Source organism: Muscardinus avellanarius (assembly GCF_963383645.1).
Source record: "Muscardinus avellanarius genome assembly, chromosome: 5".
Lineage (NCBI taxonomy): Eukaryota > Metazoa > Chordata > Mammalia > Rodentia > Gliridae > Muscardinus > Muscardinus avellanarius.
The window spans coordinates 49,228,064-49,349,959 of NC_137790.1; the positions used below are offsets into that span (position 1 = coordinate 49,228,064).

A 121,896-nucleotide genomic window follows, 5' to 3' on the forward strand; every position below is an offset into this window, starting at 1 on the left:
ATAAAATAGGGCTAGGTATAGCTTGAGGGTAGAATGCGCTATGTTCAGACCTCCCAAAAATGTGTCAGTATGAAGTTAAGAAATGAGACTCACCCTTCTCTTCACAGCCTATTCTGTTCTTTATGTCATTACACATTTTTATGCCTTTTCTCTATGTCTCATGTTATAGAATTTTGGAGTCTTTAAAAACAATTGTTCTATATTAATTTTCCATTTAAAATTATCCTGGTGGCTGAATTCTTTTGTTTTGATTGATGAATCAAAATGAGTCAATATGAATGATCTTTCAATCCAAACATGTATAATTTACCTGTATATACTAAAGCCTCTGGCCAAGTCATAGTTTGTATTTTCCTTAAGTCTGTAATATGGTAAATAAAATAAATTCTTAATAAGAATGCTAATTTTTCTACTATGTCAGTTCTTGCAATTAAAAATGTATAGATATAATAGCCTTATTCAAATTAGGTACATAGCTCAAGATTTGGTGATCTTTTTAACTATTTTTTTCTCTTTTTTGTTTTCTTTCTTTTTTTTTTTTGTGGTACTGAGGTTCCTGGAAGCCCTTCTACCTCTGGGCTACACTTCCAGACCTATTTTTTTATATATATATTTTTGAAACAGGGCCTCTTAAACCAGCGCGGCTGGCTTTGAACCTGAGCGATCCTCCTGTCTCCACCTCCCAAGCGCAGGGATAACAATTGTGCGCCACCACGGCCGGCCTTGTTTTCAATATTACATGAATAATCTGATCTTAATACTGCAGTTCATCACCAAATACTGGAACAGAAGCTCCACAAAGGTAGCTTCTTTTAGAGACTCCACACAAAACCAAAGTCATTATAGACATCCATCTGACTTTATTAGAACTAACCAGATTGCCTTAAATCAGTCCTGACATCTCCCAAAAAAGGCAACATAAATTTAAACGACATATTGCATCCTCAAAATAATAATAGAACCATCACTTACATTTTGATCAAAGACCTACACCCAACTTTTAATATAATTTATCACAGTGTTCTATAATACTCATGATATATTTTACTTGATATAAAACTTTTCATATGACATGAAAATGAACAAAAGAGGGCATAAAGTACCTAATCTTCATTTCACTTATTTGTCGACTAGATTGCAAAGTAAATTTAGAGAAGGGTCCACAAAGTAAGAAGGCCCCTGGGGAGAGGGTCTTCTAAAGACAGAAATCATAAAAAAGACTTGCTTTGCCTACCTGAAGAAGGAGAACAGCAAGGGTTCAAGAGCAGGACTCCCACGGCATGAAAATAAAGTCTCCAGAGGAAGGGGACATTACGAGGAAAATGGGCAGGTAGGCACTCCTGCTGCAGATGCCCCATGCGATTGCAATGACCTTGGCTGACCTCTGTAACTGCTCATTTCTCAAAATCCAAAGGCAATTTGAGCCACCTAGCAGCAGACAGTTGCTTCCAAGTCAAAGAAATAAATCTTGAGCCCTTCCTACTTTCTATGGCCTTTTGATACTATACAAGTCACCAAAATTCTTTTAGCCCCCATTTCCTAATCTATAAAATGTTGATAATACTACTGATTGTGCAAAGGAGCATAAGACAATGGAAGGAAAAGCCACTTAGCACACCATTAAGCAAATGTTTGTTTTTCCTATCTGTTCACATGCAAGCATTCGTGTACACACACATGCATGTGTGTATACTCATATTGTAGACTAAAAGATTCTAAAACTTTCACATTTCCTGAATGTAAAGGTTTGCACTTCATCTGATGAGGTCGGTTGTAGGAAGCTGTGACTGGGTGCAGGGCGTGGTTGTGCACACACAGCACCAGTGAATACACCTAGAGTGCAGGCATTTATAGGATACCTTGCTGTGCTCCTGATGCCATAAATTTGCTTACCAGCATATCTGATTTGAACCAGGAAAAACCTGACACCATTACTATTCCAGCTACACCCAAAAATCAGCATTTCAATGAGACTTTGGTGAGAAATAATCATCTTTTTTTTTTTTTTTGGTGGTGGTGGTGGTACTGGGGTTCCTGGAACCCCATCTACCTCTGGGCTACACTCCCAAACCTATATACAGATAGATATATATCTATATACATATATATCTATATAGATATATATGTATATCTCTAGATATATTTTTTGAAACAGCGTCTCTTAAGCCAGCGCGGCTGGCTTCGAACCTACACGATTCTCCTGTATCTGCCTCCCAAGCGCAGGGATTACAAGCGTGCGCCACCACGCCTGGCTAGAAATAATCATCTTTTAATAACAACTATCTTAATATGGTTGTTGTAAAAATAAGTGAAGCAATGTGAGAGCATAACAAATGTTTGTAATTCTGGTGGTTTTGCAAATAATTATACAGTCATTGTCACAATTATTCCTTGTACTCTACGTCTTCTAAAGGACATGATGATTGATTTTGTCCATAAGTTGCCTGTCAAAGCAACACAGAGGAATTTGGTTTATTTAACATTCTATTAGGCATGGTGGCACTTACTTGTAATCCCAGTACTTGGGAGGCTGAGACAGGAGGATTGCAGGTTCATAGCCAGCTTCAGCTGCTTATTGAGGCCCTCTCCAATTTATTGAGACTCTGTTTCAAAATAAAGAATAAAAAGTAGGGCTACTGAAGGTGTAACTTGGAGGTAGAGTGCCCCTGGGTTCTACCACCAGGACTGAAAACAAAATAGATTCCACTAACCAGCTATTACAGCCACCAACAGTTCACCTGTATGATCAACAATATTCATACAAAGTCCCAAAGTGCTTCCCAAGCCCTAGGGGAAAAAATAATCCAAATAGATGCATAATAGCTTTATGTTTAACTAATGTGTTACAATACAATAAAAATATAAAACCTATTTAATGCTATATAAAAAAATTTCATATTCATTCTCAAAGTATTCCAAATTATTGTGTATTTGTTTCTCACTGTTGCTGTAACAAATTAACACAAATTTAGTGCCACAAAACAACACAAATTTAGGATTTTATAGTTCTGGAGTTCAGAAGTCCAAAAGTTTTACAGGGCTAACATCCAGGCAATAGTAGGCTGCAAGCTCCTGGAGAAAACCCATTCCTTCCAGTTTCCAGCTCCTAAAGGCTTATCACCCATCTTTAAGGTGTATTATTCTAACCTCTGTTTCTGTCATTATATCTTCTTTTCAACCTCCTATCCTCCCACCACCTTCTCAGAAGGATCCTCATGATGAGATTAGTCCCACTCAAACAATCCAAGACAATCTCTCCATCTCAAAATCCTTCACTAAATCACATCTACAAAGTCCCATTTGCTGTGCAAAATAACATTCATAGATTCTGAGACATGAGATCTGAACATTTCTCAAAGGGGTCCAGTATTCAACATAGGTTGTTCTATTATCATTTTGTCCTCTTTGAAAAAAATTAATGCATTAGGAACATAATAGTTCTTGTTCAAATATGCCCAGTGAGTTCATGTGATTGAACTCTGCTGTTGTGATGTCCTATTCTTCCTGCATAAGTCTGTATAAGTTTCTCCTCCTCTATACTCCTGACATTTGGGCCCAAATATTTCTTTCCCATAGGAAGCTGTCCTAAGCATTGCAAGAGATTTAAAAACATCTCTAGCCTTCCTCTAAATACCAGTAGTGCTGCCCTCCCCCCAGTTGCAGCAACCTTGTATACACAACCAAATGTTCCTTGGATGAAAAAAATCACCCTCAGTAGAGAGCCACAGTTCTAAGCAGAAAGCAACTCTTTATAGACAATAACCCCAAGAAGGCAGAAGATTCAGCAATATTAACTAACAGCTAATGTTAAAGATAGAAGTGTGAATCATTGATCTCAACATTATAAGCTAAATGAATTAATTTTGTTTGTCCAAAAGACAAGAAAGTCAGAGTTGAGTCTGAGTCATTGCCATTAACTCAGCGCTATGGCATGTTCAAGTATGAAAGGACACATGAGCTCTTTATTCCCTGAGTATGAGGCTGACTGATGCTGGGGTGTGCAACATCTCCAAAGGTGTGAGACCTTCCATGGTAAGAAACATGACTTACTGTCTTTGTTTCCACAGACCATAGTCTCCTCACTCTAATACCTTTCCATTGCAGTATGATGCTTCTCAGACAAAAGGTGAGCATGTTTCTAAAAAGACAAGGCCAGGCCCTAGAATTCACTTCTTGGCTAATTCCCTAATCAGTGTAACCCTCTTTCATAATGTTTTTGCCACTGTTTACTGGAAATCTGTCTTTAAGTCGACTTATATTTTTAAACAGAAATACTACTTTACAAATAATATACATGAAATCATGTTTTCGAATGCTATTGTAATTATTCTGAAATGCATTAAATTAAATGCATAACTATAAAGTGCTTAAATGGTCTCCATGTGCCATTTAAAAATATCTCACCATTAGATGCACATATGATACTTTGAAAAACACTGCCCCAGGGAAAAACAACATCAGCAAAAACTTGACTTTTTTACTTTTAATTCTAAAAATGCCTCTGCCATCTGTTTAGCTTTCTTGCAGATGAGGAAATAGTACAGAAACCTGAACTGCTCATAGAGAGATGCTGGGAGCTCTCACAACCAGAGAGAGAGCCTCAGGATACTGCTCGCATGCCTCCTTAAAAATCACCCCTTCTCTTTCTCTTTCAAATGTGTAATAGTTGAAATGTCTGCCCTTGGAAACAACTACCAGTTTGTACTTATATGTTTACCATAAGACACTAGCCAGCTAATGATAAGTGAAGCATACCAAAATATTAGAGAAAATAATTGAGAGCAGCATTTCCAAAAGCGTATTCCATAGACATTATTTCTACACGATGCTAATAGGTATTACATGGAAAAGGGGGAGGGGAAGGGAAAAACTTATGATCAATACATTTTGGAAAATGCTGTTAAAAGATTCTTTATGTTAAGATTCCTCAAATATTTTAATTTTCTACTGTTTTAGGAAACAAAAGGAAATTTGTATTTGTCCTAATTTTATTTATGATTTAAAATATGTACTGCACTTGAAAAAGAACACGAAAATTTTCTTTAGCGATTCATTGCTCATAAACCCACATTGTTAGAAATCACATTGGTTCAAGACAGCAGTGGTCTTTTGTTGTTTCTGTACTGGAGATTGAACCTAGGAACGTTCGACCTCCAAGCTGCATTCCCAGCTCTTTTGTTTTTTTATTTTGAAACCGTCTCAATAAGTTGCCAAAGTTCTTGCTAAATTGCTCAAATCTGCAATCCTCTTGTTTCAGCTCCCCAAGTACTAGAATTATAAGTGTGAGCCACCGTGCCTGGCTTCAAGATGATCTTTTGATGACAAAAACCTATTTTTTCTAAGAGCATTTCATGAGACTAGTGGTCTAAGAAACATATTTTAGGAAAGGCTGATCTATCCAGATTAGAGAAAAATGTATTTTCCTCAGACTAAGGAGAATGAATTTAGGACAGTGGATATTTTTAAATGCACATTGTCTTAATTTTTTAAGTATTAGAGGTGCAGTCTGTTTTCCTGAATTAACTTTGTTTAGTACTGCCTTGTGCCCCTGGGCCTTAAAAAATATTATTGAATGCGGATGATGCATGAACATAAAAGACAAAGTGGAAATTATGTTACTGGCAGCATGCAGTATGGTTTGTTCTGGCTACCTTTTTGCTTTGAGAAGCAATTAACTTCTTTTTATCTTAACTCACAACACTTCACAAAATGTGGACTCTGAACAACTAAAAACAATCTTTGCTGGAGCTGATATCACCTGAAGAGCATGAATGGACAGCTGTTAAAATTCATGAGATCAGCAAACAGGATGTGCTCCCTAGAGCTCTTCCTTCCTCTCTATGGGCCTTACCAAAACCTTCCAGGGCCACTCTACATGAAGATGCAGGTCATGAATGAAAATCGGTTAACTTGTGAAATTTAATTTTCCTAGCAACTACTGCGTTTCATCTCTATGGTTAGAGATGAAATTGTAAAAACAAATGAGAGCTTGTGGCAAAAACACAGAGCTCAGAGCACCTCTTACAAGGTAAACCACAAAATGTTATCAAGGAAAGTTTTTAGCATTTGGAAGGGACAAGAGAGAGATAGCAAATGACATCATCAGATGAGAGTCAGGATACCAGGAAACACTATATGGGGCGTACTACTCAATTGTTGGTGAGCTTGGGGAGTCATTTTGCTTTTCTAGGAGCCTGTTCAATCTATAGAATGAGAAAGCTGGTGGGAAAGATGGGGATGGAGTCACCTAGCACCTTGTAGTCAAAGTGTGGTCCAGGGACCAGCAGCACCAGCATTACCTAAGATCATGTTAGAAATACAGAAACTTGTTAGAAATAAAGAAATATGGAAACTCAGGCTACACTTCAGAACTTCTGAATCAGGACCTGCCTCACTCTTAGGGCAAAATTAGCAGCAAACATTAGTGTTTTTTAAATTAAAAAAAAAAGCTCTATCACCCCAAACTTTCTCTTTTGACAGATATGGAAACTGAGACCCAGAGAGGAAAAGTAAATTTCCTAAAGTCACACCGCTGAGTAGGAACAGAACCCAGATTTCATTATTAGTTTTCCAACGTGGTTGATTTTAATGTTTCAAGAGAATATTACCAAAGTGGTGGAATGAAATTCCTAAGTATTAATGTTACAGCAAATGAATAGCAATGCTTCTTTAAGTTTAAAAATGACTGCTTTTTAATGCAATTATGTTATTCCTGGAGGTACTTAGAGAGGAATCGAGTTACGGGTGTCTCATTCCTCTTGCAGGCAGCAGGAAAGCCTCTATATTCTGGCCAGATGCTTCCTCCCCCTCCTCCCTCTCTTACCACTGACTTCTCCACCCACACACACCACCATGTGTAATTCAATTATGAATGACGGCAGAAACCACATGGTCCCTGGTGTAGAATGATCACACACCAGCTTTAATAAATAACCCCATTAACTATTAGCATTTACCTTGTCTAAAATAGCTGAGACCTGTTCTAATTTGAGAACCAAATATGTCAAACAGCCACAGAGGAATGAATTAATAAACATTAACTCATTAATTAATGAACATTAGTGAACAGAGGAATGAATTAATGAACATCATGGTCACCTCTGACCAATTTTCCCAGTGCCACAGCAATGGACAAATGCATCTGCCCCAGGTGACAGTGTCTCTTGTCACCTTTGGACAATCTTTTTCACTTATTTCCCACTGCTCCTTTCATTATTGCCATTCATGGTGACCAATATCAAGGGAAGTTAGTACTACCAAAGTCAGGAAGAGTAACAAAAGCATTTGAACAGACAACCAGACATACTGTATTTAGCTTAGAAAGTCAGTTGCATTCTTCATTTTGTCTCAAGATTATTCAATTTTTAAGGTATTTTATTGGTGCATTGTAGCCATGCATCTTAGTGCAATGCAAGATGGTAGAGGCATACATGCACACATCACTCATTTGGCCCTTCCCCAATTCCCTCCCCCTCCCCCTTCTAATGTTTGGCTTAGTGATTGACTTTGATATGTTTGTGAATATACATCATGTACATTAGGAAATTTCCCTCTGACCCCCTCCCAACCCCTCAGTTAGATACCTTATTTGCTCATCTATGGTTTCTCCTTCTTTATCTAGAGTTCCTCTTATGACCCTTTTTCTCCCTAGCTTTTGCATATTAGGGAGAGCCTCTGATTTTTTACTTTTTGTGACCGACTAATCTCACTTAACTATTATGTTCTCCAGTTCTATCCATTTCCCTAAAAATGACATAATTTTGTTCTTCTTTATGGCTGAGTAAAATTTCATTGTACCCCATAGTTTTGTAATCCATTATTCAAATATTGTGAAGCATCATAGGGCATGCCTGTAAACCCAGTACTTAGGAGGCTGAGAAAAGAAGATCACAGGTTTGAGGACAACCTCAACAATGTAGTGAGTCTTTCAGCAACCTAATGAGACCTGTTTCAAAAATTTTTTAAAATAAGTTGTGAGTGTAGTTGGAGATAGACTGCCCCTGTGGTTCAATCCCTTGTACCAAACAAAAAAAATTTAAATTTAAAAATAAAAAAATATTCAAGTTTTGTCTGGAAAAAGAACAAGTCCCAGGTGCTATATGACAAAGAAAAAATGGCATGTTTTCTCTTTGAATGTAATTGTCTTTTTCCTCTCTCATAGTACTTACCATGATTATCATCTGGGAACTACCAAACAAAATGTACCAGATCGAATATTAATTTTAGCATTTAGTTGATGCTTGATAAACCTAAATTATCTTTATCATTCTTCAATTCTTTACTTTCTGTAAATCTTTGTAACTTTGAGAGATTCTTTGTTCTTAAACTTTTTGTCTTATACAAAATTAGGACTTTTTTGTGTGTGGCACTGGGTTTCCTGGAAACCCTTCTACCTCTGGGCTATACTCCCAGACACCTATTTTTTATATTTTTATTTGGAAACAGGTTCTCTTAAGCCAGTGAGGCTTCGAACCTGCGATCCTCCCGTCTCTGCCTCCCAAGCGCGAGGATTACAAGCATGCGCCACCACGCCCGGCTTACAAAATAGGACTTTTTTGATAGATCAGCATTCCTCATTGTGATAAGATTAGGTGATTTACAAAGTTTGGCCAAATAATAAAAATATCTAAAGTGTGAATGGGAAGCTAAAATTTGAGCAAAATCAATATTCTCTCCTCAAGAAAATATGATTATTGGCAGAAGTGAAAGTGGCGATGGATCCTTATTAAAGGTGCAGAGACTATAATTAATATCCTTGCATGTCAAATTATACATTTCTTCTTTTCTTAGTAATAGTTGTTAAGCATCCTCATTTTAAACCACAATCTATCTAAATAATAAGCAGATATTCATATTCAGATTCTATTACAGTGCTATTAAATAGAAAGATCAGAACTACATATATAATAATAAATTTTCTTTTTTTTTTTTTTGGTGGAACTGGAGGTGGAACCCAGAGGCTTTCTACCTCCGGGCTATACTCCCAGACCCATTTTATACTTTATTTGGAAACAGGATCTCACCTAAGTTGCTGAGAGCCTCACTTAAGTAGCTGAGGCTGGCTTCGAACCTGCGTGATCCTCCTGTCTCAGCCTCCCAAGCGTGGGGATTACAAGCATGCGCCACCATGCCCGGCTAATAATAAAGGCTAATAATAAATTTTCTGACAACCACACTTAAAAAGTAAAATGATAAAATGAGGCAGATAAAATTAATTGCAGCAATAAATTTTATTCAACACAGTATGTCTAAAATATCATTCCAACATGTGATTAAAATCAAAATTACTAAGATAGTTTACACGAGTCACAGTAGTCTTCACACGATAGGTCAATCTTAAAAAATTTGAAGGAGAAACTAGTTAGAATTTAGAGAAAGATTAAAGTTTTTAAACTACTTGAAAAGCCATTTTCAGTGATAAATCTGCATAAACTTTAAGATACTTGAATTGCCATGGTCTATTATTTTTGTATCAATAAATCCTAATAGAAAAATACTTTTCTCACCAACAATTACTTATTCTATGAGTGATATTTATAGTTAGTGGTCAGTGTTTCCTAATAATTAAATTAAATTAAGAAATTAGAAATCAGATCACCAGTGTGTGGTATTTTAGTAAAACCCTGTTTCAAAAAATAAAAAGCAGTATAGGTATAGTCCAGAAGTAGAGCTCCTCTGAGTTCAATCCTCTGTACCACAAAAATAAATAAATAAAAATAAAATGTAATATGTACTTATTTTGTTGACTTGTTATCTTCCTCACCTAAAATATACAAAAATTTAAATAACACAAAAAAACCTGAGTGTCTATCTGAGCTATGAAATGTTTGTCATTAACTACACAAGACACTGAGGGAGTAGCTACTATAAAGAAACTTTCAAGACGATTAGATCTGCTAGTAAACTTTATAGGTTTATGACTCAGAATTAAATTAATCAGATTAGAAAGTTAAAAGGCAAGCAACCAGACTGTTTAAACTTCTGGCATTTTCCTAAAGAGATGGGGGAAGCTGAGATAAAAGTGTGTTTTAGGGAGGTAACTGAAAATGCTTTGGCACTAGAGAGGCAGTTTGAGGATCTTTCTGCACCTAGGAGTTACTCTAGCTTGAGAAATACACAACTCTAACAATAAGAGTTACAGATTCTCACTAACAAAAGAAAATAAAAAACCTTGAGATACTTAAGATTCAGTGCAGCTGCTTACACCCGGAAGGCTAATTCCTCCCAGAGGATTTGTGGTACACATCAGAGTATTTCTTCTTCACTTCTAATTTATATTCCTCTCCATACCAAATTGTATTTTTCCTCCTGATTGATAGCACTAGCGTTACCTGGCCAACTCCAAATATAGGTGTCTGTGTAAGAGGAATATCAGAATCAGAATTAATACCAGGAAAGAATTTAGAGTAAGTACTCAAGTTGCTTATTGATTTAAAAAGAAATCGAATAAGATTTCTCTGTGTTGTCGGTGGTCACACTGTGATGAAGGACACCACGGAACAGAAAGCTGGATCTCTGCCCTTGTGGAATTTGCAGTCTCATTGGAGAGAGAAAACATACACAAATAGAAGCCAAACCATTCCATTAAAAAAAAAATCACAATTAGAGCTGGGCATGTAGCCCAGGGGTAGCGCATTTTCCTAGCAGGTGCAGGGCACTGGGTTTTGTCTCCAGCACTACTAGAAAGAAATAGCATCCCAAATCTCTATCATGTCACTGTTTTATTTTCTCCATAACACTGGTTGCCATCTGAAATCATATTGTATATTTATTTACTGTATGCTTATTTACTGTTTAAGATATTGCTCCTATGAGGATGTATGTTCTGTGGAAAAAGGGACTCAGTCCACACTAGCAGTGTCTGGACCAGAGCACTGGGTGATTAATGAGAATCACTGTTAGTAATGAATACATCACTTACAGGTGTCTATCAATAAACACTCGTGGAATCAGATAATATGAGCTCCCAGCAACAGAAGGAAGAGAAGAAGGAAGCCACTGAAGATAAGTCAAATTTGAGGCAGCAGAGAGGGTCCCCTGCCAAAGAGGTAGAATAAGAAAATCAGAAACAAGCACTGTGGTAGAATAGTCATGGGCTAGCTCCTAGATATCCCATTTGATAAATGTTCAAGACTAAAACTCTCCCCTCACAAATCCCCCTAACTTCACTAATACTGTTATTCTCTTCATCGCATTTGTTTGAACTCCACAGCCACCAAAGACACTTCTGTGCCTTTGCTACTACCCCATGGCCACGGAGCATTCAAGTCCTAAAGTCTCTGTTTGAAATATTTCTCTCCTCTGTGCCTCTTCTCTGCCAACACCCTGCCCGACCAAGCCATCATTAACATTTTACAAAAGCCTCTGAACTGATCTTCAGTTCCACAGTCTACCTTCCAGGACAAGATTTTTTAGCCCCAGTTGTGTCTCTAGGTGATCTCTGTGACCCTAGGTAGATAAATCACAACCTCTCCGCTCCTCAGTCTTCTCATCTATACAGTGAGGAGCAGGATGGACTAAACCACCTCCATAGTCTCTGCTCTAAATGTCATAGAATGCTATGACATTTCTGCCCCTGCAAAACATTGTGATTTGGACAGAAGGATGACCAAGGGCCATTTTCTTCTAAAGTAACTGAATGGCACTTTACATATAACCCTACTGAAAACTTACCTTGAAGGCTTCACTCTAAAGGCTCTTATAGATATCTTAGGCTTTACTGTCTCAAATAGATTTGCACTCTGAGCACAAAGCTTATTCCATTCTAAAAATATATAATTTGTTATTTTTCCATTCTAAGGATAAGTCTAGTTAAAATTTTTTAATTAAGATTAAGATTTTAAAAATTGAGTGAATTCTCCATTCTAAATAAATAAATGTTCTTCTCTCTCTTTCTCTCTCTCTCTCTCTCTCTCTCTCTCTCACACACACACACACACACACACACACACACATTTTTTCACACCTTTGAAATGTAAATTAAACAGTCTAGTCCATCAGTACAGAGTCCTGCTTAAAACGTGTTTTGAAATTACTAATCATCAAAGTAGCTAGATGAATGAAAACAGGTTAGAGCAGCCCTCCCGTGTGTGTGTGTGTGTGTGTGTGTGTGTGTGTGTGTGTGTGTGTGTGTGATCACCGGGGGATGCTGAGAAAGACAGTGAGTCTGGAGCAGGGGCCGAGACTCTTCATCTCCCATAAACTCTGACCTCACATAGAAGCTGCTGCTCTCAGAAGACTGGTGGGTGTGCACAGGGAACCTCAAATCACATCCTGTCAAACTCCCTCGAGTTTACAGGTGAGGAAGGAAGGTTGAGGCTCAGACTTGTGAAAGTCCACCCTGGTCCTGTGGCCACAGGTGGCACTGGCATAAAAACACAGCTGGCCCCCCAGCTGGAATCACAGCTGTCCCCTGCCACGTCTGCTGTGCCCTCCATTCCCCTCTGGCCCCACGTGGTAGTGGAAGTCACACAGCAAGTTTCTTGTCTCTTTCTAAAATGGGAGGCAACAAGTCCTCAAATACCTTCCTCCTTTACTACCTCAGAGGCTTCGCCCCCAAGAGAGAAGCAAGAGAAGAGGAATATCCCTAGATCTGCCAAATCTGTTTGGCTGCCTTTTTTTTTTTTTCCAGTTTTACAAAAGCTTACTAAAACCTCGAGAAAAAAAGGATGATTCTTTTCTAATTTTCTTAGACCAACTCATTATGAAATTGGAGTGAAATTGGAGAGGGTTAGACTCAGACACATGTCACTACTAGAACATTGCTGAGGCCCTTGAGGTGTAGGTAGCATGGTGTGCACATGCACAGGAACAAACTCATGTACACACACACACACACACACACACACACACACACACACCCCAGCAGCAGCAGCAACATGTATGCTGGGTATTGGACTACATTTATTGTGTACAAGTTCCCTGTCTATAGACATGCAGACTGCCAAACTTGCACTTAAAAAGTTCTAATACTTTCCTATATATAGGAGCCCCACTTTTTCCCTCCTAGCTTTGTGATTTTGTGTCAGGCTCCTACGGTCAGAAAAAAATTGTTGATAAGAAAGAAGACAAAATAAGAGGAATATGGAGATAACAGTTTAAGTTTCTCTTCCCCTGGTAACAACCATAGCAATTCCTGGCCGAGGCTACTGGTAAACAAAGCACTTGTTTCTAGTTTACTTTATTAAGAGAAATATCAGCCTTAGACTCAGTTTGGTTTTAATTTACTTTTTGCACAAAATGCATATACAGTGAAAGATCTTGAGTTTGTGTTTTCCTTTCTGCTTGAAAATTTCACCCCTTTTAAAACATGAAAAGAGAAAAATAATGGTGCTAACTAGAGCCAAACATAATATGGGCAGACACAGTACAAACTTTCCCTTAGCTTTACCCCTAGACATAACGTGTGAGATTTTTTTCCTTCATAGAAAAGGAAAGGCATGTCCTTTGGCAATAAAGCATTTGCTGTCAATAGGACTATGCATGCCCAAGAAGATCTGCATTCTCCTTCACTTTTTAGGAGCACAGACTCTAGAAGATTAAAAAAAAAATAAAATCAGAGTAATTACAAATAAAAGTTTAATGTCATTTTCCTATTTTTGTCCTCTTGTATATAGATGCTTAATCATTATTCTTGCATTACAGGGCCCTTTCTCAGCCTGTAAATCCCATTTAAAATGTGGCATTTAAAAGCTCATGTCCATGTTCTTCTACCCTTTAAAATAAATACTTTATCTGTCAACTTTCATGTATTATGAAACCCTAAAAATTATTAAGTTTAGATCTGGGAGATAATTAGAGCTCATTTTTCATGCATGTCTCACTAAGGCCCTTTACAGTGAAATATGCTTTAATGGTAATAGTAAATAGCAAGGCTGATTAGATGGGGCTGCGGTCTTGCCCTGGAAGCAGCCTCCTGCAGCACTAGCCTGCCTTAGCCCTCACTTCTTCCTGACAGTCACACTTCTTCCATTCTCTGAGCCTCCCTGACTCTGAACAGCCTGGGTCATCTTACTTTGTGTCTTGTAAAGCTCATGCATAAAACTCTAGGGTGTTCCCTTCTCTCACCCAGCTGGAGAGACCCCTAAACTGATAGAACAGGAGTTTTTATTCCTTGAAAAAAAAGAGACTGAGCCTGGCAAATGAGAATGTGGATCCCATTAACAGGATGACAGTTCAAGGCCAGTACTCAGTAGTCAGCCTAAGACAGCAAAAATGTGCAAGATGTCTGGGAGTTTTGGAAATAATATATTAACAGTTGAAAGACGAGCCCAGAAAGCAGGATATCTTACAAACCTGACAGATGGGATTTTCTATCTCTGAAAGTGGGGATAACTTTATAACTTTTTCTTCTGGCCTATATGGTGTTTTGGTTCCAGCACCCATAAAACAAGGTAATAGGAGAGTTATTTAATTAAAACAACAACAACAGTTTACAATTAGAATTCCCAAGTACTTCTGATGTATAATTCAGTTTGGAGACCACCACCAAGAATTTATTAATGTTCCTAACAAATCTATGGAGCCCCTCTTATGAATTAAGAGATTTCAAAGGGACCAGTTTGCATCATTCCTATAGGCAATCTATGCTCTGAGTTCCCAACTCCTAATTTATGCCATTAGGAACTCTTACCAGTAGCAAATTATATCTTTTCTCTATTAGAATATATTATATTCTTTCTTTATTAGAATTTGCTGCCTTCTCCTTATTTGAAGCACAGTATTATAGTCTAGAAGAAAGGACTGCAGATGGCTTGATTTTGTTTATTTCTCTTTTAGTGTACTTGAATTATTTGCGTGCTGGGAAAAGCTCAAGCTTTGGCATTTTTATAAAGATCCCAAGAGAGATATCTATCACAATACTGGTTGAAAAACTATAATACAAGACAGATCACTTGATTTACATAAGTCTGCACAGAAAGAACATGGTCTATGTTCCTAAAATGAGATGTCAAATGTTCACTTATAAGAAGCAAAGAGACTATTTTAGGGATGAATAAACTTCTGCCCCCAGGTATGAGCCTTTTAGGAGCATAATAAACACAATAAAATATGAAAATTATTTTATTTATTCAAATCATTCAATTTAATCATTTCCCAGGATAGAACAAATATTAATATAAGTCATATATAATATCTGCTTTAAATCTCAATGTTTTTCTCAGCACATACAATTTTTATCTCTTTCTATTCTTTTTTCACAAATATTTTGGGCATTTTAGAAAAAGATGCAAATTTCATGGTTCCTAATCACAACTACAGGAAACTGAGTGACAGGCAAATAGATTACTGTTAGGTCAGGAAAATACATAGCCTGCGCACACACTTTGGAAAAGAAAAGGGCAATACAGTCTTACCCTTCCCACAACCCTCCCAGCTCCCCTCAGAAAACCACACAGGTTTGGTTTGCACTTGACCTCTTCAGCACTGGAAAAAGTGACACTGTGAACTTCTGACAGTTAGAAAGGATGTTAATCTCCAGTTCAGGTCTTGTAGCTTCCTAACATAATCGTATATAAAAAGACAGAGGGAGTTTCTCAAAGAAAACCAGTTTTGTTTCCAGTATTGATTTTTTTTTTATCTCTTTGCTTTCATACCTGGAACACAGATAAGGTAAACTAGAGGTTCAAAGTCAAGTCATTTTCTGAAACAAATGGTGCTCAACTACACCTGAGGAAAAATAGGGGAAAAAGCCTAAACCTCAAAAGAATCCCAGCCCTAGAATTCTAAAACTTTAAACACCTTTTCAGACTAAATGCCTTATGATCTTACCAAATATCCTATATGTTTTAGCATGATAAACAGTTCTCACTCTTTGGTTGATTAGGACTAGTAATTATAGGGTTTGTCATTTGTCTCCTCTACTGAACATAAATTACCTTGATGTGCATGTTTTCATGTCATTTATTTATTTATTTATTTATTTATTTTTGTTGGCACATTGTAGTCATACATCTTAATGAGGTACAAGATGGTAGAGGCATACATGCACACATAACTCACTTAATTTACTTTTATACCCTATCTTTACATGTTTACAATGAGATTTAGTAACTACTTAGGAAAGCTATATAAACTTGGCTGTTCAAAAGAGTTGCACCAATCTTGTTGTATTATCAATGCCTTGGATTGATTTATACATGTGTTTTTTACAAGTTTGACTTTCCTTGTTCCCAAAGTATTGGGTTTGGCACGTATGGTGTTGAATTCCTATAATCCCAATAGTTGGGAGACTGAACAAGAAGGATCAAAGGTTTGAGACCAGCCTCAGCAGCCTGTATCAGCATACAATGACTCAGACAATGTATTAAGATAAAATAGATTAAAAATAGGTTAAAAAAAAAGGATTTAAAGGGGAAATGAAGTAGAAATTGGAATGTGGAGAAAGGGGCTATATCAAGACAACCCACAGGGTTGTGAGAGGTATTCCATGTGAAACAGAAAACATAATCAGTTACAAACACACATCCACACAACACACTTAAAATTAACACAGTGCTCACAACCACTGCTGACACACTGCGAGGGCACAGCTGCACTGATCTGAGGAGAAGGCTTACATCACAACATTTTCTAGGCAGTATAGCCATTCCTTCAAGCCCGCAGATGGCACCAGGCTTTGACTCAAAGTCAGGTCCAACTGGAGAGCACCCTCACTATCTTAATGGTGAAACCAGGGAGCTTCATGTTAGCGAGATGCAAATCCCCCTCTTTGCTTCTGCCTGTAACCATCCATCATTCCTTAGGAAGCACAGGTGCTTACTTATCTCCCCACCCAAGCTGACAGGTGGAAGAGGTCACTGGGCTGTTCCTTCTTCCTTTTTATTTTGGTCCCCATTTGTTGGGTAGAGACTTGGGGATATCAGAGAATCTATATAATTAGGCTCAGTTCTTCTTGACTTAGAGCATTTCCAGAAGGAAAGTTGGAGAACATGCTATCAAGCAAGAAAAAGAAAAGCATAACATGAATAAAAACAAATAATAAAGTTGAAGCAATTAGATAAAACTCTACATATATGTATATACATTTATTGCAATAATAGTTAACATTAATTTAGCATTTACAATGCACAGATACTGCTCTAAGACATAGACACTATTACTTGTTGTATAGATTTAAAAATGAGGACACAGAGAGATTAAGTGTCCTCCTCAAAATCAAACCACTAATAAGTGGCTCAGTCAGGATTAGAGCCTGAGTGTCACTTGAGAGCTTCTCTCCCAGCTCTGTGAGACCCTCTCCCATCACTTTTATCCTTTAATACACATTCCTAAAACTACCATGTCTCTCTTCTTTTTTCTTTGATTTGTTCTGACCTCTAGTCTACCAAAAAAAAATATTACCTGTGCAGCCCCAATATTGTCCCCGACCCTCTCCTCAAAGACATTGCTACTTCCCTGATGAACAAGTTCTGGCCCAGAACTGGGAGCTAATGATACCAGATGCCTTGAGACAGTCTGTGGTCAGACACAGCTCAGAAGGAGTGTCCATCCCTAGTTCTTCATTCCTGGGTCTCCATTCCTTTTCACCCACCTCAGGAAACGAAGACACTCACTTCCCTAATGTGGCCTGCTGGCTGGCCTTGCCAGAAACTCACCAGCTTAAATAATTCTGATAATAAAACCATCCGCCAGAGGCTTGACCCACTTCCTCCACCCTTCTTTGATCTCTGCAGAATTTTTCTTTTTTGGAAAAACCATACTGGCAAGCACACTAAACTCCTTCCACATACTTGAGATTTTACAGTGGCTTTTTTGGAACTCTGTTGTATTTTACATGTCAGTCGATCTCGGTTGGATAGGACTCCACAAGGACCTGTTGACACCTCACGGCAGAATTTCACAAAATGTTCTAGGAAGAGATAATTTTCTAATTATAACACCAAATTCTGCCTATGGAGGCATTTTCCAGCCACTCCATTTCCAGTGGTGGGGATAGTCTGAGGGTAAAATTAGACCTGGGGTGCATACTTTCTTTTCCTTTCTCCAAGTTATTTTTTTCCCTTTATGGAATTGGGAAGTATTGCCTGAAAAACAGGGCTTTGCTTTCCACATGCTTACTTGAAGATGCAACCCTAAAGAAATGTTATTTTTATCAGGATCACCTGTAGGCACTGGAACTAAGGATCTTCCCCTAGACCATCTGAAAATGGTTCCCAGAGGAACACTACCCATCACATTAGATCTCCTGTGCCTTTTATTTTCCTTCTGTTTTCTTAGACAGCTCCGTCTCCAACCATCAGTTAGAAATGTAGTTCCTCTCAGCCTTCAGAGACTGGTTAAGCTTCCTTCTCAAGACAGTTTCCCTAAAAAGTTTATTTCAATCATGTCAATAATAGAATGGTGGTTACAGAAGACTAGGAAAGGAGTTGGGGAGAGGAGATGGAGAGTGATGGTTAATAAGTATGGGGTCTAGTTGAATAGGAGGAATACATCTAATGTTTTATAGTACAGCAGTATAACTATGGTTGACAACAATTTATTGAATATTTCAAAATATTTGATAGAGAGGATTTTTAATGATCCCAGTACAGATAAATGATACATATCTGAAGTGAAAGATATGCTAGTTATCCTGATCTGATCATTACACAGTGTATCCATGAATGGAAAAATCACACTGTATTTCACAAGTGTGTACAATTACTATACATGCATCCTTCTCTGACCCACTATACCAGTGTTTCCCAACCCTGGCCTGTGGATCTGGATCACCTGCAACAGGATGAGCCAAACTCCAGGACACTCAAGTGATCAAACTGCCAGGAGATTTCTGTTCACTCAAAATGTTAAGACCCTTACTCTCCACTGGGTTAAATCTTGGGCTCCACCTCCCACAGTCTCTAGCCTTCCTCTCTTTGTAACAGGGCTATACCTGTTGAACTCTATCTTCTGCATCATCAGCCCATGAGCCAGTTGGAGCACGGACACAGCTGAGCTTCAGAGCTTGGCATTCCTGGCTTGTGATAGATGCTCAATAAATATTTGTTGACCTAAGTTAAAGCAAATCAGTTTTTTGGAGTTATTTTTTTCTTTCTTATGAAAATTAGTCTAGTTTTTTTTTTCTTTTTGGTCAGTGTGGGGAATCGAACCAGGGGCTCTCTACCACTGAGCTATAACTATTCTCATCCCCCTTTTACTTTTTATTTTGAGGCATAGTCTGAATAAGCTGCCCAGGCTGGCCTCTAACTTGCCATCCTTCTGCCTCAGCCTCCCAAGTTACTGGGATTATAAATATGAGCCACTACATCCAGCTCTAATTTCATTTTTAAGAGAAAGAAACAAAGCAATTAAAATACATTTGTATAAGACATTTAGTCAAAAATCCATACCCATGAAACGTTCATATATCTCTAACCTTATGTCTGTTCCATCTGACCTGTATGATCACTAGAAATGTTCTGAAGAGCAATAGAGACATTAACAATGGCAAAGAGTTAATTTTTTTTCTCCCTGAAAATGAGTTTGGGGTATAATATTTTTGGGAGATCTTAAGAACAAATCTTAAAACACAAAGAATTTTTATATAAAAATTCATTTAGAGACAGTAAAATATGAAAATATCCCTTTGCAGGTGATTATTGGGTACTGAACACAAGAACATTCTACACCAAGCCCTTTAATATTTTTTTTATGAAAAAGCCTTTTGCTATGTTACTGAGGCTATCCTTGAACCTGTGATTATCCAATCTCAGTACTGGATTACAGGCATGTGCCAACATGATGAGCTAGGAAACATATTTTAATCATACACTTAACCCACTTTTCTCAGATGTGAGAATGGCCCAACTATTAAGCTTTCCTAGTGTGAGAGTGGGAGACAATATGTGCTATCTAAATAGACAATATAAATTTTATATTGTCAATTAAAATGCCATTTAGCTCTACATTTTTTCAAGAGTATCCACGTCTAACTCACTTAAAAGGTTGTGTCATAGAAACAAAATTCTGGATGATATGTTAACCTAGAAAAAGATGACCTGGGATTCCCCAAGCAAAAGAGCAACGTTGTCATCTGAGGAACTGGGTTATTGCCCAGACTTTAGCCTGGGCTGCCCACCAAATATTCTCTCTCCTTACTCCACCCACAAGAGAAGTGGCATCCATGGGAGGAGCAGGCTAACAGCCATGGTGCAAATAAAATAAACCCGCTCCATCATACCCATTCCCACCAAGCCCTGGGAGAAGAATTTAATGCATAAAACAATAAAATCATGTTTATTTTCAGGAATGCTAGTTATGTTTAAATAAAAGGGACCTTGTTGAGCTAAGCTAAGTTTCCAGGGCCCCATAAACAAAATTCCAAATAACACCAAATGAACTGAAGCTGAGGAAATTCAAGCATGAAGAAAGTGGTTTCCACTGAACTTCCACAAGTTTAATCTGCTTGGTCAGCTACTGTCAGGAGAAATGGCCAGTCTACTGAGTTTTAAGAATAAGCTTTATACCAAGAACATGAATGCTAACATTTGCACCACGCTCAGGTGTATTATTATTATTATTATTATTATTATTATTATCATCATCATCATCATTATTATCATTATTATTATTATTCCTATTTTATAGGTAAGGTGGTAGAATTAGAGACATTAAGCAATTAGCCCACATTCACACAAATGGTAAATGGTAATTTTAATAAAAAAAAATAAAGCTATGCTGGTCCAGGCCATAAGCTTCGTGTACTATTAAGAATCTTGAAAATTCTGCTATTAAGTTATAATTTCTTAGGCAAATGTGAGATAGGAAAAAAAATACTTTATTCTCTTGCTGTAATTGTTGGCCCTACGACAGGAGCTCACCTATTCACTGTTTTTGACATCTCCTGGGTACCAAAAGGCAAGTCTGTTCTCAAAGTATGCACCATGGAGGAGAGGGTCCTGAGAGAGTATTTAACCTGTGACAGAGAAAAACTCTTTTCTAGATTTTTGTTTCCAGTGGCCAATCTTTGCAGTGGTCTGGCCCTACTTTTGCTCTTCATTGTCTCTCCTATGAAGTTTTCACCTTTTCTGGTTTAGAAGTAAGGAGACCAATTAGAAAGCCTTCTGAGACAAGTGTGGTAGTATACACCTGTAATCCAAGTACTTGCGAAGCTGAGCAGGAGGATCAGCAGGTTCCAGGCCAGATTTAGAAACTTAGCGAGACCTTCAGCAACTTAACAATACCCAGTTTCAAAATATAGAAATAGGACTGGGAATATAGGTTAGAGGTAGAATGCCCCTGTGATCAATCCCCAGTACCACAAAAATAAAAATAAAACCTAAATTTGGTGTAGCGAGCCTGTAATCCCAGTACTTGAGAGGCTGAGACAGGAGAATTACAATTTAGGGACAGTCTCAGCAAGTAGGGAGATTCTCAACAACTTAGAGAGACTCTGTTTCAAAACAAAAAATAAAATAGAACTGGGAGTGTATCTCAAAGATAGAATGCCCCTGGTTCAAACTCTGGTACCACAAAAAGAAAGAAGAAAGAAAGGAAGGATGGGAGGGAGAGAGGAAAGGAAGAAGGGAAAAAGGGAGGAAGGAAAGAAGGAAGGAGAGAGAAAGCCTTCTGACTTGAAGAAACAATAAAAAACAAAAGAAAGTAAAGAAAAAAATATGCAATAATTATTCAGTAGTTGCCTAAAAAGGAAATTAAACTATAGTCTAAAAATTCAGGGAATGCAAATGACCTTAATAGAAACAATTGTCATAGTTGCCATATGATTAATTGTTTTGTTTTCAGCCTCAAAGAACACTTTCTCTTCTCTTCTCCAAGCTTTCTTCTCCTTCTTTTTTTTCTCCCAAAACTCCTGGGATTCTTTTGCACATCTGCAAAACCAATGTCAGTTCCAGGTTCCTCTTCTAGTGTTGAACCAATCTGGCTTCCAGCCTCAGAAAAGGAAGCCAATTCTCACCAGACAAACAAATGGAGGTGACCTAATACCTGAGGGACCCTGACTGATAAATGGCAAAGGATTTCAGGCCTGTCTGGATCTCAGACCATTGACACAGAACCATATCAGAACTCAGTGGCAAATTAATGGGGTCAAAGAAAGCAGGTGAATTTAACTTTCAAATTAAGGAGAAGAAAGATATGGGATAGAAAATTATAAGGTCAAATTAAGTGGTATGATTCTTTGTTAACAAATATTTTAGAAAAATAATCATAAAAGTGGAAATATTTTCTAATTTTCTATCTTCCTATTAACGATTTATGTCTCTAAACTGAGGCTGTTTGTGGAAAAAAAGACATTTGATGCTATCAATAAATAGAAGCAAAATAGAAGCAATGCTCCTGGTTTGTGACTTTCTTTCCACTAATAAAAATACTTGAGCCTTTCAGGGGTTTGTTGACCTCTATTAAATTCAGGTAAACTTGGAAGAGAACAAAACAGAAAACCTGTACTCATTGGAAAGGGATAAAATCATAACTTTGGAATGAAAGTTTTTGAAAGGTTAGGAGAAAATACATTTAGAGCCATTTTAGGAAGACACCAAAGTCAGATCTTATTATCTCCACCAAGAATTATGAAGAAAAACTAAGTTATTTGTGGCTATTTAAGTGTTACTTTCTTTAAGGAAAAAAAGTTAAAATGACTCCAAACAATTCCTGGAAACTCTACCTCTCTAAGAAGATGGCATTTTTGTGAATTGTGGATAAAGACATCAGTAACATATGGAGCACATTTCCCCATTTAACACTGATTGGTTTAAAATTGAGGGAAAACCGCTTGGCAATCTATATTGGCCAAGCCAATGGCAAAAGTCATTTCAGTTTACCCTGATTCCTTTCCATGGTCCTCTTCCCAGCCTGCCGGACATCCGGGCCCATCATTTATGAGCCCTGATTGGAAAGCAAGCAGCGGAGAATGCCTGCTGAATGCCACTTCTCTTGGCACAGGAAGCACAGCACTGCCCCTTTGCCCTATATCTGCAGAGAGGACATAAGGGGAAAGATCTAAAGATTTTACAGAAACAAGGTACATTTCAAATAGCCTTAGAAGTCACTGTTCTTTGAAAGATTACCTAGTCTCAAGAAGAACACACAGAAGGAAATCCAGCATGGAATCTGTAGTGGTTTAGATTTACAATGTCCTTCTAGACCTCAGGGAGAAAAGGTAGCCATGTTGAAGATGGGGCTTGGTTGCTGAAAAGAGGTCCTGGGGGTGTGACCTTGGGATTATATATGGTTCCTCTGCCCCTTCTTTGTTCTTTCTTACTTCAGGCCTCCTTGATGTGAGAGCAGAGCTCTATGTGCTCTCTCTCTCTCTCTCTCTCTCTCTCTCTCCCTCTCCCTCTCCCTCTCCCTCTCCCTCTCCCTCTCCCTCTCCCTCTCCCTCTCCCTCTCCCTCTCCCTCTCTCTCTCTCTCTCTCTCTCTCTCTCTCTCTCTCTCTCTCTCTCTGCTCCCCCTGCCATTCCCTAAACTCTGCCAGTGTAACCTGGCCTAACATGAACTGAACCTCTGGAATCTCAAGAGCTGTAAGCAAATAAATTTTCCTCTAAGCTGTGGTGGTCAGGTGTTTAGGATTATAGCAGTGAGAATGCTGACTGAGACAATCTTCCCAGAAGTAGAGTGACTCACTCTCCATCCCTGGTTTGCCCAGGTCTCCCCTGGTTTTATTGCTGAAAGTTCCATATCCTTGGAAATCCCTCATTTAAAGGCAAACTAATATGGTTGATCACTCAAAGGAGACTTTGAATGCCTCTGTGGCTCAAATGTAGAGGAAGAAAAGTTCTACCAACATGAAGAACAAGTCAAACTGAGCAAGGCAGAAAATAGGAAAAAAAAACTGATGATTATAGCTAACATTCATAGAGTTTTCATTTTGAGGCGAGCCTCTGCCTTATGCTTTACAAACAATATCTCCTTTAATCCTGATTACAATTCTGAGAGTTACTTATTACCATTCCCACTTTAGAGAGGAGGAGACTGAGGAACATAGAAATTCAAGTAACTGCCCAAGTTCAAATAGCAGGGGTAGAACCAGAATAGATACCATGAAGTATGTTGAACTTAACCAAGAACAGCCCTTTCCACCTTCCATGTTTCATCTTCCTCCACTTAGAAATTTCTCATGGATATGTGCAGCTTCTTTAAGGTAGAAATAGAACAGGGCATATTCCTTCTCTTTTTGCTACCCCAGGAATTCTCTAGATGCCAGACTAAGGGAGAGAGAGACTAGTGAAGCTAACGCTTGTTAAAAGGCAATTGGTTTAGCACCTCCTAAAACAGAATCCATGGGCTTCTATGGAACAAAGCTATAAATTCTTAACAGCAAGGTTACTTGAGACCTGCATGGGTAAGACCTGCAGTGCCTTCTCTCTTAAGCATTCTTTCAGCCACTGATCCTGGGCACTGGGCAACCACTTGTGAGCTAAGCACCCTGCCAGACAGCTTCTGGGAGCTCTGTTTAATCCTCCTCTCAAGGAGCAGTGGCATTGTTTGAATAAAGTTTCCACTGTAATTGCTTGATTTACCGTTTAAGAGTATTATAGGCTCTGAGAGTGGATTTGTGAAGAAAAGACAATCTTTAAAAAATTTTAACAGTGTTCTATTGAGTACATATTTGCACAAGAGGAGACAACTCGCCCCAGACTGACCACTAGAAGATTTATCTTATTAGGGGAAGCTGTTTTACTTAATCTGGTTTCCTACATAAAAACAAAATGCTGGGAAATTTCTCCTCATCAGAGAGGGGAGGAGAAATGGCAGAATGGATAGATTTCCAGGTTAATAGTTAAATCTGGGCAAATGGAAAAGGCATCCAACTGAGAGTTTGATCATAGCTACATTTGAATGACAAATACAGACTTTCACATTTTAAATGAAAGTCTCTGACATACCTGTCCCTGGACATTTCTAAAAGCACATGGATTTCTGATTAGGGGGTCAGAGACCACCACCATCCACTGTGGCTGTAATGCATGTAGCTCTATCTTCTTTATGTAGCCATACCATCTGGTTTTGACTCAGTGCTCTACTGGACTTCCTAAAACTTGACCCACCTCGATGTCACCACGAAGGTTTTACATTCTATTTTCCCCAAGGGTATCCTTCACTATAAAAGCGAAGCATCAGCGTTTAGACCAGCTGGCTAGAAAAGAGAAGTCTCTAAAACCTACTTAACAAAGTTTCCAGTTCTCAAGGAAACCAACCAATGACTCACAAAACTCTTGATTTAGGTAACTGGTGCTTCCCAAAATCCTAACAGGAGTAATGATAAAATAAAATCTAACTGAGGAACTCACCTTTGTTCTATTACAACTTAACTACACTCTGCATCCTACTGGCCACCTGTGAGCAGCTCCATTTGCATGCATTGGCAATAATCCTAAGAATCTGTTTCCATTCATCTATCCACCCATTCTTCACTCATTCAACAAACACATGAGCCATAATTTTAGACTCTAGAATAGAGCAAAGAAAAAGGCAAAGTTCCTTCTCTTGGGTGGGAGGCTCCTCCTCTAATGAGGAGATGAAAAATAAATAAGAAAACAGAATATTTCATATGATAAGCATCATAAAGAATAAATATAAGGCTGCTGTAGAGATTGACACAGAGTAAAAGGAGCAGCAACTTTCCAAAGGGAAAAAATCCTTCAAAGAATAACATTTTAGCTGAAACCAGAATAAATTAAAATTTTGAAGAATAATATTCCAAGACAAAAGAATTGTAAATACCAAGTCCTTGGAGACAGCAATAATCTTGGTGTGGTTCAAGAAGAGTAAGAATGCCTTTGTGGTTATAGGAAGTATAATATAGTATAGTATAATAGGGTGCAAATTGGAGTTGGAGGGTCACACAGGACTTTCTAGGTTCAGGGGATTTTTTTATGCTAAATGCATCAAAAAAGCATTAAAAGATGTGATTCATCATTTTAATGAAACCACATGGATTCTTGGTGGAAAGAGAGAATGGGGTACAGAAGAGTGGAGGTAGGAAGAACATTGAAGAGACTACTAGAATAAACAAATGCAAAACTGGATTCAGTGAAATGTGAATATATTAGGGTTATAATTTAAAGATAGAGTTAACAGGTCTGTTAGATAACATAGTTATCTGTTTAAATATGATAATTTGGGGGAAAGAAGAGAATCAAAAATGCTTTAGAGTGCTGGGCTTATCCCACCGCACAGTAGCAGCACCATTTCCTAACACTGAATACCCATGAATAATCCTAACCCAGATAACTAGAATAAGTTAACTCTTCTCTGTTTTATTCCATATTTTCTTGAGATGCAAGACACTATAGATGCTTCCATAATTAGCATCTGGAACCACAGTCTCAGCCTCCTGATATAACTTTTTCCAAATGTATCTCAAGACAAGTAAAAATTGGTTGAGAATCAGAGCTGCATAAACTGTCATCAGTGAAATAATGGGATGAATAATCCTCCCTAGGATCTGATGAAATGAGACAAAATGCAAAGGCATGCCTTTTAATTTTGCAATCCTCCCCTTGAAAGGAACAATTTTATTGAGTCACTAGTAAGTGAGAATGCTAAAAGTAGAGTTGGGGTGGGGACCTGGAATGTTTAGTCTCTAGACCAATCTCCAAAATGAGTGGACTCCTGGAGATTGCATCTCTCGACAGTCTGTGACATTTCCCTATTTCATGGAGTCTATGAGAGTGTTAAAAAAAAAGGTTCATGCATTCACGCTAGGACACTTCTAAGATTACCTCTATTAAAATAATTACACTTTACACTGGTATAACCCTTTTTCTCTAAAGATGGAAGAATGTGCAATCAGCAAACTGATTATTATGTGGTATTATCTGAGTCTGAATTAAATCCCGGCATGCCACATCTCAGTTTGCTATAATGGTCATATATAGGTTGGTAATTATGGGACCAAAAGTAACATAGTACAGATCAGGGTAATGGTTCTTTTAGTAAACTCATTAACTACAGCTGATTGGTGCATGAATATATGAATAAGGCTTCTCTAAGCATTTTAACTTTTATATTGGTGAGGAGGCAAAGCACTCTGTCAGAATTTCTACAGCCTGTGAAAGCCTGCTTGTCAGACCAGCATCTTGAATAGAACTCAGGAAGTTGCACTTAGAACAATTGCTTCCAAGACATATCCCATTGGCCTGATTAGAACCAAAATATAAATTTACTGACTCCCTGAAGATGATACATAGATTTATTTAATAGGACTGACAGTGGAATTTTTATATGCATGTTTCAAAATCATTTATGAAAATAAATTATAAATCATTAGAACTTTAATCAGAATACTTTGTCCACATGCTGGACAAAATAGAAACTCAGACAGAAAATGTAACAGGTGGCCTTCCTGTCAAGTCAGGTGACTATGATGCCTCTTTCCAGATTTTCTGGTGGCACAAGACACAGTTGCAGTCAGTCCTCAACATTGCTTTGTGTGACATTTGAACTTAGGGAGAGAATACATATTTTTCTAACCCCTTGGTGCTGAATGACCTTAAAGCTTGCTGTTTGTTCTCTTTTTTCTGTCTTAGTCCTCGTGACTACAAATGCTATAATTAGTCATAAGATTATTCAGTCTCTTCTAAATTCCAACCATGGTATTTGACTCTTGGCCCTAAACATAATAGGGAATTCAAAAGCCTAATTGTTCACAGAAGATGTAATTTTTTTTTAGTTTACTTTGAGTTTTTCTACCTCCATATGAAACCAGGATATATGTTAAAATGTTAGTAATGCTGTGTCTAAGTAAGGAGATGGTATTTTCTTGAGGAAATTATGTAAATGTATGTGGACAGCCTGGAATCTCAGCCTTGCCACTGGTAATTTAAATGACCTTAGAAAAGCCATCAGACTTCTGACTTGTGCTATTAGTAGAATATGATATTTATGATAGGGCTTATTATATAAATTATACATATTATGTATAAAATTCTGTCACAAAATAAGCATTCAGTAAATAGCAAATATTTATTATCACCATCATTCTTCATTTATGTAAAGGTAGGAACTAACTGAGCATTATTTTCCATTTCAACATATGCCTGGAAAGGAGTGTTTCAGACTTAAAACCTTTAATCTGATGATTCCATGTTCATAACCTCATAAAGGCAAGAAACCTCCAATATACCACTTAAAACAACCCACTGAAGAGAAACATAGGCTGTTAGTTTAGCCTGAAAATCCCCTCTGGGTGGATCATCAAAGATCACATAGGTTCAAAAACACAAAAGGAATCTTTGTCATGAATCTTTGTACTCATAGTACCATTAGAAATTAAATGAATGAACCCCATTATTTATAGTTATGGAAATGAAGGCTAAGTTATATAACTTTACAAAGTTATTAAACTTAGTCATGAGCTAGGATCAGAAAAAGGCTAAGTCCTAAATAAGTTTATAACTTAAAACCTCTCTTACACTAACGATAAGAACAATTTTCAACAACGGAAATTTTTTAGAGAGCTTGACTTGTCCAATATTATGCACTGGGGCTGGATGACTTGTTAATAAAATTACCCAGTCCAGACGCTCCCTAAGGGCTCATCCAGCTCTAGACATTTGATTATTGCTCTACTTGTTAATCCAGGATGTTCTTCACTACATGGACACATGGTGTTCATCAGTCTTCACTGTGTTTCTTCTCTTGTAACTAGACCAGTGCCTTGACAACCCCACAGTCATCTCTGCCTCTACATATGCTATTCTCCCTATTGTTTCTTCTATGCATCCTATTTTCCCCCTTGACTGATGGCCTCTTGAGCACCAGCTCCAGGGCTTAGGCTTTCTAGTTCCTGTGGATCAGAGCACCCTGAGGAATGAGCACACGGCAGGTATTCTATTAGTACTCGGCTGATTGGCAGGGTATAGAGAGGAGAACACACATTTCTTCTTTCTCCAATCATTCTTGCGTAAGTTCAGGGAATCCACAAATGCTAATATAAAAACTAAAGGTTGGCAGGTTTGATTGAGGTTGTGAACTAGTTAGAATTAATCAGAGGGCAAGGAAGGACAATAGATAGGCTGCTTCTAATCACACCCTATAACCCTTTCTTTGAAATGTAGGGAAAATCCACCTGAGTTTGCTCAATGACTGAAAGTTTTTAAATGAGATTTCTACTTCTCTTCAGCATTAGTTTCTTGCAATAAGTCCTTTCTTAGGAGTGAACATTTTTCCTAGGATAAAAAAATCTTATTGAATCCATGTGATAAAAGATAGGGTTGTATAATTACAATGAACTAATAAAATAATTTTAAAAGATAAATAATTTGAGACTTATGAACCAAAATTAGGTGAAGGAGAAGGGAATTCAATTGCTTACTTTCGTACCAGAATGTCACAGTGTTGTTATATTGGGAAGTGACATTGGCAATATCTTAGAAAATGGTTTTTTTATTCTAGCTTCTTTTTATTTAACAGTTACTTATTGAACAGCTTATGAGGATGATAAGGATGATGATGATGATGATGATGATGATGATGATGATGATGATGATGATGATAGAATATTAAATACTAATTAAAGTAAAAATAAGGCTAAGATCCTAGGTTCCAGTATGAACTCTGAATCTATTTAAATGTGTGGGCAAGTTACTTACTATTTCTGTGGCTCATTTTTCTTGCCTATTTAGCAGGGATAGTAATAGTCCTCAGAGATTTGTTGTAGTTTTAAATGAAAAAAAAAAACTTTCAAGAAGTGCATAGCACATCATAAGCACTCAGTATTAACTTCTTATCATCATTATTATTATAGCCAAAGACTTTTAAAGACTTACCATACATCAGGCTCTGTGTGTCAAGCAATTTTTATATATTTTAAGAGAAGGTTTTTGAAAACTGTGTATATGTGTCCACCGATATATTTCAAACATCAAAAGCCTAGAATAGGCACTGGGTAGATATTTTTTGAGTGAATGAAAGGTTTCATGTATTCCTTGCAGCAGCCTCCAGGGAGTGAGCCTCCCTCAGGGAGTAAGCAGGGAGCATCAGCAAGACAGCAGGTCTCACTTTCAGCTCTGGCGTGGGGGAGGAGGGCAAGCAGGGAGAACAGACAGGTCAACAGTTCCTCTCCAGTGTGATTGCTCTGATACGGCTGTACAGGGCATTGGGGAGCAAAGATGAGGAGTGCTTGCTTCATCCAAACTCACAGAATCAGGCAAGACTTTCTGGAGGGAAAATGACATCCAGACTGACATTAGAAGGATGGATAAGCATTAGCTTGAAAAATTAGAGGTAAGTGTGTATGTCGGATCTACAAAGCTAGAGACTATGGTGATTCTTCCTTTATCTAGAGGAACATAGGCCCATATGAGAAGCAAAGAGATGAGATAGAAGGCTATAGAGCTCTGCAGGGATATAAAGGTAGTGCCATAGACTTAGACTTGACCCCAGTGGCCCTAAAGAGGTCATTTGAACGATATAAGTAGGGAATCGACATGGACCTTGGAATGATCACTCTGGTGACTTTTCCATTTCGCTGGACTCTCAGAGTTCTGACACTTGCTTTGAGCTGGATTAAGTTTTCTATTCATTCACAAATGTTTACATCTTTGAGTCCATACTGGCAGAATTATAATAAGTTATCACTCTCAGACCCAAGCCTATCTTTGACCATTTTAGTGACCATGGTCACTATCACCAAAACTATCCTTAAGTTTATGGAGCCAAATCCAGTTGGATCAGTTATATTATAGAACTTCTTCAAATTCCTCCCTTGTTATCTTGTCTATACCATATTATGATATAACCAGCAAATATTTCTGTGTCATGATTTATCACAAAGTTAACTTTTTGTACATGGTTAACTCAGCCTTGGAAAGATTATATACTATATTGTTTTCTAATATTAAATTCCAGGTGGCACTTTTTAGGGAAGGATGTGAGTAACAGGATGTAGAAAAAAAAAGGATTCAGATTCTCATAGATTTTCAATTTAACACGTTCTTGATTTTAACTTGTGTCAATATTGTATTGCCTTGGGTGGCTTCCTACATGAGGTCCTCCTTAACATGAATTTTTTTCTCAGAATTCAAGGTTAAGGATAATAATAATATATAAATCTTCAGCAAGGTTTACATAGAAATTATATTCACCAAAAAGTAGCCTTTTATAAAAACATATCATGCAAGCTAACTTAAAATCCAAATTAATGAGACAGCCCAAATTAAAGCAACCTTTTCCATCACTCTCAGCAATGTGGCTTAGTTTGTCATAGAAGAAGGAACTGCATCGTGGTTCATGTGTAACAAATCATGTGCTCAAAGCTAAGACTTAGCCCTGGACTATGAGTTTAAAAAGCCATCTTTGGGGAATCAGAACAGGTGAAAAGTCACTTAGGTCCAGAACTCCATAGGACTGTGAGAGTTGGAGAACCAAAGGAAAGAGGAGGAAAGAGCCTGATAAGGATTCTCTACCCCTCCTTTCCCTTCTTGGCTTTGTTGGTGATTTCAGTATGGTAAAGAAGAAGAGAGAAAGCACTGGGCAGAACTGGAGATAAGACATGGATTAGAAGCTGAAAGGATGGCAGATAACATTCTCTAAGATATTCAGAACACAGAGCACCAAAGATAGCACCAGCCATCCTCACCCTTGATCACCACTAACCACAATGCAACCTGGGTGACTGCCAGGAGGCGCGCCTACTAGTCACCAAGTGCAAGCATGACTCATGGACATGCAATGTGAAGTATGTAGCATAAAATAAAACAAAAATATTTTTAAAAGCATTGGGAATGTCAGCTGATGACACAGTAGACCAGTCAATGAACCAGTGAGACAGTAGGATTGCAGGTGCAAGGCCAACCTCAGCTTAGTAAGACCCTATTTCAAAATAAACAGTAAAATAGATCTGGGATGGTAGCTCAGAAGTAGAACTCCCCTGGGTTCAATCCCTGGTAACACACACACACACACACACACACACACACACACACACACACCAAGGCAGCCTGGAGAGACAGGGACAAGGCAGAGGGAGAAGAAAAGAGCTTGGTGACTCTCAAAGGAAAGCAAAGAAAGTGCCTAACATCCCAGTGGATTTGTCATTAAGGCAGAAAATAAACTGCTGACAATTTTGTTGTAGAAGATGGGCTTAAACTTAAAAGAAGTATTCATTCCATTTTGATACCTGGAGTATGATTAAATTTAGATTTTTAATTAGATTTTGGTTCTATAAAGAACATTTTTCAAGCCAAGCAGAAAATGACCTTACGGAAGGTGAATATATGCAAGAGATAGGGCAAGGGAAGGTCAGGCTGACGTGGGAAAGGAAAAATAATAGAATTTATGATGAAACCCCTGGGAATATTTCAGCAGGCACTGGTTTTTTACAAGGGAAGTGATATGGTTAGCACTGCTGTGCTCTTTGAGGCTTAAGTCCAAGTGCAGCAGACGTTTTAAAGGGATATGAAGAGAAAACTGACACTTAAGAAAAAGAGATGCTTCCCCCAAATAATGCTGCATGAACTTCTTTCAATGCCCTACTTTTGAGGATTCTTTCAATAATATTTTTAATTCTATAGTACTTACGATTTTCAAGTAAAGGAGTTATATTTTAAAAGGAACTTTGTATGTCATCATATTTTTAAAAGGCTGCTTTTGTTAATATGTACTTAAATGATCCCAGGGAACTAAAGACAGGAAATGTATCCCTGTGGACAGAGGAGATGGAGAATGGAGCTTCCTTTCCAGTGGCCTAAAAAGCTACTTAATAAAAAAAAACACTCATATATGGTATCAGTGAGCTCGTAAAAACATTCAGGAAATAAAAAGCTGAAAATGACAGTATATGTAAAAACTCACTGACCTATAAAGTTATTCTCTTTGATATTAACATATAATATAAGCAGAAGTACCTACATAGGAAGAATTATATTAAAATATGTAACTTATACCTCATTTGGGAAATTTAAAATGTAACTTAGAGACTCTTCCTTGAGAAATCAGTGATAAGATGACACACACTGGCCATTGTGGGTGAAAATAATGATAGCTAAGGGGGAACAGTTTTTGTTTGTTTTTGCCAAAAGAGTACTTAGAACATATTCATAGAAGTGTTGAGTGTTAGAGGTGATAAAAGCTTAAAAGAATTTTGTCCATCTCTTCATTTTATAGGGGCAGGAAACATTCCTTCTGCCACCATCTAGAGGCAAATTGCTTACTAGGAAGTGTCCATCCACATCCAGACACTATCACCTCACTTGTTGTAAGGAAGCATCAACTACAAATTCCAGTGTTATTTTAGATCATTATGACCTAATTGATAAAGTCTGGCTGGAATTAGGCAAATGAAACACACTGACATGTAGACTCTTTGTAGAATGAACCTCATGAAATCAATTATGAAAACACAATTTAAGGGGTATTTGGCAAATTGTATTATCTTGGGGGAAAAATTCAGAGACATTTAAAAACAAAAAATATATAAATAGATGAAATCTGAAGTAAAAGTCATGTGTATCCAGGAAAGAAGCCTGAGCTGCGTGTTTCATGGCTGCATTTAGAGAAGTGGCTATTGGGGGTAGTAGTCTCCTCTCTAATGAGGAAAGAAGAAGAGGAAATGAATTTAAATTACAACCAAAGGAATTTAAGTTAGATGGAAAGATCTTATTGGCAGCAAAGGTCTTGTAAACCCTGGAAAATATTCCTGGGGAGGTTTTCAAATTCCCTATCTGGATGTATTTAAAAGAAGAGTGATACCTATCAGGGCAGGGTGGCTGAAGTAGAGACCTGCCTGGAATTTGCTTTCAGCTGAATTCTCTGAGTTCAAATTAATTTCTGACAATATTGAAGTATGTCAAAGACAGTAAATGCTAGACAGTGGCCAGAAGTGTTGTCCTTTATAAAAACAAAAAATACACAAAACACCTCATCCAAAGTAGTCATTTCCTTGGAAAATCTATTGGCATTTGCTAGTTGGTTATAAGTGGAATGTACAATTATAATACATTCTGGTTTTTATTTTCTCTTTAGCCTGGTTTCCAGTGGAAAGAAGGCTTATGAAACTCGCTGGCAGGCAATTCTCTACTTAATACATTTTTATTTTCCTTCTCTGGGCTGGTTATAACTGAATATCTTAGGAAAAGAACCCCTAGACGTAAGTAACAATACACGTGCCCTCAGAATGAATACAACGGACATGACCTCTAGGCTCAGCCCAAAGAGAGACATGTGTCCGCCCTCATTGAAAAGAGCAGGATTGTTCTAGCACCATATCACCCATCTTCTTGCTTACCTTCCAGACTCCACCAACTTCTCTGTAACCTGCAGGACTTCCCTCATTTCCAACACACTAGCAACACACGCACTACCAGTTCATACCAAACTCCTCTAATTTGTTGAACTTCTCTGTTTATACAGCTGTACATCTGTTTGCCCCATTGTTTTTACTGCATAGTGTCTGCATTATATTATGAGCTCCTAGAGGTGAGGTATGGAGTCTGTTTAACTTACTTTGCACAACATCGCATGTGCGTTGTGTGACCGGGTGTGACAGTAATGGTTCCTGGTATGACTGGACATTCAAAAAGTTTTCATGGATTTAACCAAAGCAGGAGAGAATGGACTCAGTTTGCAAAGTCTTGTCATCCCTTGGTCCCCTTTTACAGCACACCAAAGCCGTAATTGCTCCAGGATAATCAGGGAATTGAGCAGTGTGGACAAGTGTCCAGTCAACAACTGGAAGGGCCTGAGACACACAGACACTAGGCTGTATTTATCTGAGAGTATGCCTTCCACCGTGACCCTCTTTTCTCTATGTATAAGGCAAATCTTACTGGAGTTCTCAGTTCAAAGCATCATCAGGCAACACTGGTTGCCACAGATGCTCCACAATAGACTTTCGTAGTATCTTGGTTGACTTATTTCCTTATATTTATAGCCTATGGGGAACAAATGCGTTTTTACTGGAATTAACATTTCTGCCTTCCCACCAATGCCTGAACAAACACCTTCCAACCTTCCTTTATGTCAGTCTTCTTCACTGACCCAAGAATGCAGAGATGAGTCAATTCACATTTCTGGTTGAGTTAAAAATTTCCAATGCTTATTCATCCCTCGGGGTCCTTAACATTAGATTTTCAAAGGATAAAATGATTGATGAAAACCCTTCCTTCAGGGAAAGCACAGGAAATGACATTTCATTTAATTCAACAAATATTTTCTAGGCACCAATTATAAGCCATTCTATGTGTGCTGGGGAAAGAGAGGAAGACAATACATAGACTGCCTTTAAGGTGTGTGTGTGTGTGTGTGTGTGTGTGTGTGTGTGTGTGTGTGTTAAGTTAATTTAAGAATTTATCAAATGATCTTAAATATAAGAAGGTTATCTTATTGTAGGGCTATGGTCAGAATTAATTGCTATATATTTAAAACGTTCTTAGCACAGACCCTGACACAGAAGACACTGCAATAAGTAATAGCTGTTACATCTATTTACTTTGTAATTTTTGGTTTAAATTTTTCTATAAGATCATCTAGATGAGCAAAAGGAAGCTTCATGCAAGATTCTGTTTTATTATTTACTATTTCAATAGCATAGCCTCTGTCCTTTTCCCATACTTTGTTATTTAGAAGACCTCTGGCTATATCTTGAATTCCATTATATTCTCAATATTTTATTCTGTCTGAGAATTCATCCCATGATTTTATTCAAAAAAGGCTTGAATTTTAACTTCCACATTTCCTCAGCAAGTATAAGGAACTTCTGGGAAACATTTGACATATTTCTACCTATTGCAAAAGTGTTAAATACATGTGACTAGCATAAAAATATCAGACATGTTTTCTGTCAAATGTCACCACTTAAGTTGTACTTAGGACCTAGGTTTAGATTTTAACCATAGAAGCTTCTGTTCTTGAGATCTGTAAAGTTACCATTTCTCAAGTTTATTCATGTATTAAAGTGCTAATTAATTTCTCATTCCTACATTCCTTATTCTAAACTAGTAGAATCCAAATATTTCAGATATTCTCAATTTTTTCACAAAATTAGAGTTGGTTTCTTTGAACTTTGTAACCAAGAAATATGGTCATGAGACCATTATGTTGGTTTTATTAAAAAGGAAAATGATGTATTTCTAGTCATAATGAAAGAAATAAAAAAGTCAGTGATCTAGCAATACAGACCCTCAATGGTGGCTTACTACAAACTTAGAGAAGTTTTAACTTTCTTCTAATTTATCAGAAATTGGTACTTCATACAACTGATCCTGTTCCCATAGAAATGAGATTCACATCACAATTTTATCTGAGACAACTTTTAATTTTTATGAAAAAGGAGGGGTTGAAAAATAAAAATGTTTCTTCCCACCCCTCCAAACAGCATAAGCAGTCATGAAACTGAATCAGATACCACTCTATGGAATGGTAAGAATCGTTTCAAGGAACCATAGTTTCAAGAAACCTCAAGGTACCTTGTTTTTTTCTAAGTCCATCCATTTGTGTGTGTGTGTGTGTGTGTGTGTGTGTGTGTGTGTGTGTGCGCGCGCGCGCGCGCTACTGGGGATGAAACCCAGGGAGATTCAACCTCTGAGCTACACCCCAGCCTATTTTTTATTCGTGTGTGTGTGTGTGTGTGTGTGTGTGTGTGTGGTACCAGGAATAGAACCCAGAGGCATTGTACCTCAAAGCTACACACACACACCCGTCCTATTTTTAAGTATTTTTATTTTTTGAAACAGGATCTCACTGAGTTTCAAAAGACCTTGCTAAGTACCTTAGGCTGTCCTTGTACCCCGATCCTCCCGTCTCCATCTCCCGAATGCTGGGATTACAAGCCTGTGCCACCACACCCAGTTTATTCTTTATTTTGAAACAAGGTCTCACTGAATTGCAAAGGGCCACACTAAGTAGCTGAGACTGTCTGAGAACCATGATCCTCCTGCCTCAACTTCCCAAATGCTAGGATTACAAGCATGTGCCACCATGCCTGGCGTAAGTCTATCAATTTCTAAACAACTCAAACATGCACTTCCTATGGAAATCTTTTTTTGGAAATGGGTTATAGAATCCAGGGGTACTGTATCACTAAGATATTCCCAGTTCTTTTTATTTTTCATTTTGAAATACTCGCTAAGTTGCTGTGTGATGCCTTGAACCTGCAATCCTCCTGTTTTAGCCTCCCAGGTACTGGGATTATAGGCATGCCCCACTGCACCCAGCCAAATCTTATTGTTTTAATAGCCTTGTTGATCAATGAACAGCTGCCATGCTCTAGACCAATGCCATGAATCAGTAAATTAAGATACAGTGTCCCTTGAAACACTTGAAACTAAACCCTGGGGTGATGTCAGTGGACTATGTCAAAGGATTATGCAGTTCCTTTCTTTTGCTGATTCCTGATCACCAATCTTCTCCCATGTTGTATGAAATAATAGAATTATTCATCTTACTGTCTTTATTTATCACACGATTATAAGGACTGAGACTCGACACAACACAATCAGCAAGGAGACTGGCTCCAAAAACATGTTTAACAAACCTGTATTTCCTCTTCTTTCAACAATCATAAGAATGTGATTGGCCTGCTTTGTGGAGAAAATTCAAAACAGTCCAGATAGACTATGTTGAAACACATATTGAAACTTATGCCTGGGTGTCGGTGAGAATGTTATATACTTTCTGAAATGTTATGGCATATCTATAAATAGCAATTCAGAACAGCAGTTTAGATTTTTCTCAAGAGCTTTCTAAAAATGAATCTCATTACTGTAGAATCCTATGATCATACCTAATCATGGAAGTCCACCTTATAAAGTTCCCTCACCAAGAATGAATGATATAATAAAAAAGGCAACTTTAACCGCTATACACCCAATGGGGTCATTAAGACATCTTATTTTAGAGGCCTGTATGAAGCCAGTCTCAATAAAACAAAACTAAGTAGCTGAGACTGTCTGAGAACCATGGAAGTGCTGAAAGAAAAGTCTTTTTACCTTTACTAAGACTTGTTCCTTATCCAGTAAATAAGTCACATGTTCAGCAGCAATAAAAATATTGGTGGGAGGTGTGCATTCTTCATCCCAAGCAAAGAGCCTGTTGTGTGGTGATATAGTTTTTAAAGAATCTGATTTGACAGGGGAGCTCTCATCACACTCCTGGAATTTTTTATGCTGTTGTGATTTTGTTTGTGGGCTTTTCTTTTTTCAAAATAGAAGCAATGTTGTTGTTTTTTAATCAGAACCATCAAAGTCTTTTAAGATGACCATACGGTTTATAATTTCTGTCATTTAAAAAATAATCCCAAATACGGTTTCTTTTGCCCTGCTAAATTCTGTGTTTCAAAAGTACAAAAAGTATTTATTTATAAGGAGTCTAGTTAGTATTTATGGAACATCTACCATGTGTCAAGCCCTGTTCTGGTTGCAAGAGCTATATTACAGTACTCAAAACAAGTTCCTGCTCTCAAGAAGGGGCTTGGAAGAGAGGAAGAGCTAGTGTTGAGGCAGACTCTATACAAAAAACATATACACTTAAACAAGTATGGTATAATTGCTACTATAGGATTGAAGAGAATTCGATTAGAGATACATGAAAATGAGTGGTAGACTTTAGATTGGATGATTGAAAAGATCTTCTAAGAAAGTGATATTTAAATTATGGTTTAAGTGGTGCAATATTCTGGGGGAAGAGCATTCCTAGCAGAGGAAGAACACTGGCCTAAATGTGAGGACAGCACAGTGTTCCCATAAGAAGGCCAATATGGCTGGAAGGTATAGGACAAGAAAAGGGGCCCAAGGTTTGAAGTAGGCAGACTAGGAACCATGTGAGAAAAGATGTTTAAATTCATTCTAAGTGACCTTGGGTCTAAGAGGTAGGGAATACAAGCAAGAGAATGACATGATCTTTTTATTTTTGAAGTTTAACCTATCTGCTGTGCAGAGAGCAAAAGTGGATGCATTTTTAATGTAATCGGATCCATTGAAGGATTGTAAGAAAAAATAGACTCATTTATTTTCATTCTTGTTTTCAGAATCTGTGAATGTGGGATAGCAACTGAACTGTGTAAGGAAGGAATATGTGGAGGGAGGAAGCTAGTGTGGGAGAACTTTTAGTGAATATAGAAAGTGAGGTGTATTTGCATATGTAGCTCAAATGATGTCCTTGCATTGTGAAAAAAGAGACAAACATATTGAAAAAATATTATGTTTAATATCTGTTAACACAGAAACATAAAATTTTATGTTACTATATAGAAATCCATTTACCACTAAACTGAATGAATTAAGTACTTAGAACCTTTCACGTGTGTGTGTGTGTGTGTGTGTGTGTGTGTGTGTGTGTGTGTGGTACTGGGGTTTGAACCTAGGGGCACTCTACTTCCCAACTATACCCCCAGCCCTTTGTATTTTTTTTTATTTTGACACCCACCAAATTTCTGCTCATTTATCATGCCCTGGCTTCAAACCTGCTGGCCTCTTGCCTTGGCCTCTCAAGTAATAGGTTTATAGGCATGGGCTACCATGCCTGGTTTTAGATCTATTTTTCTTACACAAAAACTGGAAAGTCTCATGATTCTTTTGAAATCTAGTAATATCCAGCAAAAGCAAATGGCAAATCCAGGAGTCAAAGCTCAGTCTACATGCTCATAAAGCCACAGATCCTTCACTTCTGACATGGTATCCCCAGGTCAGGATTAACAACTAAAATCTCATTCTACATAATAAAATAATATTTTATTATATAAAGTACATAATTTATTTGACTGTTTTGATTGATATTATATATTATTTCTACATACTTTTGCTCCCATAAATAGAACTATGATAAACATTTTATATATTTTACCTTATTTCTGATTGCTTCATTACCTGAATTTCAGATTTCTAGAATAATCAAAGAATATGGATATTTTTAAAGCTCTGAGTAGATAATATTAATTCATTCTCCAGAAAGTTTGTGTCATTTATACTCTCACTTACCCCAAACCAATATTATTTATCTTTGCCTATTTGATAACCAAAATTTTAACTTCATTGTTCAATTCATACTTTCTTATTAATGAGATTCAATGCTTACATGTTTGCTTGTCATTATTTATTTATTCTTCTGTTAGGTGTTCATTTAATCTCCATTTTCCTATATGGTTTTAGTAATTTTTTTTTTTTTTGCTGATAATTTGGAAGATCTTCTATGGAAAGGCTATTAAGACTGTCATCTTTGCCAATAATTTCCCAGAGTGTATTTTACATTCAATTTTCAAATTTTTATTTATGGTAAAAATATTGTATGTGATAGAGGGTATGCTTCAATTATCTTTGTTGCATACTAAATCACATCAAAATTTAGTGGCTTAGCTGGGTACACTGGCTCATGCCTATAACTCCAGTACTTGGGAGGTTGAAACAGAGAACTGCAGGACTGAGGCCAGCCTCAGCAACTTTGCAAGGCTCTGTTTCAAAATAAAAAATAAGCCGGGCGTGGTGGCGCACCCTTGTAATCCCCGCACTTGGGAGGCAGAGACAGGAGGATCACGTAAGTTCGAAGCCAGCCATGCTGGGTTAAGAGACCCTGTTTCCAAATAAAAGTATAAAAATAGGTCTGGGAATGTAGCCCGGAGGTAGAAGGGTTTCCAGGAACCCCAGTACCACCAAAAAAATATAAATAAATAAATAAATAAATAAATAAATAAATAAATAAGTGGCTTGGGATATGCCACAGGAGTAGAATGCCCCTGGATTCAATATCCTGTACCAAAAGGGCAGAAAAAATTTATCAGCTTAAAACAACAAACATTTTGTCTCACAATTCTATGGGTCAAGAACTCATTCAGGTCTGGGAGCTTTCTTTGTTTCCATGGCTCACTCATCAGGCAAATTGCCCCACCTCTAGAGCCCCCAATGCTTTATTGACATGTTTAATATCCTAGCAAGGACAGAGGAAGGCTGAGCTTTTCTGGTGTTGTGAACTAGAGCACCTACATGTAGCTACTCCTGCATCTGATCTTAAGGTAGTCAGATTTCTTACTTGGAGGATCACAGTCCAAAAAACACCATTCCACCAAACAAGGCAGCAGCTTCATGGTCTCGTGTGTCCAGGTTCAGAAGTTGTGCCTCTTCCACCCTTCTGGGGTTGTCAAGGGCATTCTACCTCCAAGCTATACCCCCAACCCTTTTGTATTTTTCATTTTGAGATAGGGTCTTGCCAAATTGCTGAGGGTCTTGCTACGTAGTTCACTGGCCTCAGACATTCAATCCTCCTTTCTCATCCTCCCAAGTGCTGGGATTACAGGCATGTGCCACCATGCCCTGGCTGCAGAGTTTCTTTTACATGAAGGAAACTGTGTTTGTGGAATATCTCCTTCACATCCATCTCTGCTACTTTCCAGTCTTCTGCAAGGAGACACAAGCAGCTAACTAGAAAAGCAAAGCTCTTGGTTCATTGAGCTACTGAAATTTATTACTAGAGATAATTTGAGATCCCATGGCTTTTCAGCAATTGAAAATTCCCAAGTCACCTAAGGCTAACTCAAACTTTATTTATGTATGACTATCAAAGTTAAGCTGGAATTTGGAATGTTGCTGTATCCACCTTTCGGGTGGATAAACTTTGTGCAGGCTCCATAGAGAAGGCCACAGGACAAAGCCTAGGCCTGTGCTTTGGAGGCTGCGGCTTGATAAATATTGGGTAGCTGGATGACGTCCACTTTGTGTTGAGTAGCAAATGCAGAGAAACTCTCTAGAGTTATAATTTCCAATGTGATAGCCAATACCCACAGCAGTTTAATTAACTCAAATTAAGTAGAAATGAGGGGAGTGATTAAGTTCCTCATTTACACTAACCACACTTCAAGAGCCCCACAGCGACATTAGACAGCACAAATATGGAACACTTGTATTATTACAAGAAGATTTATTGGACAATACTACTAGAGAGTGTCTACCATTTCTATCACATTGTAGAAGCTCTCAGTTGAATATACAATTCTATATTCATCTCCTAATGAAAAAAGTCCTGGCATTCAAACCTTTTTATTTATCTGAATGTTCAAATTTGTTCCTGTTTAAATATTTTTGAACAAAAATATAAATATTTCTTAAGCAAGTCTCTGTGAAACATACCAAAACAAAACAGGGAGTATCTGTTATTTCATATACTAAATTAAATTTATGAAATTCAGTTCAAGTGGAAATTCCATGTGACTAGCAAAAAGTCTAGATGACGAAGGGTATATAAAGTATATTCGACTAGTTAAATTGTATTATAAGTCCAAACAAAAATCTAAATATGTTACCAAGTTATATCATGCCTGGTTTCATAACTAAGAATAATTTATAACTCAAATAATTTAACATATAACTCATAAATAATATAATAACTCATTATAAATAATTTATCATTTATAACTCAAATAGTGTGGTATAAAAATTGGGTGGGAAGCCGGGCATGGTGGTTCACACTTGTAATCACAGCATTTGGGAGGCTGAGACCGAAGGATCGCAGTTCACGGACAACTTCAGCTACTTAGTGAGGCCCTCCTCAACTTAGTGAATCCATGTTTTAAAATAAAGAATAAAAAATAGGGGAGGGGTGTGGCTCGGAGGTAGAATACCCCTGGGTTCCATCCCCAGACCCGCAAAAAAAAAAAAAAAATGGGATGGGAGATATAGCAATCAAATAGTTCATTTTGTGTGTGTGGTGTGGTGTGTATGTGTGTATGTGTGTGTGTGTGTGTGTGTGTGTGAGAGAGAGAGAGAGAGAGAGAGAGAGAGAGAGAGAGAGAGAGAGAGAGAGAGAGAGAGAGAACGAACGACTGGCTAGGAATTAAACCCTGGACATTCTACCTCTGAGCTATATCCCCAACCCTTCTAATTTTTTATTTTACAATATATAGTCACACTAAGTTTCAGAGGCTGGCCTCCAACCCGCACTTTTATATATATATATATATATATATATATATATATATATTTCTTTTAAAAAATTACTTTTCTGCCAGGCATGGTGACGCACGCTTGTAATCCCTGCGCTTGGGAGGCAGAGACAGGAGGATCGCGCAAGTTCGAAGCCAGCTGTGCTGCTTAAGAGACCCTGTTTCCAAATAAAAAAGTATAAAATAGGTCTGGGAGTGTAGCCCGGAGGTAGAAGGGTTTCCAGGAACCCCAGTACCACCAAAAAAAAAAAAGAAAGAAAACACTTTTCTCCCCTGAGGTATTATTTTCTCATAAATTTGCTTCCTCTATAGCAAATCTTTTCCAAATTATGTTAAATCTGTATTTATTCAAACTGAATTAATGAAAATTTAATATAGCCATGGCACATAATATAACCATGATAAACAATGAAAGTATACAATACATTGTATATTTAGACAGAAACTATATATAATATGTTAGTCAGTTTTCCATTACTGTGACCAAAACCTGAGATTGTCAACTTAAAAAAAAAAAAAAAGACAAAGGTTTCTTTTGGCCCACAGTTTCCAAGGTTTCCATCCGTGGTCACTTGGCCCTGTTGCTCTGGGGCTCTGGCCATACAGGCAGGCCATCATGGTGCGACCAAGTGACATGACGGAGGGGGCTGCTTACCTACCTCATGGCAGCTGAGAAGCTGAAAAGAGAGAGGAGGCGAATATTCCCTTCAAGGGCATACCCCAGGGATCTAACCTCTTTACACTAGGCCTCACCTACTAAAATTTCCACTCTGTCCCAATAATGCCAGATGCTGGTGACCAAGCCTTCAAAACAAGGACTTTGAGGGACATTCAAATCCAAACTATAGCAATAAATGTGTAAAAGTCAATAAACACATACTAGATTACGTAGAAACAAAAACTATTCTCTATTAATCAGCACACAAGGAATTCTATTATATTCTAAATGTGTACCTAACTTTTAGTAAGTAATAGCATTTTATTTGAAGTATATATTGAAGTATATATTTTGAAGTAAATATTTGTATTATTATCAAAGTATATATTTGTGCATTTCTAGTAAGTAATTTCTCCTATGACCCAGGAACAGTGTACTTTGGCCATAACTCTGCTTCTTATCACCTTTATTAATTGACTAAAAATATCCTTTTTTCTGCTTCAGAAGCTATTCTGGAAGTAGAGGCACATCTGGTGAAGAAACAGAAACCAGCCCAGGACTGCCACAGAAAGGCACAAGCAAGGACGCTGGTCCTCAATTCCACAGGCCAGTCACGTCTAAATGTGAGTGATGGGGCTGGGACCCGCTTCTGGGTGGTCCACAGGGGAAGAAGCTGGTCGCTGTCCAGCGACACATGGGCAGTTGACAGACAGGTGTCCAGCCTGCCTGCACAGCCTATCTCCTGTCCTATCTACACCATTACATAAGCCTCGAGATCATCACCACTAATACCAGGTTTTTAAATCCCCTGTAGCAAAACAACAACAACAAAACAAAAAGAAAAACTGTGCAGAGTGTGATCCTAGCTGATTTTTAAGTCTAGGCATGTTGAAATAGAGTCTTAAAATAATCATTTCCATAGGACCTGACTAGGTATCCAAGTGTTCACCAGATGCTAGCAGCTAGAATTTGCAGAGGAAAATTGCTAACTTAAGCTCCTTTTCATGATTCAGCAGAGGATTTCAAGTAATAAAAGATCTGGAGATTTGTAAAATAAATAATTCCAGTGGAAATGGGAAAATTAAAATAATCTTATCATCTCTCAGACATGTCTATGTGAATTTCTCTACCATTATCATATTTCTCTTAATTGGGCCAACTTTTTTTCTGGTTGATATTTTATAGTCTTAAATTTTGAGCTTGTAATAAAGAAATGATTCCTTTCAGATGACTGAAGTGATATATACTAAGTTTTCCTTAAGACAATCTAGAATGTATGAAACAGAGCATGATACGGCTTTATTCACACGTGATTCTGAATATATCCACAGCAAAAAATAATAACAGCATGACAGAATCTATTTTATTCCTAAATTGATGTTTCAGTAAGCAATAAAAATGTAAAGTACATCATTAACTTTTGAACTTTGATGGAAAAGAAACACAACATACCATCCATTTCTGACCAATAGACATTATCTCATACTATCCACAGCCATCTTGTGCTTATTACTATTGCCTGCTCTTAAGTGTGACTTTTGGACATGCAGCTTAATATTTTCTAATATCTAATACGACAGTGGTTTTTATAGTCTATTCAGTTGTATTTCATGATTGAGAGAATGTATCTTATAATTGCTAGGAATCTTCACATTTTTGTGTTCTTGCTGGGGGTGTACCTGGATAAAAAGACAAGCGTAGCCTCTATTAATGCCACATGGTCACATCCTGTCTAGAATGAATCCATTCAGAGTTCCCGGAGAAATACAAGTACATTAATGATTTTACCAATGTATTACATTTTTAATATAGGTACCACTAATTATTTTGGCTGGATTCCATCAGAGCCAGATGTTCTCCAGATGAAATATTTATAATGAAAGACTACTGAATAAAAAGATGCATGCATATTTAAGCAGCAGGTTTTAGGATTGACCAAGCTGACAGAGGGTTGGTGAAAGAGACATGGCCTGGGTTACATTCATAATGTCAGGATAAGGCTCTGAACTCAATCCAGAGAAACTCTGTAGTGGTTGCAACTGATGTCAGGCCCAGCTTCTGGATTTCTTGTAACAAAATCTTGCTGCCAAGGGCATTGATGGGCTCACCCAGTAAAAAACTATAATAATAATGTTAAACTAAATCATAAAAAGGCAGAAGGTGATTATTACAGGGCAGAGGAGAGGAATTGCTTGTAAAGTTATGGTGGAAATATCAAAAATACATTTTATTGCACTTTTAAAAAATTAGCCTCTTTGTTTTTAAACTAAGGTATAAAAGCAATAAAATGTAAATGTTATTCTACAAACTATTTCATTCAATAGTCAACAGCAATGGTCCAGCAAGTCAAACTAAATATTATATTTACTCAACATGGGCAATGATTCTGGCAGGCTTGAAGCTTATATATGATAGTTTTCTAGTGAAAATGACCTACTAAAACTTATTTTACATAATTTTGAATGAAAAAGAAGAGCTTTTTCTCTGCAAAAATAAACCTGGCCTATGCATACCTTCACATAATATGACTTTAAATATTTTATGTAATTTTTGTTTTATGAAGAAGTTCATTTGATACATGTGTAGACAATGACTACAATTTTTAAACATGAATACCAAAATAGGCATAGGACTCAGGAAATGGGAACAAAAGATGATAACTAATCTCCTGTGTGCCCTCTGAAAGGCCAAACTGTAACTTTTTAAATTATTTTCAGCCCGGCATGGTGGCACACACACGTTGGTAATCCTCAGAGGCTGAAACAGGAGGATGGTGGTTCTTGGACAGCCTCAGGTACTTAGTGAGGCCTTCTGCAACTTAGTGAGACTCTGTTTCAAAATAAAGAATAAAAAATAGGGCTGGAGGTATAGCTCAGAGGTAGAATGCCACAGTACCACAAAAAAAAAAAATAGTTCCAAATAATCTCGAATTTCTTTTCAGATCATCCTGTTAGCGTTCCAAAAATTTATTAGATCCTTGATTCATATACAATAGACATTTTTATAGATAGATTTCATGTTTTTTCTCAAGTTGAAAACACACACATGCATATATACACATACATATATACATACACACATATAAACATATGTCTATATATGTGTGTGACAATTACAGAAACAAATTCCTTTGAACATTATAATATCTAATGTGGCTTGCACACAGTAAGCACTAAATAATATGGGTTACACTGAATTATTCCCACTTTCTGTTCTACATTAATGTGTCTCTTGGATTCACACTACAGAGCTGGTGTCTCACACATGAGAATAATGAGCTACATCTGTCACCAAAAATACCCATGGAAAACCTTTTGAATTGATCCATATCTGTTTCATTAATCAAGTCTACTACAGAAGGGCTTTCTTGTGGTTATACTATATTTTGGAGATAAATAGAGCAGGGAAACCACAGTTCAATTTAAAGATTGTTTGAAACTTTGAAGAACATGGGGTTTTATATTATATGACAGCAATAAAGGCCAATCCTTGATGGCTGTAATTCTGAGTATATAAGTATATAAATATCCTGGATGTATAATTTTACTGCAGAGCATTATGACAGTGGCCAAAAAGACCCTAACTGTTCAATATGGAATTTACTTCTCACTGCCATTCTCCTCTTTATGCATTTTTTTAATAAAAAGACTTTTTTAAAGTTTTTTAAAAAAATTAACTGGCTTGGTATGAGCAGCCTTTAGCTGAAGCAGATGGCTAGGAGTCAGAGCCCTAGATTCTATCCTTGATTCTCCCACTAACTTGGAATGTGGCCTTGGGCAAGTCATGAGAGCAACTCTACAATAAAAGAAGTAGTAATGCCTTACATGTGTATGGTGCTTTATGGTCTAACAGAGCACTTTCACATATAATATCTTATTTAATCTCTCCCTCTCATCAGCCTCCTGAGAGAAGTATGGTAGTTATTAACAATTCCCATTATGAATAGTAGGAATTTGAGACTCAGAGAAACTAAATCACTTGTTCATAATCGTATCAATATCAAGTGTCGGAGCCAGGAATAGGCAGTGTCTAAGACTCTGCCCTGGACTTGTGTTCCCTCTCCTCCACACTGTCATTCTTAGTGCCTCCTATAGTGGTGAAGTAGCACCATCCAATGTGGTGGCCCCTAGTCACACACCCTTACTGATGTTTGAAATGTGGCCAGTCCCCATTGAGATGCGTTATGCATATTAAATACATGTCAAATTTTTGAGACTTGGAATAAAATATGTAAAATATCTCATAAATACCTTTTACTATTAAGTGTATGTTGAAGTGATAATATTTTCAATATCCTGAGTTAATAAAGTTAACAAATAGAAATTCACATATTAATGAATATGATCCAGTAAGATTATTTTCACTTGCCTCTTTTTACATTTTTCAATGTGGCTACAAGAAGATATAGTTCCTTACTTACTCCAACATTATGTTTCTAGAGGACAGTGCTGGGCTAGAGGATTCCACTGTTCAGTGCCCACAGTACTGATTTCACATTATTGGACTTATTTACACACCTGTCTTGATGAGGCTGATACAGGTTTCCTAAAATGCTCTGAGTGTAGATTAGAAGCAGTGACTCAGCCATTCCCATGCCCCTTCCATATGCAGGGAAAATGTCAGGCAGGTTTCATTATTTGGTACCTCAGATTGCTCATTTATTTAAAAGTTTTAATACTTGCTGAATACTTGAATGGCTTAAAAGTCAATATGCCACAGGAAAAACAAACTGTAAAATATAATTACGGCTCAATCTCACTGCTTATTTCAAAATGTTTTCCCAATAAGCATTTTGAGTAAATAAGATGCTGGACTGTTAGGTTAATACAGACAATGTAATGATTATATATAAATTTGTTATCTAACAAAAAATCTGTTATCTAACAACAAATTTACATATCATTAGTTTACTCTCTCTGCCAATTCTTTGAGATATTTCATATACAATCTCAAGCGAAGCAGCTTACTCTTGTTTTGAAAAAAAAAAAACTCACTGGAAGTCCTCAGAAAACATGGGAACTTGTTAAAAGAAAAATATATATATATGTAATAAAAAGTAGCCCAAATCACTAAAAGCTAACATCTATTTGACATTTGCTACACGAACTCAAGCACTGTGCTAAAAGTTAGACCAAGATAATCTCAGCCCTTACAGGGCTTTGAAAGATCAGCAACAGGGAGCAGAGAAACCAAAGCTCATAATCCGTATTGCTCCTCATGTCAATGCTATATGAAAACCACAATACAGCTCATCTTGACAGTATTAGAATAGGTAGAATTGCCGGGCGTGGTGGCGCACGCTTGTAATCCCCACGCTTGGGCACTTGGGAGGCAGAGACAGGAGGATCGCGCAGGTTCAAAGCCAGGCCCTGGCCTAAGAGACCCTGTTTCCAAGAATAAAATAGGTCAGGGAATGTAGCCTGGAGGTAGAAGGGCTTCTAGAAACCCCAGTACAACCAAAAAATAATAATAATAATAAAAATAAACAAAAATAAATAAATAAATAAAATTAATTTTTAAAAAAGAATAGTTAGAATTGATTCTGTCTTCTTCATTTCAGCCCTAGAAAATACACTGGACCAAGAACAGTTCTAGACATTGAGGGAGTGTGGAACAGTAAGACTAGAGCTCTGCCCCAAGGAGTAACAGGCCTGTGGGCAGTGTTTGAAAATTTACTTAGAAACAACAGTTCATAAAAGAGGAGTTACTATTCATGTTCTACAGGGCTTCTTCATGTCACAATAGAAATTTTTTAGCACATTCCTTACTGTGTTAAACTTTGCCTATTATTTATAAAGCAAAGATCTCATGTAAAAAGAAAGAATGCAGTATTGAATCTCAGAGTTTTGCTTTCCTCTCTATGTTCTACCCATTTTAATGAGGTAGACTGAAACTACCTTAAATTTTTTCTGAAACAAGTAGGGATGGAAACAAAGGAGACTTGACACTAACTATCTCAAAATAATGAAAACTAAAGAATTTTTACAACTTCACATGCAGTATTAGTAATATTTTGCCTCTAGAAGTAGAGGTTAAAAATATTGTCCATATGCTAACTATATACTAAGTTTAAAAGAATATTTCAAATAGTTATATGTTGCCAATTTCTTGAAAGTCATGCTTACGTAGAATAAAATAGAAAGAAATATATTAATGACAGCCAACTCTGAGTGTCCGAATTTTAGATAGTTCTCTGTCCTTATTTATGTATTTCTATGGGATTTTTTTTAATGGCCATAGATTTCTTTTATAAATACTTAAATTGAAAAATTATTATAATTGACTCCAAAGTCAATTGCAAATGAAAAAGAATTGTCTGAGGTGAAGGCAATAAATAAAAAATTTATTCTTAATTATAATATTTTAAATATAACATTATGTTTGATAGATTCTTCTTTCTCAATCTTATTGATCTTTCTTTCATTAAAAATAAAGCACAATGTAGGCTATTAGATATCTCTAGACAAGGAAAGTAAAAATCACTTCGGGTTTGCTAAATTTTCTTGGGAAATCAGGTCATTCTCAGTGGAAACATCAAGGTTATAATATAAGCTTGATGTTTATAAGCTGAAAGTTGCTATTGTAGCAATCAGTAAAAAGAGCGTCTTCTACCTTAAAACAAGCTAATCACCAATCATTTCTAATGGCATCTGCTTAAAATATGTCTTAAAATTACTTCCTGAGATGTATAAATCTCCATGTGGAGGTGGATAGGGTCTTGGTAATCCTAAGAAGTAAAAAAAAAAAAAAAAAAAAAAAAAAATAGAGCTCTTAGAGATCCTACTTAAAAATTTATGGATAAATATTTAGTCTAATGACTTCTTTTATGAAAACATTGCTAAAAATTTTACTAAAAAGAAAACTCAAAAATGAATTCTTTGTACCATTTAATCATAAATCCACAGGCCAATATAGCTGAAAGGAATCTTCTAGACTATCTCACTCACCACCAATATTTTTGTAGATGCAAAAGTAACAGAGCAGAAAATTAATTTTCTCAGGAAAAAAGTAAAATCAGCAAAAAATACCCTAAAAAATCCAGAAATATCTGGAAGCTTACCTAGGAAGAAGTAGGTATGGTATTTTTAATATTACCAAAATTTTAATTGCAACTTGAAGCTCTAGCAAGGCTGTTGGCACTCTAGTGCAATAAAAGAATGATGCTAATGTTGACAATGAAACTTTCACAATGAACACTTATAAAGTATAAACCAAATATGTAGCAAAGCCCATAAATTCCAACCAGTTCATTCCCTCATTACTCAGCTTCCTTTTGCCAGTGAGTCAAATAATTGAAATGAGCTTTCTTTGCCACTATTCAGACACAATTCGTCTATCATGAGAAATTGGCTACTTCCAAAGTTGCTGATAGGTGGAAGAATAACAGGACATTCATTTCCTCGGTTGAAAAATAAAGAATGCCCAAAACCTCCTAATTTTATGCACTGGTGAAAAATATGCTTCTAATGAAATTATTGTAGTAAGGATATATCCCTTGTCCCCTACAAATAGACACTTATTTCACATTCTAGGGATTGTCCTGGAAGAAGTAAACATTAAAACTCTTCATAAGGTCAGTATCTGTCTAAGAAATGGAAATTATGTTTGTTTTTTTATGCTTTTTTGGTGTATTGTAATTATACATCATAGTGAGTTGCAAAGTGATACATTAATGTATGTGCACATCGCTTGAAACCCCAGCACTTGGGAGGCTGAGACAGGAGGATCGCACAGGTTCGAAGTCAGCCTCAGCTACTTAGTGAGACCCTGTTTCCAAATAAAATTTTAAAAAATAGGTCTGGGAGTATAGCCCGGAGGTAGAAAGCCCCTGGGTTCCACCCCCAGTACCACAAATATACATTTATGCACATCACTTCATGTTTGTTCCTCTGTGTTTCCCCCGGCTTCTCCCTCTCCCCTCATACATGTTAGCAAGATTGGCAGAGATACCTTCATATATGTAAATAACATGATGTAAGCTGTTTCCCTCTTCAATCCTTTTCCCCCTCTGCATGTCCCCCCAACCCTCCTCCACTATTCTCCTGGTCTCTCTCCCCGTTTATCTAAAGTCCCTTTGGGTTCCTTTTCTCTCTAGCTTCCACATAAGATAAAACAGACAACCCTTGGCTTTCTTTTTTTGGTTGTGGTACTGGAGTTCCTGGAAGCCCTTCTACCTCTGGGCTACACTCCCAGGCCTATTTTATATTTTTATTTGGAAACAGGGTCCCTGAAGCCAGTGCGGCTGACCTTGAACCTGCGATCCTCCTGTCTCCACCTCCCAAGCGCAGGGATTACAAGCATGCGCCACCACACCCTGCTCAACCCTTGGCTTTCTAAGGCTGGCTAATCTCACTTAGCATAATGTTCTCTAGTTCCGTCCATTTTCCTGCAGATGATGCAATTTTGTTCTTCCTTATGGCTGAGTAAAATTCCATTGTGTGTATATACCACATTTCCTTTGTCCATGAAAAAAAACAGAACAGTGTATCCATGCCCACTCTCATCTGTAAAACGAGAGTAGGCGTAGGGGTTTAATCAATGATAGTAGATGTAAAATGCTTAACAAAGTGATTGAACACATAGCTCACATACGATACCTGCCAACTATTAGTAGTCGTCGTAATATTGTTATTATTTACAGCATAACTCCTCCACTGCACTCTTCCCAAACAAAATTTGTTATTCTCTGAACTATTTCATGGCTCTCTGTGTACACTCCTCCCTCTTTCCAAGTGTCTTTTCCCAATTTCTCCACTGGGTGAACTATCCACAGCCACGTTCCCCCATACACACACAGCATTTCCTCCTACTTGTTTTTCTCAGGCCCTTGTTGCATTCACCTATTTGCTGAGGCTCTGTGCAGATATTCCTCTTCTGGTAATTTGAGAAAATAAGTTTTTTGACTCAATTCACGCTCACTCCTACATCACACACACACTGGACTGCAAGAAATGCATCATAATTGACCCTATATTCCCAATAAAATATTTACTTAAATGAACAAACTTGTACAAGATACATAAATAAATGCTTAAGTATTTATACTTTACTCGTATAAATAAATACTTGCATGTTTTTATACCACCAGGACAGAATGGTACCCAGAGGCCTCAGTTTGAAGGAGGGGGATTGAGGGCAAAGGGCATGGTGGGAAAAGCTGAGACTTAGGACCTGGCAACCCTGGAACCTGATCTGCCTCAAGTCTGCTGAGACTACTAGTGATTGTTGGTGGGGGCTGCTTTACTTCTTCCAGTGAGTCCTTTGACTCCTCTGGACCTTTGTGTCCTTCTTGGCAAAGCGAGAGTGCCAGGCAAGGTATCCTCTAAGGACCCTTTCCTTCTCGTACCAACACTTATATGTTGTTGAACTTTATTTAGTGTGCATCTGAATCATCCAGAGAGTTTGTTCAAACCCCAGTTTCATGGTCAAGACATCTTATGGGACCCAACAATACTGAGGCTGCTGGTGGGGAAAAAAAAAAAAAAAAAAAACACTTAAAGAATGACTGATTAGCCAGGCACAGTGGTGCACACCTGTAATCCTGAGGCAGGAGGCTCACAGATTCAGGACCAACCTCAACAACTTGGAGAGACGCTCAGGAACTTAGTAAAACCCCACAAAAACTAAAAAAAAAAAAAAAAAAAAAAAAAAAAAACCTCATAATAGGAGGTAGGCAGGTAAACCCAAGCTTCTCCCAGGCTGCCATCAGAAGTGCTGGCACCTATGGGTGAACCCAAGAGCAGCCACAGAAGGCAAATTTTGCTGACCGCAGTTTTGTTAAAGGCTCATCTTGTGGAGAAAGGAGAGCCCGAACTTAAGGATACAGGGCAGAGGAAGCAATGAACCAGGGTTTGACCCATTGGGTTCAACCTGCAGCTCAGCAGATTTTATGGATCACTGTCGCCATCTAGTGACAACTTATAATTGCTGCATTGAGATATTGAAAAGGAAATTCAACTTTCACTTAAAAACTGCTTGTTTTACAAAACTATGTTCAAGACGGGAACCCCTAAAAATGTTCTAACATGCTTTCATCTTACATGGGTATCTCAGTGCTTTAAAAATAAACACATATGTAGCAATTATTTTGTGTGATGCATTATTCTATGCTTTTAGATATGTTCAATTATTCAAGGCAGACCAGTGAGATAGATACAACTATTTCCCCACTGTAGTGACAGGAAACATAGCTCAAAAGTACAGAGCAACCAAGATATTTACCTGAGGTTGCCCAGTTAGTAAAATGATAGAGCTGAGATTGAACCTGGACAGCTCCTGGGAAGATTCTACACTTAATGCAATTTAAAACACAGATGACGAAAGATATGAAATCAATCTAAGTATCCATCAACAGATTAATAGATAAAGAAAACATGATATATATATACATAATAGAATACTATTTACCCATCAAAAGAAGGAAATTCTATCCAGGCATGGTGGTGCATGCTTGTAATCCCAGCATTTGGAGGCTAAGACAGGAGGATCCAGGTTCACAGCCAGTGTCAGCTACTTAGTGAGACCCTTTGCAACTCAGTTGAGACCCTGTTTCAAAATAAATAATTAAAAAATAGGGCTGGGGGTGTAGCTCAGAGGTAGAATGCCCCTGAATTTCATCCCCAGTACCAAAAAAGAAAGGAAAGAAGGAAGGAAGGAGAGAGAGAGAGAGAGAGAAAGAAACTCTGACATCTGTGACATTGATAAACCTGGGGTATATTATGTTAAGTAAATTAACCAGACATAGAAAAAACAAATACGTAAATCGTGATCTCACTTGTATATGGAGTCTAAATATTTTGGTCTAATAAAAAAAATAGAGAATAGAATGGTAGTTGGCAGAATTTGAGGCAATTGGGGAGCAGGGAGGTTGGGGAAGTATTCATCAAAAGATAAAAATTATAGTTAGACAGGAGGAATAATTAAGAAATCTATTGTAGAGCATGGTGATGTGCAATGATAATAAATTGTATTCTTGAAAAATACTGAGAGTAGGCATTGTGTTCTCATCACAAAAATGATAACTATTTGAGATCATGGATATGTTAGTCAGATTTAACTATTCTACAATGTATATGTGCTTCAAAACATCCTAAATACATAATTTCATCTGTCAATTTAAGGAAAGAAATTTGAAAAATGTAAAAATAAAACACAGTTGTTGAAACAATCAACATCTATATAAATAGTTATCAGTATCCAGGTGTGGCTCTGTGAAATTTTAGGAAATACTGATGCAGTAAATTTTTTCTGATTCTTCCCAATGAAATCACCTCATGTGCCTGAATTAAAGAAAACGCTTCTACCTCGGGGTAATATAATAAAAAGAGCACTGACTTGGAATTGATTCCCAACTTGCTGCGCAACTTTGAACAAGTCTCTTAAACTCTCTGGGCTCTACTCTTTTCATCACAAAAAGGGAATATAATGTTTTTTTATAAAATAGAAAAAATAAAATTTAGTTTACATAGTTCTATAACTCCCAAAGATGTCATTTGGGGGTTCTGCAAAGCCATATTAAAATCTAGAGTAAACAACAGTTAATGTGATAAGAGAAAACAGGAAAGTCATGGGCAGTAACAAGATTGGTTTTGCTCAAATTTTCACAGGGGAAATGAACCAGGATCATAGATTTGATGTCTGGATTTATTGTCCAGAAGTACTCATGGTAAATGAAAGTTTTTATGGTGTTGTCAAAAGTAAAGATCCCAATCAGAGAGACCCGCATTCCGTACTCTTCCTGAGTAATGCAATTAGTCTATACCCAGTACTCTGCCCCTCTGCCTGTTCCAAATCTCCTGAGAGTCCTCCCAAGGAGTCCTGCAAAAAAGTCACGTTTTTCAGTTGATTAAGGTCCAATTCCCCTCTTCAGCTTTCTTATATCAGAGATATCCTTAGATTTAAAACTCTGGTCCCTAGCTGGGTGTGGTGGTATATGCTTATAATAGCAGCATTCGGGAGGCTAAGACAAGAGGATTGCGGTTCACACACAGCCTCAGCTACTTAGTGAGACCCTTAGTGCAACTCAGTGAGACCCTGTTTCAAAATAAAGAATAGAAAATAGGGCTGGAGTGTAGCTCAGAGGTAGAGTGCCTCTGGGTTCCATCCCCAGTACCACAAGAAAGGAACAAGAAAGAAAGAAAGAAAGAAAGAAAGAAAGAAAGAAAGAAAGAAAGAAAGAAAGAAAGAAAGAAAGAAAGAAAGAGCTTCCTACAAATATGTAGAAGCAGAAGATTCTTAAATGAGTACACAAACTCTATAACTTCATGCAACAAATAGGTGTTGAGAATTTACTATATGCCTGGCAGGTATGTTAGGAATTTATTGTATGCTGTTGCAGGTGTGGTGGATTTAGCAGAAAATGAAGCCAAAACACCATTCCGCCCTCAGGCCATACATTCTTTCTAGGTGAAAAGAAGATATGAAGAAAAATAAATAATGATGCACTATGATGCTGATGATGAAGAAAACCCATGTAAGGTAAAGGGTAGAGAGGAGGAGGTGGAGAAAATGTTAGGTGGGCTGTCAGCATGGGCCTCTCTGAGCAGGGGACATGAGATCAGAGATCTGAAAGAGGGGAGGCCATATGAAGGAGGGCGTGGAAGGCAGCTGGGCAGAGAGAACAGCAAAGGGAAGTCCCAGGACTGTGAGCCAGCTTGGCTTTTTTCAGAATAGCAAGTAGACCACTGGCCCAGCCTAGAGGCTCAGGAGATGGTATCAAAGAAGAGGGCAAGGTAGGAGCATGTAGGCCTTGGCAGCTGTGGAGAAGAACTCAGCGTTTACGTGAGATGGAGCAGGGAACCCTGAGGGTTTGGAGAGAGGAGTGACGGGCCTGGTCTGCTTCTTTAAATCATCACTCTAGTTTCTTGAGATTAGACTGAGGCCAAGAGCAGAGACAGGGAGTTAAGAGGCTGTTCTGTGGTCCAGGCAAAACACGGCTGGTGCCCTGGTGATAGTGACACAGAATACGTTGCTATGAGGGAGACCATAAAACTTGCTGATGGTTGGGTGTGTGAGAAAAGGAGTTAAAGAATGTCCCCTGGACTTTGAACCTGAGCAACTACATAAGCAATACTGTTGACTGATAACCATATCATTTTCTAAAAGGTATAATCTTCCAATTGTACTAGTTAACTTGAGGTTTGTTTGTTTGTTTGTTTGTTTGCAGGTCTGGGGATGAAACCCAGGGGCATTTGACCTCCGAGCACCCCTGACCTAATTTTTATTTTTTTATATTGAAACCGGGTCTCACTGAGTTGCAGAGGGCCTCACTAAGTAGATGAGGCTGTCCGTGAACCACGATCTTCCGGTCTCAGCCTCTGGAATGCTGGGATTACAAGCGTGTGCCACCACGCCAGGCTTGAAAAGAATTTTTAGTTTGAGAAGTTTTAGAACATGTCTGTTGGGAGCCATTAAGGCTTTCCCTAGATTGGTGTCTCTGACTCAGCTGACTGTCCTTCGCCCAGAGTCAACAAGGTTTGGGGTTATGGAAAGTTCAAAGAGGTCTGAGAGAGGATCAGGTGGTGATGAGACGAGGGTACTGATAGGCCTATCTGTAAGATGTGTTTTGTATTGGTCTTTATTGTATTCTGGTGGTGGTAGCACGAGAATGTTGATTGACCTGTAGCTGTGTATAAATACCTCTGGAAAAACAAGCCCAGCGTCGGCACAATAAAGATGAGATTGACCCAGAAGTTGCGTTGGCCAGGAGTGTCGGCGCAATAGAGAATACTGACCCAGGCATAGTCATCAACCCGTAGGAAATATTGACCCACGAACAGGGGTCTACCAGTAGAGATAGAGGCTGGCAGCTCCCCAAGTTAGAATTTAAAATTCTCCATCCTCACGCCTCACTTCAGAACCCATACTCTTGCCGGCTGGCTCCGGCAGGTAGTGGCCCTTACGGGGAAATTCTGAAACTGAGGATCCCATGAAGGACACTGCTGAATAAAAAAGGCATGCATTCGAAAGATTTTCAGTAGCGATGAAACATGGGAATTTTGTAATATATAATCGGTCACTAAAGTAAAGCTTTGTGCAAAAGAAACTAAGCCGGCAAATGAAGAAAGAAACTAAGATAGAAAATGAAGGCTCCTAACGTGTAAATAGTAATAGATAATAGGTCAGAATAGTTCCTAACATGTAAATAGTAATATACAATAGGTCAGAAGATGAGTTCCTAATGTAAGAGTTGTAAAAATCCAGTGGGTCAAAAATAAGTTTTTTTGTTTTTTGCATATATGTTAGAAGATATGCTTTGTGTTAAGCTTCCTAAGGAAGAAACTGCTGCTCAGTACTGTAGAGATGACTTGTTTTCTTTAATTTCACTGCTTCAAGCAGCTATAAATCGGGCTGCAGAAAATGGAGAAGATACTAGGGGATTTAGAGTTTTCCTGGATACTGAAGACCCTGATGGTGAAGGAGGTGTTATTAGATTTCTTAGATGTTGACAAAACTGGGTCAAGGAGATGTTATTAAAAGAATTAAAAACGGCTTGTGCTCAATATGGACCAACAGCACCTTTTACTCAAGCCATGTTAGAATCTCTCTCTATGGAGGCTTTGTGTCCTTCTGATTGGAAACAGATAGCCAGAGCTTGTTTATCAGGGGGTGACTTTTATTGTGGAAGTCTGAATTTGCAGAACAATGCCAGTCCACAGCAGATTTTAACATAGCTCAGGGAATACCCATAAATTTTGATATGTTAGCAGGAGAAGGACAATTTAGGGAGACTGCTCAGCAATTAGAATTTAGTCTAGCTTCTTATGCTCAGACCAATGCTGCTGCACGTCGATCATGGAACAAGTTGCCTTCTTCAGGAAAACAAACAGAAGATCTTTCAAAAATAAGACAAGGACCAGATGAGCCATATCAGGAGTTTGTAGCCAGGTTATTACAAACTGCTAGTCGATTGATTGGTGACAGTGAAGCAGGGCTGTTGCTCATAAAGCAATTAGCCTTTGAGAATGCTAATACTGTTTGTCAAGCTGTTTTACGCCCTTTTAGAAAGAAAGGAGACCTGTCTGATTATATTCAGCTATGTTCCGATATAGGACCTGCATATACACAGGGACTAGCTATGGCTGCAGCATTACAAGGGAAAACTGTACAAGAAATCCTTTTCCAACAACATAAAAAATCAGGAACTAAGAATAATATGGTTAAAAGCTATGAGTGTAGACAAAATGGTCATTTAGTTAACTGTCCACAGAGGCAGAATGCTAGTAATAAACGAGAGCCAGGCTTATGCCCTCGATGTAGAAGAGGGGAGCATTGGGCTAAGGAATGTAAATCAAGGACTGATGAGCAAGGGAATCAGTTCCTGTCGGGAAACAGAAGGAGGGGCCTGCCTCAGGCCCAGCAGCAACAATGTTATGGGGCACTTCAGACATTTGTACCACAGCAGGACAACTCTCAACAAAACAAACCATTCAGGACTTATTCCGAGCAACCCCAGGCAGAGCAGGATTGGACCTCTGTGCCTCCACCTATACAGTATTAACTCCTGAAATGGGAATGCAAGCCCTTCCTACTGGTGTTTATGGTCCGTTACCTAAAGGGACAGTAGGACTGTTGTTGGGATGAAGTGGTGTCACTATGAAGGGAATTATAGTAGCCCCTGAAGTAGTTGATTCTGACTATGAAGGAGAAATAATTATGATACATTCTCCTCAAGGGATAGCTGTTATTAATGCAGGTCAACGACTGGCACAATTAGCATTACTACCTCAGGTGCAAACTAATAATAGTGCTCAGAGACCTAAATGAGGCTTTGGTTCATCAGATGCCTTTTGGGTTCAAGCGATTGGAACTCAAAGACCAGAATTGAAATTGCTTATTAATGGGAAAGAATTTTCAGTGTTATTAGACACGGGGGCAGATGTTTGTCATAACACCTGATCTATGGCCTAAAAAACAGCCTAAACATTCTTCCCTCACTCACCTTAAAGGCATAGGACAGACACAAAACCTCAAACAAAGCAGTGATTGGCTTACTTGGAGATATGAGGAAGGCCATACTGGAGTTTTTCAGCCCTATATTTTTCCAGGACTTCCTGTCAACTTATGGGGCCAAGATGTTATGCACAACATGGGTGTATATCTTATAGCCCCAGCCCTATAGTGACACAGCAAATGTTAAATCAAGGACTTTTACCAGAGGAAGGTCTAGGGATAATCAGTGTGTTATAGAGCCTTTAAAGCTTCATTTACAACGCCCTCGAGCAGGTCTAGGGTGTTTTTAGAAGGGGCTGTTAATCAGCCTGTACTCCATGCCGATCCTATTACTTGGAAAAACAAGAAACCAGTTTGGGTTGATCAATGGCCCCTAACCTTAGAAAAAATAAAAGCCGCGGAGCAATTAGTACAGGAACAGCTTGACTACAGCCATATAGAAAATTCTAAGTCCTCTTAGAATTCACCCATATTTGTCATTAAGAAAAAATCTGGTAAGTGGAGACTGTTACAGGATTTAAGGCAAGTTAATAAAACTATGGAATTAATGGGAGCTTTATAGTCTGGACTACCCAATCCATCAGCTATCCCCAAAGACACTTATAAAATAATTTTAGATTTAAAAGACTGCTTTTATACAATACCTTTTGCACAACAAGATTGTAAGAGATTTGCCTTTAGTGTTTTATCTACAAATTATAGAGCTCCTATGCAAATGTATCAGTGGAAAGTGCTACCTCAGGGAATGGCCAATAGTCCAACTCTGTGTCAAAAATTTGTTGCAAAGTCTATAGCTACTGTCAGAAGATCCTATAAATCTGTATATATGATACATTACACGGATGATATTTTATTAGCACATACAGACGAAGGAATTTTGTTGTCAGCTTATGCTAGCTTACAAATTGCATTACAAAATAATGGTTTGATTATATCTCCAGAAAAAGTACAAAGAGAACCACCATATACTTACTTGGGGAACATTCTTTATCCCGAGACTATTAAGCCACAAAAAAATTCAATTAGGTAAAGATAATTTAAAAACCTTAAATACCTATGTTACATGATGCTCCCAATACATTGTTTATTAGAGACTCGGGACAAAGTGTGGTCTCAGGACAAAGTGAGAACATGTTTTCAGCAGAAGTGCACAATTTACCTTTGAAAGGGTACCCCCATTTAAGAGACTGGTAGTCAATGACGGGTAAAATTTCCTTGGGACAAGGAAACCTAAGACAGGATATACAGCTTAGCTCTGTATTATCCAAAGACGGGTAATCCTTGATACAAAAAGGAAACAATCTAAGACAGGCGCAGTCTTCTTTGAATATAGTAAAAAAGGGGGAATTTTGGGGAGCCATTAAGGCCTTCCCCTAGATTAGTGTCTCTGACTCAGCTGACTGTCTTTCGCCCAGAGTCAACAAGGTTTGGGGTTATGGAAAGTTCAAAGAGGTCTCAGAGAGGATCAGGTGGTGATGAGACGAGGGTACTGATAGGCCTATCTGTAAGATGTGTTTTGTATTGGTCTTTATTGTATTCTGGTGGTGGTAGCATGAGAATGTTGATTGACCTGTAGCTTTGTATAAATACCTCTGGAAAAACAAGCCCAGCGTCTGCACAATAAAGATGAGATTGACTCAGAAGCTGCGTTGGCCAGGAGTGTCGGCGCAATAAAGAATACTGACCCAGGCATAGTCGTCAACCCATAGGAAATATTGACCCACGAACAGGGGTCAACCAGTAGAGATAGTAAGCTGGCGGCTCCCCAAGTTAGAATTTAAAATTCTCCATCCTCACGCCTCACTTCAAAACCCGTACTCTTGCTGGCTGGCTCCGGCACATGCCCCATCCTTTATTATGGAGAAGCCAAGTAGAACGACAGTGGTATCCTGGTACTGAGATAGAATCCTCAGCCAGACCATGAGCCTGATGTGTGGTGATATTCCTAAATGTTCTTTTTGGCAAAAGAGTTTCGAAGACTCATAGCCAGAGAATTATTAACTCATGCCTTCTATTTAGTATATTTATTTTTATAAATAGGAATTAATGAAACACTAGCTCTCTGTTCTGTCAAGAAACAAAAGGTAAAAGTCTGTGGTTCAGTTAAAAGGAATGTTAAGTATTGGCCTGAGATTTATTATACTCTTGGGAAAAAAAAATGTTATAGTGGAAATGGGGACGAAATGTGCTTGGTCTGAGAGCCAGTGCCACTTTTGTGAGGACCAAAGTCTTGAACTTCCAGACAGCTGTGTCATGCTGAACCTGGCCTCAGAGATCTGGAGACCGCGTCACTGTCTCACCCCAGTGTGTTTGCTAAGAGCAAGACAACACTGATATCAAGGCTTATCACAAATCACCAGTGCATAAGGGATAGAGCCCAAACTAGACAAACAGCCATTTAAATACATGTGCAGAAATTACACACAGAGAAAACAAAAAGGTCAAAAATTCTAAACAAATAAGATTTCTTTCATCAGTCCCTGCTTTCATAGAGAATGACTCCTTTTCAGCATTTTAACTTCTCTGATGAACACTAATTTAGTATGATCATCTCTACACAGGAAGAATTGACATTTGAATGGGCTATAAACTCTATAAAGACAGGGATCTTTCTGTCTCTTTTTTTTTTTTTTTTTTCTGTGTCCCCAGCCATTGGAGCTGTAGCTGGCACACACTTTGCACTCTGCAAATCTTTCTTGAATGAAAGGGGAAAGAAAGTAGAAGCTAGGCGTGATGGTGCATGCCTCTAATTGCAGTACTTGGAAGCTGAGACAAGAGGATCACATATTGAAGAACAGCCTTAGCAACATAGTGAGACTCCATTTCAAAACAAAATATTAAAAGGGCTGGGGTGTAGCTTTGAGGTAAAATGCTCCTGAGTTCAATCTCCAGCACCACACCAAAAGAGGGGTGGGGGGGAGGAAAAATTTGCTACTGGCTTATTTTTAGAAAAGCAAATATTATTTGCAAAAACTGTATTGTTAGGTAAATTCTAATAAAATGCTAAGAGAAACTTCATTCCCCCACCAGGGAGCAACTCTTGTGCAATATATTGCTTTTCTCTTATATCACAGTTAACATTCTTCTTGCCAGACATAATTCTTTGACATTTACTGAGCGTTAGCAGATCTTTATCTTTGGTTCTACCAGTTTTTATGTAGTCTACATTTCTCACCCACTTTTCACATTCTTTCTTGGAAGGTACTGTCAACCTGAAGAACTTTAAAAATTGGATCACCTATAGGCTGGCAGTCCCAAATGTTGGGTCTTTTGACCACCTTCACAATTCAGTCTAACCTTTTGAGACCCATGTCTAAGGCTCTAACTTGCCTTCAACATGTGTGAGTACATTGGCCCTCCTCAGTCCTGACCTCATACTCAGAGAAGTTCTTTTTTCTATCACTATCAGTATATTTGGCCATGAGTATTGAGTAGCTATTGATACAAACTATAAAGAGAGAAAAGTGAGACATGAATAAAGGAATTGGATGGGCTATATTTGTTCCCAGGACAAGCCCTTTTGGGGAAGGTATTTGATGGGAAAACAGAAGTGTCACACTTTTACAGCTAACAACTAGTTTGGATTTCGGATGCTGTTCCCCCTAAACCTCAGGCAGATCATGGGCACCTGTTCTTATATCCAATTTTTTTGAGGTCCTTAAATCTAAGACCTCTTAAAAATGTGTATAAGTCATTCTAAAGTGAAAAAATGAACAGGTACATCATAGTGGAAAGCCAAGGAGAGATAATAAAATAAATCTTTCCCATCTCCTCTCTTGATGACATCACACCTTAAAAAGAAGCTGAAGGAGGAACCCAGGGGAGGAATTTCAGTTAGGCTAATCTCCTTAGGAGTGGAATGTCTTCCAAGATATAAGAACCTTTGGCAAACATTTATTGGCAAATCTTCCTAAAAGGTAAAAATACTCTTTTACTTTGGCAGGCTTTCAAGGGGCCTGAAGACTATCAGGCAAGCCTTTACACCATAGCCCAAAGCAGGTTAATCCAAAACACAGCATCCCTGGCCAGCCCATGATCGGTGAAGAATTTAGGCCTGTGGACCCCAGGATGTCAATTATGAAACATAACTCCATAATATATATGGCTCCATAAACTGAACAGAGCTCTTCTTGAGTATTATGGAGTACTCTTCACAGTGGAACTGTTCTTTGATGTTTTAGCGAGTATAGTGTGGGGGGAAAAAAATCTCAGTTTGGTCACAGTCTATCCCTTAGGCCTCTGGTTCTCAGTCTGCAGTGGGCATGAGAATCAGTGGGAACAAGCCTGGAGAAAACTACCTTTCTGGCCCCTGCACAGGTCTGTGCAGTCAGACTCCATGGGAACACCATGGACAAGAAGGAAGGTCGGGGAATAAGATTCACATGAGGAGAACCACTGCACTGGGGTCAGGACTTCCTTAGAATTACACTTACTCCCTTCACCTGCTAAGATGTGAATGATGCAATGAACATTTAGTGAATGAAAGGTAGTCGGTGTTTATAGACTTCAGGTATTTTTTCTAACTCTGCACATGTTAATTCATTTAATCCTCTCAATAAAGGACCGTTACTAGCCTTGACGCTAGGAGGGCACTCTGCCTGAACACCATCCAGAAAATGTCTAATGGCAAGCTTCTTTTCAGCTGCCATGTTCTCAGAAATACTCCTTTTATTAACTTCCTATCTCAAGTTTTACCAGTCTCACTCCTGTCCTGACACAAGATGCTGTTCCTTCACAGCCCTTACCTCTATCTAAAAATGGCTTCTTCAAGTTATGGCCTTGTTCCTTCCACTAAGATATAAGCTCCGTGCTCATGCAAGCCTTATCTGTCACTGTATGGAGGCATGGTGCCTGACTCACAGTGTTGACTTATGCATGCATTTAACAAATGCAAGAGTTGTATTTGTTACATTGTTCCTTAGAACTTCCAAATTTTACTGTGTGTAAAAAGTGAAAGACTTCTTACCCAGAAATGTCCTCAAAAATTATTTCCTATTCTATCCTGCCTCAACTAATTAAGGGTTAAAATAGAAAGTCTGGGTAGATTTCTCAGTCTATAGCTTCAGTATCTGGTTTGAAATGAATCTTCAGGACACCAAACACACCACATTCAAGCATAAATAAACAACACATTCTAGGATCAAATGTACATAATTTCTAGATTAACCTATATTTTTATTAGCCACACATTGACTCAGCTTTACTAGTTCAAAAAGCTGTATCTCCAGGACACTGAAAGAACAAGTTAGATCTATTAAACTCAAGCCAATTGTTTTATTTGTAAAAAGAATGGGTAGAACAATTCACTCCAAAAAAGTAAATGTGTTACCTTATGCCAACATAATTAGAGCCTGACTTTTTGTAGGCTCAGAAGAGAGTTTATTTTATTTTAAATGAGTCTTAAATGAACTTCACATACAGGAAGGCTCCATACAATGGTGTTTTTTGAAAGGGGCCACTTGCTAGTTGAGGTCATATCACTGTTCACCAAACCCCCACAGCATTCCTACTGTAGGTGATCACATTACCCTCTTTTTTCTCTTCATTTTTGGTTGTGAATCTCAGGAACACAAGAGTAGAGTCTAGGAAATGCTGCTGAATGAAACTTTTTGTTCCAAGCAATTTTTACCATTTCTACTAAAATGTCAAACAGTGAATGTTGTCAGTGATGTTGTTGGACAGAAAATACTAGAAATCAACTAGAAACTTCAAGAGGAAAAATAAAAGCTGTTTTTCTTGTTTTATTTTGAGAATGTCTTTTGCTGTGGTCATGCAGAGACTTGGCCAGACTTGGGTTGGCTTTATTAGTCATCTCAGAGCATGTGAATAGATCATGGAAAAATCTTTCCATTTTTGAGCAAATGCTGTTCTCCAATCATATTCATTTTAATTGGAAATACTAAAGGAGTTGGGAGGAGGGACAGAGGAAGAAGGAGCGCAAACAGTAGTGATGTCGCCCTTACTACAGAAAAGCAAAAGTCTTTTCTTTGCAGAGAACCTCCATCTAGGAAGAATATTTCTGCCCCTCCTCCCATTGGGAGATGGTTAATTAAAATGTGCTAAAAGATAGAAAGGACTTTGATTTCATTCTAAAAATTTCCAAGTGCAACCCAGTCAAAAACAAAGATAATTTCTGTGTTCACTACCCAAGCCCTCAAGAACCATCTGGATTAACTCAAAGCCAGATTTAGCACGTTTTGTTTTCCATTTTGTGAGCAAAACATGACTTCGATTACAAATTTCTCTGAGGCTCATGTGTATTGCTGAGAGCCTCTGTCATTTCCTTATCAGAAGTAACAGGAACAATTCCAAATATGAGGAATCACTGAGATTTATTGCCTTCATTCCTAGCCTGACACTTGGCTCCACACAGAGTGTAAGCTGCCAAAGAGAAGTCCTCCACTAAGGTATGAAGGCAACTGGCTGCTTGTGAAGTCCAGACTTGGGAGGGACACAAAAGAAGGTTTGGGCTTTTACACGGCCAGCAAAACCTAGTCTGTTTGAAGTTGGATCAATTGATTTCTTGAACATTTCAAATAAGCAAAATTCGACAGGAAATGGGAGCCAGATGCATTTTTAACTCAGGAAAAGAGGTAGAAAAAGAAGTCACACAACATCCTCTAGTTTCATTTTGGCCCTCCCATTAGACTTGCTCTCCAGAACTACAACCCCCACAACATGTATGCGGAGACAGTGATTGAATAAACTTGGGAGCAGTAAAGTTTCTTATTCAAATAACAAGGGAAACACTATCATCTGATATATACCATGTTCTTTTAAAATACTTTGTTGATTTGGTTTCCAAACATTTTGGGAGAAGCATCAAGTGTACTGGTGATTTTTACAAGCCCTCAGAGGTAGACTATTACTGCTCTCACTATACATACACCTAAAAGAATGGAGGCCACTGAGATTCAGTGATCTGCCAGAGACCACACTGATTGTAAATGGAGAGACTAAGATAGACCTATCAAAGTGGTCCAAGCTGGTGTGGGGGTGTTAGTGGACACCTATTATCTCAATACTTGGAAGGCTGAGAGCTGAGACAGGAAAATCTCAGGTTCAAAGCCAGCTTCAGCAACTTCACAAGGCCATCAGCAACTTAGTGAGAACTTGTTTCCAAATAAAATACAAAAAAAAAAAATGGCTGGGAGAGTAGGTAGCTTAGAGGTAGAATGCCCTTGGGTTCAATGGAAAGGAAAGAAGGGAAGGAAAGGGAGTCCTCAGCTGATATCACAATACAGTTATAGAGGAGGAATAGGTTCTGATGTTCTATAGCACAGTGGGTGAGGACAGTTAACAATTAACCAACCATATATTCGAAGATAACCTAGAAAAGAGAAGCTTAATGTTTCCAAACATAAAGAAACTATGAGATAGAAATATTAATTACCCTGATTTGATCATCACATGTTTGTTTTATTCATATATTAAAATATCACACTGCACCAATGTACCCCCACAAATATGTACAATGATTATGTTAATTATAAAAATTAAATTTAAAATTTTTTTGGTGGTACTGGGGTTCCTGGAAGCCCTTCTACCTCCGGACTACACTCCCAGACCTATTTTATATTTTTGAAACAGGGTCTCTTACGCCAGCGCAGCTGGCTTCGAACCTGCGCGATCCTCCTGTCTCCGCCTCCCAAGCGCGGGGATTACAAGTGTGTGCCACCACGCCCGGCTAAATTTAAAATTTTAAAGGAGTCCTCAGATGATTCTTGGGGTTGAAAGTGAACTGGAAAGAATCTGATTGTCGAGACTAAGTTGTTTTTTGTTTTGTTTTTGGTGGGTACTGGGGTTCCTGGAAGACCTTCTCCCTTTGGGCTACACTCCCAGACCAATTTTATATTTTTATTTGGAAACGATCTCTTAAACCAGCACGGCTGGCTTCGAACCTGCGCCATCCTCCTGTCTCTGCCTCCCAAGCGCGGGTATTACAAGTGTGTGCCACCACGCCAGGCGAGACTAAGTTTTTTCTACACTCGCTATTGCTGGTTCAAACCTCCCTGCACGTGATGCAGGAATGGATTGGCAGCCTGTGTTGAAGCTATACCTACCGGTCAGAAGTAGTTAGCAGTCATGTGCACGCCAGGAACGCACCTTGCCAAGCAAGAGCAGCTATATACAAGCTTCCCCCAGGAATTCTAAGGGCAGATGGATGGGGTTCTCCACCTCTCCAGTACTCCTCTGGCTTCGGATAAATTACAAGGAACATGAAAAGGAGCTCCATACCTAGCTGCTACCTCCTTTGTACTTGTGATTTTCACAAAAGAGGAAATATTTCTTTTCTTTTAATTTCCCATGTGCTTCTTAGAGTCCCCAAGTTTCCTGGAATTTTTATTAAGAATTCCAGATATTCCAGCAATAATTTTCAGACACCACAGCTTTGGCTGACAGAGGGTAGATACATATCATGTTTGGTATAACCAACCTCTAGAGATTTTCCCTCTGTTCACTTCTGCTTTTTCTTCCAGTGAAACTGTCCCATTATTGGTTTTGATTTATTAATGTGATCATATTTCTCTTTCCAGAAATCACATTTGGAAGATAAGGAAAGAATAAAACTGGTAATAGTCATCTCTGGTATTGTTAGTTCTCCTCGGCTCTTACATTTGAACTGACTCTTCCATTTCTTGGACACTTCTGTATTGGGAAAGATAATCAAGAATATTTCAGTGTGTGTGTGTGTGTTGTGTTACTTAGGAGTACCCCTAACATTTTTGATGCTTTGGGCAAGAGTTCAAGTAGAAGCTCACATACCATACATTTTAATATTTAAAAGTTATGAATCAGCTGGCCATGGTGGTGCATGCTTGTAATCCCAATACTTGAGAGGCTGAGACAAGAGGATTGCAGATTTGTGGCCAGCCTCAGCTACTTAGTGAGGCCCTCCATAACTTAGTGAGACCCTTTTACAAAATAAAGAATACAAAATAGGGCTGGGGATATAGCTTGGAGGTGGAATACCCATTGGTTCAATCCCCAGTACCACAAAATAAATGAATAAATATATAAGTAAATAATAATAAATGTATGTATGTATGTTATGAATCAAGCCAATAAGCTTAGATAATTTATGTTCTATATATGTACCTTGGCAAATATGCCATCATAGCAACCTGGAAGGCCAAGTCCAAATTTAGGATTCTCAGATTCTTGGAGTCACACATCTGAATACAGAAGTACGAAAGCTCATGTAGCTACCTACATTATTTTGTTCCAACCCCCAGCTCTGCCATGGACCATAACAGGTTTCAGTCATGCAATAAACACCTAGTTTGCACAGTCAAGTTCCATCCATAATCCCCAACAAACAGATTATTTCCTCACCCCATATTATTCCCTGGGGTACATACTCTAGTGGCACTGTCCATCTCAGGAGGACAGACCCTGAGAAAATCCTATGCAGCACTGGAAGTTCTCAATATCATCAAGATAAAGAATTCTAGAGTCCTTTGTTCTAGAAGCCATGGACTCTGCATAGCACACTACCTTGGCTTCTATCCCCATGGAAGCTGGGGGAGACAGGGCTGGAGGAAAGTCAGAGCAGAGCCCTATCCTGGCCTGATCTGGGTAGTGATTGCTTGGAGTTAATGTTCTCTTGGTTGCAGTGACAATGTGGAAATGCACCTCATTCATGGCATGCCTTTCGTCCATAGGATCTCCATAACAGTCAAAAACATCTCAAAAGATGATTTAGAACTAGCAGATCAAGATAGCTTTTTGTGTAAGGTAAGGCATCTATGCCTCCACCCTCCACAGCGCTGAGGATTAAGCAACTTGCTTTTTGAATTATAAGCACAGTCATATGATATCCTGCTCCAGCTGCCAATGGTCCAAAGCCAATAAAGGAGCAGAATTGGTTGCATAGTCTGAAGGAGACATCATTAACAATAAATTATTCTCTAACATAAAAATAACTTTAAGAGGAAGGAGTAGAAGTACATATTTTATTGTCATAAATTTATTTTTAATTATTACTGGTGCATTGTAGTCATACATCTTTTTTTTTTTTTTTTTTTTTGGTGGTACTGGGGGTGGAACCCAGAGGCTTTCTACCTCCGGGCTATACTCCCAGACCTTTTTTATATTTTATTTGGAAACAGGGTCTCACTAAGTTGCTGAGAGCCTCACTAAGTAGCTGAGGCTAGCTTCGAACCCGTGCGATCCTCCTGTCTCAGCCTCCTAAGCGCGGGGATTACCACCACGCCTGGCTGTAGTCATACATCTTAATGGATCATAAGATGGTAGAGGCATACCTTCCACACATCACTTATTTTTTAATTATCTTATTGGTGCATTGTATTCATACATCTTAATGGGGTGCAAGATGGTGGAGACATCCATGCACACATACCCAATTAGCCCTTACCCAATTCCCACCCCATTCCCTCCCCCTCCCTCCTTATCATGTTTGGCTTAGTGACTGACTTTGATATGTTTGTTAAAGAACATAATATGCATTAGAGAATTTCCTTCTTCCTCCCTCCCATCCCCCTCAGTTACGTTGTCTTATTTGCTCATCTATAGTATCTCCTTCTTCATCTAGAGTTCCTACTATGACACGTTTTCTCCCTAGCTTTTGCATATTAGGGAGAACATCCGATTTCTTACTCTTTGTGACTGACTAATCTCACTTATCATAATGTCTTCCAGTTCCATCTATTTCTCTGTAAATAATGTAATTGTGTTTTTCTTTATGGCTGAGTAAAATTATATTGTGTACATGTACCATAGAGTTGTAATCCATTCATCTGTTGATGGACATCTTGGCTGGTTCCATAGTTTGGCAATGGTGAATTGTGCAGCTATGAACATAGATACTCATGCATTAGTTTGGGAGTTTGGTTTCCTTTCTTTTGGGTAGATACCCAGAAGTAGTATTGCTGGATCATATAAGTTCATTCCCATTCTTCTGAGGATTCTCCACACTGTTTTCCCAAGTGGTTGCACTAATTTGCAATCCCACCAACAATGTATTAGAGTTCCCACTTCTCCACATCTTCACCAGCATTTGTTGTTGTTTGTGTTTTGAATGCACATCACTCATTTGGTCCTTCCCTGATTCCTACCCATTCCCTTTCTCCTCCTCATTCTCACGTTTGGCTTAGTGATTGACTTTGATATGTTTGTGAGTGTACATCATGTACATCATTGTCATAAATTTATTTATTTATTTTTGGTGGTACTGGGGTTCCTGGAAGCCCTTCTACGTCCGGGCTACACTCCCAGACCTATTTTTATATTTTTATTTGGAAACAGGGTCTCTTAAACCAGCAAGGCTGGCTCCAAACCAGCGCGATCCTCCTGTCTCCGCCTCCCAAGTGCGGGGAATACAAGCGTGCGCCACCACGACCGGCATAAATTTATTTATATCCGAAATAAACAGAAGGCAGAGCAATGTACTCCAGAAGATGAGAAGGAGGAATGGGTCTTTGGATTTATATTTGTTCCAAGTGAGGCAGGCTGTGATTCTCCTGGCTCCCTAATCCCCTCATCTACTCCTGCTTCTATTTCTAATGAAAACAATAACAGTAGCTAATAAAATCCCACTGACCCAATGCTAGACACCATTCTAAACAATTTTGCATGCATTTGCTTCCTTGATTTTCCCAAAAGTTCTATGAGGTATATATTATTATTATCCTCATTTTGTAGAGGAAGAATGTGAAACCAAAAAAATCAGTAGGGGAGTATTTGCCTTAAGTCTCACTGAATAGGAAAAATCCAAGCTAGGATTCAAACCCAGGCTGTGTGACTCTGGGATCTGTGCACCCAGCAACATGTCTCTGCTTTTTGAGATCACTTGCCACCAGAGAAGTAGCCAGTCCATCCAATTGGTCACCTTTCACTCAGCCATGCTCCCCACAAAACTATACATTTCACCCTCATAAAGATTTGATCTAGAAGAGTTATCTGTGACTGACCTAGGGATTTTGCTTTGGGGGATAGAAACAGCCTCTGCCTTCACAGGCCCAATAGCCATCTTTTTTATTTACAAATTCTTAATTTTTTACATATAAGAAGTATTCAAAAACTTTTATGTACATAAAGTTCTGCTGTATTCATTGATAACTCTGAGTTTTAATCTGACAGCTCAATTTCAATACAAAGAACAGAATAGCACTTGTATAAAAGTTCCAAATTCAGTTGCTGTGCATGGGTATAAATACGGGAAGAGTACATATATTTGCAAAGATCTCGTCTATATTTAAAGTTTCCAACCAGATAGGTAATATACTGTAGTAGTTAGGTACCTAGAACCTGGAGACAGACCCTGAGTTCAAATTCTAGTCCTGTTACTTACTGACTATAGAAATTTGGATATGTTATTTAAACCCTCAGTGCCTGTGTCCTCATAGATAAGGAGTGACAATGATCAGAGCTTTCATCTCCAAGGTGTTTTTCTGAGTACTAAGAGTTAATAAATACAGGTGGTTAAATGAATTATTCAGTGAAAAGTGTTTTCAACAGCATCTGACAAATAGTCCTCCATGAATGTTTACTGTGATGCCAATAAGTTAAGCACAAATATGGCATCTTCCAACACATAAAACAGTAGCATTTTTTCAGGGATTGATGAAGTAGTTAACCATATCTTCTCTCTGTGGTTATTAGAATAATAACAAAAATAGTTTAAAAAGAGTAGTTAACAGCATAAGACTAGGAACCACTGAATATAAGGCATGTTCTATTGGCCACCACCTGTAGGCAGTGCAGCAAGGTGTATCCAGAAAATATGGCTCACATGTTTTTGACTATCATAGTGTCAGATGATTCACTATCATCCCTCTTTTTTGAGAGTTTCACTGTCTGAGAATAACAGGAACTAGAGGTATCAATCAGCCTTAGTTGCAATGAGCTAAAATTGCTGCAGTCGCTCAAACTTACACCAACTGACACCAAGTCCTAGTCAGCATCCCATCCTCCCACCGCACACATCTAGTAGAACAGGTGATACATTGAGAATCCACCAAAGTATTTTGCTTTCTTGTTTGTTTATACTCTCCACAGTGAAGCCAGAGGAACCACACTGGGATTGATATATCCAAAGTGTTTCAAAGCATACACACCAAATTAAATCCTTTTTTGGAGCCCAAATTCCTTTCTTTGTGATCTTAATCTTTGTTGTACAAACACTTCCCCAGGTCCTTCCCAGGCATTTTTCAGGTAAAGCTTGGAGCCCTTATTATACTACAGCTGGTTACTGTTTACTTCATTGGCATTGGCGTGTGGTATTTTCTCAATGCCATTAATTAGCATAAGGCAGAACTAAGCCAGAGTAATGCTTCATTGGTCCTTCCACTCCTTTTGGTCAAAGCTATGTTCTTGCCCCTCCCCCTTCTAAGAATGTTAACATTTGTTCTTCCCCTCGTATTTCTCCTGTCATTTCTCCATGGTCTCTACATTCTGTTACAGTATGGTCTAAGTTTATTAATATCTCATTTTACTTTTGCTAAATATCCTTAATACCTTTCTCTTCCCCAACACAACAGGTTTCTTATCTGATGCCCATTCAAAAATATTAAAATTTTATTTTTTTATTTCAGGAAAGGGTACAAAAAACACCATTCAATGCAAGGTATAGTGACAATTACTCTAGGGACTTTCTTTTGGGAGCTGATACATAGAATGTATGTATCAGATGCTAGCTCAGAAATTACTCAGATATTACTAATTTCATTAATAGTTTTATTTATAGATTTGTCTTAAGATACCAGAATTGGTCAATAAAATGTATATTCACATCCTACTGGACCTTTGAACTTTAATAGCAAGAATAAAAAAGTATATGATTCATATTATTATAGCACCCTTTGTTGAGTTCCTGCTAGTTGCAATTTCAATTAGCATATATTTGTTATTAAATATGATTCCTATAAGGATTATTATTCCCATTTTTCAGATTAAGAAATGAAGGTTCCTAAGGTTACACATGAGAAAAAAGGTAGAGCCCAGATCCACATCTTGGTGGCTTGAACACTGCAGGACACAGGTTCTTTTTTTTAATTAATAATTTACTTTTTATTTCCAAAAGCTTATAAAAATAATACATGCTTATTTGTAAATTCAAGCAACACAAAAATATAAAACATCACAATGTTGTCCTTGCTCCTACTTTTCCTCAATCTACTGTCAATCCCCAGAGACCACATTTTCTAGGCATATCATAAATATATATATACACACACATATATTTCTACTATATATGGCAGAATATATGTTTACATATTGAATAGAAATACATATGTTCATATATATGTATATTTTTTCTGGTACTGGTGGTGGAACCCAGGGGCTTTCTACCTCCATGCTATACTTCCAGACCCATTTTATAGTTTATTTGAAAACAGGGTCTCATTAAGTTGTTGAGAGCCTCATTCAGTAGCTTCGAACCTGTGTGATCCTCCTGTCTGTCTCCCAAGCACTGGGATTACAAGCATGCACCACCATGCCCAGCCTATATGCATATTTTATATAGTTTTTTGTGAAATAAAATCTCTCCATTTTTAAAAAAATAAAGTATGACCAATATTAAAAATATTAAATAACCAGTGAGGACACGGGTTCTTTTCACATTGTATATTGTCTCTAAACATATGGTCCTCAATTGCTGCAGAACATTTGGGGGAAAAAAGAACTAAAAGTCAAACAGCTCATCCAATCCATTCATTTAAGGCCAGGGAAAAAATTGTTGCTACAATTAACTGGAAAGGAAATCTAAACTTTCATATGCCTGGTTCATTGTATAATCCTACAGTGATACCTTGTTTTCCCTTAAAAAAGAGATAATAAACCTGAGGGATGGGTCTATAAGGTACTATTAAAATTAGTATTCATCATAGTAACTGGACCTGATTTTCAGAATCCAGCACTACTTGGCAGCCAAAGATGATGTCCTCTAGAGCAGGGAGACTCTTGTATGATACTGTATCGCAGATCCACGTAAAGCCTAACTCCTTTGGCTTCTTCAATGATGTGTGTGTATATGTGTGTGTTTGTATGTTCAACCTCAGTAATAATACATATGGTATTATTATTGCTTCAAAAACATGGGCCTTCTCTAAAGCTTAAATCTGAATGATCCATCTTTTCCCTGTGGGTTCAATCCACAGCTCATAGGTCACATGGCTTACATTACAACAGCATTCCCTTCAGAGATTTCTTCCTCTTATGATTTGGGCTCTTACCTACTTTGCCACCACTTATTAATCCTAGAGCTTCTCGGACACAAGGTTTTCATTTAATATTTAACTTTGGCACACAGACATTCTTAAGTTTCTTCAGACCAAAGCTTGGAAAAAAGCTAAAGAAATGTAGCCAGGAGAATTCTACAACAATATTTTTTAAACCTTCATATGTCCAGATTTAAAAAGACATACATTTATCTTTTCTTCAGGACCAGCAATAACTTTAAGCTGACAAGATTTTTATTAATGTTCTCGGTAACAGCTGGTGGGCCCAACATGTTCTTTTGGAAAAAGAAAAAAAGAGAGAGAAACCTCAAATACCTCCCATTTACCCGTGATGACCTGGCTCCATTCTTTAGAGGATTAAGAGTGTTTCTTTCAGAAAGTCACATTTCATTAGAATGGACCTTTTGATCCAACCCAAGTATATTGTAGCCATCATCACTGTTCCAGTTGATTATCAAAAACCAAATAAACATACAATACATCCTGCTACTGAGCCTCTGAATCGCAAGATTCAGACAAGGTGAGTGAGTGTATGAAATTGTAAATGACAAAGCAGATTCCCCAGAGCACTGGAGTAAGATGTGAAGATGATGCTGGCAATAGTAAGAAATTGTATTTAACAAAATAAGTAGCATTAGAAACCAACACTAGAAGAATTATTTCAAACTCCTCTACCTAGGAAAATACAGTGGCCCTCCTTCCTTTTGATTGTTAAATAAGGAGATTGTCATAGATTATAAGATATAATGGAAGCTTGTCTGCACATAACTAAAATTTGACTTATTGGCATGTAATTAATCCCATTTCAAACTCAAAATAAAACTTCAATTGGTTGTATTAAGATGAATTTATAACAGAGATATATAGGCAAAATAAATGTTCCTTTTAGCAAAAAAGGTCCCATGTTCTTTCATATAGAGGGCCCCATAAGCCCAAACTTTTGAAAGATCCAGGGAACACCAAAGGAGACCATTTTTCCCTCTGTGAAATTGTTTTCATAATCAAAACACATGGCCTGAATTTATACATACCAGAGTGACCACATGAAACTCACAGCTTATAATGCTGCCTGTAGAACAGGACCCTAAGTAGTATGTGCAACTGCACGCTAAGGTCTGACATTTGTGAACCACGGTCTACCAGTTCAGAACATTGTGTATGAAAAAGTTGCATTAATCCTCACAAGTGTAATAAGTATTACTAGTTATTGTCATTTTATAGAAGAATGGGAGGTATAGATGGGTAATTTTCCAAAGGTCACATAGACCGTGAGGGGCAGAGGCAACATTTAAACTTAAGTGTCTGTAACTGCCCTGCTTCTCTGTTTCCTACATTAACCATATCAGATAGAATTTTCGGTTAGTGGGCTTCTGGGGAACAGGCAGAGAATATGAGTGTTGTGTGGATTCCACACAGTGCAGTCCTCAGTCCTGTACTCTCCATTCTCATTGCCCTCAGCCTCTCACTCTGTCTCAGGTCTTCCTTCCTGAGGGGCCACACTCTCAGAAACTCCCCAGCTGTCTAGCCCTTCATTTCCAGTGAGTACTACCCACTGGGAGAATGAGCCCTGTTAGAGAATAAGAAAGGGTTAATCTTATCAAATGTATTAACATTGTTTTAATCACTTCCTAGACTAATCCTATCAAAGGATACTTTTCATTTCACAAGAGCATTTTGGTTTTTTTCCAAGAAATTATGTTCATTATAAAAATAAAAATAAATTCCAAAAGGTTACCTACAGTAGGATTCTACTTATAGAATAATTTTGAAGTGACATAATTTTAGAAATTGACAGTTATATAGTTGCTAGAAGAAAAAAGTAAAATGGTTGTGTCATGAAATAGTGACACAAAGGAAACTTGTGGTCACAGAAATATGTATTCAGTTATCCTGACTCTGGCAGTAGACACATGAACTTACACTTGTAACACAATTGTGTAGAATGAAATAAATACATTCAAGGTACAAATGCCACTGATGAAATTTAGTAAGACAGGTTGACTTACTCATATTAATAACTCAAATGCGAAATGACTGTTTCTATAATGTTACAAATGTGTAAAACTGGATAAAGGGCATGAGAAGCCACAAGCGCATTTTGTTAACCCAGCCAAATCATACAGGATGGGATTTTTTTTGTAGAATTCTTCATGTCTGTCATTCTTCACAGAAGTGTTATCCCAATTAAATAATAATTCATGAGCCTGGAGTGGTGGCACACGCTTGTAATTCCCGCACTTGGGAGGTGGAGACAGGAGGATCACGCAGGTTCGAAGCCAGCCGTGCTGACTTAAGAGATCCTGTTTCCAAATAAAAAAGTATAAAAATCTGAGAGTGTAGCACGGAGGTAGAGGGGTTTCCAGGAACGCCAGTACCACCAAATAATAATAATAATAATAATAATAATAATAATAATAATAATAATTCATGAACCTTGCAATGGGTAAGGAGAAGACATTATGCTAGGGAAAGAACATGGATTGACACTTATTGAATGTTCATTATGTGCCAGCTAGTATTTCAATCCATGTTCTTTCCCCAGCATTTACCAGAACATCAAAACCATTGGGCTGATCTCTGGTGTGGACTTCCGATTTTTAACCAGAGAAACCAATCTGACAAGGCTTCTGGTTGCTAATAAGGGCAAACTTATTAACTCTGCCTCCTTGGGCACCTGCCATCTATTTGTATGCTCCTTAAAAATAAATGAGCCAGCAGGGATGTTAGAAGGCTGGTGTAACCAGTGTCGAATCATGTGGCTTCACTAAAGACCAGTATTCATGATGTTGGCATTATGCTGTATTAGATGTTGTAGGAAAAATAATGTCTTCTCCTTACTCATCGCAAGGTTCATGGCTAAAACAAATATAACAAAAATAAAATGAGTGAGAGAAAGGAATGCACATTAATTTCATTTAAGTTATGAGGATCCCCCAATCCCAAGGAAAAGTATTTTTGGACGGTTATGAAGAAGGATGGTTGGAGGATAGAAAGTATGATTTAATCGTAACAAATTGGGGTGGGAGGGGTACTTAGCAAGGCCTATTCCTTCAGATTCTTCTTGGCCCTCAGATATAGAGAAGAACACTTCTGGAATGAGGGCTTTGAGGCCTATATTCAGAAGAGGTATGTCAGAGAATTGGTTTATGGCCCTTTACAGAGAAAAGACAGGATACGGTTAAGGAGAGACCTTCCTGTTTGGGAGGGTTTTTAAGCATCCTTCAGTTTTAACTATTCAGTTTGCCCAAGCATCATTTGTAGGACTGGGGGGAGGGTGGATGTCCTGTACCTTGTCAATGCCAAAGTGGTATATCCTATTATTCAATGAGATTCAGGACCATGGCCTATAAAACTATCCATTCACTCAACAACACATGTTCACAAAGGACCATGTGTCAAATGTTGCACTAAGCCTTGAGGAATGCAGAAATCAAGGAGGCCAATGAACTGTCATGTACTCCCTGTTGTCTGAAAATAAAAGAGAGAGCAAGAAAGAAGTATTTCCCCTTTGAATGCACATGTGTGTGCTTACACACTCACAAGACACAGAATCATCCTTGAGGAACAAAGGTTACCATGTATGGTGCCATCCATTCAATCATTCAAATTCCATGTTTTTGCTGAGCACACACTATAATGCCAGTGCTGAAGAAATTATACAAGAAATAAGACAGGTGAGGTCCCTCCACTCACAGAGTTTACAGACTAGCAGGGGAAAAGAACAATGAGTAAATTAATCCTCACTGCTTCTCCCCCTCTCTGGGGGGGTGAGAGACCTATATGATGTCATCCAGGAACATCAGGAGATATCTGAGTGATCCTAACATTCCTAGGCTTCCCATCACTAATTCTTCCTTGTATCTAGAGGACACTGTAACTCTATTAAAATACCAATGTTTTATGCTGGAAGAGTAACTGACCCAAAGATACCATCGTCAGTCCTGAGTACCTTCCAGTGTGGATTTGTTAAATTACCTGGTCGCTGTCTAATAGAACCCACTTGCATTTTTCCTAAGTCAGAGGAGAAATTAGAAAAGTCTAAAATGAAGCTTTACAATACTATGTTCACAACTAAACTGTGGTATATCTAGACAATGAAATAGTATACAGTGCTAAAAAGAAATAAGCTATGCCGGGCGTGGTGGCGCACGCTTGTAATCTCTGCGCTTGGGAGGCGGAGACAGGAGTTTCGCGCAGGTTCGAAGCCAGCTGCACTGGCGTAAGAGACCCTGTTTCAAAAATATAAAATATGTCTGGGAGTGTAGCCCGGAGACAGAAGGGCTTCCAGGAACCCCAGTACCACTAAAAAGAAAGAAAGAAAGAAAGAAAGAAAGAAAGAAAGAAAGAAAGAAAGAAAGAAAGAAAGAAAAGAAAAAAAGAAAGAAAGAAAGAAAGAAAGAAAGAAAGAAGCTATGAAAAGACACGGAGGAAGCTCAAATGCATATTACTAAGTAAAGAAGTCAGTTGAAAAATGCTGCATCTATAAAATAGGACTGGAGGTGTAGCTCTGAAGTAGAATGCCCCTGAGTTCAATCTGGAAAAACTAAAACTATGGAAACAGTAAATGATTGATGATTGGGGTGGAGTTAATTAAAGGTAGAACACAAAAGATTATTAAGCAGTGCAATTATTCTATGTGCTACTATAATCATAAAGTCATGTCATTATTCTTGTGTCAAAACCCATAGATGTACAATGTCAATAGCAAACCCTAATGCAGATGTGGACTCTGGGCCATTACATGTGGCAGTGGAAGCTCATCCTTGGCAGCGTGGGTATCATTCTAGTGCAGGATATTAATGGTGGGGGAGGTGATAGTTGTTCAGCAGAAGGAAGTTCATGGAGGAGCTCTATACTTTTCACTCAATTTTGCTGTCAACCTAAAACTGCTCTAACAAAAGCAGAATAAAATAAAATTACTTTTTGTGGTACTGGGATGGAACTCAGGGCTTTCTACCTCTGAGCTACACCCCCAGACCTAATATTATTCTTTGTTTTTGAAACAGGATCTCACTAAGTTGCAGAGGGCCTCACTAAGCAGCTGGAAGCAAATCCACAATCCTCCTGTCTCAGCCTCCCAAGTACTAGGTTTACAAGTGTAGGCTTACCACACTGGGCTCAAGATTACATTATTTAAACAGAAGGTCACAGGTTTATGTTCAGGGACTCAGGAAGCAATCCCAAGCAGCAGGACAAAGATGCTAAGAGGATCGAGAGTCACTGGAGAGGAGATCACTAGACACACACCCTGAGGTCTCTCCTGGCCATCACTTTATGTGATGCAGGACTTGGAGATGCAGAGCTGTCCTGAAATATTTGTACTAATAGGAACAAACACCCCAAACATAACAATGATTGTAGGGGTGATGTTTTACTCCGTGGCACTGTCCTCTTGAGGCACTGACACCATGGATCCTTTTAGTGTCTTTAATCCAGAGTAGTCCCGTGGAGTGAGGCCCCTGGAAGTAGACCGTCAGGTACAAATCCTCCTCTGCTACTTACTTGCTGTATGATGACCTCTGGCAAGTGGTTTTACCTCTTTGGGCCTTCATCTTCTTGCCTGAAAAGTAAATATAAAGGGCCTGCCTCTGGGGTTATTAGATTGTATTAAATGAGATAACATGAGTTTAGTGCTTAGCACAGTGTCTGACATTTGGTAACCTTTAATTTGTTTGTGACCCTTTATACTGTCATTAGTAACAGAGTCTAATAGTGAATAAAGCATTCTGTGTCCTCACAAATATGTGGTTAATTGATTTTTAGTAATAACAGGACTTAAAGTAACCCTTGGCAGTGCTGTTGTCAATGCTTGGCTTCCATGGCACAGTGAGCAGGTACTTCCAGGTTTGTTTGGTTGGTTTTTGTTTTGTTGGTTTTGTTTTTTTTGTTTTTGTGGTGCTGGGGATTGAACCCAGGGGTGTTCTACCTCTAAACTATACCCCAGCCTTATTTTATTTTTTTACTTTGAAACGGGGTCTCACTAGATTGCGTAGAGTCTTGCTAGGTACCTGAGGCTGTCCTTGAACCTGCGATCCTATTGTCTCAGCCTCCCAAGTACTGGAATTATAGGTATGCACCACCATTCCCAGCTCATTTTCAGATTTTTAAGGACAATGGCAAAGAGGAGTGAACCAAACCATCCTCTAACATATGTTCCTACACTCAGTATGATGCTTCTCCCTGACTGTTATCCAAAGCTAGACAGTCCATGAATCAGACATGATAAAAAATAAATTAAAATTCTGGTGATAAGCTGGGCATGGTGGCGCACGCTTGTAATCCCTGTGCTTGGGAGGCTGAGACAGGAGGATCACACAGGTTCAAAGCCAGCCTCAGCTACTTAGTGAGGCTCTCAGCAACTTAGTGAGACCCTGTTTCCAAATAAAATATAAAATGGGTCTGGGAGTATAGCCCGGAGGTAGAAAGCCTCTGGGTTCCACCCCCAGTACCACCAAAAATAAATAAATAAATAAATATTCTGGTGATAATGGTTTTTATTCACATAAGATCTTTATTTGAGGATTAAAAAAAAGAATTTTATAATAACCTAAGCCCTCTAAAGGAAAAGCCTCATGTACATTATAGTCTATTTATTTATGTGTTCAGCCCAAAAGACTCTTTAACAAATACTGAAAATATTCATTTCTATACCCAATCAGAACTCAGAACCAAACAGTAGCTAGTATTTGTGTCTCTGTGTTGCTATGATAACTGATATGATAACTGCACTGATAACCAGAGGCAGATGGTGATGGAAATGATAAGCTGGAAGATGAATTGGTGAGTTGGTGCACAGGTATACATGGCATTAAAAAGAAATTATCTAGCCAGGCGTGGTGGTGCACGCTTATAATCCCAGTACTTGGGAGGTTGAGACAGAAGGATCAGAGATTCACAGCCAGCCTCAGCAACCTAAAGCGACTCTCAGCAACCTAACAAGACCCTATCTCAAAACAAAAATAAAATGGGCTGGGGGCATAGCTCGGAGGTAGAATGCCTCTGGGTTCAATTCCAGGAAGAAGAAAGGGAGGGAAGGAGGGAGAATTGAAAAAAATAAGAAATTTTCTTTATATATAGGTTCTAGTGTTATTTGATTTAGTTAGAAGCTAGAACAAGTGAAGTGCAACAGCAAGAATTTATATTTCTTCTTTTTAAAACCCCAAATAGCAGCACTACATGTGGTGCCCACCTTTAATCTTGGTACTTGGAAGGCTGAGACAGGAGGTTCAAGACCAGCCTCAGCAACTTAGCAAGACTCTCAGAAACCTGGGACCTATTTCAAAATAATAAAATAAAAGGGCTTGGAATATATCTCAGATACACTCAGTAACACACACACACACACACACACACACACACACACACACACATCTAGAATGTTATTATATGCCAAATAATATGTAGGTTTAGTCATTCCTCCCCTCAGAATTATTATGAATGGCTCATTATTTTATTCAGAGTATAAGGCCTGATACAGAGATACGTTATTTATGTTTGCTCTGCAATGTCTTATATTTGCAAGTCTTGTTCAGCATGATATTAAAATAAGTTTGTTTTTTGTGGATACACATCAAGGCCTGGAGTGCTGAAGAAGCCTAATCACATGCTGGGAGGTGGAGGGAAACCAGCATGAGATTGTAAAAATGCTGGCGACTGTCCTCCCAGTGAGGCGGTCAGCCCAACACACACGATCAGAAGTTGAATATTTCCCTGACTGATTTCACAGAGATAGAAACTGACACAAAGGCGTCTGAGCAGTCAACTCTGTGGCTAGCCAACTGGACACTGCGTGCCATTCCAGGACAGGGACCTCATCCTCTGCTCATTATTGTGTTGCCAGCGCCTGATGTTTGCAAAGTATTGATTAATAATGCTGAATGGCTACATCAATGAATCAGTTGATTAATTAGCGAATGGACACAGTTCTCTACATTCTTCTTATTTTAGAATCCCAATCTCCAGGCAGAACTGGAGGTTGTTATGTAAGCAAAGGCACATGGCCAAGTGGTGTTTATTAGAGAACACTTGTAGAAAGAGAAGCAGAGGTGGGTGCGAGGGTCTTCGTTTTCCTTGGCTCATTCTGGGTTGAAGCTGTACACAAAGATCCAGCAGCTCTGGAAGTCAGACTCCAGGAGAGGCCCCCGCCCTGTGGCCTGAGGTATTTAAACTGTCTGATTAGAAAAGCATTATCCCTACCCCTGGTGTGATCAGAGGCTAAAATAAAATAGCAACACTATTTTATTTTTATTTTTATTTGATTCATGTGTGGCAGGACTTTGGCTCCAGCCCTCTCCTGGCCACTCATCAATCATGGCAGGGGGGAGAAGCCATCTCTCTCCTGCCTAGAGAATGGGGTCCAAGCCTTGCAACACTAGTTGTGCACTGTGGCAAGCTAGGGTCGGGATTAGCAACAGCCCCTCCTATGGCAGGATGTAAGGAGAGAAGACACAGCCTTGCAAGCAACCAGGATTGTTTATCTTAAGCACTAATTTAGGGTGAGGCTATGATGAGATTTCCAGGGAGCTTTGCTGGAGGTCAGCTTCTTTCCTGGGAGGCCAGTCTCCAGGGAACTCCTCTGAAATTCATTAATTCTTGCCACCTAGTGGTGATGCAGTAGACACATAGCCATTGTACCTTCATGGCCAGCCCTTCTCTCCAGGACCGGCTAGAGAGGCTTTATGGCAAAACTAAGCTTCACACCTCCCTCATCACATGCTTCCGACCTCCTCTGTACCTTTATCTTGTACCCATACCCAGACAAGGCAGCCCAACTGGACCTCTCAGACTGCTCCAGGCCTAATACTGCTAAATGCTCTGAATCCCAATTCCTTAGGCCTTATTCTCCATGATAGGTCAGTCATCTATTATATAACTATTTGGGCTAAATTACTTTTCCAAGATGCTGGTACTTTAAGGTACACAGCAGACCTATGGGGGGGGGAGGTATTTGGGTTCCAGGTACGGATAGATATCTTTTAATGCCACCCTAATCATACCATATTTCCTCCTTCTTTACAAAAAGTCTGTCTTTGAATAAAGTGAAAAGGGAAGATAATTGTGATTCATGTGTGGCTTTTGAAGGACATTAGTCTTGATTTTGGCTCAGGTTCAAACTGGATTAAGATTCTAAACACCAAGTGAGAATTGGAAATCTGGGAAGGAACAAAGAAACAGGAATAGAGGTGGGAAATGACAAGCAAAGGAGAAAAAGCAGATAGAAGAGAAAATGAAGAAACACAAGCCTGATAAGGAAAGAAATGGTATTGGTTTCTTTGTATTTTGTCACACATGTCTGTGTTTCCCTTGGATTTCCGTGGAAGCAAAAGGGACGTCTCAGCCATGTTTGAGTCCTCCACCATCCCAGCATAGTGGCTAAAAAAAAAAAAAAAAAAAAAAATGCTGTTGAATAGGAGAAAAGAGAAAACTAAAGTGGTATGTGGCAATGTGTTCCCTCAGACGTGTCACCCACACCAAACCAGTCCTCACTGTATCTCATCTGGTAAGCATCACTGACAAGAGAAAGGAAGCAAAATAAAGTGTAAATGAAAATGGTTCGTTCTAATGGCAATGTCTGTGACAGCAGTGCCTTTCTTGGGAGAATCTCTTCTCAATACCCAGATTCTTTTACTGTGTCACAGCGGAGAAACCAGAAGCCTAAGGACAGACATTCATATTTTTCCAACCTTCAGAGCTAGGAGTGTGAGATGAGACTAAATCCTATAAGATATTCTGTCCCACAGGAAAACCAGACTAAATATAAGACTCAGATGAGTAAGATATAAAATGCAGGGAGAGTAAAAATGAATTGCAAACTACAAAGTCGAAATAGGATCGTGACAACAACATGTCCCTAGTCTGTTTGCTATTAGGATGGAGAACAAGATCACATTCTGCTCTTCTGGAATTCAGACATGCTTTCTGGTATTTGAAGGAATACAGGGAAAGCTTACACCGGCCGAGCTAGGTCTTGTAATGTAAATACCTTTCCAATGGGAAAGGAATTACTAAAAGATGGTGAGTTTGTCTTCCGACAATATTTCCCAGACATTTTTTTGGTGTTAACAAAGCTCTCTTGGAGCGCAACTAAGTGTTTCTGAGGAGTGGTAACTTTAAAGGGAAGGGAAGGAAAATCTCAATAAGAACCAAACTGCCCCAACTCTCCCTTTATTTTTAAACAGAACCATCAAAGGGCAGCTAACGGAAATATACTTAAGTGGCATTAATTCATCCCTAAGAGGACTCTCCAAGAGTTTTATTGCTACATAAGGGAAAGCCATAAACCAGCAGGAGGAGAAAGCAAAGAAAATAAGTCTTAGAGTTGTCTTGTGTAAGAAAGTGAGCAGGTGGTCAATAATGTATCTTTGGCTGGTTTCCACAGCAAGGAGACAGAAACTCAGGAGAAAAAGTCAGAGAAGTTTGCAAAATGTTGTTGAGAAATTAATATGAATCTGGAAGAATAAAATAATCATCTATCCTCCTCCTTCTCAATATTTACCTAATTAATACTTGACACTACAACCTATGACCTGGGTCTTTCCGGGGCCTGCCATGATTAAAAGAGAACAAAAAGGCCAGGGTAGTATAACAAGGACAGGACAGTGAGTCCTTAGACTTGCAAATAACACTAGAGATCACTTAGCCCAACACTCTTCCTTTTACAAACAAGAAAATAGTATCCCAGAGATTCCTTGGTTTTCCTTGTGTAAAAAGAGATAATTTCATCGGACATGGTGGTGCACACCTGTAATGCCAGTACTTGGGAGGCTGAGACAAGAGGATCTCAGGTTTGAGGACAGCCTCAACAACATAGTGAGACTCTCAGTAACCTAGCGAGACCCTTGTTTCAAAACAAAAATAAAAAGGGATGAGTGTTTAGCTAAGAGGTAGAATTCCCCCTAGGTTCAGTCCCCAATATCACACACACACACACACACACACACACACACACACACACACACACAACTTCAGAGATTGTCACTCATGATCCAAAGTCCCTAACTGAAAATCAGAGAACTTAGAAAATGCCTCTTTGATACTGTCTTGCAACTCAAGCCAAGTCAAAAAAGCGCCCTTCAAACATCCTGCAAATGAACAAAAATTATCACCAATCTCAAGATTATTTTTCCATCAATCAACTCTTCTTTGTTCTTCACATGGTTTATAAAGATCAAAAATAGCACTTCTTATTAATTTCTAAGGAAAAATGGCTATTATGCAGGATTTTCCTTTCTTGTGAGCTGGCAGCAGATACCAGGACACAAAATTAGGAGAGAATGAAAGCAGTAGGCAGAGGGAAGTGTGTGGCAGGCACGGAGCTCCTTAGCCATCACCCAGCCTGAGGCTTTTATAACTTTTAGAAAAGGCAGGAGACAGCCGAGCATGGTGGCGTGTGCCTGGAATCCCAGTACTTAGGAAACTGAGATAAGAGGATCCCAGATTCAAGGCCAGCCTCAACAACTTAGCCAGACCCCATTTCAAGATAAAAAATAAAGGGCCGGGGGTGTATAGTTCGGAGGTAGAATGCCACTGGGTTTAATCCCCAATACAAAGACAGACAGTCAGACAGACAGGCAGACAGACAGACAGACAGAAAGAAAAACGAGCAGGGGACAGGATGAAGATGGTGCCATTCACATATTTGTTTGAAAAGCTTTTGTCCAGCCTACTTCGTGCACAGTTATGAGAATTCTCAAAGATAAATGTCCGCTGTTAGTCCTTTTCCATGTAAGTGAGCTCCTGTGTAGAGTCCCTTCCCGATAACTAGCTCCTACAACTTCTGACTACAAATTTATTCTTTGAAATAAATTACAGATTTGCTTCAATTTGGAGAAAATTAACATTTTGCATTTAAACAAATGCTCATGGCTAAATGCAGTTTATGATTTATTTAGTATTTGGGGTTTGAGGTTCCTGCTTTGTACTATCTGTAAGAGAAACGCATATTGAATTTAGTCTATATTTTTTTCAGACACAAAACTCAGTACGGTTTTGAATTAAGCAGAGATCTATGGGTGGGGAGTTAACCTTTCAGATAAAACTCCTGAAATACGGTAAACACTAATTGTTCACCGTAACACTATGACTGTTCTTCAAGTACCTGAAAATAGCATGAGGTCAAGCTGCTAAACAAGTTGTAAGTCGATTACTGTCCTGACCTAAAAGTTTATAGCTATTATTACTTGTGGGTTTTACTTCCTCTTCCAGCAGTAAAACACAGCCCAGCTCAGCAGTCGCTTTCCCAAGGCCCATGTGCTGCTCTCACCTCCTAGAAATGTCTTCTGTTCTCTGGATTCCAAAGCCAAAGCTCTTTGCAGTCCACACAACAAAGGCTGCCTGGTGGCCAGCTCTCCTCCGAGGGGAGGGGAGGGAAGCTGGAGGAGGTTCAGCCTTTGAACTGGTGTCTGCACATGGCAAGCCAGTGGGAAGCAGACATGATGCTGGTTAGCTACTTATTAGGAACTATCTTTGCCATGCCTTCCTTTGGAACCTCAACCCAGGAGGCAGTTGATGGGCTTAATTCTCATACTACATCTGGAGCACAGTGAGAACAAGGATCATTGCTTTCAAATTCTTCAAGATAAGACCGAAATACAGCAAAATGTCCTGGAATGTGTGCTCCAGACCTCTTCCCCTCCTCTTTTTCATCTTCTTCCTTCTTTGCCTTTTCCTTCTTCTTTATTTAAACACTAGCTAACAGTCAAACACACACCATCACAGGAGGATTGCAAATTCTAGGACAGCTTCAGCAACATAATGAGACAGACTTTCAGCAACCTAGTGAGACTCAGTTTCAAAACAAAAAAAATAATAAGGGCTGGAGCCTAGCTCAGAGTAGAATGACCCTGGCTTCAATCCCCAGTACCATACACACTCACAAACACACATACACACAAAAAAAAATCTCTAGTTAATAGTTACTATAACTGAGCACTTTACTTGCATAAACCTCTGAATCCCCTCAACAACTTTCTAAAACAGGTCATATTATCATCATCCCCAATTTAGCATAAATCAAGACACAGCTAAGTTATATGTAACTTGCCTAAGATCCACAGCTAGTGATTGGCAGGATAGGGATTTAGTTCAGGCTGTTTAGCTCAAGGTTGCTGCTCTTAACCATTACTCTGCACAACTGCTCTTTAATCATTTATGCTTGTCAGTGTCTGCTTTCAGATGTTTCGATGAAGACAAGAAATGCCTCCACTTCTCTCCTTTCTCTGCAATATCATGCCCACTTATTCTTCATCTCTTAGTTCTGTTCTGATTCTGTCTCCCCAGCCATCCAGGCCCAACCCACGTCTGCATTGTATTTTTTGAAGTGCTTACGCTAGACTGAGAGCTTGCTTTCAACCATTGCCTGAAAATGTCTGGAGAGCAGATCAATTGTTTTACCTTTGTTTATTTTTGTTTATCTCCAGCCACTAGCACAGTGCCTAAAAATGCAATAAAAGTTTGCCAGATTTGGTAATTAAAATAATCAACTGACACAGTAGAGAGAAACAATGTCAAGACTTAAAAACTGAAGCAAATAAAGGCACAGGAAATCCCCCAAGAGGAATTTTAGAATGAGAAGTTGGAAACCACCTGGGACCAAAGTATCCAGCAACCTGAAGGCCCCATAGAGGGGTTTTATGTTTTCTTTTCCCCTGTCAGTTGGTGTTTTTAAAAAAATGAGCCAAAATTTTTAAGTGAAGAAGTTTCACAGTCCTGATTTCTGGCTTCTCTTGATAAAACTAGAAGAACTGCCCAAACTAAGTGCACACTCCCATGGCCTGCAGGAAGTACCAAGGTCCAGCAGCTGCCCCTCGATATTGCAGATGCCTCCCCCTCCCACAAACTGGCCAGCCGTCTCTCCACACCACACTCTGCTTCTCACTGCTTTCTCCAATGCTGAGCTTCTACTTATCTCATTCATTCCCTGCATTTTAAAGTTTAGTAAAAGGCCAGCCTTGAAAAGAATAGAAGGACATCATCACAGAGATGATGTTACAGAGAAGACTACACATGAGTCCTTCATCTCCAAATCAGTGTCTCATCACTGTCCAAGAAACCACATTCATGAAACATGTTCATCAATGAAATTCCATGTATTGTTGTGAATTATTATGCCTTGTACCAGGTTTTGTTTATGAAAAGTTTCTTACACATTTCCAGCCTCCTTAGCTGATGTATCCTCGAGACTTGGCATCTTTTCCGTAATTCTCAGTTCTTTCTTTTCTCCACTTCCATTTTTCCCTGAAAAATGTTCAGTGGATTAACTGTGAAAACCTTACGATTTTTCCTCTCCGACAGCACATCCATCTCTCTCTCGCTCCCTCAAAATAAATTCCACCCTTTAAATAAATGGAACGTCCAATACCAAGATAGCTGTGGTTTGGTTGTACTTCGTGCTTTGCCTGTGTTCAAAGGGCAGGGTGTTACCCTGTAGGCTAATTATCTAGATGGAGCTGTGGTCAAAAAGCGGTGGATTTTAGAGACTGCCCTCTCTGTGGCTAGCAATATATCAAAATTTGATGCTTTAGGCTTAGCCCCAGCCTGAGAACTCAATTTTTTAAAATTTAAACGTATTTTTGGGAACAACCCCGTGGAATGATTTCTGCCACTCTTCAACCACACAACAGAGAAAAAATGAATCCACATTTTTACAGACCAAGAAACTGTTGGATGTTTTCGTTCTTTCATAATTTATATGTTGCCAGTGCTAAATATTGCAGTTTCGATAGAGGTGCTCTCTTATCAGCTCTGTATGTAGAGGTAAGGGGAAGAAGAAAACACTTTTGGAAAAAACTGATTATTTTTTTTTTTTACTTTCCAAGTGCTGTTGATTTGATTTAATGGTTTGTCCATGTGTGATAAAAAATCCCAGAGCTTGACTTTTAATATCAAGTCATTTGGGGTATTATGATTCAAATAATCTTACGTAAGTAAAATTTTGACAATCAGACCTACAAATAACCAGTCCAAAAATGAAGAAAAGGGAAAAGGTCAACAACTAGCTATTTCATGCCCTCTACCTCTTGCCTCTAAATCTACGATAAATATATATATATACTCACACCACAATTTAATAAATATTTTAGTATTATAAAGAGGTAGATTAGGCTAAAATCTGTTCCTTGACTTGAGAAACTTTTGTTTGTTTCAGTTTTCTACAAAAATACTAAAATGAAAAATCTACTGTCATAATAGCCTGCTCATAAAAAGAGAATGCTAAATGTATGTTTATAGCAACACAATTCACAATAGTATTATGTAACCAACCTAGGTTTCCATCAGCAGATAAATGGATAGCAAAACTATACACATTTGAATTTTACTCAGACATAAAGAACCAAAAAAAAAATTGTCATTAGCAAGAAAATGGATGGAACAAGAGAATATTGTGCTCAATGAGACCAACCAATCCCAGAAAGATAAGGTTCAATGTTTTCTCTCACATCATGTGGAAGCTAGAGAAATCAGAAGACAAAAGGGACTTCAGATGACTGAGGAGAGTGAGTAGTAAAATAATGGAAGAAAATAGGGGAAGAGAGAGGGAAAGGGAAAAAGAAGGACTGCTGAAAAAAATAACAGTTCAAGTTATGCTCTGTCTGTGCGTGACGATATCACTACTGATCTCACTATTATGTGCAAGGAGGAGTAGGGAGCAGGGTATAATTACTAGAGGATGGGATAGGACCAACACTCCAACAAACAGGCATTAGTAGAAATCTCCTCAGTAAGACCCCCAAAGCTCAGGAAAGAAAACAAGAATTAATAAATCAGATGGCATTAAATTTGAAGGTTTCTGTTCAGCAAAGAAAATCATCAAGAGTATATATCGAGAGAGCCCACAGAATAGACAATCTTTGCCAGCTACTCCTCCATTAGAGGACTAATATCTGGAATATACAAAGAACTTTAAAGACTTAACTCTTAAAAAAAAAAACAAATAACCCAATCAATCAAGAAATGAAAAACTGAACTAAATAGACCTTTCACAAAAAAGAAATACAAATGGTCAATAAATATGTGAAAAAATGTTCAATATCATTAGCAGTCAGGGAGATGCAAATCAAAACTACACTGAAATTCCATCTAACCCCAATTAGAATGTCAGTCATCAGGAATTCAAACAATAAATACTGGCAAGGATGTGGGAAAATCTTATACACTGGTTGGAGGAACTGCAAATTAGTATAGCCACTATAGAGATCATTGTGGAGATTCTTCAGAAAATTGGGAATGGATCCACCATATGATCCAGCTAATACCCTTCCTGGGTATCTTTTCAAAGGGATTGAAATCATACAATTATAGGAATATATGCATATCCACATTTATAGCAGCACAATTCACAATAGCCAAAAGTATGAAACCAACCTAGTTGTCCATCCACAGATAAGTGGATTACAAAGTTATGGGCTAACTACACAATGGAATTTTTCTCAGCAACAAAGAAGAACAAAATTATGTCATTTATGGGAAAATAGATGGACCGGAAGAATATTATATTCAGTGAGATTAGCCAGTCACAGAAAGTGAAGGGCCATGTGTTTTCTCTCATATGTGGAACCTAAGGAGTAATTAGGACACGGGAGGGGGGTAGATAATGAATGGGAAACCCCAATTGAGTGATGCAGCAGGTCTGGGGGAGGGGGAGGAGAATTCATGAAGGAAACACTTCCACTGACATTATGTACATATGTGAGATTACCAATATCAATATCAATATCATGCCCACTGGGAACTGAACTCACTGTACTTACTATTTCAACTCTTCCAATTTTCAAAGCTCTCATCAGAATTTCTAATGATAAACACCATTAAGTCATTTGAGTTTCTCTTAAATTCTCAACCTTCTTGACTGAAGTGCTGTGCGATAATGAAGTATCTAAGAAGGCACATAGAGTTCCAGAAAGGACAGAAGAAAAGTTGGAGTCCATAAGCAAATCATCTGTCCCTCCTGTCCTTCCATCCCCTCTGGGATGCCCCAGGACCCACTACTCCTTAAAGCTTAAAAGACTCAGGTGAAGCTGGGCATGGTGGCGCACACTTGTAATCCCAGCATTTGGGAAGCTGAGAACCAAGGATCGTGGTTGGCAGATAGCCTCAGCTACTTAGTGAGGCTCTCCACAACTTAGTGACACCATGTTTCAAAATAAAAATTTAAAAAAATAGAGCAGGGGGTGTAGCTCAGAGGTTAAATGCCCCTGAGTTTCATCGCCAAACCCGCAAAAAGAAGATGAAGAAGGAGAAGAAGGAGGAGGAGGAGAAGAAGAAGAAAAAGACTCAAGTGAAATTCATTCAGAAAGCGCCAGGTGTAGTGGCGCACACTTGTAGTCCCCGCGTTTGGGAGGCAGAGACAGGAGGATCACGCAGGTTCGAAGCTGTTTTCAAATAAAAATATAAAAAGTAGGTCTGGGAGTGTAGCCTGGAAGTAGAAGGGTTTCCAGGAACCCCAGTACCACAAAAAAAAAAAAAAGAAAGAAAGAAAGAAATTCAGAAAACACCATTTCTTTTGTTTTATTTTTGTACTGGGGATTGAAGCCAGGGGCATTCTACCTCCAAGATACACCCCCAGCCCTTTTTAATTTTTGTTTGGAAACAGGGTCTTGCTAGGTTGCTGAGAGTACTGGCTTCTTTCTTTTTGACTAACGTGACTTAAACTTTCCAGTTTATATTACCTGAAATACTTTGAGAAAGAGCCAGATTTTATCATTTTCTTTATCTAATTAATGCATGATATTTACAAAGGACCAGTTCAACTACAACTACCAATTTTTAACTGCAACTCAGGATAACCATGCTTGTGGTGAAGAAATATTCCATGAAATATATATTTTGCATAACACATTATGACTGTTTAAACAGACATGTTTACAATGTATAGTTTAATGGATTGGATTGCATATAATGCTACTTCCTTGCCAAGGCATGAAAACATTTTTTATTTTATACTATGTTATTTATACAAACTGTTGTAGGGCAGAGAAGAAATATGCTCAAATGAATAACAAGAGTGTTTTCCGGGTTTTGGGGGGGAAACCAGGAGATAATTTACCTAATTCTTGAAAATCCCTCACCATCACTTAAATTTTTCTTATAAAATGAAAAATTGTAGCTTCTTAAATGTGAGTATGTCACTCCTACCTGTTCACTACCTGCTTCCCATTCTCAAGCACATATGTTTTATTCATCATTCTTATATCAGAATGAATAATCAATACTTATTGAATGATTCTGCAGGAATTTTTTGAGCCCACATATTTTGGAAAGACATTTTATAATTTTATTGGTGCATTATAATCATACATGATAGTGAAATTCATAGTAAAACATTCATATATGCATCTGCCAATATTTAGTCTGCTTTTAGTAAGAAATTATAATTTATATTCACTGTTTAAAGATTTCTAAGTAAGCTTTACATTTTATTCAATCTTTAAATATTATTTTAGCCACATATATACATATATGCATATGTGTATATACATATGTATCTTTAGTTCTTCCTTTGCCTTCTAGCCAAGTACAGCTTATCCTGGCAGAGGAACATTTACAGAGAGTTTGTACAAACTTTTCTTTTTCTACCCCAACTGTGTGAAGAGAGTTTTATAGTGATATTTAACATTTTTCATATATTTATTTGTCAATTGCATTTCTTCTTTTGAGACATGTCTGTTCAGTTCAATTATCCATTTTTTGAGTGAATAATGAAAATGTGGTATATACAGACAAATGGACTCAGCCATAAAGAAGAACAAGATTATGTAATTTGCAGGACAATGGATGGAACTAAAGAATAGTATGCTAAATGAGATCAGCTAGTCTTGGAAAGTCAAAGATCATGTTTTCTCTTTTATGTGGAAGCTAGAACAAAAATAGAAAGCAAAAGAGACTTCAGACAAATGAAGAGAGAAAAAAGTAAAATAGTGGAAGGAGATTTAAGGAGAGAGGTGGGTAGAGGAAAAGGAGAACTGATGAAAAACAGTTCAAATAATGCTCTGTCCACATATTAAAATATTACTACCAATCTCACTATTATGTATGGGAAAGGAGGAAAAGGGTGAGACCCAGAAGGAAAAGAAACACACCAGTACTATGTGCACATATGTATCACTTTGAACATCTCTATGCCATATCATTGCAGTGTTTAAGTAAAAGGGTAATTCAAATAAAGGATAAAAAGAAGAGAGATTCAAATATTGAAAGATAACTGAAAGAATGAAATTTCTGACATCCAAGAATTCAAATATCTAAACACATAAATTCAGTCAACTGTAAAATGTGTACATAGTTTTCCTATTCAGTTACCAGAATACTTTAGAACTGGAAGGAAACTTGAAGTCATCTAGCGGGTGTCCTCATTCTACAAATGAAGGAAATGACAACCAGTGAGGATGGGTGACTTACTTGGGTCAGAACTAGATAATAGGTACTCTATTCTCTGAAAACAATGATGCTTTCATATTATGGGGGAAAAAACACTCTACAATTTTCTCTTTCAGGAGTTCTCTCAAGTGTTTTATAAACTATTTAGCACCTAACACTAATTTCCCAGTTAGAGAAACAAAAGGAGTTAATTTCAGGCTTCAAATATGTGAGCTATTATTTTAAGCAAAATATTCTCCAGATGTTTCCCACCTCCTTTGAGAATGGAAAAAGAGGAAACAAGCTTAAAGTTCAGCAGAAGAGATTCAGATTAGATATTAGGAAATCTACTGTGAAGTACTGCAGTTGGTTACTGGGAATGTTGTGAAATCTTCTCCTCTAGAGAGCTTTTGGAATGTAGCAGTTGGCCATTCATTTCAAGGGGGAGGGAAGGTTGGTTATGTGGGTGGCCCATTTCCAGAGGTGGGGCAAAACCTAATTGACTTCTCAAGTTCTGCCGGTCTGTCCCATGAAGTCATGCACTGCCTATCGCTAGTAGGTGGGGTGGTTGGCTGCTCGACTTTTAGCAGAATTCAGGACTCATCAGTGAAACATATAATTCATTTTAAGTCCTGATAGGGGCAAATAGGAAGATGGACTAAACTGAATGAATGTTTATTGGATGGGCATACTTACTGTCTCTAAAGAATTAGTTGACCAACATCTGAGAGTCTTATTTGTTTGGGCTCCATTTTGATATATTCATGTCACCAGTGGCTTTTTTACTTCATGGGTTACTAGTCTAAAAAAGCAATCAGTCTGGGATCATATCCTGTGTAATGAACAAATTATTTCAACCAATAAGAAGCTCTTGATATTTGGAGAACAAAATGGAGAAAAATTAGAGTGCAGTTTGGCAGATCTGTATCTTGTAAAATAAAGTAGGAAGCTTTGAGTTGACATATTGGGTGGCTTCTAGAAGTAATGATATAGGGATTTTAAATTTCTAACTTGGAATGTAAAAGGAATAAAATGAGCATGCAGTCTTGAATCTCAGTAAAATAATCTTATAAGTATAGGGTGGGGATATACCAATTAAAGTAATTTAATGTCAAGCTGGGTGTGGTGGCACATACTTGTTATCTCAGTACTTGGGAGGCTGAGACAGGAGGATCCGGGTTCGTGGACAGCCTCAGCTATTTAGTGAGTCCCTTTGCAATTCAGTGAGACCCTGTTTCAAAATAAAGAATAAAAAATAGAGCTGAAGGTATAGCTTGGAGGTAGAATGCCCCTGGGATGCCCAGTACCACAAAAGAATAAAATAATGAAATAATTTAATGTCAAAGACCTAACAAATGAATACAGAATTTGTAATATAATATATCTGAAGTATGTTCATGGATTCAAAGTAAATGCCCAAAAATGTAGCAGAGATTTCTGTACCTTAAATTTCCATTCCCCCTCCATTTCTCAGCCATTCTTGAATTACTGTCTTCTCATGTATAGTCACTGGTTTTGTCCAATACTAATCTGGATACAGAATTGAATGATTCTCCTGGCTTCTCAAAGATAATCAATTCCCATGAAAGGATTTAGGTTTTCAGAAGGTCTTATTGTAGAAGAGAAAAAAGACGGAGTTTAGGGTGTATATTCTTTAATAAATATGTGGAATGTTTGGGTTTCTTTCTTTTCTTTTTTTTTTCTTTTTTCTTCACTCCTCCTCTAGAGATCTCTTTTCTTCTGAATCTCCCCAGCAGCAATGAAGCAGCTTACACTTTATCTTCTCTGGATTTCCCCAGAAGGACATATTTCTTTATTATATTGTTCATATCTTATTCTAAAACCCAGATACAAGACTAGTCAGGCATAGAAGGCTCCATCTCCACTATAAAATGGGTTTCAAAGAACATCATCTCTTTGATCACCACCTCCACACTCATCCACCAGCTCCTGCTTTGTTTTTCTCCACAAAATGTGACACATCATGTATTTCTGTTTTTATTTCTTTGTGTCCTCATCAAAGTATAATCCTCAAGATATTAAAACAGAATTATCGGCCAGGTGTGGTGGCGCACTCTTGTAATCCCCGCGCTTGGGAGGCAGAGACAGGAGGATCGCGCAGGTTCCAAGCCAGCCTCGCTGGCTTAAGAGACCTGTTTCCAAATAAAAATATAAAATAGGTCTGGGAGTGTAGCCTGGAGGTAGAAGGGTTCCATCCCCAGTACCACCAAAAACAAGCCCAAAAAGACAAAACCAAAATTATCATAGACAGGTGATTATAGTCAGTATTTTTTAGTACGTTGCAAACTCTTAGTGTACTTACCTCTGCGTCCCACCCCACTATCCACTTCTCCCTTCCTGTACATGCTAGCAAAACCAGTAGCAATACATTTACCTATTGCCGAAGCATTATTTGAGCTATTTTCTTCCCCAATCCTTCTTTTCCCTCTCTCTACCTCCATCCCCCATCCCCCTCCACTAATCTACCAGTCTCCCAACTCAATTATCTAGTCTCTTATGTTTCCTATTTTCTCTCCAGCTTTCACATATGAGAGAAAACATACAACCCTTCATTTTCTGAGACTGGCTGCCAAAGTTTTATTTAATGTTATGACAAAGTTAATTCAAAAGATAATATTAGCCGGTGTGGTGGCGCACACTTGGAAGGCAGAGACAGGAGGATCACGTAGGTTCGAAGCCAGCTGCGCTGTGCGCTGGCTTAAGAGACCCTGTTTCCAAAAAAAAAAAAAAAATAGGTCTGGGAGTGTAGCCTGGAGGTAAAATGGCTTCCAGGAACCCCAGTACTACCAAAAAAATAATAATAATAATATTAAAAACTTTAAATTTTATATAATTAGCCCATAAAAAGGATGTCAAGATTATACTAATTTATATTAAAAGCTGCTTAATATTATAAAAGGCAATAAAACTATGACCTTTAGGGAAGTTAATTAACATAGTTTAGAGAGTTATTAATATTTATAATACTAATTATTATGCAACAAAGTTACATATCTTTAGTCAGTTGACTCGAGAGTGAAATTATATGAAAATACTCTTAGCATGGCCATTAACTGTCTTATGATCATATTTTAATTATATCCTTATAGCCAATTTGGGGGTACATTTTCTTAATGCTCCCTTCCCAATCCCACTGCACCAAAAGTAAACTACATGTTCACTGCCATATATGAATCAAAAATGATAAATCTCTCCTACAAGTTCAGATAATTTTTAAAAAGCAACAAAGTTGTATAACAGGATAATGGCTGGCCTTATTAGCCTTTCTCTCATTATTAATATCCAAATCGAAAGCATATTCTGTTCTAGCAGGATTTTAAATGGAAACTGAGGCTGAACTAAACATTTTCAAAGGTCCCTGACAACTGAAAAGTTTTGATCATAAGGATCCATCAAGAAACATTGAGAAAGTCAGAAGAATATCACATTTCCTTTGTCCTCAGGCAACTGATGGTCATGCTGCCTCATGGGAGGGGGAGGGCAATAGGAAATATGAGGACAGTTACAAATGCATTCAACTTTATGTTAAACTCTGTACAACTAGGAGATAATGAATGACTGAGAAGGTGGGGGAGGCATCGTCGTGATGGAGTTGGTGTAGAGGAAGGTTGTGAGGTGAAGTTGTATATTGAAATTCTAATTCTAATTCTAATTCTATGGTAGCTCAGAATGTGACTTTATTTGGAGATAGGGTCATGTCTTTAAAGAGGAAATTAAGTTAAAATGAGGTCAGTAGAATGATCCATGTGACTAGCATATAAAAATAGACACACAAAGATCATGTGAAGACCCAGGGAGAAGACTGACATCTACATGCCAAAAGAGAGCTGACCCCCAGAAGGACACAACCCTATGGGCTTGACCTCGAAGCCTCCATAATTGTGAGGAAATAAATATGTCTGTTGTTCCAGCCACCCAGTATGAGGTAATTTGTTATGGCAACCCTAACAAACTAATACAGTAGGGTTGAAATCTGGATCAGGATTAGAAAAAATAATAATTCCCCAGAAAAAAGGATATGGCAAATAAAGAAGCCAGAATGAGAAGGACAGACACAGAGGAGGAGTGTACTTTTGAAATGCTGGCTTTTATTAATGAAAAGAAAAAAAAACCTACAACTATAACTGTAGTAAATAGGACTTCTTTTTCTCCATGATGTCTTTCTGTTTGTTTTTGTGGCACTGAAGATTGAACCCAGAGGCATACTATCTTTAAGCTACAGCACCCCCACTTTTATTTTTTGTTTGGAAACAGGCTTTTGATAGGTTGCTGAGAGTCTTGTCAAGTTGCTAAGGCTGGCCTGGAACCTGTGATACTGCTGTCTCAGCCTTCCAAGTACTGAAATTACAAGCATGCACCACTGTCTAGCTTTTTCTTTTTTTCTTTTTTTTTTTTTTTGGTACGGGGCGGGGGGTGGGGGGGATTGAATCCTGAGGCATTCTATCTCCAAGCTACACTCCAGGTCCTGTTTTATTTTCTATTTTGAAACAGTCTTGCTAAATTGTTAAGGCTTGCCTTGAACTTGTGATATTCTTGTCTCAGCCTCTCAAGTGCTGGGATTACAGGTGTGTGCCTCCAGACCTGCATCCATATGATATTTTAAGAGAGATAAAGTAAACTAAAGAGTAAGGGGAATACAAAAAGGACTTCAGATAACGGAGGGGAAACCTCAGTGGAGCCATTGAGGTGGTCCAGGAGAGGATTGTGGTGGGGGAGGAGGGAGAACTGACAAAGAAGGCACTTCCATTGACATTATATACATATGTGAGAATACCTGTGCCAATTTCAATAGCATGCATGGGGGGAGGAGAGGGGGTGGGGAGGGAGCCAGAGGGAAGCTCACAAATTGCTGTGTGCATATATGTCTCTACTACTATGAACTAGAGTATGTGAGACTATAATGCACCAATAAAAGGGCCTATAAAAATAGAGATAAACCCCTTCAACTTTTGCATCTCTACCTCCATTTACTTTCTCAGAGATGTCTTCTTGAAATCTTTTCTCAAATCATTCTTGATCTTTTCTCTGCTACTATGCACTGAATGGTGATGTCCTCCCAAAATGCCCATGTTCATATCCACCCCGATGAGATGGTATTATGAGTGGGGCCTATGGGAGATGATCAGGTCATGAGGACATAGACCTCATGAATGGCAGTAGTGCCTTTATAAAAGAGACTTCAGAGTTCTCTTTTGCCCCTTACACTATTTTTGATCTTGGACTTCCATTCGTTAGATCTGTGAGCTATACATGTGTGTTGGTTTGAGTCACCCAATCTGAGGTACTTTGTTATGCAAGCCCTGGAAAAGTAATACTCAGTCTATGGTATTTTTGTTACAGCAGCCTGAATAGACAGGCACCTGCTTTGTTTTCTTCATAGTCACTCAAATCTGAAATTAGAAACTTTATTTTTAACCAATCACCTATTTCCTCATAGTAGGATGAGAGTTCAGCAAGACTTCATCTTTCTACTTTACCACTGTATCTTCTGTATCCAGAAAATTCTTTTTCAATTTGTATCTGCTCAATAAATACTTATCTAATGGATGGATTCCTTTGAGAAATGTGGTGAAGAGAGAATTTTTTTTTTTTTTGAGAGGCATAGAAAAGTCAGGAAGGCAATTCTGTGAACAATGGAGGAGGATTCTGCCTGATTTTCTCTTTCTTCAGGGGTGGTGAATCTTAAAACCTTGAGAAGCTACAAATAAATGCCCTGTAAGAGTGAGTAGAGGGTGCAGAGGACTTGCCTGGGAGCAGAGGAGAGAGGTTTGTTCCCACCACACAGCACAGACAGGCATGCATACACATGCTATTTGAGCCCAATGTGGAAGAGAAAGTTGGATACAGAGCAAGGATTGAAGGCTTAAATATTTAAACATTCTTTTGGATAGCAAGGCCAGCTCTCACGAGGATTAATGTTCAAATAGAATGCTTAGGATCATCTAAAATAATACATATCACATTATTCTGTTAGATACACTTTAAGTCACATAAGAAAACTGACACTCACTGCAGCCCTGCCCAAATATAGGGACCCACATAAAGCCATTGAAAATGATTAGGATGGGCAACTCTGACACCAGAATGAATAAAGGACTTGGTTCAGCCATTCTTTTTCTTGGCCATTTTTCACAAGTACATTTTTATGGCCATTATTGTTTTGTTCATGTTAGGTTTATCATTGTTGCAGTTAACCTCACATTTACTTTGGTTAGAATCCTTCTTTGAAAATCTGACATTGAGTTATATTTGTTTTTTTTTTGTCCTCTATTAATAGCTTAAATCTTCATAGTGCCTTCCAGAATATAAAGAATTCATATTAACATTTTTACCCTTGAACATCTCTGAGGAATGGGTAGAGATTATAATCTCTATTTATAGGTGAAGAAATTGAGGTTCAGTGAAGATAAGGGACTTTCTCAAAGCCATAGACATGGAGAATGGCAGAGTTACAAGACAAATGCAAATCATTTTTACTTTAACAATGTGTTTCACATATGACAGGACACTCTTTACTAAGCTGGCCTGGAAGGCAAAAGATCCAGTGTGTCTACACATATCTGACATGCCTATCTTGCATACACATACACAAATACACAGACACATACACACACACACACACACACACACACACACACACACACACACACACCCCAGATGTCAAACAGAAATTAAGGGGGGAAAAATCAAGGAGAAGTTATGCTATTATTGTGTTCTCACTCCCCAAAGAAAAGAGGCAAAGAAAACCCACTGCTTCTCTTCCCAGCAAGAATTGCAAGGCTCCTTCTTTCCAGCCAGGTGTATGTATAATGCTCCACAAATCTGATGTTCTTCTGAATGATTTGAGAGAACCACCACACCACTCTGACCACCAAAAATATCCAGAGGGACAAGAGGGAAATTAGTAAGAATAAGTCAAGCGGTAAATTCTAACCAGAGCCCCTGTGTAAATATTCAAGTTAAAACTGAGCAAAGTTTATTTAAATAAAGAGCCAGAAAAATGGCAGATGCAGACCTACGGAAGTGGTTTAGGGGAGAGAAAGGCCAAGCCTCTGAGCGGAAATGATGGTAGGAAAGCAGGATCCCACTGGGTCTTTGGTATTCAACTGGTCTTCCAGAATTTAGCCTCCTTCCAGTTTTCCACTATTTTACTAGATTGTCCCACTTTAAAGATTATTAGGTACAATCCAATACATCCACTGTATCGATGGAGAGAAGGGCCAAGTGTGCAGCTTACTATTAAAGACATCACCACATGTTTAGGGTTCAGTAATTGAATTCATTCAACCCCAAAGGTAGAACTAGGTCCCAGCTTTTATACATTACCAGGTATTACCACATGTTTCTAAAATGGATTAACACTTCCACTCTCTAGTGACTACCTTAGAGACATTGAATGTTACAGCTAGACAGGATTTAATAGAACCACTAAGTCTATTGTTAAATGAAGAACGTTTTTGGAAGGGCTTGTTTGGATATAGACAATTAGATACAAAATAAGTTCTAAGTACTGATCTTTGAGTTAAAAAAAAAAACAGACGTATGTATACTTTGCTGGAATTTGTATCTTAAAGGGATGTATATTGCCCTATTCAAAGGAGCAGTGAGAAAATTGTAGCTTTTAAGAGAAGGCATTTTAAAGAACTTGAGTAGGGGGGATTTTCCTTTTTTTCTGAATATCCTTTGCTAATCATTAATAGTGAACATCTGTCACCCCTGCTAAAACAGTATAAATTCCTGGAAGATAGGGTTGACCATATAATATTCATCTTTGTAAGTCTTGCGTGGGCCTAGCATTGTTTCTGGTAAGAATTCAATAAGTTATTGTTGAGTACTTATTTTGCTCTTTTCCACCTAAAATAAATGCAATTCTTAATGTGTATAAATCAATATTAGTTTTGTGGCCTTTTCCAAATGGTTTGTTGCAGTCATTCTTAGAGGGACAGTTTTCTAACTACTCCCATTTTACTTGTATGTATATGAATTATAATATACTTGAAATAAACAGTTCTTGAAACTATTCTAATGTATGGAATGGAGAAAGTTTTATAAATCATTTTGCTGACAATGGTTCTTCATTTTTTTCCCTGAAGGAGAAAAAATGATTAGTTAGTATATTTAGAAAAACTGGAAAGCAGTGAATTTTGTGGTAGGGATTCATATTAATATTTTCTTAGGTGCTTCGTATTAACCAATCCCTCTGTAGCTGTTCACACTCTTGGCATCACCCTCAAATAGGATGTCGCAAATTCAATGCATATTTTTTAGGAAGTGGAAAACTACGATCCAGACTTTAGTAAGGCAGAAGCAAAGAAAACAAACTCCCCTCTAAATGGAAATTAAATTTCATATAGACAGAAGTTTTCAAAGTATTCCAGAAGATACTTAACATTAAAGAGTGTGAGAAACTCTCTCTCTCTCTCTCTCTCTCTCTCTCTCTCTCTCTCTCTCTCTCTCTCTCTCTCATACATTCCACTCAGGATTCTGATTTTCATCAGTCTCTTAATAAGGTATTGGAGTAGGACCAGTGTTGGTACAATGGGGTGGGGGTGGGGTGTAGAACTAAACAGACCTCACTGTGTATCACACCTGCCCCCTAGCGGGCATTAGCCTGCACTGCATTTCTCTGGGTTTTTAAGTCTTTAACCTGGGGTGTTTCCAAACCAAGTTCCTCTCAAGCTGGTTGTCATAAACAGATAAACTCCATTTATATTTATTCTGCTCACCGCTAATTTTCAAAGAGTGTTATTAAAGTAGGCTTAGAAAGTTTATTCTTGTGAGTAGTCAAACATCTCCTATCTATGTATATAACAAATTTCTTTTGTAAACCCCTTTCTTTCATAAAAGTGGAAAGATAAACTTTAAAATGGACTCCAGATCCAATTAGCCAAATTCTAAACTAATGACATCATAGTATTTATCTAGAAAACTGAACTGTACATAGTTAAAATAGTGATTTTTCAAATGACATTTGGGGGATTTTACATGGTCTTCAATTCAGAAGACTTCTGCAGTTTGGGTATTAATTTACATTTACATTTGTCTTTACATTTATTGTGACTATATAACACCATCCAAAAGGCATCTCTAATAGATGAAAAATCTCTGCCAGAGGTGTGAGATTTGTACATTTTTAAGTATTTTCACTTAGAATGGAATATTGGCACTTAACAAAGCCTAAATGCCACCAAGTTTGCAGAATCTATCCTGTTAGGGTAAAGTTTGTGAAAATGTGGAACAACCAAAATAAAAAATGTATTAGAGGATATGAAACCTTACTTTTCTCTTGGTTACATAAATTCTAAGTTGGGCCAAGTATAGCGCCTCCGTGTTCAACCAGAGTTAAGATTTTTTCAAACTCTATCACTTTAGCATCTCAATAAATATTTCACCTCATAGTCCAAGGTGTCTGGTCCATTTACAGCCAGCAAGGAGAAGGAAGGGGAAGAACATGCCCATTCCCTGTTAGGATCCTTCTTAGAAGTTGCACCCATTGTAATCACATCGAGTTGGCCAGGACTTTGTCACATGGATACACCTAACTGGAATGCCTTCATTATAGGTCGCTCTATTTCCAACTGAAAATCAAGGGGTTCCAATACTATGAAGGAGTTGGGGGAAAAACTGATATTTGGAAACAACCTGCAGTCTCTGTCATACCTTATATTAAAACCAATTGCCTTCATTTGATGGAACTCACTCTTCTGATTTTTAACTTTTACATTTTTTTCTATTGAAATATAGGTCTTTCCATTTGCCTCCTACCCATAAAATCCTCCTACCTCTTCCTCCCTGGTGTCTCTAAGTAAAGATCGACCCTTGCTGCAGGTTTTTACCATGCTGGTGCATCCTTCCTTCCACAGGTGATGGCTCTGCCGCCTGGCCCTCGGCAGCTGCTGGGAGCACTGTTCACCATTGCCCTGAGCTCCATCAGGCTCGTTCAGGCTGGTGCCTACTATGGGATGAAGCCGCTGCCACCTCAAATCCCTCCTCAGATGCCACCACAAATTCCACAGTACCAGCCCCTGGGCCAGCAAGTACCTCACATGCCTTTGGGCAAAGATGGCCTAACAATGGGCAAGGAGATGCCCCACTTGCAGTATGGCAAAGAATACCCACATCTACCGCAATATATGAAGGAGATTCAGCCAGTGCCAAGAATGGGCAAGGAAGTGGTACCCAAGAAAGGCAAAGGTAACATCATACTGGTACACTCTTAAAGAACAACAGCTTTCCCACCTCCTACTTTATGAAGGTGGAAGGAAAACTTAAATCTTAGAAACTTGTATTTTAGAATTTGTTATTGACCTTTATTAGACTATTTTCTTGAAAAGTTCGTCTTAAAAACAATAAATGGGCTTAACTCCAACAACAACAACAACAACAACAACAAAAGATACAGCTAACTTTAAAATAGTATGTTTGCTTTATTATTTTAACTACCATCAGATGAAACAAAGAATACTTAATCACAAATATTCTATCCCCTTATTTATTATTTACCCATTCAAATATTCAGCAACTAACACATAATACTGTGTCCGGCTCTGGGCCAGCTGTTGGGGGTTAGGTCAGTGAGGGAAAAAGCCAAGTAAAAAGAAAAATGACAAATTAGTCTTCTGAACTAGAACAATGTTGTAAGAGAAAATCACATGAAAACATTTTACAAACTAGATGTTAGATAAATGCAAGCGTTTTCATTACTGCTCTAATTGAGTTACACATGTCAATCAATAATTTGATAGAACAAGACTAAAGATTGTATCTTGAGATGACTCCTGAAAATCATTCCCATTCCTTTCTAGGCATATTGATTAATTTTTCAGTACCTACATAAGGCCTATTACTGTGATGCGTATTTCCTCATGAATTTGGTTGGTTTATCTAGGGTTCTCAGAAATGTAGCATTTATAGAAAAAAGAATTTATCCCACAAGTCTCCACAATCACAGGAAAATTCTCCTCTTGAGAACTACTGGAGCCAGCACTAAGAAGCCTGCCTCCCAGAAACAGAACTAGTCATTTAAACAATCCCCCCACGCCACCCAAGCCTATTTTTCTTCATCTTTGAGATAAGATTTTTGGGAGAATCAGTGCATAAGGCAAGTAGTACTGAGTAAATGCTGAAGCACCATAGAATCTTGGAGTTTCTACAACTGGACAGTCAATAAATCCTCAGCCTGTATAGAGAATGTTCCAGGCACTGTTCTAGACACCAGAGATTCCTGACAAATAAGATGTGACCCTTTCCCAGACACTCCCTTGATACAGTGACTATCAATCCACTGCCTAGAAATAACATCCCACAGCCAGCTGAGTGTGGTGGTGTATGCCCATAATCCCAATACTTGGGAGGCTGAGATAGAAGGATCACAGGTTCAAAGATCGCCTCAGCAATTTAGTGAGACTCTCAGAAATCTAGTGAGACTGTTTCAAAACAAAAATTAAAATTAAAATTAAAAATGGGATAGGGGTGTAGCTTGGATGTAGAATTCCCCAAAGTTCATTCCCAATTACCCTCCCCACCCCCAAAAAGGAAAGAACATACCTTAATAATACAGTAAGAATGTCTGTTAGCATAAGAGTATATATACCCAATTTTCTTTTCTTTAGGAGTTAGTATCTCACCTAGAGGATTATCTCGGTTTTTTTTTTTCTTTTATTTCTTTTTTTGTTTTTTTGTTTTGTTTTGTTTTGTTTTTGTTTTTGTTTTGTAGTACTGGGGTTCCTGGAAGCCCTTCTACCTCTAGGCTACACTCCCAGACCTATTTTTTTTTTTTTTAATTTGGAAACAGGGTCTCTTAAGCGAGTGGCGTCTGGCGTCGAACCTGCTTGATCCTCCTGTCTCTGCCTCCCAAGCGCGGGGATTACAAGCTTGCGCCACCACACCCGGCTCTTTTATTTCTTAAATGGCTTGCTTGCCTGGTGTTCTTATACCTATGGCTACTATTTGAAAAAGATAAGAGTTTTACAGTTCTATCTCATTCCCCCACAGTAGCTTTGTAAAAGTAGTCAGGGTTAAGATGCTACTTTGGTTAAAATAAGACTTTGGGACCATATATATCATTTCTTCATATAACCCATCCTCCTTGTGTGGGAGACACAGAGTTGTATCCATCTGCAAGGCAGAGAACAATATCATATCACATGTGCTTTGCATTTCAATAACAATTTGAGAAGGCGCAACACCCTTCATACCTATTCTCTAATCTTGTAGTTTGGCTATATTATTCTTACTGTACAGATAGGCAAGTAGAGAGGCTGATAGCTGAAAATATCGCAGGCAGGTCAAGGCCAGATAGATTAAGTAGAGCTTCCTGCTCCCAAACCAAGATATCTTCCCACACACACTGCTAATCATCCCAAAATATCTTATTCGTCTCTCCTGTTTAAAAGCCAAATTTGCACATGAGAAATGATTTATTAAATTAAATAATTAAGCTGGGCATGGTGGCTCATGCCTATAACCCCAATACTTGGGTGGTTGACAGGAGGATCACAGTTTCAAGGCATCCTCAGAAAATTAGAATAGACCCACAACAACTTAGTAAGACCCTGTTTCAAGATTTAAAAAAATAATAATAATAAAGGGCTAGGGATTTAGCTCAGAGATAGAACACTGGAGTTGCATTTCCAATCTCTCTCTCTCTCTCTCTCTCTCTCTCTCTCTCTCTCTCTCTCTCTCACACACACACACACACACACACACACACACACACTCTTAAAAGTTGAGGTATAGGCCAGGTGTGGTGGCGCACGCTTGTAATCCCCGCGTTTGGGAGGCAGAGACAGGAGGATAACATAGGTTCGAAGCCAGCCTCGCTGGCTTAAGGAACCCTGTTTCCAAATAAAAATATAAAATAAGTCTGGGAGTGTAGCCCAGAGGTAGAAGGGTTTCCAGGAACCCCAGTACTACCAAAAAGAAAAAAGAAGTTGAGGTATAGGAAATCCTATGGCACATTAAAGAAATTAAACAAACCTATTGACTCTGGAGAACAAATGTGGAAATTTGTTATTAAATCACAAAATAAAGCCGGGCATAGTGATGCCCACTTGTAACCCCAGTACATGGGAGGCTGAGACAGGAGGATCCAGGTTCACAGCCAGCATCAGTTACTTAGTGAGGCCCTCTGACACTTAGTGAGACCCTGTTTCAAAATAAAGAATAAAAAAAATCGGGCTGGGGGTGTAGTTTGGAGGTAGAATGCCCCTGGGTTTTATCCTCAGCACCACATACACACACAAAAATTCACGAGATAAATTATTTTTCTTCTTTCCTGAATATGCATGATAAGGACTTTCATCATCCATATCATACTGTATTTTAGAACATGAGCAAATAACAGTTAGCTCTAAATTATCATATTAAAAAATCATCAGACACTGAAAGACAAATACCACATGTTCTCATTTTATATATGGCATCTCAAACAATCAAACTTATTGAAGCAGAGAGTAGAATGGTGGTTAGCAGAGCTGGAGGATGGACAGGCGATAATCAAATGGTATGACACAGGAGGAATAAAGTTTTTAATTTTTTAGACCTATTGTGCAATGGGGTAAACAAAGTTAAGAGTAATTCCATATGTTTCAAAACCACTAACAGTAAATTTCAAATGCTATAACCACAAAAATAAATATTTAAGGTGATCAATCTGTTATTTTTAGCTCTAATTATTCCACTTTTTATTTTTATAACATCATTTTGTAACTCATAAATGTATATAATTCTAATGTGTTAATTTATGATAAATTTTTAAATAAAATAAAACACTAACAAAAAGTTTATAAATAAAATATAATTTTTAGTAAAAAATAAAAAAATTAAAATGGAGAATAACTTCAACATTGTTTAAAACACACACATATTTAGAACAAATAAGATGAAATACATATAAATGTCAAGTGTTTATCTCTGAGTAGTGTTCCAAAATCTCTATAATGAGCACACCATAATGTCTTCAAGTTTTGTCCTTGAGAAATTGTTTCTTCATTATTTTCTAGTTTATGTAACTTAACCAATGCTGATATATGCAACTACACTTAATCAGCTCTGGAAACAGTCTCTCAAATATATCAAAGTATACAACAAATTGCCAGCTTGATTTCCCTTTAAGTATTTTTATCAAACAGTCCTAGAAAATATGCATATTATTCCTAGTCTGTGTCAGAATTAAATAATGATTGATGTTACTTTGGTGAATGAAAGCTAACACCTCTCTTCTCTTCTCTTCTCTTCTCTTCTCTTCTCTTCTCTTCTCTTCTCTTCTTCTCTTCTCTCTTTCTCTCCCCCAGTAGAGATGCCATTAGCCAGCTTACGTGGAGAACAAGGTCCTCGTGGAGAACCTGGCCCAAGAGGACCACCTGGGCCTCCTGGTTTGCCAGGTCATGGGATACCTGGAATAAAAGGAAAACCAGGGCCACAGGGATACCCAGGAATTGGAAAGCCAGGTATGCCTGGAATGCCAGGGAAGCCAGGAGCCATGGGAATGCCTGGGGCAAAAGGCGAAATTGGACCCAAAGGGGAAATTGGGCCCATGGGGATCCCAGGACCACAAGGACCTCCGGGGCCTCATGGACTTCCTGGCATTGGGAAACCAGGTGGGCCAGGGTTACCAGGACAACCAGGAGCAAAGGGTGAGCGAGGACTCAAAGGCCCACCAGGACCTCCAGGCCTTCAGGGTCCCAAAGGAGAGAAGGGCTTCGGCATGCCAGGGTTGCCAGGCCTGAAGGGTCCTCCAGGGATGCACGGACCTCCTGGCCCTGTCGGACTGCCAGGAGTGGGAAAACCAGGAGTGACAGGCTTTCCTGGACCCCAGGGCCCCCTGGGCAAGCCAGGGCCCCCAGGGGAACCTGGCCCACAAGGCCCCATTGGAGTACCAGGGGTGCAAGGGCCTCCAGGTCTACCTGGAGTTGGAAAGCCAGGCCAGGATGGCATTCCTGGCCAGCCAGGATTTCCAGGTGGCAAAGGGGAGCAGGGACTGCCAGGGCTTCCAGGACCCCCAGGCCTTCCAGGGATAGGGAAACCAGGCTTCCCAGGACCTAAGGGAGACCGGGGTGTTGGAGGTGTTCCAGGGGCTCTCGGACCAAGAGGAGAGAAAGGACCAGTAGGTGCCCCTGGAATGGGAGGCCCCCCAGGAGAGCCAGGCCTGCCTGGAATCCCAGGTCCTATGGGTCCTCCAGGTGCTATTGGTTTCCCTGGGCCCAAAGGAGAAGGTGGGGTTATAGGGCCACAGGGACCACAAGGTCCCAAGGGTGAACCAGGGCTCCAGGGATTCCCAGGAAAGCCTGGTTTCCTTGGTGAAGTAGGGCCCCCAGGCATGAGGGGTTTGCCAGGCCCCACAGGGCCAAAAGGGGAAGCTGGGCACAAGGGACTTCCAGGGCTCCCTGGTGTCCCAGGACTGCTTGGACCCAAGGGAGAACCAGGCATCCCGGGGGATCAGGGCCTACAGGGTCCTCCAGGTATCCCAGGAATTGCAGGCCCTAGTGGCCCCATTGGGCCACCTGGAATTCCAGGCCCCAAGGGGGAACCAGGCCTCCCAGGTCCTCCTGGGTTCCCTGGCGTAGGGAAGCCTGGGGTGGCAGGCCTCCACGGTCCCCCAGGGAAGCCTGGTGCCCTTGGTCCTCAAGGCCAGCCTGGCCTTCCAGGGCCCCCGGGACCCCCAGGGCCCCCAGGCCCCCCAGCTGTGATGCCACCTACACAAGCACCCCAGGGAGAGTATCTGCCAGATATGGGCCTGGGAATTGATGGCCTAAAACCCCCTCACGCCTATGGGGCCAAGAAAGGCAAGAACGGAGGGCCAGCCTATGAGATGCCTGCGTTTACTGCTGAGCTGACAGCACCTTTCCCACCGGTGGGTGCCCCGGTGAAGTTTGACAAACTGCTCTATAATGGCAGACAGAACTACAACCCGCAGACGGGCGTCTTCACCTGTGAGATCCCCGGCGTCTACTACTTTGCATACCATGTTCACTGCAAGGGGGGCAACGTGTGGGTTGCTCTGTTCAAGAACAACGAGCCCATGATGTACACCTACGACGAGTACAAAAAGGGCTTTCTGGACCAGGCATCTGGGAGTGCTGTGCTGCTGCTCCAGCCCGGAGACCGGGTGTTCCTACAGCTGCCCTCCGAACAGGCTGCAGGTCTGTACGCCGGGCAGTACGTCCATTCCTCCTTTTCAGGATATTTATTGTATCCCATGTAAAAAAAAAAAAAGAGAGAGAGAGAGAGAGAGAGAGAGAGAGAGAGAGAGAGAGAACAAGAAAAGAAAGAGATTTAAGAGAAGAAACAAAAATGCACCAAAAATTTTAAATGGAAAACATAATTGCTTCAGAGCTTTTATATAGTTGGAAAGTTCTATTTAAGTGAAAAATTGGACCATCATGTACAAATAAAAATTAAGATGCATATTTAATACTCTGCACAGCAAGCTGTAATTGAAAATGATGGTATAGATTTATGTATCAAGTACTGACCCTTGTGTTGTACCCACCGGAATATTAGCTGTTGTATGTTATACATTTCCAGGATACCCTGCTTATTCAGATCAGTCAAAATATGTCTGTATCAAAGATCATCACTAATTAAAGTCACTCACTCACATTCGTTCCTTTAAAGTATTTATAAATATGCTTTAGAGAATTGTCAAATGTTAACAGTTTCATACCGTATTTACTTGCATAATTTCCTTTCCATCTGTGCAGATACTTTGCCATGGAATGTTGGGAGGAGGGGGCTCTGTAGTTATTACTGTCTCAAACAGCAGGAGCAGGCCATGGAAAGCTCAGTCATCTTCTTGGTCATCAAGGGATAGTTCTGTCCTGTCAGAGGCTTGGTCTTTTAGTAATAGGAGTCCGATTCAGAATTATGTCTGGGACATCCTAAAGAACATGTGAACCAATCCACCATTGCATATTTACTCAGCACCTTTTCTGTGTCAAGCACTGAATAGGATGCTAGTTTGGGGACCTAAGACAGGACCCCCACAAGGTGCTAACAAGTGAGCTGGGAGACATGAGCAGTGATTCACTCAATTCACTTAGTCCTTGAGGGTATTGGATTTTTTTCAGTGACTCTTTTTTTTTTTTTTATTTCCACTATGGCCCAACCAACATAAACACCTGGAAGTTATAAGGAAAAGAATAAGTAATCCTTTCTCTAATAACTTTCCAGTTTTGTGGAATATGTATTATTAATAGTACTTATCAATAGTGTTTGCATGCATTAAAATTTTCTCTCCTTTGTCCATATGCACACACAACCACAGTGAGGTTTCAACCTTGCAGATAGCAATATTTTTAGTAACTAAATTTTGAGGAGATCGTCTTGTGTACTATGAGTGTAAATTGATGTCATCTGAGGTTCCAAAGTCAATTCCAAAATCCAGTCGTTTTTTAATTTGAGAGAAAAATCCAGAATTCATGAGAAACTCATTTTGTATTTTCATAAACAATTATGAAGTTTGACCTTAAAAATAGGTGTGCTGCTTCTGGGTATATGTACTAAGACAATAGGAAAATACCTGTTTCTTTAGCAGCTACCTGTGGAAGAGATACTTGGAATGTCACAGGGTAACATTTTTTTGTGTCGCTCCATATCAGCTCGTGTCAACAACTGCAATAAGCTTGAAAGGGGGAATACATATTTTTCTAGGTTTTCACTTAGGCATATACTAACTGCTTTGAGCAGTTCTCAAAACATGAACCATTTCAAATCTGCTATTAGCCTGCTGGGGCACTAGTAGGCACCTGGGGAAATAAAATAGAGCTGGTAGTAGAATCATACGTTTTTCTCAAAAATTAAGAGTGAGGAGTTGACAGAATAGATATAAATTGGAAAACACACAAATATATATATATATATATATAATATTATATATTTTTTTTAAACATGGAAATGTGGCTATGTCACATCTGAATCGTTTTTTGGACTGGAGGTGCAGCTCAATGATAGAGTTCTTGCCTAGCGTGTGCAAGGCCTTGGGCTCAATCCCTAAAGCACACACACACAGAAAAATATTGGAGTCATTTTTACCTTCACAAGAGTTCTTCTTTTGGCCTACTATTTGTGTTTTGCCAACATAGTCTACATAGTATACAGACACCATTTCTTCTCCGTTTTTAAATAAGATAAATGAGTCCCATACCACAAAGTTTCTTATTCACTGCTAATTATATAACACACTTTTCCCACCCAAAAGATGTCCTATCCTACCTTCATTTTCAAAGCAGACAGCATTTAAGTGGCCAAATATCCTTTGGGTTGGTCTTGCGGATGCTTATTTGGGCCAGTGACTATGGATGGACCATAGGTCCACTGGGTTTCCTCTGCAAAATAGCTATATTGAAATGGCTTAGAAGCAAGTCAGACCAACTGCTTTGCAAAACTGTGTTTATCTGTACATGTATGGACTTTAAATTTCCATCAAGAGAGAAATAAATGATCTCTTTAGTTAAAACCAAATTTCACTTTTTGAAATATCTTCCAACTTATTTATTGGTTGTTACTCAATTGCCTTGCTATATATATGTATGTGTGTATGTATATTATCAGGCATATGCTTCTAACTTTTAGATGGAGGAGGAGCAAGATCTATGCCAGATACTGTGTATTCTACAATGGTGCTAATCTCAGAACTAAATGATACTTCATTTAATTTAAAAGAGAGTTTTAAATAATTATCTATATGCCTATGTTTCCCTTTTGAGTGTTGTGCATCATATTAACACATTAATGTAAAAGTAGATGAAACAACCACATGTTCTCAAGTCTTTGAATAGTATTGTGATCCCTCTTTAACTCAAAATTGACTAAAACTTTTTCACGTGAAATGGACCAAACTGGCATTATTCTTATTTAAGTACAGAGTTTTAAAGCAGTATGACATCCCACAGGTAAAGAATGTCTTTAGTGGGTGACTGTCCTCAACTATTTTACATGATACAATGAATGGTGAACAGACTGGTAGCTTGTTTGAGTTTCCATGATCTGAAATTTAATGGCAAATCATTTTTTGTATTTAAATTTTTGTACCAATTTAAAAAGTCATTAAATATCTTTAAAAGTATGTTTTGCTTCTTGTTTATATCACTCTGCTGACACCATAGGAATCTCATACGTTTTTCTTTTACTCCCCATTGCCATAATTAAGTGCTGAACTAGAGATCTAAATAATCAAAATAAAACAGGACAATTTATTCCTTTGATATTATAGCTCTGAGCATTAGCAGTCTGGGACTCATCTAGTAACCCCAGTCAGAGCCCTAAGTTCCTTCTATCTGTTGCTCTTCCATCCCAAACATGTTGCCCTCCTCTAGCACAGTCTAAGATCCCTAACCATCATGGTTACACTCCAGCCAATAGGAGGGTGAAAAATAGCAGGGATGTATGGGTATGCCCTTTGTCTAAAAAATTCAACCAGCAACTATTTAAGTCATTCCTTCTCATAGCCACTGCCCTGAATTTAGTCACATTGCCACAACAAACTGTAAGATAGTATGGGAAAGTCAATATTTATTCTGGGTTACCCCATGCCTAGCTAAAATAAAAACAGCAGTTTGAGTCTTCAAATACTCAAAAAATCTGTGCTATTTCACTTCATTGCACCAAATAGTTTGAGGGGAGAGTGTTAAGTGGAATTACAGAACAGAAGCAGATCTGCTTCAGGAAACACAGGTGTTAATTAGCATCAGTGATAGGGAAAGAATTCTTTTGTCATGACTTACTGAGTCCTGAATGATCATAACTTAAAGATAAAGTGCACTGGATGTGATGCTGCATGCCTATAATCCCAGTGGCTGAAGAGGCTGAGGCAGAAGGATTGAAAGTTCTGCAACTTAGCCAGATCTTATCTCAAAATAGAAAAAAAGGGCTGAGGATGTAACTCAGTGGCAGAATGTTCCCACGACAAAAAATAAAAATAGAATATGATAACGAGATTATCATTCAATGAGCAGGTAAGTACCACCAGTCCATGAGTGGTTAATTTACTTGTTAAACCATTAGGCTGAAAGCTCAAGAACCCAGATTCCATTCCATTTAGCCCCATTAGTTGTCACAGTCTTTTTTTTTTTTTTTTTTTGGCATTCAGTTTTGTTTGCCAAACTGAAGGCTGGATCTAGGAAATGGAGAAGGGGAGGAGCCAACGGTTGAAATTCAGAATGCTGGACAAGCAGGGTCAAAAGCCACTATTGCTATAACTGAATAAACTCAAAATATAAATCTTATTCAGGATAGGTATATAGCATCCCTTTATGTTACAACAGAAAATAACTCCTATTTTGTGCCTGATACCACTAGACAATGCAACACATATAAATGCAACAGAGAACCTTTCTTTTTTAAAACAAATATTATCTTCTGTTTGGAGGATCACAAGATGTTTGTTAAGCAACAAGTTAATTTTCAAGAGCAGGATGATGTGATGGTACTTGATGCATATGTGCTGTAGAAATTCAGAGAGACCAGTTCATCCACCCCTTCCTGGGAATGCCTTCTCTGACCTTCCTGCTGAGTCAACTCCTCCTCATCCCTCAGGACACAGAGGAAGCACGACCATCACTGTCCCTAATGCTTAGATTCACCCCCATCACCACCCTACCTTGTATGTTCTTCTTTCCCTTCACTTTTTCTGCTTTGTAACTGAACTGTCACTGTCCGCAATTCAAGTATAAGCTTCATAAGGGGCATGCACCTTGTTTTTTCATCTCTGGATCCACAGCCCATCACAGAGCACTAGTCCAAAAACAGAGTTGAGGGAAGACTGGTTCTCCCACGTGGTACTGGGGGAGGAAGTCTTTAACTGGATATGAGGTCAGACTGAGTGGCAGGAAACTCCCTTCCAGCTCTGATGTTCCACAATGCTACAGAGGCTCATTGTGGAATCAAAGTTAGTTTTGGATTATTTTTTTGGAGATGATTGCTTAAAGAATGTAGAATTTGGATGGAGGGAGTATGAAGGCATCCCAAGAATAGCATCCCCTCCTCTAATAGAGAAAGGAAACGTGTGTGTGTGTGTGTGTGTGTGTGTGTGTGTGTGTGTGTGTCCTAGGTGGGGGATTAGAGAAGAGAAAGAAGCTGGGATCTGGAAAATGGCCCTATATATCCAGCTCTAGCAAAGGAAACTAGTTTAAATAATCAAAGGAGGGCTAAGTGATGCCATGCTTTACATATAGGGAGGAGGCAATTCTATTTTATCTGAAATGAAACAAGAAGACATATAAGTGGGTATGTGGTATAAGAATGAAATGACAGGTGGTAGCAAAGGGCCCTTAAACAAAGCTTACAGGTGAGGAGGGAGGGTTGCATGGGTGACACAAGTCAGGTGTCAGGGTTTAAAGACTGCAGAACCATGGAGCTATATCATGGGCTTAGGAATTGGAAAGAAGAAGAATAGAAAAACTGAAGAGACAGTTTAAAGTCTGAACTGAACTTGGGGACAATATTAGCTGAATGGAAAGAATGCTTGACCCAAAAGTAGTTTCCTCCCATTGATAGACCTGGAAGGCAGGGACGGTGTCATAGGCAGAACTGGGTAGTCTGCAAAAATGGGAGATGCCTGTGCTCCAATGTATACTTGCTAGGAATAGGATCTGTGGAACCATCAGGTGGAGAGAAACCTGGTGTTCTCTTGTAATAAGAAGCAGAAAAAAGTAATACCAATTACGCTTGATCATATTCAGAAAGCTTCTCCTTTAACTGTTCTTGTGATTCTTAGAAAATGCAAACATTCATGCTTATTCCATATCATAAATAACAAAAATATCCTGTAGAGTGGCTATTTTTATTTTTGTTGTTTTGTTTTAGCAGAGTTGCATATGTTTTGATGCTTTGTTTCATTTTCAAAGCCAATACTTGTGTTTGGATAAATTTTATTCTCAGGTTATTTTTATGATGCTGAAAGCTATTAATGAATTTTATTATTAGAAAATATCATTTTACTAATTCCTGGGGTTAAATTTTATGAAATTTAAATTAAATGGGGCACATCACCCCACATTAAGTTACTCAGAAGCTTCGCATGCGATACTGAAACATAGGACCATAGAATCAAATTTTCCTCTGAGGCATCCAGAAGCTTTCCAGATATTTTTTTCTTTGCTATCTTACTGTTAGTAAAAATAGATTTTTATTAGAATCAAAAGCACTTTTAAATTAAAGTTTATAAGTCCCATGGAGAGCTACATTTCACATGCCTTGCTAAAACCATCAAGAACTAAAAATTAATTTTAGAATGAGCATGGCCAAGTCAGTTCATCTGACAAGCAAGCGGCTGGCAGAGTGTCCCACATCTGCTCTTCATTCGTGGAATGAGAGACACAATGGGAAAAGATGATGGTATATTCACAACTCTCTACTTACCTACCAGTAGTAATACTTGTCTTTCCTCAACTAAGATGATGCTGTCCTTGTCAGTTATTCTGCCAAACAAGTTACCAATACAGAAAATGTTAAGAGGACTCTGAGGTCAGACTGTTAAAGAACACATCTCAGTTCCTCTATCTGCCAGCTGTAATACCTTGAGCCAGTTACTTGCCTTCATCAAACTTCAGTTTTTGCACTTATAAAATAGCAGATGATAGTAGCAACTCTCTTCTACAGTCCAACTGTAGTTGGATAGTTGAAGTAGTAGGGTGTGGCATGAAGGTGGAATAATTGGTACCACTTATTGAGTACAAAACATAGACCAGAATCTGTTTTAAAGGTTATGTATTAACTTAGTGACTCCTCATACTAACTCTATTATCACCTCCATTTTACAGCAAAAGAAACCAAAGCATAGAAATTTGTCCAAGATCTAGTAAATTACAATACCAGAACTTTAACCCAAGTGTCTGGTTTCATGGTCCACACTCTTGACTATTATACCACCTTGTCTCAAGGAAGAATGTATTAGCTTTTCATCACTGTGACCCAAATACTTGACAAGAACAGTTTAAAGAAAGAAGAGTTTATTTGGGCTCACAGTTTTAGAGGTCTCAGTGTATGTTCAGCTGGCTCTATTGCTCTGGGCCTGGGGTGAAGGTAACCATCATGGTGGAGGGGTAGAGCAGAGGAAAGTTGCTCGGCTCATGGCAGCTAGGAAACACTAGAAAAGAGAACAAGGGGCTGAGGACAAAATAAACTCTTCCAGGGCATTCTCTTCACCCTGTGACCTACTCCTTCTAACTAGGTCCCACCTTCGAGTAGTCCATTCAACTATCAATGGAATAATCCATCAGTAAGGCCAGGTTCCTCCGGATCCAACTATTCTCTAAAAGCCTTACCTCTGACCTGGCTGCATTGGGGACCATGGTTTCAGCACACAAGTTGGAGTTTCCAGATCCAAACCATAACAAAGGAGATAAAAGTTCTCAACTATCTGTGAGGCAAACAACTGCAGTGAGGGTTTGAGAGAAGATCATGTGCTCAGTTATTTCTTTTTCTTTTTCTTTTCTTTTCTTGCAGTACTGGGAATGGAATCCAGGGGCATTCTACTTTTAGCTACACCCCCAGCCCTATTTTTTATTCCTTATTTTGAAACAGGGTCTCACTAAGTTGCAGAGGGCCTCACTAAGTAGCTGAGGCTGGCTGTGAACCCCAATCTTCCTGTCTCAGCCTCCCAAATGCTGGTATTACAATCGTGTGCCACCTCATCCAGCTTCTCAGTTAATTTTTGGTTATTGTTCTTACTAGAGACAAATGATATATCCAGCTACAAGAGTATATTGACAAATGCCACAGTGACTCTCCCATCCTTTAGAAGATATGAGGGTAGTTGATTTTAAAAACTAAAGAAACCACCTCATACTCATTAGAATGGTTACTATTGCTATAAAGACAAATAAACAAGAAAAAATAAACCCAGAAAATATATTTTGGTAAGAATGCGGAGAAATTAGAACCTTTGCACACTACTAATGTGACTGTAAAATTAGGCCACTATGAAAAATAGTAGTGTTTCCTCAAAAAATTAAAAATAGATCTCCCATATGATCTAACATTTTCACTTACCCAAAAACATAGAAAGCAAGGACATGAACAGATAGTTATACATTTATATACATGGCAGCATTAATCACAGTGTTTAAAAGGTAGAAGCAATCCAAAGTATATATCAATGAATGGAAAGCAAAATGCACATATAATGAAATATTATTCAGCCTTAAAAATAAGAAAATGGCCAGGTGTGGTGGTACATGCTTGTAATCACAGCATTTGGGAGGCAGAAACCAGAGGACTGGTTCACAGACAGCCTCAGCTATTTAGCAAGGCCCTTTGCAACTCAATGAGACCCTGTTTCAAAATTAAAAGACTAGCCGGGCATGGTGGCGCACACTTGTAATCCCCACTCTTGGGAGGCGGAGACAGGAGGATGGCACAGGTTCAAAGCCAGCCTCACTGGCTTAAGAGACCCTGTTTCCAAATAAATATATAAAAAATAGGTCTGGGAGTGTAGCCCAGAGGTAGAAGGGTTTCCAGGAACCCAAGTACCACAAATAAATAAATAAATAAATAAATAAGACTAAAAACTAGGGCTGGGGATGTAGCACAGACGTAGAATGCCCCTGGTTACATCTTCAATACCACAAAAAAAAAGTAAGAAAATTCTGACAAATGTTACAAATGGGTGAATTTTTAAGGCATTATGCTAAGTGAAAAGCTTGTCTCAAAAAGACAAATATTAAATAATTGTCTGAGTTACCTAGAGTCTTCAAACTCATACAAAGTAGAATGGTGATTCCTAAAGCCTGGAGAGGAAGGAAAAATAAAGAATTCCTGCATAGTGAGGTTCAGTTTTGCAAAATTAAATGAGCTTGGAGATGGATGATGGTGATGGTTGCAAAACCATGCGAATGTACTTCATTGAATAATTCACCAAAAATGGCTAAGGTAGTCAATTATATATTATACTTCTTGTACCTAGATTTTAAAAGTTAAAAAAAGAATTGTTGCTAAGAATAGTCCATGATATAGGAGGCGATTGGAAATCCTGACCTCCAGGTTTACCACAGCATCCACCAGTAGGTAAAGGCAGCACCTGAAACCAAGAGGCCTCCTCTCTCTCAGGAAAGCTTCTGTAGAACATGGGGGTGGCTGCTTAGGGTGCCACCTCTACTTGAGTGGGTGTTGTTTTCTAGAAACCTTATGGCTTGACTGCTGGAAGCAGAAGCTTCAACTTCATCCTGTGATCCCTTGATGCAAACTAAAATGACTAGGTTTTCTTTATTATTCTATTCCAAATAGGAATAGAATAGGACTTTCTGGAGAATTTTCTGTTTTCAAAGGTGATGGACAGATCATGTTTCTCCCCTCTAAATGAGGGATCTTTACAGAGCATATCTAAAGATAAAAGATAAACAAAAGTTTTAATTGCACTGCAAGACCTCATTGGACCCCATGGGGATAGAGGAAAAATTCACTGTCATTTCTGATAGGCGTTTCCCCAAGGAACAACGTTTCCCTCTTGTGGCCAAAGAAAAAATAGCAGTTCAAAAGCATGCTGCATCTGGTATTTTTTCTTAAATGAATTCTGTGGGTCAGGAATTTGAAGAAGACACGGTGGGGATAGCTCTGTTCCATGTCTGGGGCCACAGCTTGAGGTCAGTTAATGGCTGGCACCTAGAATCATCTGGAGGCATCATTATTTAAAGTTCTCTCTGTGGATGCTTTCTGTCTGCAGGGAGCTCAGCTGAACTCTGGGCCAAAATATCTGCATTTTTTTTTTTTTTCTATCTGGTTTCTCTGTGGGCTCTCTTGGGCTTCCTTGTAGCAAAACACCTGGGTTCCAAGTGAGCATCCCAAGGGAGCACAATGGAAATACACAGAATTTTAAAGTTCTGGCCTCAAAAGTCATAGATCATTTCTACCCTGTTTCACGGATTGAGGTGATAAAGGTCTGCCCAGGTTCAAGGAAAGGGAACACAGATTCCATCACTGGATGGAAGCAGAATCAAGGTCACATTGTAAGGTGAGTATGCGAATGGAAAATACTGGTGGTCATCTTTGAAAATCTGCCACATTGTCTACATTGTTTGGTGACTTATCTGTGGGAGATACTCTCTAGTGGACAGACACATGGGACGCAATGACCCATACATACCCTTTTTGCTCAGTCCGTAGGTCTCTCAACATGCTCTCACCCAGATATCTTTTCTATTAAACTTCGAATATTTTTATCTTCCAGACTTTCTACACAATTGGCCTCACCATTTGCCATTGCTCAAGATTTTTCATTCATTTGTATATCAGACTATTTCTCTCTCATTCCAAGATAACTAAATGCTTGCCTTGAAGTCCTACTGACTGGGAGGACGCTTCTCACTACAGTATTTTATGGCCCCTTCCAGAGTGAGACTGTAGTGTCATAGCAATTCATTTCCATCCCTACCAACATATCAAGCTTGATTCAGTCTTGAGCATTTCCCTCCTACACAATCAGCTAGTCACAGGAACACCCCTTGTAAACATTGGTGTGAGAAAACAAATATAACAGACAGATGGATCTTTCCTACCAGTTCGTGGAACTTACCTGTGACTTTGTGACTTGCTTGGATGTGCTTTCATCATACCATCTCTGTTGTTCTGTGGTTTGTTGCTGTGAGCACTCAACATTACAATACTCAGATCCTGAAAGTAGCCCTGGTCATATAGTCATTTGATGTTCAAAGTAATGTGTCTACTATGGATCAGTATCATGCATCTTCCTTTTCAAATGGTTTGGCTGTAGGAGGCATACCTTACAATAAAGTCCTAGGAGCAGGCACTCTGATTCTCCCTTTAGGTTCTCCAAAAGGTCCCACACAGTGTCATTATCTATCACCTGATACCTTGACTGTGCTAAGATCCAACCCTGCTTATTGGTGAAGAGGACATGAAGGGAGGGGGAGACTGATTCAAAGAAGACACAAACATCATGATTGTGGGGTGCTCGGGTACAGCCATTATTAGCATGCTAGAAATGCTCTACCACACCTCCAGGGAATCTCAGATATAGGTCAGGGGAAATTGAACAGGGTATGAACAGTATTGTTTCAGTCATGACAAGAGAAGAGAGTAGTAAAAATTTTTTAAAGAGCCAGGTTTGTATGTATATAAACTCACACAAGCACACACAGCCATAGATTATTAGATGACAAGGGATATAGCCTCAGAAATGCGGCATTTATTGATTTCATCAGGGAGCAGACATCAGTGTACTTACACAACCAGATGCTACAGATCAGTCACTCAGTGTGGCCTCTTGATGCTTTCAAAGAACATAGTAATCATAAGATGTATAAAGCTGCTTCTAGTGGAACATGACATTATTTTATAATAAGCATTTTTATAAGTGGGAGTACACTCTAAAACAATGAGAAAAGGTATAGTATAATACATAAACCAGTAACATGGTACATAATTGTATTTGCTATACTTTTATCCCATTAGAAAAGCAACAGTTTTGTTTACATCAGCATCACCACAAATACGAGAAATGTGTTGCCTTACAACATTATGACACCTATGGCATCACTAGGCATTAGCAATGTTCCTCCTCCATAATGATCTTATGGAGCCACTGTTTTATACACAGTCATTGGCTATAGTATCATAATATGGTACCTGACCATATACAATCCACCCTTTGCACACACAGGTTCCATATCCTTGGATTCAACCACTATGAATTAAAAATATTTTGGACAAAAACCCTCCATCTATTCTTTTTTAATATTTGTATTGGTTCATTGTAATTAAACATTATAGTGAAATTCAAGGTGACACATTGACACATGCACATCTCACTTGTATTTCCCTCACTCTCTCACCCTGCTCCCCTTTCTTCCTCCCCATACATGTTAATGAAACTGGTAGTGATACCTTCATGTATAGACATAGCATTATTTGAACTGTTCCTTTCAAGCCTCATTTTCCCCTTCTCTTC

General features: G+C 38.6%; 1 protein-coding gene across 2 annotated transcripts; it reads left to right on the forward strand.

Moving 5' to 3' along the window:
• Positions 1–44,030: 44,030 nt before the first annotated feature.
• COL8A1 (collagen type VIII alpha 1 chain) lies at positions 44,031–110,196 on the forward strand (the record flags this gene model as incomplete). Of its 2 annotated transcripts, XM_080695571.1 has the most annotated exons (3): positions 44,031–44,087; positions 103,856–104,186; positions 108,287–110,196. In XM_080695571.1, 2 exons carry the CDS (start codon positions 103,859–103,861, stop codon positions 110,194–110,196), a joined length of 2,238 nt encoding a protein of 745 aa, XP_080551697.1. The 2 variants fall into 2 exon arrangements, with proteins under 2 accessions (XP_080551697.1, XP_080551696.1); XM_080695570.1 differs by lacking the exon at positions 44,031–44,087 and having other exon boundaries at positions 103,859–104,186; positions 108,290–110,196.
• Positions 110,197–121,896: the final 11,700 nt, after the last annotated feature.